General features: G+C 38.9%; 7 protein-coding genes and 2 long non-coding RNA genes across 11 annotated transcripts; 6 read left to right on the top strand and 3 right to left on the bottom strand.

The window, feature by feature from the left end:
* Positions 1-7,180: 7,180 nt before the first annotated feature.
* Positions 7,181-33,227, top strand: cdc42ep1b (CDC42 effector protein (Rho GTPase binding) 1b). The gene is made up of 4 exons (XM_014983083.2): positions 7,181-7,354; positions 26,522-26,989; positions 27,799-28,350; positions 32,153-33,227. The coding sequence occupies exons 3-4, from the start codon at positions 27,897-27,899 to the stop codon at positions 32,743-32,745; spliced, it is 1,047 nt and encodes a 348-aa protein (XP_014838569.2). The 5' UTR covers positions 7,181-7,354; positions 26,522-26,989; positions 27,799-27,896; the 3' UTR covers positions 32,746-33,227.
* LOC148157952 (ADP-ribose glycohydrolase OARD1-like) lies at positions 15,385-16,368 on the top strand. The gene is made up of 4 exons (XM_088008160.1): positions 15,385-15,718; positions 15,818-15,876; positions 15,960-16,072; positions 16,170-16,368. Exons 1-4 carry the CDS (start codon positions 15,526-15,528, stop codon positions 16,291-16,293), a joined length of 489 nt encoding a protein of 162 aa, XP_087864286.1. The 5' UTR covers positions 15,385-15,525; the 3' UTR covers positions 16,294-16,368.
* On the bottom strand, positions 21,710-22,693 carry LOC148157953 (ADP-ribose glycohydrolase OARD1-like). The gene is made up of 4 exons (XM_088008159.1): positions 22,360-22,693; positions 22,202-22,260; positions 22,006-22,118; positions 21,710-21,908 (listed from the first exon to the last, which is right to left on the bottom strand). The coding sequence occupies exons 1-4, from the start codon at positions 22,550-22,552 to the stop codon at positions 21,785-21,787; spliced, it is 489 nt and encodes a 162-aa protein (XP_087864285.1). The 5' UTR covers positions 22,553-22,693; the 3' UTR covers positions 21,710-21,784.
* A 1,214-nt stretch (positions 33,228-34,441) lies between the features above and the next one.
* Positions 34,442-35,933, bottom strand: LOC148157954 (uncharacterized). Its single transcript, XR_015764017.1, has 2 exons — positions 35,702-35,933; positions 34,442-34,963 (listed from the first exon to the last, which is right to left on the bottom strand). It is a non-coding gene; the product is annotated as an uncharacterized LOC148157954 (long non-coding RNA).
* A 149-nt stretch (positions 35,934-36,082) lies between these two features.
* Positions 36,083-51,594, top strand: LOC106915470 (interferon-induced very large GTPase 1-like). 3 transcript variants are annotated; one of them, XM_088008161.1, is made up of 11 exons: positions 36,083-36,187; positions 38,168-38,255; positions 38,337-38,870; positions 39,962-39,993; positions 40,435-40,522; positions 44,926-44,957; positions 45,315-45,375; positions 45,449-45,480; positions 45,572-45,686; positions 45,772-45,803; positions 45,886-51,594. In XM_088008161.1, the coding sequence occupies exons 2-11, from the start codon at positions 38,180-38,182 to the stop codon at positions 50,716-50,718; spliced, it is 5,835 nt and encodes a 1,944-aa protein (XP_087864287.1). In that variant the 5' UTR covers positions 36,083-36,187; positions 38,168-38,179; the 3' UTR covers positions 50,719-51,594. The 3 variants fall into 3 exon arrangements, with proteins under 3 accessions (XP_087864287.1, XP_087864288.1, XP_087864289.1); XM_088008162.1 differs by having other exon boundaries at positions 45,452-45,480; XM_088008163.1 differs by lacking the exon at positions 38,337-38,870 and having other exon boundaries at positions 36,084-36,187.
* Positions 51,595-56,572: 4,978 nt separating this feature from the next.
* LOC148157955 (interferon-induced very large GTPase 1-like) lies at positions 56,573-67,534 on the top strand. The gene is given in 7 exon segments (XM_088008165.1): positions 56,573-56,664; positions 57,991-58,039; positions 58,839-58,934; positions 59,063-59,596; positions 61,607-61,644; positions 61,714-65,985; positions 65,987-67,534. Coding segments are annotated over 5 exon segments (5,415 nt in total). The 5' UTR covers positions 56,573-56,664; positions 57,991-58,039; positions 58,839-58,840; the 3' UTR covers positions 66,464-67,534.
* Positions 67,535-70,512: 2,978 nt separating this feature from the next.
* Positions 70,513-73,733, top strand: LOC148157956 (uncharacterized). The gene is made up of 3 exons (XR_015764077.1): positions 70,513-71,703; positions 72,907-72,990; positions 73,579-73,733. It is a non-coding gene; the product is annotated as an uncharacterized LOC148157956 (long non-coding RNA).
* Positions 73,734-80,474: 6,741 nt separating this feature from the next.
* On the bottom strand, positions 80,475-82,128 carry LOC148157957 (uncharacterized). The gene has a single exon (XM_088008238.1). The coding sequence runs from the start codon at positions 81,297-81,299 to the stop codon at positions 80,475-80,477; it is 825 nt and encodes a 274-aa protein (XP_087864364.1). The 5' UTR covers positions 81,300-82,128.
* A 28,601-nt stretch (positions 82,129-110,729) lies between these two features.
* Positions 110,730-113,150, top strand: LOC148157958 (uncharacterized). Its single transcript, XM_088008239.1, has 4 exons — positions 110,730-110,807; positions 110,873-111,558; positions 112,962-113,052; positions 113,115-113,150. Exons 1-4 carry the CDS (start codon positions 110,730-110,732, stop codon positions 113,148-113,150), a joined length of 891 nt encoding a protein of 296 aa, XP_087864365.1.
* The last annotated feature ends 2,898 nt before the right edge of the window (positions 113,151-116,048 follow it).

Consider the following 116,048-nt stretch of genomic DNA (forward strand, 5'->3'; position numbering starts at 1 on the left):
AAAATGAGCTAACATAAACTAAAACATTCTGTTTCTTATTTTGAGATGGAGTTGCGACAGAAAAGGAAAACATGAGCGTGTTGCAGCTGGGCCAACTCAACAGATCTTAACTCTTAAGATCGCTTAACTCCTTAATTAGCTTAGGGCAATGGTTTATTTGCAGTCATTGTTAGGAAAGTCAGGGTGATGACGTTTCAAAGCCGCTGACTCATCAACCTGTGTCTCATCAGTCAACAGGCCTCCAAAGTTCACAAAACTCAGAGAAACGTATCACGTGAAATCGTTTCCTCTGTTTATGTCATTAGGAAATCACCTTTTGTCGGAATCTCACAGGTAACATTGAGTCATGGAGGAATTACTGTGCATTTACAGAGCAGCGGCTCGTCAGTTTGCCAGTAAAAAGGTAAGATAATTTATTCATCAAAGACTTTGACAGAGATCTGGCAGAATCAGCAGATCTGCTCTGCTGCAATGAAGTTCACAGCAGAATAAGTAAAAGTATTCCCACGCCTCGGACTTCTCCAGATTTACATATTTTATTGAACTTTCATATGACGGACCAAAACAAAGTTGTGCATAAGTGTGAAGTGAAGAGGAAGTAATGCACAGGTTTTAATCGACAGTTCAGACAGGCCACAGTTTAATCGGAAAAGTGTGGCCTGCATTTGTGTTTCTAACCTTTTAAAGAAGATGCACTTTTAGGAGTAGATTCACTACGTCACACTTTTTACTTCGTCTATTAATATTATTTCAAAGTAACTCTACTTTTACTTCAGTACATCTTCAGGTTACTCTAACTCACCTTTAGTTACTTCACTGAATGAAAACAAAGCAATTTTTAGCTAACACTACTTCAGACAGAAACACATTTACAGTGAATGTTAAAGTGAGACTTTTTCTTTGTACACAAGCTGATGTTGTCTTCTGTCTGCTGAACACGCATCACCATTTGGAGATCAAAGGAAAATACAGTAAACGTAAATATGCAGTAAGTGCTGCTTTAACATGTAAATGTAACATTCTGTACAGAACGTGTTGATTTCAATCACTTTGCACTGAAATGTGTTTCTTTTGACTGAATGTATTATTTTATATTGATGTTATTTATTTTTACAAATTTTTTTCTTATTTATTTTATTGCTTAACATATCAGAATTACCTTTTGTTTTTTCTGTCTTGTAGCATAATAGTAACATTTTTCTTTAAATAAATCAAATCAGATATTATGGTCAAACATTTACTCAGGACTTAAGTAGCATTTTTTTTTTATTGAATATGTTTTATTTTTATTTGAATAATTTTGATGGAGGACTACTTCCTAGTTGCCTAAAGATATATTGAAGTAATGCTACTCCTACTTAGGTATATATTTTTGGCAACTCTACCCAAGTCTGTACAGTATTCACTAAAAATGTATACTGTATAATGTATGGAAATCATCAGATGTAAAACTGTGAATAAAGAGTTGCAGCTGTAACTAAGGCTAAAGGCGTTTCTACAAACTGGAATGACTGAAAATGACAAATTAAAGTAGGAAGGAAAACTGAAACAGTTTTAATGAAGCATTAAATGACCCTTAACTGGTTGCATCATTGATCTAGCCTGTTAAAGTATCAGTAAATAACCCAGAACCCAAATGTCCTGGAATACATATATATATTTTTTGCTTGTGTAGCCAGTCTTAAGAAATCCTCATTCCATGTGGGTCCGTTTGCATATTTACAACCACCATAAATCCTACCGTGGTTACGGCTGTTCTTAGCTTCTACAATATAAAAATAAATGAAGAACTGACCCGTGTGGAATAAAATGCACTGAACACTGCAGGAGAGATAACATAGTGCAGAACTAAACCGTCCTCAAGGTCCAGGACACGGTTGGTGGGGGAATCCATCCGTCATTACGGACCCATCATGGTGTCCGCAGGCTGTACTTTTCACATTTAAGAACACCGACTCAGACACGTTATTGTGTGTGTGGTGGAAAACAGCAGCCGGGCCCGCTCCGCTTCCCGTCGCGCTCCCTTCCAGGGCAGCGAGGTTCACGTTGGCGGCTGAATTACAGGGTGCAGCCCAGACTCTGGAACCGGAGACGCAGACTTCACCAACTGCTGCACTTCACTTTCCAGACGCGCAGCGTTAAAAAAGCTCCTTCACAAACCGCCAGCTAAATGTCGGCTTGCAGAGACCGAGGACCACGATAAGCAGAGCTCTCTCGGAGAATGCCAGGGTGCACATTTAGGAGTTAGCTGCAGCGTTCAGAGCTTAAATGGACAAATTTGGACTCAGCAGCAGCAGCTTCACCTGCTGCTGCTGAGTCCAATCCTGCTGTAATTTGGGTTTCTTGGTCTGACTGGAGTTAACAGAACACAGAGTTCATAAAACAATGAAGCACCAGAGGTACAGAGATACTGAAGTCTGGGATGAGGGTTACTCTTTGTTTTGTTGTTGTTGCCACACCTATTCATTATTTGGTCCCTAAACTGTCTCCATATCCAGCTTGACATCAGCGACTGTCTGAACAAACAATGGCTTTCTCTTCCAAAGGAAAACAGGAAGCGACTCTTGTCTCCATCTCTGTTTAACAGAAGCAAAAATCTGCTTTTAGAAACTAAAGGTGCACAACTTGAGACCCAACAGAGTCCCTAAATGTTTAATTTACTTTCACCAGAGGCCCGGTGACGCAAATCCACTATTTTTATGGTACTTTTATGAGTCATCATGGATGGTGATGCTGTGGGCTGGTAGCAGTCAGTCTTGCATCAAATCTGTAGAGGCCTCTGACTGAAGACTGTCAGTCAGCTCAATTTCTGGGCAGTAGAAACTATTTTCCACAGTAACTTGTCCTGGATGACACCATCAGCTGTTTTTATCAAGCACTGCTGATCCACCTCATTTGATTTTGCTGCTCCTCTTTATGCCTCTGTCTGGCTGCGTGGTGGCTGTTCAGTTTTAGCTTTTGAGATGCTAATTCAGATGCTTCCAGTTGTCAAAATATAATCTTGTTGCCAAGGTTACGCATCATGACGACTGCCTTAAAGTAAAAAAAAGTGTGCATCCAAAACCAGAGGGAATAATTGTCCAAACATGCAATAATTCAACAACAGCAACAAAAATGATAAATTATGGTTCATAAAAAAACAGGACTACAGTGACAGAGCTATTTAAGCTTTTCAGATTGACTTAACAATGTTCTTTTGTCCATCTCTCAGCTTCCTGCCAGATCTGAAAACACAAAATGGTCTGGTCAGTCAATAAGAAAACCACATGGATTTACTGCTCTGGTGTATCAATCTAAACAAAATAAACGTTTTTTTCCTCCAAGTTTTCATGAATGTGTCCTTCACAGCAGCTGGAAGATAACCGACTGAGAGATGGACAAACACCTTAAAATCTATCGATTTGTTTTTATGCTTTCTAACCCATAATCCCTGTATTAAAGAGTCATTAAAACATAAAGAAGCAGAATATTGCTAAACAGGTTGTAGCTTTAGAAGAAGTGGAGGTTTCTTGGCAGGGCGTCTGATTTGTGAGAAAGTCATTTCCTGGGGAAAAAACTCCTGGCTGAAACTCTTCATCCTGTTTAACTGGATCTCCTCCTCTCCGCCCGTTTCCTCGCCTGCTCTGTTTGCCCCCCCTCCTCTTCCTCCTTCTCCTCCTCCTCCTCTTCGCTCCAGCTTTGTGTTTTCATAGGGTGGTCCTCCTCTTAATCCTCACTGGATCTTATTACAAGCATGCCTAAAATAAGCAACAAGGACCAAAATATTATTCCTCACAGATCTTCAGAGATGTTTGGAGGATGATAGATTGCGCCGCCTGACTTCCTGTTATCGTCTCCTTGTTGGTTTTAACCCTCCCTGCTCATCAGAGGCCATCTGATGCTTGTCGACGAGACAAATGTTTCCCATCTCAGACAGACGACGTCTGCCTTCATCATCACACCCCCTCTCCCCTCCTCATCACATCTGCTTCTCCTTTTTCTTCTCACACAGAGTTGTCATTCTCATCTCCCAGCATCCTCCACGCTCTTTTCCTACGTTTTCCACCTCGTCTCTCAGTCGATCCAGGCTTCCCCCGGGGGTTTTAGCATGCTCCTTTTGCTTTTTCTCCCACATGTCACAAGATATCAGTTTCCCCCCAGCTGGCTCAAACCTCTGGGATCTGGAGGAATCTTGAAACTTTTAAAAGATTATTTCTCAGGTTGCAACAGCCGGCACTGGCATTAAGTCGTCTCTCAGTGCGTATAAGTGAATCGGCAGGCTGGACGAAACCTAATCCCACAAATCTTGAGGATGTGAAGAGCTGGGTTTTTTGTTTCCTTCTGAATTTTTCTGCCTAATAGAAAATATCGCAGCAACAATACTTTGTCAAAGCACACTGTACCTTTTAGCAAAGTATAACTTGAATTCAGGGTAGTTTATGTATGTGTCTAGAAAACTGAAAAAGCATAATAAGAAATAGTACTGAGTCAAAAAGGTGCAATAATCTTTTATATTGAACAGTGTCTTGCAAAAGTATTCATTTTCTTTGAACTTCTTTCATTTTTTCAGGTTCCAACCTCAAATTTCATTGTATTTCACTAGGATTGTATGTGATAAACCAACACCAATAAGCAGTCTGTCACTTACTATGTGACCTATTAAGAGATTTTAGTCTGCTTAATTCCGTTTTGGGGGTTCTTGTCACTTTAAATCCACAGACACAGCTGCACACACATGACAATGGCTGCAAATACATGCCTACTTATATAATATTTCATCTTTAAAAAGCAGAAGTGGAGCCTCCCGCACAGCCAAGAATGCAGCAAGTGGTTTCTGGGTGGTAAGTCAACAACAAAACACTTGTCTTTTCCAGCAGCCATTGTACAGAGGTAAAACCTGCTCAATTTGGGTTGCTAGGTAACAATGTAGGGAAATTACTCATTTTCTAAATACCAAAAAACAATAACTTATTGGCAAAACAAAAGTCTGGGAGTTATTTTCTTAAGTGGTTGAGCTGTTTTTGATGCCATTGAGACTCAAATGGAAGCATAAAAACGGGCAGAAAATAAATTTTGCATAAAAGATCGACATGTAAAACACAATGTGTGGCAGAAACTAACACCATGAACTCACCTTAACCTGATTGAAACATGCTGGTGGCATCATGCTGGTTTTTATTCAGGAGGCACCGATGAGTTGGACAGAGAAAGTTCTGCTTCATCTGGTGTTGATCTGCCATTAAAAAAAATCTCAATAAAATACATCTCAGTTTGTTGTTGTAACATGACAAAAGGTGTAAACGTTCCCCTGGTATGAATACTTTTGAAAGTATAGTAAGTAAGTATACTATATAACCATAGGTGAAGAGAAGATGTTTTTTGTCAAAAAGTTATATGACCTCCTGTGTAATACTGAGGGTATCATGTTTAAAGAGCAGGTTAAAGGTCATGAACAATGTCTGGTGATTGATTAAAAGAGTCACTTCATTCCCAGAGAGGAGATAAAATCACCAGTTCAGACACAGAGAGAGGTCTTACACTAAACAAACGAGAAGAAAAGAGAAAGAAACACAAGGGCAAAACAAAACCCATTTTTAGATGAGACCATGAGCCCAACCACACACAAACAGAGCGGTGTGGGAAGTCACAGCGGTTTATTATTGGAGGCCTCAGCCTGACATGAGAATGTGATTCTTCAGCACTTTGCCTCCTGTGATAACCTCAGAGTGAGTCGCTGTTCAGAAGTATCTTCTGTTGTTTGGACGGCTACATTTTAACAAAATAGAAAGTTTTTGTACACGGCAAAAAATAACTTTGTACGGTACTACATTTTAGCCATTAAAAGTGTTTGAATTGTGATAAACTGTATTAATTTGTAAATGTAATGTTCAATAATTGCTCAATTTTATCAATCTTTACTGTCTTTGTGAGAAGTTAGCTGAAGATGTTGTTTTGATTAGTTGTTAGCTCTGCTCCTTTGTTCTGTAGAGAACTTTAAGTCTGAAATGTTCAGGCAGGTTATGTTCTAAATGAATATTCAAACTTTATAAAAGTTGAGAATTGTTATATAAGCAGTTATAGTTTAGAAAGTTTTCATTTTTTAGCAAGATTTGAAGTTTGAATTGAACTTTTTCAAGCTCAGTGAAAGCGCTAATGCTAAGGTTAATTCTTTCTAGCAAAGGCTAATGAAAACCACATCGTAGCTGTGTTTGTCAGGGAAAATGTTTACATGCCACCTTCTTTGAAAATATATTAAACAGCTTGTTGCCATTTCAGCAACACTTTATGCCTAAAAGAAATCCAAAAATAACAAAACTTGTTCTCTCTCTGCAAAAACAACATGCTGAATACATGTTTGTATTCTGGCTTTACTGAGTCTGTTATGTGATTTCATTTTATTAATAAAATATAAATGGACAAATATTGCCTGTTGTGTCACTCAGCATGAACCAGAATAGTTAGAATGTAATAATTATTTTCATTATTTTACAAATTAATTGTAATAAAATACAGCAGTGTTATATAAAATTGACTTTTTGAATTTTGCATCATGTTATAAAGTAATTTCCTCATCAAAAACATACCTGGAGTGTTGCCTTGATTCTTTCATGCATGTTTGAGTAATCGTTTAATCTCCACAGCAACCACTGAGTTGTGCAAAACAGCTGGTTGGACCTAGCTCCACCTTCAAGACACAGCTCAGTTTCCAAGCTTCAGATCTTCTGCTTCACAGAGCAGCCCTCCCCTGCGTCTCCCCCACTCAGCTCCTTCAGACTAGCCAGCAGCAATTAGCAACCAACTGGTGGAACTGTGCAACTAATAGCTACTTTTGAGTGTAACTCTGGTAAAAATGTGGTTATAGGATCAATAGAGGTTGTGATGACTTCCTGAAAGCGTAGTTTCAGAACAAGCAGATGTTTTTTTAAAGAGGCAGATGAAATTTCAAGAATTACACTTGATTGTGCTATAAAATGACACTCTATATTTAAATATATATATATATATATATATATATATATATATATATATATATATATATATATGTATGGCAGGAAAACGCATAACACTGCCCCTTTAACATTCAAACCTATCCTTCATTAATATGCAGTCACTGAGGTTTCATAGGGTCCACCCTCCACCACCCTACACCACCTCTTCCTCCTCCTCTGCCTCCTTCTCCCCTTCTCTTCTTTCCATCCTCTTCCAGCTTGTCAGCAGCAGCAGCAGCGGAGTTGCTCTACTGCGGCTCTGCTTCAGTGTAAAGTTCGGGTCCTATCAGAAACTCGCGGCTCAGACCGCAAGCCCAGCAGGAGGACAAAGATAAGACATGGGGAAGTTATCACAGCGCAGAGAGTCACGATCCGAGCTATTTAAGGTAGGACTGAACAGAAACTGATTGTAATTTCAGAGGTTAAAGAGTCATCTGCAGGATGTTGTGCAGGAAGAGTTTGCCTTTATTCTGCAAAAACATGCTCGAGTCCATCTGTGTGCATAAATAACAGAGCAACGAAATCAGTAGCAGCTAAGACCAAACTGTCAATCTTGCTAATGCTAGTTTTTAAAAATTCTGTGGGAAAACTGACCTTTATTCCGCAACCTCAGACTAAGCTGCACCACAAACAAGCAGCAATAAATTGTGTGGTTTTAGTGTTACAATGTTAAGTCTTATTTTTGGAACATCACATTAATCTTGATTGTGATTCTTGTTTTATGAAATTACAACAGGATTAAGTCCTGTTGTAATATGAGATGCAATGCATCTGATGCATTGCAAAACTGAATCAGATGGGATAACTGACTGGCTTATTGCTAAATGAGAAGTATGGTATTAGATGTAGAAATCTACAACCAGGCAGCGCACTTTTCTCCATTGAAACCACACACACACACACACACACACACACACACACACACACACACACACACACACACACACACACATGTCTGCGTGGCTATCTTTGTGGGGACTTTCCATTGACTTCCATTCATTTCTACAGCCTAAACCTTACCCTTACCCTTATCCTAACCCTAACCAAAACTCAATTCACATATTAGTCCTAAATCTTACCCCTGATCCCAAAACAGCTTTCACCCTTGTTGGGACCAGGCTTCGGTCCCCACAAGGAGCACTGGGTCTCCACAACGTGGTACATGTCAGGGAAATGGTCCCCAAAAGGTATTAAAACACACACACACACACGCACACACACACACACACACACACACACACACACACACACACACACACACACACACACACACACACGTGCACAAGATCCTTACAGCTATGGATAGCTAACCAGCCCACAATTCTGCTTTTGAGTTTTGAGATAAAAACATTAATTTATCTAAACTTCTGAAGCCCCACTGATATGATGTTATAAATAATTCAGTTCAACTTCACATTCAAGTGTGCTCCTGTTAGCGTTGTGTGTAAGCTGCTGCTGCTGCAGGACAAATATCAATAAATGAGAAGCCAGTGGAGGTGAACAGAGGAAAACAAGGTGATAAGAAAACAGAAAATTAGAATAGAAGAACTAAATCCAGGATGAATTATGAGAAGTAAATGATTAAGAAATGTTGCAGGAAGCAAAATACATAAACGAGGGCACAATGAACAGAAAACCCATAAATTGTAATTAATAAACATCAGGTAAAGGATACGCTCAAGCAGGTAAATATCTGTCTGTGTTTTTTAGAACTATTTTACCAAGATGTCAATAAAATATAAGAGCTGACATCAAGATATGCTGCCTCACTTTGTGTCTTTGATTTAAATCCTGGCCAGATTCTCCCCATGCATTTCTCTGGGTACTCCCAGCTTTATTCTCATCCCATTAGTTAACTATAGGATATAGGTCTGATGACCAAAAAAAAGGGTTGATTTAGTGTCAGATGACCAAAGTCTAACATTTTGGATAATTGTCCCACTTGAAGACCTAATAAAGAGTAATTTTCTGTTTTACTGGCTGAATCACCGGATTCTTAAATTGAGAATCTCCTGGTGTTTCTTAAAGAGTTCGTAACGCTGAGCGCTCCAACAAAGATCTGCACCGACAAGAAACATAGATGGCAGATAAGACGAAGATTTCCACATGTGCATCATTTGTTTCAATGTTATTTGCAAAAAAAAAAAGATTAATCTTAGTCACTGCAGTATGTAACAAATCCATGCGTTTGTTTGTGACAGAAAAAATATTTTTTAATTACTCCCAGATAAACCGGTTGGCATGTAGGTAGCGTCTAATCACTCTTTGCCTCCTCCTGTTTTGTTTTTCATACTTCCAGTTGATTTAGACATCCAAATAGTTTCCGAGTGTGGATATTAGTGAGTTTTCTTCTCTCTATTTCAAGATTTAAGATTAATTCAACTCTATATTTGCTTCAATGTCACGTTCTCCTGTGTCAATTATGAATAGTAACCAAGAAAGGACAGATTTTTATACATTTCCCTCCAAAATACAGTCTTAAACTTCAACGTTGCATAATATACCCAAAACAGCTACATAGTTAAAACTTATGTCAGACGAATTTATCACAAAAGTAAAAAAATACTTAACAGAATAAGTATATTTGAACTTTATCTAAACTGTATTAAAAAATGCTTTAATGTTCTTTAATTCAAAACAGTCCAGTTCAAGTGAAGCCTTTAATTCTTCCACCTGACAGTCCAACGTTTTGGCACAATATGTCGGCTGTACTGCACAAGTTCGATGCATATCTGTTGCTTTTGGGCGTAGACTTTACAAAAACCCTTTTGAAGATCCAGCTTTATCTTTGCTGCACCTCTCGTGTTTGCAGGTGGAAGTTTAGACAAGCTCTTTGTTCTGCTGCGCTTTTAAAAGAGCTTAGAAATGTTTGCACTTCACTCATGTTTGACCTTTTTCTCCCCTTGTGGTTTGTTGACCGACCCCCTCATGCATTAAGAAGAAGAGCTTATGAAACCAGCGAACGATTGCACAGCTATGAGCCTCCCTGTAAAGTTCAACATGTTTGTTTTTCTTTCCCGCTCTGCTTTCTTTACAGTACGATAAGATAAATCACCATGGGAGTCTAGAGAATTTTTTTTTTTTACCTTTTTGTCTCATGAAATATTTTGTTGACTCAGCAGACCATCAAGAAAAGCGCGAAAGAGAGGAAACAGGAAGTTCATTTACAGTGCCAGTTCCGATCCGACGCAGGTGTCAATTCACTTTTCGGTGCTTTGCAGCTTGAAGCAGGTGTTGCTCCGGATATAGAGATTGATATCTGAAATTTGTCACAGGCGCAGCGATTTGAAAAACGCTTTATACCTATTGAACTTTTCATATTTTGTCACATTATGCCGAGTTCATTATAGGAGATACTTAGAGCAACACTAGTAAAAATATTGTTAAAGGTTCAACAGAGGAGCTGTGATGTGATGACTTCCTGAAGGCGAAGCTTCAGAAAGATCAGGAGCTTCTTAAAGAGAAAAAGGCCAAATTTCAAGGCATTCAAATTTCTTTTAAGTCATTTTTATATAGATTTTTATAACACCTGAAGGTAACATACCCACTTGATTGTGCAATAAAATGATACTATGTGGCTGGAAAACACATAACACGGCCCCTTTAGGAGACACTCCCCATAAAATCTGTCTGAACAAAAGGCATAAATTTCAACCTCTGTAATGGTAGAGATATTTAAATATATCCAGTCTGGAGCCATATGTCAAGTGTTTTTATAAGCCTGAGGCCGGACAGAAAAATGCATCGCCACGTCGGAGCAGCGGATCCCTATAAACTGCTGTATTTTTGAGCTCTGCATAACGGTCAGAGCCATTCTGACCTCAACCACAGCTAGCTGGTGCCGTGCCTCCAGTCGGACCAGAGCAAACTGGGCCGGAGCTGGCCGACGGTGACCTGCGTCCGTTTGTGCGGTCCTCACTGAGATGCCTGGGCAAACCCACAAATATCAACAGCGCTCTGTTCTGGTTCTGTAGCGGCGGATGTGCTTAAAGCAGTAAGTCCGTTTGCAGCGGAAGAAAAACGCATGAAAAGGGAAGTATGTTTGACTCTGTGTGTGTCTGTGTGTGTGTGGCTGAGAGGAAGACAGAAACAAATGACAGCAAGTCTGATTTAAGTGACAGATAAAAAGAAAATAAAAGGAAGTAGAAGCACATGTTAGAAGGTAGAAATGTCAGATAATTTATTTGCATGCCTACCCATCATGGCCTCTGACCTCCATGTCTGCTCTGAGGCTCGTTTATGGGACGCCTGCAGGTACAGTTTGGAGATAAACACCATGTCTGACAGGCCTTAATGACTTTCTCTCTGTTTCTAACAGGGCCAATTTGGGGAATGAAGTTCCCAAAGTGAATTAATGTGCTGGTTCTGCAGCTTAACGGAGCACTTATGGTTAAGCTTTATTGCACACAAAATGACCTGGGAAGGAGAAAAATCGAATGAAGAGCTGAAATGAGGGGAGAGGAATTTGGAACGGAGAGTAGAAAGTGAGAACCAGTCAATTAAGTTGTTAAAAAATCTGTGAATTACAAGTTATATTCTCTTAAATGTAGCTTAAAAATGTACTCCAAAGGAAATAGGAAACCTGTTTTCTTGCTGGAGTGTAAATAAATCCTTAGAGGCGAGGAAGCTTACTGTTCCAGTTAACTTGTGTTTTCTAACCACATAGTGCATTTTATAGCGCCATCATGTAACTATGTTAACTGCAGTTTCTATAAAAATGCTGTGCAGATAAAATATGACTTAAAGAAATTTGACATTGAGCCTCTGTCTCTTTAAAATCTCCTGCTTTTTCTGAAATTCTGTCTTCAGAAAGTCATCACAACATAACTCCTCTATTATTTCGTTAGCAACGTTTTTACCAGCATTTCATCAGCTGAACTCAGCTGATGCTCAGTTCCACCAGGTGTTTGCCAATTACTGCTGGCTAGTCTGAAGGAGCGGAGTGGGGGAGTTGCAGGGGAGAGCTGCTCTGTAAGGCAAAAGCCCGAAAACTGCAGCTCTGAGGAATAACTTTGTCCTTGAAGGCGGGGCTAGGTCCCCCCAGGCGTTTTGCCAAGCTGAATGGTTGCCAAGGGAGATTACAGGATTTCTTCAATATTCATGTAATGATCAAAAACACACTTCAGGTATGTTTTTGATGAAGAAACATTAATACAACATTAATATAATACTGTCCCTTTAAAACAATTTCAGTTGAAAATGTTCATAGTGATTGATCACTATGTCAGTCTACAATTTTAATTATTTGTTGTTATGTTTGGTATTGTTTAGTTCGGATGAATAATGTCTGGGTTTCCATAGATTCACCTCTAGTTCCTTTGTGTCCCTGATACGCAGCGTTTCAATCCTCCAGATCAGCTGGGACTCATCAGTCTGACTTCGCTCAGTCAACAACACTGTAAACTCCTGATTTTTATGACAGACTGAAGGTTGAACGTTCCTGTGCTTTCCAGGCCTCATAGTCGGAAAGATATTTCCGACAGTCAGTCGATCAGCCAAATTGACTGACGAGGTGATTGATGCAGCACATGTCTGCTTAGCTTCAGAGCGTCCCTGAACTTTGAGGATGGATTTATCTTTTCAATCAGCTCATGGTGATGTGAGGTCCACTTCTGCAGCTGTAGCCAGAAGATCAGGTTTAAAAAATTGTAATTTTTTAGTTATAATCAGCACAGATGCTTTTCGTTCCCCCCCAAACCTCAATGGGAAATATCAATAATTGATTATCTTTCACTGCATTTCTCCTTATTTCATGGTGGAAAATTAAGGCTCATGGTTACAAAGTGGGATTAAAATAGGGGAGAAAATTATAGTAGGCTACACAGAATTAAATGTAACAGTGGGTATTGTATGGAACCAGCATTCAAACTAGATAATTCATCCTGTAAAATCAAATAACTACCACAGATAAACCACAAACAACATTATCATGATCTTAACTCTTTAAATTGTCATATATTTAAGTTGCACAGATATACAAATCCTGCTTAAATACAAAGGAAACTTACTTTTATTCATTTACACGCTCCCGGTCTCCAGCGATTACTTCGTCAACTTTCTGCTCATCTAACGCTGAAGATGTGCTCTTACAACAACAACGGCTATTGGCAGCTTGACATTACAACGAACCAATCACAGCAAACATTACTCAGACGACTTCCTGAGCTCTTAAATTGAGTTATTATAACACAGTTATATTAGTCCATTTTCAATAATAATTAAAAAAAGATTTTTGTCGAAAAGTTAACATAACAATTTCCTTGATAGATGAATCCTGCACCCAAACTACAGCAAAAGAACTGAAGTAAAAAAAAAAAATTAAAAAAAAGCCAGGGGCAAGATATAAAAGGTACAAAAAAAATTACGCATTTTCTGTTAAACTATCTGTTGATAGTTTTCTCTCCGACAACAGTGAACTCAGCTTTTAAAAAAAGTTATTTTAAATTTTAATGTAGCGAAACAGAGATCGCTACATTACAGCAGATCAATGAGGAAGAAGCTGTTTCTGTAAACCAACCAGATGGGGACTGTTAAGAGAGGAAAAATTCTTGAACTTTAAAACCTTTTGACTCGTTAAATCCTCTCTTATGCCCGGGTTCAGAAAAATGCTGTGCGCAAAGACTGAGATCACGCAGAGATAACAGCGTCACAATAATCAGCATTTATTCAAGACAGATGCATACTATCACCAGACAAACACATCACAAACCATCAGAAACCTCAGAGCACAAACAACACATGAATTTACCTGAGAGAGAAAAAGACAAAAGATGGAAACGACAAACAAAAAGCAAAGACGTCTTTGGAGAAGTTGCAAGCGCAAAATCTAATCTGTTACTTCTGTGTAGAAAGTTTTATCCTCTTGTATTTAATTTATTCAAATAAGGCGTACCTTTGCTCCTCCAACCAGGAGCTATCTCTGACCCTCTATCTGAAGCCTAAACCCCTGCCGTGTTTACGGCCTTTCACAGATGAGTGTGAAAAGCTACAACTTCCACTGTATTGTTTTCCCACAGACAAAAGGCAGTTCAAATGATCCTAGCAAACCATCTGCTGTAACTACAAGTAAAATAAAGGTCAATAGGCCAGAATAAGTTACTGATTTAAAACCACAATTTAGGCCATTTGAATCAAGACATGTTAAGTTTTAAAACTAGCTTATTTTAAATTTATTTTCTCAACAGGACCAACTAGACAAAAAAAAACCATCGAGGAAAGCAAAATGGAGGATCAAGAGAAAGGCAGCAATTAAAGCTGCTTCTGAATTAAAAAACCTCAACAAGGACGTTTCAGGAAAAAACTGTGAAGAAGCTTCTGTACCAGATGAGGATGAAACACCCAGAGTCAAAAATGACATTAATATCACTGAACCAATGATTTCTAGCCCCAAAAATGTCTCAGAAGACCCAATGATCTCCGAAAGCCAAGAAAATGGGGATCATGAAGTTAAAAAAAGATCACCAAAGAAAAATAAGAATAAAAAGAGAAAGGCAGCATCCCAGAAATCCCAGAAATCAGAACCTCTAGCAGCCAAAGAGTCAGCTGAACAAAAGTCGGAACAAGAAGAGAGTCCCAGGAAGAGGATCTCACTGTGGAGCAAGGGTGTAGGAACGAGTCTGTCATTGGGGGGGACGCATATCGGAAACCTGACAGATGAGTAAATAGCTTGAGCAGAAATGTCAAACAATTATGCCATCAACACATCAGTAATGTGTTACTCTAATCTGACCCTTGTTTCAATAACAAGTATTCTAACATGTTACTATTTACAATCCAATAATCAGATTAAAGTTATGCAGTATAATGACTGTCATTCCAGGATGAACACTCACTTTAGCATTTGCCTCACAACTAGCAAGCTAAAAACTCTGGTAGCTCAGAGCCGACCAGATTCTGATGTATCTTATTGGTCAAAATGCATTGATATAAATTGACTGGTAATTGAACTGGTTCTACTTATTTCTAAAACCAAAGTAGAAAACATCTCATAAAATAAGACACAACAGTTTTAAACTCAATACAGCAGTTTGACCAACAAAAATAAAATCTAAAAAATCAAGTTTTGTTCTTCTTGAACATCTCTCTACATCAGTGCAACAGTTTGATCTACAAAATAAACAAAAATTATACTTTTCACGTCTAACAGACACCTTAGCTCCTCACTGTTAACTCAGTCTCACTTTCCAGCCCTGCATTCAGTAACTTACCAAAGATTCATGAAAAACACTGAGGCAAAAAGACTAAATGTTTTTTTTCTCCTGTCATTTTCAGCCGCAAACATTTAACTAAAATATCTACGGATATGTGTTTCTGTCAGAGAGAAGCTAAGTACACCCTTCATCTCAATCAAAGTGACAGGTAGGCGGGACTTCCGGTTAAGGGGGGAGGGGGGTGAGTGTGAGTGGGGTAGGGGTGGGGGTCTATATGTTAATGAATTTAACACCTCTGACAGCAGCGGGTGGTGGCGCCTATTGTAATTGCCCGTCTGGGGCTGTTATAAAGTTGTCAGCTCTAGTTTTTATAGTTTTCCCCAAGTAGTTGTTTAAAAATAAACAGTATGAAGATGTGCAAAACTAAAAAACTTTACCGATCAGCCAAGTGGTCATTGAAGTATATGACTGGAGATTTGTTCTCCTGCCCGCGGTATGAATCCATGGCCCATTGCATCAGCGAAGACTGTCGCATGGGGCTCGGCATAGCAGTGACGTTCAAGAAGAAGTTTGGACGTGTCTCAGCGTTAAAGGAGCAGAGTAAGTCAGACTAGTTACTAAAACAGTCTTTGTTAAAAAATAAAAATAAAATAAATAAAATAACAAAAAACAACGTTTCATGTTTATGTTTCCTAACAGAGAAGCTGCCAGGGCAGTGTGCTGTCCTGACACACGGTCAGCGCTTCATCTACTATCTGGTATAGCACGCTGTAGAAGCAAAAAAAAAAAAAAAGTTGTTTTGTTACGCCATCTTGTAACCGTAGCCTGTTATGCGTTTCAGATCACAAAGAAAAAAGCCAGCCACAAGCCCACATACATCAGCTTGAGACAGAGTCTGGAAGATATGAAATATCACTGCTTACAAAACGGTGTCAACAGGGTTTCAATCCCACGGTTAGTAGAAACTATTATAATAATAAAATATCCCTTAACTCTTCTTTAGCGGGCGGTTATTAAACCATGTGTTTTATCTTGTCTCTCCCCACCACAGAATCGGCTGCGGGCTGGACCAGTTGGAATGGTCAAAAGTGTCAGAGATCCTGGAAGAGGTCTTTAAAGATGCTAATATCACCGTCACGGTGTACAGCCTGCCAGGGATAAAGCTGAAACCTTAGCTCTAATTGTTTGTACTCAGACAGCAATATACCTGTATTCTGCACCTTTTGTCAAATAAATATTTTACTCGTCAACCGGACTTTTGTCTTTTATTGCTCCAGACTAGCGGTACTCAGCTGTTGATATGTGTATTCTGTACCTTTTGTCAAATAAGTGTTTTAATTGTCTTAGACCCCTCACCGCGCGACTTGCGCCTGAAGTGGTCCAGACTAGCTGGCTCCTTAGCGCTGATTGGTTGAATTCAACCGCTATTCAGATCCTAACACACCCACCTGTCCACGTGGGTGGTGTCGTAGCATTACGTGGCGTGGTTTAATAGGTCGACAAAAGGTGGTGGGTGGTTCTCCACACCTCTCCTATTTTGTAACGGTACTAGTTTCTTAACTATTTCACTGAATCCCTACCAGCGTTTACCGACGGGATCCTGCTGAAGGTACATTTGTGTTTTAATTGTCTTCTTTTATTTATTTTCACTCTAAGAAAATAAAATCTAAATAATGGCGGTGCTTTCTGATTCTCAGTTCAACGATATATTCAGCAATGGTAAGTAGCAGAACTTTTCTTTTTTTTTTTTATCTCTTTCTTAAAGCTGTGGGGGAGTGTTTGGATGTTACATTCGAGCGCTGTAATTTGTCTACAGATACATCCAGCAATGCAGCAGATGCAACCATCCTAGCCCAACCCGATTCTCAGTTCAGCTGTATATTCAGCGTCAGTAAGTACCGCAGCTTTTTTTTTTTTTCTCCCCCCTGAAAGCATGTTTAAGACCGGGCGGAGGTGTGGGGTTTGGGGTGTTACGTTCACGTATTGTAATTTGTCTACAGACCCGATTGCTGAGGTACCGGATGACGTCTTCCTAACACAATTTCTCACCGGTCAGTATACCTGTATTTTATTTTTTTATTTTTATTTTTTTTAACAAGTTCTTAAATCAAAGAAGGTGACTAATCATTTTAATATGCAGATTCACCGGCCCCTCGGGTTGTTTCCGGAGATGAGGGGAGGGCTCGGCCCAGGAATCGTCTGTCGCTAAGTAGATCAAGACCGTATGATCGTGTTCTCAGCAATATAACAAACACACAGCACAACCCGACAATCACCATCAACGACTCAGACGTCAACGACTCAGAAGACGACTTCCTGCCACCTCATCAGAGTGTTCGTTCGAACACAGCTTCACCGGCTAACGGGGCTAGCACACGTGCCGCTAGCACACCTCCAGCCGCCGCAAGACAACGTATCGCTCCACGGGGTACCCAGCAGCGCAACGCATCTAGTGGCGGTGGTACACGCGCCGCTAACACACTCCCAACCACCGCAAGACAACGGGTCGCTCCACGGGGTCCCCAGCAGCGCAACGCATCTAGCGGGGGTGGTACACGCAGCGCTAGCACACCCCCAACCACCGCAAGACAACGGGACGCTCCACGGGGTCCCCAGCAGCGCGTCGCATCTAGCGGGGGTGTTACACGCAACGCTACCGTCCATCCCCCCAACACCAGCAGGCGACGCGCATCTAATTCTACAGATGCTAACGCAGCTAACCAGCATCGCAACCCAGCTAACGGGGCTAGGACACATTCTGCGAACAACGAAGCGTACAACCCCCACCAAGCGGTAAGGGGTCTCGGTAAGTTTATTTAATTAGCAACCTGTTAAAAAATAAATAAAAATAAATAATTATCATTACCATGACGCTAAATGTACTAAGAATGTTATTCTGTTTTACAGCCTTATCTCCACGAGCACTGGACAGAGCTTACCTCGCTGATGAATTAATTTCAGGTACATTCTACCTTATTATTTTTCTCCTCCCTTCAACTTCTTTGTGTCAGCTATAGATGTTAATTTTTTCTGTCTGTTTTCTATCTTTTCAGAGGCTTTGCTGTTCGTGAATCAAACCCCAGCCAGAGGAAGCGTTCGATCCAGGAGTGGTAGAAGAATCCGTACACGACGTTTGGACCGGATTAATAAAGCACGTGCCACAACACTTCTTGAAGCAAGTCAGATTCTGATACGACTATTTCCAACGATGTAAAAGGTGATCGTTAAATGTGTACCATAATTCTCACATTGTTTTTTGTACTCACTATCTGGGTAAATATGGGTGAACGAGTTGGTAGCGATGATCCCCAGGGAATAAACTTTGTACAGGAATCATCAGATTATGCAACATTAATTCAGAACTCAATCTGTGTTTTGAACAGACTTGCTTTAGCGTTACAACCTTTACAAAATACAGACAGTCCTGCGCATAGCCCGCCTCACAGTCCTTTAAGGTCACCCGTTTCAAACGAATCTGAAGCACCACACCCGTTCAGTCAAATTGACGAGGCGGTAAACGGGTTAAATGAATACACAACATTAATTCAGAACTCAATCTGTGTTTTGAACAGTCTTGCTTTAGCATTGCAACCTTTACGAAATACAAACAGTCCTACACATAGCCCGCCTCACAGTCCTTTAAGACCGACTGTTTCAAACGAACCTGAAGCACCAGACCCGTTCAGACAAATTGGTGAGATAATAAAACGGTTAAATACTCAACAAAATGGGTCATCAGAGGTAGCTGCAGCTAAAGTCTGAAAACTAGCAGCTGATGTGGATGGAACAGCATCCTCTGGTGTAGAGGCGGGTGCAGCGTCCTCTGCATCAGAGGTAGCTGCAGCTAAAGTCTGAAAACTAGCAGCTGATGTGGATGGGACAGCATCCTCTGGTGTAGAGGCAGGTGCAGCGTCCTCTGCATCAGAGGTAGCTGCAGCTAAAGTCTGAAAACTAGCAGCTGATGTGGATGGGACAGCATCATCTGGTGTAGAGGCAGGTGCAGCGTCCTCTGCATCAGAGGTAGCTGCAGCTAAAGTCTGAAAACTAGCAGCTGATGTGGATGGAACAGCATCCTCTGGTGTAGAGGCAGGTGCAGCGTCCTCTGATGACCCATTTTGTTGAGTATTTAACCGTTTTATTATCTCACCAATTTGTCTGAACGGGTCTGGTGCTTCAGGTTCGTTTGAAACAGTCGGTCTTAAAGGACTGTGAGGCGGGCTATGTGTAGGACTGTTTGTATTTCGTAAAGGTTGCAATGCTAAAGCAAGACTGTTCAAAACACAGATTGAGTTCTGAATTAATGTTGTGTATTCATTTAACCCGTTTACCGCCTCGTCAATTTGACTGAACGGGTGTGGTGCTTCAGATTCGTTTGAAACGGGTGACCTTAAAGGACTGTGAGGCGGGCTATGCGCAGGACTGTCTGTATTTTGTAAAGGTTGTAACGCTAAAGCAAGTCTGTTCAAAACACAGATTGAGTTCTGAATTAATGTTGCATAATCTGATGATTCCTGTACAAAGTTTATTCCCTGGGGATCATCGCTACCAACTCGTTCACCCATATTTACCCAGATAGTGAGTACAAAAAACAATGTGAGAATTATGGTACACATTTAACGATCACCTTTTACATCGTTGGAAATAGTCGTATCAGAATCTGACTTGCTTCAAGAAGTGTTGTGGCACGTGCTTTATTAATCCGGTCCAAACGTCGTGTACGGATTCTTCTACCACTCCTGGATCGAACGCTTCCTCTGGCTGGGGTTTGATTCACGAACAGCAAAGCCTCTGAAAAGATAGAAAACAGACAGAAAAAATTAACATCTATAGCTGACACAAAGAAGTTGAAGGGAGGAGAAAAATAATAAGGTAGAATGTACCTGAAATTAATTCATCAGCGAGGTAAGCTCTGTCCAGTGCTCGTGGAGATAAGGCTGTAAAACAGAATAACATTCTTAGTACATTTAGCGTCATGGTAATGATAATTATTTATTTTTATTTATTTTTTAACAGGTTGCTAATTAAATAAACTTACCGAGACCCCTTACCGCTTGGTGGGGGTTGTACGCTTCGTTGTTCGCAGAATGTGTCCTAGCCCCGTTAGCTGGGTTGCGATGCTGGTTAGCTGCGTTAGCATCTGTAGAATTAGATGCGCGTCGCCTGCTGGTGTTGGGGGGATGGACGGTAGCGTTGCGTGTAACACCCCCGCTAGATGCGACGCGCTGCTGGGGACCCCGTGGAGCGTCCCGTTGTCTTGCGGTGGTTGGGGGTGTGCTAGCGCTGCGTGTACCACCCCCGCTAGATGCGTTGCGCTGCTGGGGACCCCGTGGAGCGACCCGTTGTCTTGCGGTGGTTGGGAGTGTGTTAGCGGCGCGTGTACCACCGCCACTAGATGCGTTGCGCTGCTGGGTACCCCGTGGAGCGATACGTTGTCTTGCGGCGGCTGGAGGTGTGCTAGCGGCACGTGTGCTAGCCCCGTTAGCCGGTGAAGCTGTGTTCGAACGAACACTCTGATGAGGTGGCAGGAAGTCGTCTTCTGAGTCGTTGACGTCTGAGTCGTTGATGGTGATTGTCGGGTTGTGCTGTGTGTTTGTTATATTGCTGAGAACACGATCATACGGTCTTGATCTACTTAGCGACAGACGATTCCTGGGCCGAGCCCTCCCCTCATCTCCGGAAACAACCCGAGGGGCCGGTGAATCTGCATATTAAAATGATTAGTCACCTTCTTTGATTTAAGAACTTGTTAAAAAAAATAAAAATAAAAAAATAAAATACAGGTATACTGACCGGTGAGAAATTGTGTTAGGAAGACGTCATCCGGTACCTCAGCAATCGGGTCTGTAGACAAATTACAATACGTGAACGTAACACCCCAAACCCCACACCTCCGCCCGGTCTTAAACATGCTTTCAGGGGGGAGAAAAAAAAAAAAAGCTGCGGTACTTACTGACGCTGAATATACAGCTGAACTGAGAATCGGGTTGGGCTAGGATGGTTGCATCTGCTGCATTGCTGGATGTATCTGTAGACAAATTACAGCGCTCGAATGTAACATCCAAACACTCCCCCACAGCTTTAAGAAAGAGATAAAAAAAAAAAAGAAAAGTTCTGCTACTTACCATTGCTGAATATATCGTTGAACTGAGAATCAGAAAGCACCGCCATTATTTAGATTTTATTTTCTTAGAGTGAAAATAAATAAAAGAAGACAATTAAAACACAAATGTACCTTCAGCAGGATCCCGTCGGTAAACGCTGGTAGGGATTCAGTGAAATAGTTAAGAAACTAGTACCGTTACAAAATAGGAGAGGTGTGGAGAACCACCCACCACCTTTTGTCGACCTATTAAACCACGCCACGTAATGCTACGACACCACCCACGTGGACAGGTGGGTGTGTTAGGATCTGAATAGCGGTTGAATTCAACCAATCAGCGCTAAGGAGCCAGCTAGTCTGGACCACTTCAGGCGCAAGTCGCGCGGTGAGGGGTCTAAGACAATTAAAACACTTATTTGACAAAAGGTACAGAATACACATATCAACAGCTGAGTACCGCTAGTCTGGAGCAATAAAAGACAAAAGTCCGGTTGACGAGTAAAATATTTATTTGACAAAAGGTGCAGAATACAGGTATATTGCTGTCTGAGTACAAACAATTAGAGCTAAGGTTTCAGCTTTATCCCTGGCAGGCTGTACACCGTGACGGTGATATTAGCATCTTTAAAGACCTCTTCCAGGATCTCTGACACTTTTGACCATTCCAACTGGTCCAGCCCGCAGCCGATTCTGTGGTGGGGAGAGACAAGATAAAACACATGGTTTAATAACCGCCCGCTAAAGAAGAGTTAAGGGATATTTTATTATTATAATAGTTTCTACTAACCGTGGGATTGAAACCCTGTTGACACCGTTTTGTAAGCAGTGATATTTCATATCTTCCAGACTCTGTCTCAAGCTGATGTATGTGGGCTTGTGGCTGGCTTTTTTCTTTGTGATCTGAAACGCATAACAGGCTACGGTTACAAGATGGCGTAACAAAACAACTTTTTTTTTTTTTTTGCTTCTACAGCGTGCTATACCAGATAGTAGATGAAGCGCTGACCGTGTGTCAGGACAGCACACTGCCCTGGCAGCTTCTCTGTTAGGAAACATAAACATGAAACGTTGTTTTTTGTTATTTTATTTATTTTATTTTTATTTTTTAACAAAGACTGTTTTAGTAACTAGTCTGACTTACTCTGCTCCTTTAACGCTGAGACACGTCCAAACTTCTTCTTGAACGTCACTGCTATGCCGAGCCCCATGCGACAGTCTTCGCTGATGCAATGGGCCATGGATTCATACCGCGGGCAGGAGAACAAATCTCCAGTCATATACTTCAATGACCACTTGGCTGATCGGTAAAGTTTTTTAGTTTTGCACATCTTCATACTGTTTATTTTTAAACAACTACTTGGGGAAAACTATAAAAACTAGAGCTGACAACTTTATAACAGCCCCAGACGGGCAATTACAATAGGCGCCACCACCCGCTGCTGTCAGAGGTGTTAAATTCATTAACATATAGACCCCCACCCCTACCCCACTCACACTCACCCCCCTCCCCCCTTAACCGGAAGTCCCGCCTACCTGTCACTTTGATTGAGATGAAGGGTGTACTTAGCTTCTCTTCTGTCTCTGCCTCCCTCTGACTCTCTGCAGCCTGATGTTCCTGCATGGATTCATGGATTTACAACAGACACTACAGTAATGTACAGTGTCAGAATGTGAACTAAATATAAAAATTATGTTTTATCATACAGAATGAGAATTTAAACTTAATTTTCAGATGTATACATTATTATACATCTCAACTCTATTTACTGTGTAGCAAAAATTTTCACTAATTTATTTTTAAACCTCTCCTCAAGCACTTTTCTTATTATCTTCTAACCATTAACCTTATGGTGTGGAAATAATGAAAAAATATTGAAATGTTGAAAGAAATCAACCTGATCTCCTGTTCTCCTTTCTGGTTCTATTATAATTAATATAATTTTTATATCTTCACACCCTGAAACGCCAACTGGCTCTCCTATGTCTTCCCTGACCTGCTCCTCTCATAATAAAATAGTTTATTTAAAAATTAAAAAGAGTTAATACATATTTCAATAAACTAAATGAAGACCTCACCAGAGCTTCTTCACCTTTCTTCAACATCATTCTAGCACTGCTGTTCTCCTAAATATATAATATAATATAATATAATATAATATAATATAATATAATATAATATAATATATAAACACATGTTAAGTGGTTAAGTATGATCAGGTGTTGCTCAGTTTAAATAATAAAAAGGCTCATTTTCCTGCTGTTTCAGTCTAAATCATTGTGACTAGACTAGCTAACTGTTAAAGTTAGTGGTAAAATTTTGGACATGTGACTATTCCAGAATTTAAACAGCTAAACCAAAAAGATTTAGTTCTATATATGAAAGTAAACTGACAATAAGATGTTATAAACGAGCGATATTTATGGCAACATTCCTGACAGACAGTTTACCTCCTTCAAACGGAGTTTCTCTGCTGCCGCCCTTACTCTGAGCCGTTCAGAGGGGGGAGGGGGAGGAAGCGCTCTGCTGAATGCGCTGTTATGCGCCTTCAAAATAAAAGCACGCGAGTGGAAGATTTTAAAATTCTTCGCAACTGCAGTGAAATTATTGGGGGGGACGAATGTGGCTCTCTCCAATATTGGGGGGGACATGTCCCCCGCGTCCCCCCCGCTTCCTACGCCCATGCTGTGGAGGAGAATTAAAAAGGCTTTAACGCCAAAATCTATGCGCCAATTCAAAGATAGGCGTTAACAGCGCAGACATCAATTTATGTCTCAACTAAATTAGATTTAAAAGGGGGGTGGGGCCACGTGTGTTTTGGGTAATTGGCGGGAATTGGAAAAAGAGCTGCTGTTATTCCTAATTGGACATTTTAATATTAAAAGACAGGACTGCACGGTGGGAAATGCCTCCCCCTGTAGATGTGGGTTCACTCCGGGTGCGTCGGCTTCCCCCACATTCAACAACATGTTCATCCTTTGTAAGATTTGTACTTCTAATTCTAAACAGAAAATAAGACAATCATATTTATTAATTAAAGGGATATTTAGGGGAAAAATTAAACAACGTGGAACAGAAAGAGCATTTTAGAAGTCTAACCTATACAAATTGGTTGCAAACTATCTTTCTGGGCAAAATATATATATATCTATATCTAAATTGTTCTATATAGCTATAGATATATCTCTCTCTATATATAGAGATATATATTTATCTATATAGATATCAAAATCTATCTCTCTCTGTATAAATATATATAAATAAATATATAGATATTTCTCTCTCTCTCTCTCTCTCTCTCTCTCTCTCTCTCTATATATATATATATATATGGAAGTAGGTATATAGATATCTATCTTTATATAGATATCGCTCTCATATATATATATATATATATATATATATATATATATATATATATATATGAGAGCGATATCTATATATAGATATCGCTCTCATATATATATATATATTTATATATATATATATATATATATATATATATATATATATATATATATATATATATATATATATATATATATATATATATATATATATGAGAGCGATATCTATATAAAGATATATATAATATAGGCTGCACAGTGGCGCAGTTGGTAGAGCTGTCGCCTTGCAGCAAGAAGGTTCTGGGTTCGATTCCCGGCCCCGGTCTTTCTGCATGGAGTTTGCATGTTCTCCCTGTGCATGCGTGGGTTTTCTCCGGGTTCTCCGGTTTCCTCCCACAGTCCAAAAACATGACTGTCAGGTTAATTGGCCTTTCCAAATTGCCCCTAGGTGTGAGTGTGTGTGTGCATGGTTGTTTGTCCTGTGTGTCTCTGTGTTGCCCTGCGACAGACTGGCGACCTGTCCAGGGTGTACCCCGCCTCTCGCCCGGAACGTGAGCTGGAGATAGGCACCAGCACCCCTCCCGACCCCACTGAGGGACAAGGGTGATGGAAAATGGATGGATGGATATAATATATATATATATTATATATATATATATATATTCATAGCAATTCACACTTCTAAAGTGTGAATTGCTATGAATGACCTCTAGTCTCTACTTCTCTTTTTATTCCATCATATGAGGCCGGATGTAGCCTGTATGTATGTGAAGCAGCCAATGCATATATTCACTCTGTAATCAGTTGATTTTATGGTATATTTATTTCATTATCATACAAAATAATTTAATCAATTATTGCATTTCAGTGGCTCCTTGATTGTCTCTTATATGCTCTGAAATCAAACGTCTTGGCAAGCAACACAGCCCGGTCTGAACGGTGCTCCATCTATTCTATGTGCCGCGAGAACAGACTTTCCTCCAAACTGCAAATGTCTGTCATAATGTCGACAGAAGTTTAAATTTGGGTAAACATTGGGCAGAAAACAGTTTGCTATTGAATATCTGCTTACTTCTCAGATGTTTGAACATCTTACTGTACTGGAAATAGCAACCTTTGATTTCACACCATAATCATTTCACTTCACATTAAAGAGGGTTGCTGAGATCACTATTTGTCAGCAGCGCTTATAGATGTTGTGTTTACTGATCGGAGGACAATTTAAGCATTGAGTTTTCAGCTGGAAATGAGCAGATTCAAGTCAAAAAATTATTTTTTTTGGTGCATCTCTGCTTAGGAACTTCTGCAATGATGCAGCAGACCATTAAGTATTGGGTGTCAATATGTAATGTGTTGCAACTTCTCCTTTACCAATAGTATACTTAAAGTCATAGGGACGTCCCTGAAACAATAGAAAAAGCAGATTAGTCAAAAGTCCTGCAAGAGGATTTAAAAGTTGTTGCGTCACAATTTAAAGATCGAGTGAGTTGTAAACTCCAGCACCCTGCGACGCTAATCCAACTCTGGCCGTGTCCTGGACAGGTCACATGTTTGGAGCTTTGCACCGTTTCCCTATTTTCATTTCTCCAGCGGGCAGGAAAAACATCCAGGAAGAACAAAACAGTAGGGCCTTCGGGTTGTATAAACAGAACAATTCAAAATGTACATCAGGAGAAGTGAGTCCTTATAGGTAACAAACTCAAAAGGGGTTGTGTCAAGTAACGTTTGTGCTGACCATCTCTCTCACTGGTTAAATAAGACTAATTGTAAACTATGTAACATTATGAAATCTGGCAAGAGACCCCAACTTAAGCCTCTTACACTGTCAGGTTTGTTTACAGTGAAAAAGCCTCAGTCAGACCAAAGTTTCCTAATGTTTTTAAGTTCGTCTGAATGCTCCTCGTCTTTGCCCTGATAAACCACTGACTGCTCTCTCCTTCTCTCTCTCTGGTCTTTAGCCTTCCTAATGTGAACTAAATGAAAACAGAGGCCCCCCGCCGCCACCTGGAAAACGCTGAGGGACTAAGTGGATTGAAGAAGGCAGCCACCGATCGAGGGAGTCTGGGCAGGGAGGGGAGACACACAGAGAGGATTAGCAGCTAATCCAGGCCATCGAACAATCCTGGGGGGAGTTTTGCCGTTCTTCCAGGACGATGCAGACAAAACAGTTCCTGGATTTAAACGCTTTACGACGGCGCGTCCAAATTCTTCTGTGACGGTTTTGATTCGGCGCGGACTTGGATCTTTGGTGCAGAGGAAGCAGTGAACTGAGAAGGGAACCGACAGGATGTCCTGACGGACCGCATGGTGCCACACACATGGATAAACCTTTTCAGCATGTGATTACGGACCCCTGCCTTTTCACCTTGGCCTGACAGAAAGACACTGAAGGTCTTGCTGGACTTTGTGATTAGGCCTCACTTACAGTAAGGAACTATTCATTTCTTTGTTTGAAGGAAATTTCAAGTATGCTGTAATTGTCCAAGGAAAGAAACAACGTATAAAGTGTTTGTAGGTTAGTAAGAATAGGGGTAAGGAGACAAAAATGCATTGCACTTTGTAAGATTTTTTACTTTTCCTCTTAAGTGTTGCTTAAATTTCAGCAAAAAACTTGGCCGTCTCCTGAAGATGAAGTTTAACCACAAGAAACTTTCGTAGGTTTCGGTAAAAGGCTGCGCACGTTGTAGCTTTGCACGGTTTCCTGGGGAGGTGATCCTCTTAAGGCGGCGAACTCCAACTGAGATCAGTTCAGTTCCCGATGTCTACAAAATATAGAATTAGGAGAAAACGCAAGTCTTTCTTTATTGCCTTGATCGCACAGCAAGCTTTTGGTGTATGTACACATGCGGTTGGATTGTGTATGTCTGGGCAGCCATCCACTGAACCAAATATACCCGGTGCCCTGACGGACCACAACTCTCCAACCGCATGGACTGTGGTAACCAGAGGAGACCCAGCGTGGCCTTGTAATTTCTCCTCTTTGTTTTGCTGTCGTGACTGAAAGCTGCTGCTGAGCAGCAGAAAAGGGAGTTGGGTTGTTTGGGAAAGATGTGCAGGGAAGAGAGAAAAGCACATAAGCAGACAGAGTGGCTGTGCTGGCATCCCAGTGTGGATCATAAAGAGAAGCAGTGGGAAGCGCAGTGAATGTATGAAGAATGGATTTAATACTTGAACAGCTGAACATTTATGCTTTCTGTCCTTGACTGATTTGGTTTCTTTCTCTCTGGTTTTACAGTGGAGCCAAAGATTTTCTGAACTTGACTGACATGAACTCAAACTCAAGACATAATCAGTCATTTTAAAAGGGACATCACGCAACTTTTTCCTTCCACCATGAGTCTGGGAAAGCTGCCAGGAATCAAAGGCCTGGTGTCTGGCTCTCAGGGGAAGCGTCGCTTCAAGAGCGACCTCTCGGTGGACATGATCAGCCCCCCGCTGGGGGACTTCCGACACACCATGCACGTGGGCCGCGGCGGCGACGTGTTCGGCGACACGTCCTTCCTCAGCAACTACGGCGGCATCCGGGAGCCGGGGAGCCCGGACTCGGCGAGCAGCTCCAAGTCGACCGGCTTCTTCACGCGGACCTTCCGCCACGTGCGGAGGACCTCTGTGCCGCGGCCCCGGGGCGGCTCCCGGGACCTGTCGTCCCCGCCGCCGGACATCTCACCCATCATTAAAAACGCCATCTCCTTGCCTCAGCTGAACATAGACTCTGTGAACGGGTGCCTGCAGAGGGCGCTGTTCCCCAACTCCATGGGCTCAGCGGATGACTCCTTCTGCACATATGGTGAGATAAGACAGATAATCTGTGCCAGCATGGGATTGGTGTTAAGGATCTTACAGGGGGGGGATTATCTTCATTAAAAGTGAGCAGAGATGCTTTAAAGGTTGAGATCATACTCAAACATGATAGTTTTAGTAGACGATGAAGCATGATCCTCAGTGTCACAGATTATTTTATAACAAATAAATCAAGATTAATGAAGTGGGTCACCAGAGGTAAGTGAAAGAACGTGATTGGTCAGATTATGAACACTGTCAGAGCAAGTCAGGCCAAACCTTTTACGGTCTTAAGTCGGCATCAACTTTCAGCAGGACGTTTGACATTTTCTTCAGCAGGGATTACAACCTACAGGTGTTAGTTATTAAAGACAGAGACAATAACAATGAACAACTGATTCTCTGAAAGGCAGCAATGCTTCTTGTGAAAGCAACTGATGAAACATTGTGCAAAAAAATGTACAAGGAAAACACAGAGATGCTAAAAAGACGCATAGCTCACAAAAGTATTCACACCACTTGAATGTTTTCACTGAATCTTCGCTCAGTCCGGTTGGATGAAGACGATCTTTGAATAGCAATTTTCATGTCTTGCCACCAATTATCCGTTGGATTTAGGTCTGGACTTTGGCTAGGCCAATCTAACACATGGCTCTCGTTAGGATTGGTGTGCAGGTGGAAGGTGAACCTTTGTCTCAGTCTTAAGTCTTTTTCAGCCTCCAACAGGTTTTCTTCCAGCATTTCTTTATATTTAGCTCCATCTGTTTTCCGTCAACCACCAGGGACCTGCTAATGAAAAGCTGAAGCATGATGCTGCCATTTCCAAATTTCAATATCAGAATAGTGTGTTCAGGGAGAGGTTCAGTTTCAGTGCTTTTCGTGTAGTTCACATGGTTCTATTTTTGTTTCATATCACCAGATCATCTTCCTCTACATCACAGGTGTCAAACTCCAGTCCTCGAGGGCCGGTGTCCTGCAACTTTTAGATGTGCCTCTGCTGCACCACACCTGAATAGAATAATTAGGTCATTAGCAGGACTCTGGTGAACTTACCTACACAAGGAGGAGGTAATTAAGCCATTTAATTCCAGTGTTTTGTACCTGTGGTACATCTAAAAACTGCAGGACACCGGCCCTCGAGGACTGGAGTTTGACACCCCTGCTCTACATGTTTACTTTATCTGCTACAAGACTGTCAGTGAATTCACATCTACCATGGACCTCTTTGCTGCTTCTCTGATTCATTTTCTCCTTCTCACACCTGGAAGTTTAGGTTCACAGCCATGTCTCGAAAAGTTAGCAGTCAGTCGCAGGAAATTTCTGGATAAAGTCATTCTCTGTGAGAACTTGGGATGCTGTTTTGAACTTTTCTAAATTGCAAGCCACACTTTTAATGTTTTTATTCATATAAAACCTTGTATTTTCCTCTTACTGCATAAATAAGTGTTTTTTGAGTTGGTGACACAGTTTGTAGTTAATAGTCTGTTTCATTGGAGAAAATGTGAAAAAGCCAAAGGGGTATGAATATTTTTTTTAAGTACTGAACGTGTGAGATTATAAAAGTGATTTAACACAAAGCAAATCTAACTCATCACCTCCTTGGAGCAAACAAAGCCATAAAAGTCATGAGACACAAACAGACGAGATGAAACCCCCGTCCCCTGTTTTGTTTTACATCTTTCCCCCTCATTCCTCCAAGACGACCAGCAAACATCCCAGCTTCTTCTGACTCATCTGGATTCACCTTGGCAACACCTGCACACGATTAGGCCGACAAACACCGTTCCGCTGAGCGGAGAGAAACTCACCGGGTTTTTCCTGACATCTCCCGTGTTTTTGTGTGTGGGCCTGAGAAAATGAGCACAAACCCAACATTTGTTGCATTTGCTCTCCAATCAGAGCCTGTCAGCCAGCTGTGTGCAGGGAATGGAAATCCCCTCGCCCCCTTTCCCAGCTTCTTATCCAACTCAAAAGGAATTTGCCCGATTGGTCGGACAGAGAGAGGCAGAGATCTTGGGGATAATTGTGTTTTTTTTAATGTTTTATAATTACTGTGTTTTATTTACGCCCATATTTAGCTCTCTATCTGTTCATATGTGACATTATTATTTGATGGCATTTATGTGAATTTGGTAATTTGAGATTTCCTTCATACAGTTATTGTTTCCTACTCTCTTTAAGTAGTGTGATATCTATCTGAAATGTTTATTAGTTATGACCAGACAGTTGTGATGTTGAAACCTGCGAGTTTAGACCCGTCAGGATGGCACGGTGGGAAACATCTAAACTCTTGGTTTATAGCGCCACCTTCTGGTCAGACAGCTGCACTGCTGAGCAAAATCCCAAATAGTTTCTGTTTCTATTTTAAAATATCAACAACGTACAGCAAATGTCTGGAAAGAGTGTGCTGTTCTTAATGTTAATGGATGTCACATTTATTCTTGTTTATAGGTGCAGATCACCAATCTGCACCTATAAACACAAACAACACAAAACATGAAACTCACTACTATCCAGCTTTAACAGGAAGTCAGACCTGGATCTCCACCCAGCTTGCATAAACTTAAACTTGAAACTCTTCCAGCCACAGGAGGCGATCTACTAAAGCTGCTACCCCAAAATGAACTGAACTGGAGTGAAAGAAGCCTTTAGTCTCAATGGTTCCTCTAAAGACTGCATGTTTGCACTAACACTATAACAATGTACACTTTGTTAGAGGTGGTGTTTAATGCCTCCCTATTAAATAAATGTTTCATTTAACAGGATATGTACTACTAATGTAATAAAAACACATTAAATCTAGTCCAATTTTCAATTTCAGTTTTCAGCCAATCTTCTGGTAGACTTATGAATGAGTTGACTTCCATTTTCAGTCATTGTTTAGAAAAAAGGTGTCCCAAAAATTTTAACAGGATTTAAAAAAAAAAAAGTAAATATGTAGCTTAGAAATAACTTTTTTAAACTGGTAAGCTTGTCCTGATGCCTAATGGGTTAATTATTAGTTTTCTGACATTTAAAGCAGGAGTACTGTACTTTGATTCTTGACTAAAATACAGTATATGTGCTCTATAATTATGTTCTTCAGAATTAAATAGAGCTTTTTAAATTCACAGACTTATCACAAAAAGAATATATAGCTACTCTAAAACTGCAGAAATATAATCTCTCTTCTTTAGTGAATGTGTGGACAAACTGATCATAAGAAAATAAGACAATCAAGTCTGGAAGTTTTCTACAACGCTTTTGGGAAGAATAATGAGAACTAAGTCATAAAAGGTTGTTTTGAAACTTTCATGTTTGCTGACTGAAGACAAATACCAAAGGTTTACTGGAGGCTAGAGGCCAACACATCATCAGACACCATTAAACTACTTACAAAAATTATTGTTTTCTATCTCAGCACCAACCATTCAATGTTATTAACGATGCCAAATGGTGTGTTTATTCATGTCGTCCCACTGTGACACCCAGTTATTTGTCTTAAATTAATGCCACCCATCGTATGTGACTTTCTAAGTTGTCTTGGGTCCAAAGATGTGAACATTTTTTATGTCTTATATAAAAAGACAGGTGTGAAGGTGAATTGGCCCGAGCACTAAACTCTGTGGTTCTCAATAATTAACTCATGTTGCAGGAGGAAGAGTTACCTTTAGCACAGACAAACTGGATCTGGTTAGAGAAATAAGATATAAACCAACCTGACACTACTACACAAGTTTTCTTTAAGCTGAGTTTGTTTGTATAAAAAAATAAATCACTTACCTAAATACAAACTTAAACCTGAGTTTGCTTTCATTTTCTCTCTCCAGGTGTCCAGTCTGGATTCCTGACTCTGCCTCGAGTCTCTCGACTTGAAAGACAGATTCAAGATGGCGACGTGTGGAGAACGTCTCCAGCAGACAACGCCTGCGGCGCGTTGACTCGATCCGACTCCCTGGCCTCCTTCACCGTCGACCTCGGACCTTCTCTAATGACTGAGGTGTTGGCTTTGATTGACAACCCCAGCTCTCTACAGGTATCCAATCACAGGCAGGAAGTAGAGGAGGAAGAGGAGGAAGAGGATAGAGGTGACACCAGCTCTCTGACAGAGACGCCTGTTCAGACCCCGACAGCGAGTTCCCCCAACCCGTCACAGTGCAGCGAGTCTTTTAGGTCCAAAGTAAACGGGAGAGTTATGTCTACCTGGAGGGAGCAAAAGGAGGACTGGGGGTCTGTGAGGATGAATGATGTCACTTCCTGTTCTTCTCACAAGGAGGAATCCGCCATCGAAGCGGAGAGGTTCCAGAGGGCGGCTGATGTTCTCGCTAGACATTATGGTGGAGGATCCTTCACCAGAGGAACGAGGACGAGCCAGAAAACACCACATGGTTTATCTGATGAGGAAGAAGAGATCAAAGTGTAGACATTAAGAACAACTTTCTAAACATCTGGATTCATCTACAGTCAGAAATGGGAGACTGTTTCTGGTCTTGGACTCTGGTTGTCCCTTCACTTTAACATTCCTTCTTAGTCTTTAACTTTTGCCCATCTGTTTTTTCTTTCCCTGTAGTTGTGATATATCAGCTAACACTATGAAAGTACAAAGGTCAGAAAACACTTTTCATTTTAAGTGTTTGCAAGTGGTTTGAAAAACCTGTATAAGATCAATGTTTTTATGTTCATAATGATATGTACACTTTATAAATAACACTTTTCTACATTTATCCAGTGATAACAAACACACTTTGTTTTAGCTTCTTGTAAAGTGTATATTTAGGAAATATGGACGTTCTGCTCTTCCATGATCTAATGAACACATTTAACAATCTAATTTGTAAACAGAGCTGTTGTATATTGTAATATTTTATTGGTTTATCATTGAATAAATTGAAATGTATTTCTCTACTCAACTTGAAATCACTAATATTAGGTCAGCTTTGTTTAAATGGTGTATGAAGTAAGGAAGGCTCACAGGACACAGGACAAAACACGTCCCACACACTTCTGTATGTATAGTAAGATATGATCCATCCATCCATTTTCTAACACCCTTGTCCCTAGTGGGGTCAGGAGGGTTGCTGGTGCCTATCTCCCGCTAACATTCCGGGCGAGAGGCGGGGTCGCCCTGGACAGGTCTAAGATATGATGTATATAAGAAATATATAATGTGTTTACACTGTAAAAAGTTAATTTACAGTGGGGTTAGTTAAGGGGGTTAGTTTCCCTTAAGGAAACCCCCTTAAGGGAACCTTAACTAGCCCTCTTAAATTAGTTTCCCTTAAGGGCAACTAATCCTAAATTCCTAATATTAGGAGATTATACTACCTGTAAGTTTTAAAAACAATAGTTAAAGTTACTTTTTTGCCCCTTTTTACAGCGCCCCCTCGACTGCTGGCGCCCTTAGCATTTGCCTGCATTGCCTCTGGAAGATATTTTTAAATCCTGTTAACATTTTTTGGGACTTTTTGGGAGGTTTCTGTCTGGTGCCTCTGCCACTCAGAGGAACAAGAAGAAACATTAGGCTGATTTTAAATTTTTCAAAAATCAGTCCACTCTCTAATGAGGAACCTGGTAACATCTTTAAGTAATGATGCCTTAAATCTCCAAAATTTTGCTGGTGGTGTTAATGTGTTCTTCGTCATGTTAATCCACAGTATTCAGCCACGCCCTTAACTCCTCCTAACCTTCAGCGGACTGACTACTGACCAGCTCTCCGTCTCACGGGTCCGAAAAGCCTCTAATTCTGTATTACCGCAAATAAGAATATGGAGAACTTTTGTTTATGCTGGGAGCGAGAAAGATTCGTCTAAACTCTAACTACCTTCATCCAGACGTTATGACCCGCTTCAGTCCATGATTCAGACATCGGAGTAGCCCTGCCGATGTCCGAACTCATAAACCACGTCTGTTCACGGTAGCTCTTCCTCTGTATTAACGTGCACTTGTTACCGGCTTAGATAATTTTAGCGACTAGGAATAAGTCCCAGGGTCATTATTTATCTGAACTAAAGAACATACGAAGCCACCCTAATTTACTAAGACCATTAACATTGATTTCACATTAATCAGAAGAATTAACCTTTAGTTGACTCAATTAATTTAACTGTCCACAACGTCAATTAGACTTTAGTATTTTATTAGCAAGCTTTAGCAGGGGAGAAAAGACATACAGCAATTAACAAATGATTAAGTAATCAATAGATTTAAGAAAATTTAGAAATTTCACCTAATTCTAAACCCTACACTGCGTCTTATTCTAAATAGAGGCTTTGGGGGAGGCAGTTTCACTCGAACCCAGATGCAGAGACAATCTTTGGCAGCAGAGAACTTTAACGTCCATGGATGGAGTCCTGTCTTTGTCTTGGCAGAATCCTTTTAGAATAGATCCAAAGTTGAACTGGTGAGAATCCTCAACAAACTCAGTTCTTTATCCATATACGATCTTTGTCTATTCCCCATGTCCACTGCAGCATCGTTGGAATCTTTTGGGTTGAGTGTGGGGCCGCAGTCGAATCAGAATCCCGGGTTGTGGGTAAACTGATCTTGTTCCTTTCATGTGCAGCGAGCAGTCTCATCGTCCTGGGGTATCATCACGCAGCCCTCCGTTGATTCTGCATCTCCATGTGTGCTTGACTCGAACGCTGCATTCATTTATAATTTTATAATAACCATATCTTATTAGTTACTCTTATTATAATCATGATGTGAGTTATTACAGACATTTCTGAAAAGAAACCAAGAATAATCCATTATTCTAATTATTTGACACCATGTTACAGTTACTTCTTTCACCTTTATGTACTTCCATAAGTATAAGAGTAAGTGTAAATATTCTTATAATCAAACCAACATCAACCACTGGTTAAACCAATATTAATTATTGGTTTAATCATAAGTTATCATTATTAATTTAAGTATTTTACTCTGGGTTTTATCTAATTACTCAAAATGTTTAGATTTTATTCTTTAAACCTTTAATGCCTTGAAATGAGCACTCTGAACTATTTTTATTCACTGCAGGCTGGAAACTTCCTCTTTCTTCAGGAAACCTGCTCTTCTTGTTACATGACTCTCTACTCTCTTTTTTGAAGACATAGATTGGATTTATGCTTCACAAACCTCCTTCATAACAGAGTTGCTGATTAGAGAGAAGTCTGTATGTAAGTGCGGTGAACAGATGGAGAAAAAGATACACATCTTATCTGACAGGTGACATGGGAGCCAGGCATCACAGATCAAATGTAATTTTTACAACCAAATTATTTATTTTTGACATTTGGAACTGGTGAGGATCCATACTTAGCTGGCTTAGCACCAAATGAGTCATTGAGTGTTTGTAAAAGCTCTATGTAATTAAGCTGTATAATTATTAACATTACCTGCAATGTTCTGCATGATGAAACCCAGCAGATGGCAGCTGGACATAACAATATAGGCAGGCATACTTGAGTAGGCAGACGTTGGTCGAACTGGAAATTTAACATGGAAACTACTATTGTGCTCTAGCTGTCAATAAAACATGTTTAGCTTTTTGAAGGTTAAATGTTATCTTCAAAGATTTAAAAATTCTCCTTTTGCATTTTAACTTTTCTATGTTTTCATTTAGCTGACCTGTCACTTTCTCCAACAAGTAAGATTTTTAAGATTTTATGTGGTTTATGTGGCAAAAAACAACAATCTTCACTTTCAGTTTCCTTTTCCTCACACTGGATGACGGCAACAGACAGGAGGAGGAGTTTGTTAGGGGAAGACGCATTAAAAACAAGAATCCAGACAATTTCTGGCTAAACAGAAACAGAGCCACATTCTGCAGTGGTCTGTGCAGAGATCCAGCAGGCAAGCCAAATCAGTAAAAACGAAACAAGGTAAGTGGAGCTTTTCAAAGTTTTCACAATGACGTAAATTATACTTTGATTTAAAATATTTTTTCACAAGAAGGGTTTTGCTAATTTGCCTAATAGTTGAAAAAGGATGTAGGAGTGAATGCTTAAAAATGTCCTTTCTCCTATAACACATGCATTTTATACTCTCTTGAATTATAACATGCAAAGACAAAATCTAGTTTTATTCTTCACCACACCCTATCAGTGTGTGTACTGATCTGTCAGACTTCCTTGTTGTACTGAGTAAACCACAAAGCACAAAAGCCTGAATTTGTTTTAACCTGCCATGTACAGACAAAAACTGGTGGATCTTTTTAAATGATTAACTAATACTTTTAATAATAATAAACTTTACTCGAACAGATTAAAAAAACAATCTTGAGATCTATAATCTTTTTTTAAGAGGAACCTGGCAAGACAGCAGCACCATTTACACATAACATTTACATTCAACCAGAGAAATGCATTTGTTTAGTTTTAAAAGCATTAAAGGATACAATAACAAAAACAGCTGTTAGGATCATGTTTACGTGTTAAGGTTTCTATTTTCTTAAGTTTTCATCATGTTAATCAGACTGCAATGTGTAAGATGTGTTGATAAGGTCAGAGGATGTCTGCCTCTGCCAGTTATAGCAGAAAGTTTCTATCCATACATCACATGTTACACTATGCAAGTAGAAAAATTATTAGAACTGGTTGCTGACACCCAGCACTGAACAAATATGTTAAGGAACTGACTTCACAGGGGAAAACCCTTTTAGGGAGGAGCTTAAATACTTTGGAGGCATAAAAGGAGTTGGATCTTATTGTTCGGGGTCACACTATGTTTGTTCCCATAAGGACTCATAACTGTGGTCCAAAACTGAAACGGTAAAGTACTTCTTTGTTCTTACTATACATTATATTGTATATTTCTTTTGTAATAAATTGGTTTGCTGATTTTAATTCTGTTTTCTTGCTTACCCAAGACAATACCTCCTAACAAAAGAGTCCGGGTAGGACAGAGCTAATAAAAAACAAAACTATTAAGAGCAATGGCAGTTAAAACTTTCTTCTTCACGGCCTTTCATCAATGTTCTTAGTTCACTGAGAGTCACTTTCTCTGTCAATTTAGACTCTTGCTGAAAGTCATTCCGAGCACAGGGGGCAGAATATTTAAATGCTGTCCTACCCAGATCTGTCCCAACTCTGGGAACCATAAAAGGTCTGAGAAGAAAGTCCATACCGGGTGTAAAAAAAATCAGTCATATATGTTCCAGTACATATTTACAGTTAAGGTGCATGTCTGTGTCTGATGTACATGTAGGCCATATCCCTAATGTCACTTTGAAATATTTGCCAGAAAGGATAGAGTTAGAAATAGTTCCTTGATAATAAGAAAGAAAACCATTTAGTTGAAGGAGAATCAGTTAACTCAAATGAAGTTGCTTATTTCAATAAACCAAATTCCAAAGTCATTGTAAAAGTGTATATCCAAATGAACTCAGAGATGTAATCTCAGCAGCTTCAGAAATTCCATTGTAATATCACAGAGTCATTGAAGGTGCCAGTTATACGTTATAACTGATATAAACCAAACTCAGAAACGGATAAACATCCTTACAAAACCTCACCTCGCAATGCCACGTCTGGGTTCATGTGAGGCGATATATTATATTGCTTATGTGTGATTCAGCATTTTACATGAATGCATGCACGCACGCACGCACGCACGCACGCGCACACACACACACACACACACACACACACCCACACACACACACACACACACACACACACACACACACACACACACACACACACACACACACACACACACACACACACACACACACACACATATACATACATACATTGGCTAAGACCAGTATGTGGAAGCCATACACTTTCATGTTAGGAAGTATTATTGCATATAATTATGTTTACAGCTAAATGATGGATTATTACATGTATTTTCTTTAGTCATCAATAGTCATGATGCTCAACACCTCAGGATCTGTGAGGAAAAATGTTCAAGATGGAAATGAAAATATGTCAGCAATGAATGCAGGTAAGATTTCAAAGATCATGTTTATTCAAAGGCTTCTATAAAAATTCTGTCATTTCACATTACTCATGTTCTGTTTTTCAGTGACTCCTCCACTCACACTTATATTAATTGGGAACAAAAATTCCATTGAAATTGGATCAAAAAATATCTTACTGGACCATGACCAGGAGATACATGAGAAAGAGTTTTCATCCAGACTCTATGACCTATTAGCTCGTCAGATCTCTGTAATTAACCTGCTTGGGCTTCCAAGATTTGACATGATTCCAGTAATTCCAGAACATTGTGCCTTTATCTTGCTGGTATCAAATGACCAGCATGAAAACCAGTATACATCTGGACTGCAGTGGTTAGAAAAAACACTGGGAAAGGAGCACAGCTCTTATGTGATGACAGTTGTGACTCATGATGACTCAGATGAAAATAGTGAAAATGAACTTCAGAACCTGAAAGCAAAGAGCAGTTTGTCTGAAAAAAGATACCATACATGTACAAGAAGTATGATGGACATAAATGAGATAATAACCCTTCTGGAAAAAATAGATGCTATGGTTTTTGAAAGTAGACGAATGACTGAAGGAAAAGAAACCAATCTAGATGAAACATTGAGAACAGGTAAGACTCTTAATATGAAGATAACTAATCTTTTTTTTTTTTACTTACAGTGCAATTTATTGTGATAACCTTTGATCTTTCTAATAAAATCTATTTCATCCACCAAGACTCTGCTCTTGTTTACAATTTACATAGAAGAGATGTATACCTTATAATAATATTTTGGTATTTTTGGTTTTACAATAGCTACAGACAAGATTTATAAAGTTAGTTTCATCTGCAATAGTAATCTTCTTAATAAATCCATTGCTTGGTCACTTAAAATAAAACTATTTCTTATTTCAAAGGCTAAAATGACCTGTCCTGTGAAATTAGGTAGTCATACAAATTTATTATCTGTAGCTTACATCTGCATATCGAGCTCTTCCACCTCCTCCCTGAGCTGCCACTGTAGCCTGAAGAAATGCACCACCTCCGATCGAAAACAACCAATCAGAACCAGTGGGAAGGTCTTAGCACTGCCAAACAACCTCCTGTACACTACACAGTGTGCCAATGGTGGAAAAATAACTTACTGTCACTGTAATACTCTGTGACTATTTGAGCTGTCCTTTCGTAGCAGGATATGTTGTGGTGAACAGCTATGGCCTAGCAAAGAGCAAGTGAACACAAGAATGATTGACACCGCTAAGACCCTCCTCCTGGCTTTGATTGTTTTTTTCTGACTGAGCGGTGTATTTCTGCAGTACTGGGAGCACTGGGAGAAGGCTGTCATTTCCAGAATCTACACTGAATCACAGCATTGTAATATATTGCTGTGCAGGCATGTGGTTGACCTGCCTGCACTGTCAACCACAGTTATCTTCAAAAATATTGATATCTGTTCATAAACTCATAACCTTTCAATTTCACCAGGTGTAGTTGGTAAAACATAGGAGTGGGGCCCTGACTTCACACTCTCAACTGCTTGTGCAGATAGATCAGAATAATAAAACCTTGATGAGTTTATCTTACTCTGTTCCTGAGAGATCTCTTCCCACTCAATGTGTCTTTTGTAACCACCATACACTGTCATTTCCACCTCTGCTTCATATATAAATATGAATGTGTAAAAGCAGGTCAATTAACATGTTTTCTTTGTCATTTTGCAGCTGACGAGACAGAGAGTCCCGATGAAGCTGAGGTAAATACTACTTTCCATAACTACAGTTTTAATAGAAGTTTTTTCTTCTTACATGTTGTCCACAGCTCGACAATGCCAAAACAAATTTTGCAAGCAAGATTATATATTTAATAAGTACTAATTATATGACCTGTTTATCAACTAGTCATAACTCTATTAATTATAAAGAAGAACAAAGAAAGCCACCTGACATGCAAGTTCCATCCCAGAAATACATCAACAGCTGGTCTCTGCAGTTAGTGAAATGTTTTTGCTAAGTGTTATTACAAGAAGACCTGGAGCAGGAGTGGTAAACATCAACAACTTTTTTACCCTGTTTGTTTGTTATCACTTATTGGTGTCTTTTTGCAGTTTAAATGTTGCTACACCTCTGCAATTTGTTAAGTTAAGCCAAAATAAATAGTACGAGTAAATTTCATTATATTTTCTATGCATTAACAGGATGCTTTTGAGTATTTCATGGAGGAGGAAAACCGCATATCCAGATTAGCAGAAGTCAATCCTGGACAATATCAATCATCAGAAAAAGGTAACATGACAAAAACAATAACTTTACATTCAAACCAGAAAGTACATTTCATCACCTGTATTAGATCATGAAACATAAGAGCATAAACTAAGCGAGTTACATGTGTGCAAATAAGTATATTTTATGACATCTCATCTCACCAAACACTCACTCAGAGTAACTGCTTTTGGTATATTAAAAAACAAGAAAAGCCTTCCAAGTTCTACACATACAGAAGGAACTCTGAATGTAATTAAAGCCTGTGAGCGGAGACTGTAGTCTGTTTAGGTGGCATATAGGAAGTAAGATACATTGGTAGTAAACTAATTACTAATTTATAAATGAATATATTTACCAAGGTATCAGCCAAACAAAAATAAACCATAAAGCCAACCAGAGACACAAGGTGAATGCAGGAAACCAGGGAATAACAGAAGGAACCAGCAAGGAGTAACTGAGAAAGAGTTTGGAGGTTGAACGCTGAAACAATGGACATGGGGTTATTAGCCAACTGATTGCAGGTGTGAGGGAAGAGAGCAGACTAAGGAGAGAGAAAGGAAGAAAGTGGCAGAGAGGACCAGGGAGAGTACACAGGGGACTAAAAAATTAATCTAACACTAAAGCAAACATAATTTAAACTAAAAAATAACTATACACAAGAAATAAACAAACAAGAATCACTAAGAAAGGACTGAACTAAAGAAAAATATGAACAAGATTGATCTAACCAAAATAAGAAATGAACAAAATAATAATGAAACTAGAATCAAATCAAGCTACAAAACAATCAATGATCCCAGGATATTAACAATGACAGAAGCATTGTGATAATGTCCCAAAGTCAGTGCGAGGCATGAGTATTCACGTTGTTTTGTTCACATTAAATGAAAACATATGTTTGGTATGAGCATGCTGAATATGTGACTTAAAGATTTTCATACTAAGATATTTAGAATAAGACACATTTAATTGGAGTGCCTAATTCAGACATATTATCAAAAGACAGTATTTTATTTTTCAAAGTTTAAACAATTTACTCTTAGTTTTATCAGCATTAAATGCTAGCTTAAGGTGGAACAAATCTTACAGAATAATGTCAAATGCAGCCTATGAACACTTAGAAGTCAGGAAAATTGAGTTTGCATGATAACTTATCATAAGCATACATATTGAGAGATGCATCAGATAATTTTTGCCCCAAAATATTAATAGAAATTGCAAAAGGTTTGACAGAGTTTTGACAGTCACCTCTTGTGAAATTAGGAAAACAGAAGGAACAATGAGAGTTTAGCACTTTGCTTATAGGTCGGAAGGACTATTTGAAAACCAGTCAATATTGTCTGATGATGCCAAAAAGTCTGACATAACAACTCATGATTCACAGAACCAAATGCATTTGGCATTTGGAATAAGTGCACTTCAGTAGCCCCTCCATTGGCTTCCACCTTATCATGGTCTTTCAGTGATCCTATAGGAATTATTCTGTCAGGGGCTTATTAAAGTTGTGGTCGCAAGTTTGTCAGTGCCTGTCAAGGCGGAACCCTCAAACCCGCATTGGTGAGGGATGCTGTCAGGCTGAAGAAAGAGTCTTACCGGGCCGCTTTGGCCTGTGGGGCCCCAGAGCAGCAGATGGGTACTGGCAGCTGAAGTGGCATGCAGCTCGGGTGGTTGCTGAGGCAAGAACTCTGGTATGGGAAAAGTTTGGAGAGGCCACACAGAAAGACTTCCACATTGCTTCGAAGCAATTCTGGTCCAACATCCGGCATCTCAGGAGGGGGAAGCAGTGCAGCACCAACACTGTTTATAGTGGGGATGGTGTGCTGCTGACCTTGACTCAGGATGTTGTCGGTCAGTGGGCAGAATACTTCGACGACCTCCTCAAACCCACCAACATGTTTTCTATTCAGGAAGTGGAGCCTGGGGACTCTGGGTTGGGCTCTCCAATCTCTTGGGATGAGGTTGCTGAGGTGGTTAAAGCGCTCCTCTGTGGCAGGGCCCCGGGGGTGGATGAGATTCGCCAGGAGTTCCTTAAGGCTCTGGATGTTGTAGGGTTGTGTTGGTTGACAGAACTGCAATACTGAATAAACAGGGCAGTTCCCCTAGATTGGCAGACCATGACGCTGGTTCCATGGTCCTATTCAAAAGCGGGTACCGCAGAGTGTGCTGCAAGTACGTAGGGGTCACACTCTTAAGCCTCCATGGCAAGGTCTACTAGGGTCCTGGAGAAGAGGGTCTGTCGGATAGTTGAACCTCAGATTCAGGAAGAGCAGTGTGGTTCTCGTCCTGGTGGTGGAACACTGGACTAACTCTACACCCTCAGCAGGATCCTGGAGGATGCGTGGGAATTCATCCAACCAGTCTACATGTAGTTGGGTGGTTGAACACTTTGGAGAAGACCGTGTCCCTTAGGGAATCCTGTGGGTGGGGATGCTTCGGGAGTATGAAGTACCAGGCCCTTTGACATGGGCCGTTAGGCCCCTGCCAGACTCATTTCCAGTGAGAGTTGGACTCTGCCCAGGCTGCTCTTATTATTGATTCTGTTCATTACTTTTATGAATAGAATATCTAGGCACAGCCAAAGTGTGGACTGGATCAGTTTTGGTGGCCATAAGGTTGCATCTTTCTTTTTGTGGATGATGTGGTTCTACTGGCTTCACTGGGTCGCGATCTACAGCTTTTGCTGGAGCAATTCGCAGACGAGTGTGAAGTGGCTGGAATGAGAATCAGTGTCTTCAAATCCGAGGCCATGGTCTTGAGCCGGAAAAGGGTAGAGTGGCTTCTCTGGATTGGCGAGGACATCCTGACCCAAATGGAGGAGTATAAGTGTCTTGTGATCTTGATCATGAATGAGGGAAAAATGGAGCGGGACATTGACAAGTGGATTGATGCACCGTTCTGTGTTGGTGAAAAGAGAGCCAAGTGAAAAAGCAAAGCTCTCGATTTACTGGTCGATCTATGTTCCTACCGTTTTCAATGGTAATCAGCTTTGGGTCATGACTGGAAGAATAAGATCATGGATACAAGTGGCCAACATGAGTTTTCTCCATAGGGATTCTGGGCTCCCACTTAGAGATGGAGGAGAAGGTCAGTCACCTGTGAGGGATTAAGAGTAGAGCCACTGCTCCTCTATGTTGCAATGAGCCAGTTGAGGTGACTCTGGTATCTGGTTAGGACACACCATTGATATTTACCAGTGAGACTTTAAGACAGATGAAAAAATTTAACAGAGTCAGCCTGACCCAAAACAATTGCTTTTATCTGAAAAGGTGGTAACACTTTATTTGTAGGGGGGTGAATAAGACTGACATGACACTTTCATAAACATGACACAACACCTGTCATGAACATGAATAAGCCTTCATGAATATTTATGACTGTTGTCATAAAGAGTCATTCGGTAAATTATGACACTTTTAATACAAAGTTGACATTATTCAAAATGTCTTTGTCATGATAACTTGACATTAACTCAGAAATCATTACTGTTTAAACTTTACCTTTAATAACATAAAGTCACCTAATTTTTAAAGTGCAATCAGTAATACTTTTATAACACATTTATATCAATAATGATTTATTGGTTAATGTCAAGTTGTCATAACAAAGACATTTTGAATAATGTCAACTTTGTATTAAAAGTGTCATAATTTACCAAATGACGCTTTATGACAACAGTCATAAATATTCATGAAGGCTTATTCATGTTCATGACAGGTGTTTATGACAGTGTCATGACACTCTTATTCACCCCCCTTCAAATAAAGTGTTACCGAATAGGCTCCCCTGTCTCAGGGGACAAGAGAGAGGGATTCTCCCGAGACAAATTCTCCTGGATGTTATGTAAAAAAGATGCTCTACTCCCACTACCCATTCCCTTTCCTTATAAACGTACACATCCACACTCACATTTAGCATAGCTATGAACACCTCCCCTTTGTTATACATATCCACATACTGTATTTTGTCTCACTTAGCACAGACACTTCATACTTTTGTCTTTGTCTCCTGACACCATTGTAATTTTGTTTAACTTGCTGCCAGTTTTTGAATGTAATGTTAACATTTTCACTATATCATAAAAAGGGAACATGTGCCTAACAATTTTTACCCAATTGGTATTATCTCCACCTTTAACATGCTTTGGTAGTGACAAAATTCAATTATTTCAAAGTGTTCATACTGTTATTCTGTCAACATAAAAAGCATTAGGTTAGTAGATGTGCAACATAGTAATAAACATTTTTTTTTATCTTAAAACCCAGCCAAACCAATCATGTCATAACTGTAACCAAATAGTTCCACCCACAAGACATTAGCTCATGGTAGCATACTGCTAGGATTATTAAGGTGGATATTGGTTATATAATCAATTTTTATTTTGTAATTATGTCCATTGCCTCTTGTTTTCCCAAATAATTCTACAGGACAAGAAAAAGAGAGTGAAAATAAATTAAAGGTATGTTGAAATTACTTTGAAATTATTGTTTGAAGTTGTTTGCTGATTTACTCTATTTTATTTAGGTTCAAGTTTGTGAAATAAAACTTGAAGATCTTAAAAGATATTTAAGATCTTTTTCTTAAATACGCAAATTATTCTAATTTATATTATATCTAATGCAAATTAGAATTGTAAGTGGTTTTTAAAAATAATAATAATAAAATGTTAAAATAACCAACAGTGCCTGATTGAACACCTTTAAGTTGACCTTAAGAATACTTCTTTTGCTGGTTTGATCTTTACCATTTACAGCATAATTTCCAAACATTGTCTGGTTAATATTTATTTGCTAAGTACTCTGCTTTCTTTGTTAAGGCAAGTTTTGACGATGAAGGTTCAGACATGAATGATGACAGCAGAGAACAAAGCAAGGAAGGTAAAACTAAGTGAAAGACACCCTAAGTCTGTTTGCTATAAATGTCATGTAATGAGTCTCTTTTATCTCTCAGCAGGACAAAAGAAGAGTGAAACTGAGACTAGAGTAATGTTTGGTCTTATTACATTTAAATTACAATCAGTAAAAGTAATATACACTGATACTGAAGAGTAATGAATATATATTTTTGTTATAGGAACATGTTGATGGTAAAGACTTGGAGATGAATGGTGAAGATGGAGGAAAAAAGTATGGAATCAACACTTGGGAACCAAGCCAGGAACCATCCACACAACCTCCAACCATTTCTGGTATATCATCACTTGTTATACACTTATACAATGTTTATTATAAATAACATTTGATTAATTTGGGAAATAAATTGTTATTATGCAGGAGCCCTTCAGATGAAAGGGAACAAAGAAAAGGTCAGAATTATTTATTTTTAATGGTTTATGCTTGATATTTTGTGCTTCCTGGAATTAATTTTAATCCTTGTATTCTTTCCAGCCGTTATACAATTCTTCAGGAGAACATAAACAAATAATCTCAAAAGAGACTGAAGCGCTGTTTGAAAGGCTTGAACTTAGGAACAAATGGTCCCCAACAGAATTTCTTAAAACAGGTCCACCTATCAAGCAGACCAATGATGTTTTGGAGAAAGATCTAGTTTGTACTTTTCTTCAGAGGCTATGGACATTAGATTATAGAGCCAGATACATCGCTGTGCGAATTGCTTCAGATGTGAGCAATTCAAAGGCTGTTCAAGTGACCAAAAACAAGGATACAGATAAAGGTGACTTTGGTGCTCTGTATAGCACTAACACAGAGTCAGATCAGTCAAAAGAGAATCATGTTCACCCAATGGATGTTCAAATGGCAGTATTTCACTTCTCAGACAGCTTCCTTAAACAGAAAATGATCACAAAGTTGTCACAGTGTCAGTATGCCTTACCACTGCTTGTTCCTGATCCTCTCTCAACAAATATTGAGTGTCCTTTGTGGACATTCAGACAATTAACAAAAACATGGAAAATAAGCACAATCAAAGAAAACACAACCACTGTCACCATGAAGAGCATGCCAATCTACAAAGCTCAGACTCCCATGGTTTCATTTTTTCGACTGGGCTCCATGTCTTTGTCCAAATCTCAGCTGATGAATGCCTTGATCAACGACCGCCACGACACATTCTTCCACAGAAACTGTCCAGGCAGCACCAAATCTCGTCATTTGATGGATGGGGTGGCAGAGATTGCCTGGTACTGTCCTGCTGGAAAAGACAATGATTTCTTTACTGACTGCATTGCCTTCTGTAATCTTCATGGGGATTCTCTAGTAAATGTAAAACAGCGTGAAATCCTGACTGAAATGTCTTCAGTCATTGTTGTTCTTGTGCCAACTCTGGAAAAAAGCCAGGAAAGCAGTAAAGTTATAGAGACACTGTTCAAGTCTTCAAAGCCTCTAATCATTCTCATTGCTGACAATGAGTGTAGTGCAGTTCACATGGAACCTCAAAAATACAAACTAGGGCTGAAAGAAAGGAGCCAGTCGAATGTTTCTGAAGAACTAAAAAAGATTATAAAAAGCCTTTTGTCTGGACCCCACACATCCTTCCGCCTGGAAACTATGGCCAAAGACTCTGGGGTCAAAGTGGATGAAGATCAGAAAATCTGCCAGAAAGGGAAATCTGCTGCAATGAAACTAGTTCAGTTGGTTAAAGGGATGGACGTTGCCAAAATCAAAGATAAATTTCTCCACTGCCAAGGTCAACTTTGGTATGACTGGTGCAAAATCAATAAAGAGTTGCATCATCTAAAGGGAGACATTGAGAAAGAAAAGGCCCAGAAGACTCATCAGCTGATGGAACTACGAGAGAAACAGTGTAAAGCGTCCAACAGTGAACTGATGAGGTTGTTCACACAGAACCTCCAAAGTTTGCTACCAAAAGAAAGAGAATATTTCCTGACATGGACTCAGATCCTCATAGATGCCCTCTCCACAGATGATCTTCCTTTAATTCTCCAAAACTATGATGAAACCTGGTCAGAGGTCTTGGTCCTGAAGAAGAAACATGACAAATCTGATAAATTAAAACACAAACAAACTGAGCTTGAACTGTTGTCAAAAAAGCTTCAATCAGCAACCTTTGGTCTGGAACACATCTTCAGAGAGATGGGGCAGATCTATGAAGCTCATAAAACTCTGAGGAAACTATCACTGAGCCGACAGCCTGATTGGACTAAATACCCTGAGCTGGCTGCAGATCTGATGATATCAGGACACCCGATGGAGCTGATGGATGGGGATGCAGGCCATGTGCCTTTAATATGGATCTCTAGTCTCTTAAAAGAAGTCATAAAGAAACTTGGTGACCAGAGAGTCTTTGTGCTGTCAGTTCTGGGTGTACAAAGTAGTGGAAAGTCAACGATGCTGAACGCCATGTTTGGCCTGCAGTTTGCAGTCAGTGCTGGGAGATGCACCAAGGGTGCCTACATGCAACTGGTTAAACTGTCAGAGGAAATCAAGGACAACTACCAGTTTGACTACATTCTAGTTGTGGACACTGAAGGACTGCGAGCTCTTGAGTTAGCAGGTAATGCTACCCTTCATCATGACAATGAACTTGCAACATTTGTTGTTGGTCTGGGAAACATGACATTGATCAACATCTTTGGTGAGAATCCAGCTGAGATGCAAGATGTCCTACAGATTGTTGTGCAGGCTTTCATGAGGATGAAGAAAGTCAAGCTTTCTCCAAGTTGTGTGTTTGTCCATCAGAACGTCACAGATATTACAGCAGCAGAGAAAAACATGGACGGAAAGAGACGACTGCAGGAGAAACTGGACAAGATGACTCAACTTGCTGCCAAAGAGGAAGTGTGTGATGTTGAGTGCTTCAGTGATGTCATCGCATTTGATGTGCAAAAAGATGTAAAATACTTTGCTCAGCTGTGGGAGGGAAGTCCACCAATGGCTCCTCCAAATCCAGGTTATAGTGAGAGTGTCCAAGAACTGAAGTCCATCATCTTGTCTAAAGCCAAACAGTCTACTGGGATCACTCTGTCACATTTCAGCAACAAAATCCGAGACCTGTGGAACGCCTTGATGAATGAACAATTTGTTTTTAGTTTCAAAAACACCCAAGAAATTGCAGTTTACAGAAAACTGGAGGTCCAGTATGGGAACTGGACTTGGGCCCTGAGGAGTGAGATGCTGAACATTGAAAACCAACTTTATCCCAGCATTGAAAAAGGCCAACTGGACAAAGTTGAAAAGAACGACCTTATCAAAGAAATGGCTAAAACATATGAAGATGTAACAAAAAGTATGTCAGATTACTTTGAAGATGACAAAGACAAAGAGATGTTGGTTCAGTGGCGGGGCCGATTTGAGAACAAAATCAAAGAGTTTCATGAGGAACTTGTGAGAGGGGTGAAAAGAAAACTGGATGAAGTAATCCAGCAAAATAATGCTAGAAAAATGCTTGACAAGAAGAAGACAGAGTTTGAAAACAATCTACTCCAGAAGAGCAAAGAGCTTGCTCACCAGTTAAAATGCATTGATGATGAAGAGGAACTAAAAGCACAGTTCAGCACCGTTTGGAGTCACTGGGTTAAGGAATTAACCACAGATACAAAACCCATTGAGAACATAAACTTGGAGGAAGATCAGTTTGCTGTCCTTCAAGACCTTGGGGTTGAATGGAGATTCATTGGTGAGTCAAAAAAAGGTCAGAGATACAAAAATATCTCAGAAACTGGAACCTATGTTTGTTATATAACCCAAAAGAAGTATCAAAAACAATGTGAGGAAAGCCAACAGTCTCAGGGAAACAAGAAAGAAGCAGACAAAGACACAAGCGGACAAAGCAAAACCTTTTTTGGCTTTTTCCAACAATTGTTTGGAATGGCATCAACAACACAGCATGTGGAATCAGAGAATCATTTGCAGTATGAAGAACAGGAATTGATCAGATCATTTGTTAAAAAGGTTGAACAAGAATGTCTCGAGGCCATTAGAAGCAAACCTGTTGCAACAAGAGGTTACAGGTCAACCTACTTGCAGGAACTGGCCAAAAAAGTTAAACAAAAAGTGGCAGAGTTTGAATCAGGGAAGAAATTTACATTCAAGAAGGAGTTTACAGTTGATCTTTCACTGTATGTGTTTGATAGGGCTGAAGTTTGGCTTTTAAGCTCCCACAAGATCTACAGAGACAACAATGATGCTCTCACTTATTTGGACAACAAGAAAAATGAGTATTACAACATTTTCAGAAGCTTCTGCAAAGGAAGTTCATCTGCTGTGGTGTTTGGAGAAATTATGTGTGAAAAACTCAAAGTCTCTGCTGTTGAAGCCGTCTGTAACAAGACTGGAGTTGATATTGCTGGACAGATGATGTGCAGTTTCCCAGCATTCAATGGGAACAGACTGAACTTAGAGAAACATGTGTTGGCATCTCTGGCAGAGAAAGAAGACTTTAACAGATTCATCACATACATCAGAAATCCAAGAGCTCAAGTCAAGGCTTTCATCAAAGAACAAGTAAAGAAATACATGTTCACGACACAGAAAGTTAAAGCCCAGAATATCCTGAAGAAAAATGTAGAAGAAATCAGCAGAGTCATCAGTCAGGCTTTGTTTGAGGCAACAGAGAAAATCAAACACATTAAGGGAAACATAGAAATGTGGGTGGAGGAATTTTCTAGAAAACTAAAACCAAAGTTGATACTTGATACTGTTAGTTGTCAAAACTTCAGTGACATAAACAATTTTGACTTTCTTAAAGAAGAGATAGAGAAAGGCCTGAAAAGCATCACAACAGAGATGAGCAAACTCTCCCTGGAAAAGGTGAATGACTGCAGACAGAAACCTGATCAGATCTTGATTGATCAGCTGTGTAACTGCTGCTGGGGAACGTGCCCATTCTGTGCTGCTGTTTGCACCAACACTTTGAAGGACCACAGTCCTGAGAAGCACAGCGTTCCTTTTCATCGACCCCATGGAGTTACAGGTTGGCATTACAGAGGAACAGATGATCTAGTCATTGATTTCTGCACCACATTAGTTGCAAGTGATGGAAGGTTTTACCCAGAACATGACTCAGAATGGAGCGTTCCCTATAAACAGTATCCAACAGCTGGAAAAAAATATGCTTCATGGAGCATTATAGCTGATAACTCTATGTTGGCCTACTGGAAATGGTTTGTTTGCCACTTTCAAAAGGAACTTGAAAACTACAATAAAAATAAATTCCAGGGTTATGGAGCAATTCCTCAACAATGGAGAACCTTAAGTAAGAAGGACGCCATTGAAAGTCTAAATGAAATGTGTAGTCTGTGAGTGACGTACAACTGTTGATCAAATCTAATTTCATACTATACTTTGTGCTTAGGATCACTGAAATAGTTTCAAAAAAGTGTGCTTTACTTGATATTAGTTGTCAGTGTTATAGTTTTTTTTTTTCATATTCTGATAATCCTTTGGCGATCCAAATCACTGAAATAATCACTGTAATGGTCACAAACATCTTTATGTTTTACTTTATATTAGTCTCCAGTCTTATTGATTTTTTCCCCTTTTATTCTATTGTTTTCTTCAGTTACCCAAAGAAGGGATTTAGGAAATCACAACTGAAATATCCAATATGAGAATGGACAGAGCATACTATACACCTTGACTTTTATGTACATTTTCATGTTAACACCTGGCTAAGAATACTGTAAAATCAAAATCTTCATTCATTTATTTTGGGGTAATAATGGCAGTGGTATTCAGCCAATAATAATATTAAGGATTATAAATCTCTCATAAGAATGTTGTTTGAAACATGTAATTCTTTAAGGAGAACAAGTGTTTTTTTTTTTTTAAATTGTTATGTTGTTAATGTTCAAACTTTACTGAGTTAAAAATAATTTGCTAATCAACTGAATCAAAAAGTTTCTCAACATTTTTGCCTTTTCAACCGTTTTGTTTTGGTTTCTTTGATCATGTTGTCCAATGTCAGCTACAACTTTATTTTTCTCTAACATAAAATTATAAAAAATGTATTCTTTCTCTTAAAATGAATGCAATAAATGTAGTTTTTGTGTCAGATCACATCAGTTATAGCACATTCTGCAACAATAAGGAAGACTGTTACCAGTGAAAATGTTTTTTGATTATAACAGTTTTCTCTTCTTAAGCTCCTCAAAAATAAATAAATAAAAATTACAGGTTTGGATCAAGTCATTATTTTTTCAGGAGTCTTGGTGTTAGGAGAATGGAGTTTGGGTTCTGTGTGGGGTTTGCTTTTTCCTCTGTTTCCACCAGAGAGCCACTGTGGATGATTGACCAGGTAAGCATCTCACACACTTAGAATCATTTAGGTTCATCACCTAGAGGATAAGAGGAGCTAGTTGCCAGGCTTCAACGCTTGAGTGTTATAGCTCCATGGTACCCTGAGCCAGTTACTGTTCCTACGACTTGCCTCCCTTTAGATTGTTGATTACTCCTCGACTTACCTTCTAGTATCCTCCTTGCAAGGTTCCATGGTACCTCCTGGATCCTGTTCCTTGAGATCTTTGATTGTCCACGTTTCCTCAAGATAAATACCTCTGGTTCCTGTTCCACGACTGGCAATGCTCCACTCCTCTTCCTCAAGCCAACGAAACCTGTCAACCCTCCAACGTCACCACGGTCCAGCAGCTTCACTCTGGTTACCCTCGCTCTGACACTTTCCCCACACATTCACAGCCTGTGTATGAACTCATTGTGCACAATCAATGAAGTTTATTTGCATAACACATTTCAGCAATAAGGCAGTTTAAAGTGCTTTATATCATAAAAACACGGAAATACAAAGTTATAGAACACAACACCTGAAGCATTACATCTTGTCAAGTACCATCGTTATATCAAAATGTGGATTGTTTCATTTATAATGTTTTAAACTGGTAACAGGTTCTTGAAGGTTTCTCAGAGACTGAGCGCAAGCTTGCTCAGTAAAAACATGCTTTTTATATTGTTGTTATAAGACACTCTTTCACTTCCTCTTTGTACAACGCTCCATTATGAGAGAAAACACTGATGTCTGGTTCCACTTTTTCCATGAAAACGAGGTACATCCATGGTTCAAAAAAATTAACACTTGTCAATGTGAGTCTAAACAGAAAGGTCAAGCTTAAAGTTTGACTTTAAGGTTGACTTAAAGTCTACACACTGGTTATGAATGTTTCTAAAGATCAATAGATAAAAAGCCACAGCTTGGGGGCCTATGTAGTGGCACAAAAAGTGGGTATGCACTGTAAGCGACTACAGGGGGGGCGCAAAAAAACGATGTGGGGAATTTTTTTCTAGTCGACATTTTCCGTATTTAACAGCTATTTGTGCATGCATGAAATGATCAGTAATAGAGGAATGGCACTGATTAGGCGCCACTCCCTACCCCCCCCTCCTTCACCACTCCTCTTGTCGCCCCCGCCGCCCCTCCCCATACACACATTTATGGTAGCTTGGGCACGCGTTGAGGCGCGTTGTTTTTTTCTTCTTCTTTTTCTTTAAATGGTAGTGCACTCGACAACAGGGAGCTAAAGATGGGCCGGGAGAAAAAAACTCCGGGGCACAAAACAGAAAATGGAATAGGGGGAGGGATAAAGATGTTGGAGGGATGAAGAAAAGCTTTTCAAAGTGATTGAAAGACAGTAGGTAAGTAATGTTAGTGTATCAACAGGAGGGTTGTAAATATTCAGGTTAGCTTAAGCTAGCCTAAAATGACAGGTGGTTGTTGTTGTCTTGTTAGGGTTGCTACCCGTCCCATAAAATACGGAATCGTTTCGTATTTGACTGCTAATTTGGTATGTCCCGTATTGAACCGATACTGGTTTGTTCCGTATCAGACATATACAGACACACAGATCTCAACAATAATGACCAAAACATAACACTGGAAATATTAAGGTCAGCTAAAATTTCATGGCGGGAGCTAAATAGGACCCCCGGAAGGGTACGGACCGCTGGACACTACGCAGCCGCGGTGAGCTAACCCGTGTCTTTTTAAAAAAACCTCTACCCCAGTGGTTCCCAAACTTTTTCTTCTGCGCCCCCCCCCCCCCCCCAGTGGTTTCCAAACATTTTCTGCCCCACACCCCCCATTGGATTACAAATTGCTGTTTGGGGGGGATTCTTAGAAACTCCCTGTCTCTAAGAACGGGGTGGGGGGAAATCGACTTTTTTGGGGGCAAAATGAATGTACGTAGCTGAACAAAGACAACAACATCGGTAGCGTACAGGCTACTTGTTAAGCTTAAGGTTCTGTATTGACATTAGCTAGTCATCTTTTAGCTAACATTACCTGCATCCAACAGCTTTACTCAACTCAGTTGGTTAGGTTGGAGGGAAAAACTGTGCAAAGTTCTTTGTGTTTTGCTGGTTTGCTGCCATGATCCTAACACACCTACGTAGCTCCGCACAGCAGCAGCAGCAGGTCTCCTTCACAGGTGTAAACCCAGCGCGAGTGTAGCGCTCATGTTGCGTTTAAAGGCGGCTCGGAAAAACAGGTTACCACATGTTAACAATGGATTAAACAGTTTTAACTGCTGATAAAAGTGACAGAGGACAGTTTGGAAGCCTCTACTGTATCAAATTGACATAGGAATAACAGAGAGTTGGCCATTCTAAGGTAAAAACCCAGCGCATACAGGGTTCATGTTTTCTTTTGTCTTCCGGACGGCTTCCCGCGCCCCCCCCTGCAATGGCACGGCGCCCCCGCTAGGGGGCGCGCCCCACAGTTTGGAAACCTCTGCTCTACCCGATGCACCACCGTCTTTAGAAGCAAAACCCCTGGCAAAAATACAGACGTGAGAGAGAAGACACACATTCCAGGATGAACAATTTCAGTGAAGTTAAATAGGGGCGATTTCAAAAGAAAACTTGTTGTGTCAGCGATATTCAGTGGAGCACGGAGGTGCTAAAAGTTTAAAGTTTAGCAATAAGGCCTTGGTCACCTCTGCTCTCCTATCAGTTCCTCTTTTCCCCTGACCTTTCACCTACCATCTACCTCCAACACAACATCAGTGACCTTTAATTACAGTTACACATTTTACTCCATTTCAAGTTCAATGTCAAAATCACATTTATAACCTTTTAGTTTCTCTGATTTAGCATTCATTTATAATTTTATAATAACCATATCTTATTAGTTACTCTTATTATAATTACAATGTGAGTTATTACAGACATTTCTGGAAATCTAATTATTTGATACCATGTTACAGTTACTTCTTTCACCTGTAAGTACTTCCACAAGTGTAAGAGTAAGTGTAAATATTCTTATAATCAAACCAACATCAACCACTGGTTAAACCAATATTAATTATTGGTTTAATCATAAGTTATCATTATTAATTTAAGTATTTTACTCTGGGTTTTATCCAATTACTCAAAATGTTTAGATTTTATTCTTTAAACCTTTAATGCTTTGAAATGAGTAATCTGAACTATTTTTATCCACATGCAGGCTGGAAACGTCCTCTTTCTTCAGGAAACCTGCTCTTCCTGTTCCATGACTCTCTTTCTGCCTGTCTATTATTTTTTATGATTAAATAGAAAAAAAGTAGAATTAAATCAAAGTTTGCAGGACACAATAACAACACACACAATCAGATACATTTTATTACAGTCTGACTCTACTGTTGGGTCTTGATGTCACCTGTGTACTCAATTTTAAAGGTAACTTTATTCATTTTTATTATTAAACTAAAATCTCCAGCATGGGGAAGTGGGATGAGCTCGACTTTTCTCGACATCCTTTTTAATTTCCCTCTAGGCTGCATTTTATTTACACATATGTGCATTTATTATTATTGATATTTTAATTAAAGATTAGTTGTACAAGTTTATGGGTGTATCAAGCAAATTAGTCCTTAGACTCAAAAAGGTTGGTGACCCTTGTTATAGGACTTGGCAGGGGGACACTTGAGTGTAAATGTCTTTACTCAATATTCCTACGGTGTTGTTGTGATGTATCTGATATATCTGATCTGACTGTATGACTTCTTGGATAACAGTCAGTAACTGTTAACCAAGAAGAATATCATTTAAATTAAAGTTTCATTTTTATGTGGTTTGACTGCTGTATTTTTTAAACCTACTTAACAAAATTAATGTCATTCAGCTGTGAGGGTGGAGAGAAAGAAGAGAAGATGAATCAGGACAGAGAGGGGAAGGCAACAGGTTGGTCTAATATTAGGTAATGAGCCAACAGCTACTTAAACCCAAGCAATATTTTTTAAACATTATTTTTAAAAACTGTATTAAGATCGGTGTTTTTTTTATAACTAACATATAATGCTTTTTTGACCGCATGACTTAGTGGAGAACACCAAAGACGAGGGGTGAAGGAGACAGACATGAGGTCAGTGATAAAAGAGACAAGTGATGACATCAGGTAGGAATAATTAACTTAGAGAGGCAACAAAAACATATAGCCATGATGGTTTGAATTTAAGTACTATATTTTATAAGTACATGAATAATAATAATAAAAAATATATATTTATTTAATCAGTGAATAAATAAAATACAAGAAAGTAAGACCACACAGAGCGCATGTCCAATGCTCTTTGATTGTTTTCGTCACCTGTCATGGTGGCAGACACTATCCACCTTATTCCTGGGAGGATCATTGGGGAAACGATTATGGGTCTTACTTTTGGTGCCCACCAGAAGTACTGCTAGTTCATTAAACAAAGGAAATTACTTTGTACAACCTCAAATTTAATTGTCACACCTGGAACCTGTCCAAATGCAAATGACCCCATCTGTAATAAGTCTGTCATACTTGATAAGGCAGAATTTAGTTGCCCATGTTTTATTAAGAATTATGTGTCCAGGCTACTGGACACATAATGGTAATGACTTCCCTAAAAATGCTTGATTTCAAAGGTAAACAATCTCCTTTCACACTGAAAGGCCCATTTGTAATGTTTTCATTACAAATGATTCATCCTGTTTGCAAGAAACATGTAAGAACATTTCTTTTTCTGCAAACAGTGTACCTTTTGATTTATTTTGAATCTGTTGGTTTCTATCTTTCTTTCTTTTTCTCTTCATTCGATCTACTATGCACGTAGATTGAATGAAGGTAATCTACATGCATAGTTTTTCACCCTAAGGAAGACAGTAGGAGGAGTTTGTTGTGGCAAGAGATGTTATAAAGAAGAATCTGCTTAGGGCATTTTAGACTGAACAGAAAAGATACACGTACTATGGTCATGCAGAAGGTTTTCCAAGGCAGAAAAAGGAAATAAGGTAAGTGAAACATTTGTGATCTTTCACAGAAACATAAATTTGGTCTTTATACTATATTTCTACAACTGCGTAGTTGGTTTTTTTGGTTAAAAAATATAGTTGAAATATGGTGTGGGAGTGAATAAAGTTTATTGTTCTTTATCCCTTTTCTGTTTCACAATCCTTATTCTGATAAAAGAAAAGTTATTTTATAAAACTACAAACAACCACATGAATTTAATACCATTTTGAAAACTACACTGTGCGTGTTAAAAATGAGCCTGTACAGTCTTTGGCACATACAAGAAGCGTATGACGTGGCACACTTCCTCAATGCTTACTGAATAAACCAGAGATGGAGAACGTGGTTTATTTTAAAGTGCTATTGAAAGATATTTAAGATGTACAATTTGTTGCACATTTAATTATTACATACAATTTTAAATATAAAAGAATATAAACTGTTGTTTTTTTCACAGTGATGTAAATGAAAACTTGCATATTCCTGTGACTGAAGGTGAAATTAGATACAAATGAGAATTGTTTAACTCCAACAAAAAGAAAAACATATAAAATGATACATGTGACAAATTCTTAAGGACTCTGAACATTTGAAAATAATGGCACTTCTAGTTTTTTATGCTTAAATATATAACATATATGGAATATTTTGGGGGGTAACTGTTTTATTTCTTTGGTTTGACACTGTGAAATTGTTTAGAAATTGTAAAGAATTTTAGAGATTTTCTCTGAACTCACTCCGTTTCACCTGAGGCTGCCTGACTACTCACCCCCTCCACTCCCGTTGTTCCTTAATATTTGACAAGAGCTTTAAGTGAGACTGGCTGATGATTGGCTTCTGCCCTTCTCGATTTGTTTTTATATCTAACAGTCTATGAGTTGAACTAGCTAGATGGACAGGATGGTTCAGACAGGTAACATGCCAATGCAGTTACATCAGAAACTGGTTTCCCTGCATTGAGAAGGCATACTTAGAAGGAAGAGAAGAGCACCACATATTCACCTTAAAGACTCATATAAAGCCTGAATGTTGTTTTTGTGGATCTTTTAGTACAAGTAAATACAATTTAGAAGTCCTGTCAGCTAGACTCAGTTTACTATTATTCTTACCTCTGGCTTTTTGCCAAACAGTATCAATAAGATGCAGCAAGTGAGATAAAAACAAAGTTGAAAATTGATTCCTGTTTTAAGTTAAAGAACGTAAGTGAAACAGACATAGGAAAAATGTTGACATCAAATAATAGTCGAGATATCTTTTTATTTTTATGTTATGATATTAATTACATGACCACTCTCTTATCTGTGTGCTCTGCTTGCTTTGGACAGTCAGGTGTTGGAGGTATCCATTTCAGAGCCAGCCTTGGAAAGTTTGAAGGTAAACTATGAAATAACCAACTACAATACATTAAGAACTGTAGATAAAAAGACAGCATATAACACATATAATATAAAATCTGGAAAAAATTAAAAGACCACTGCAAAATGATCAGTTTCTCTGATTTTACTTGTTATCTAGGTATATTTGAGTAAAATGAACATTGTTCTTTTATTCTATGAACTACTGTCAACATGTATCTGAAATTCCAAGCAAATATTTTGTATTTATTTGCAGAAAATGAGAAATGGTCAAAATAACGGAAAAAGATGCAGCGCTTTCATACCTCAAATAATGCAAAGAAAACAAGTTCATACTCATCTAGAAACAATAATACTAATGCTTTAACTCAGTAAGAGTTCAGGAATCATTACTTGGTGGAAGAACCATGATTTTTAATCACAGCTTTCATGCGTCTTGGCATGCTCTCCACCAGTCTTTCACACTGCTTTTGGGTGACATTATGCCACTTCTGGAGCAAAAATTTAAGCTGTTCAGCTGATGGTTTGTGACTATCCATGATTACTTTCCAGAGGTAGTTTTCAATGGGGTACAGTGCAGTGGTCTCTTACTTTTTTCTGGAGCTGTATATATATCATATGTGTGTGAGAGATAATTAAGTGTTTTTTTTTCTTTTCTAGGTGCGCATCTGTGTCTGGTGTCCTTGTAGGCCTATATTAAATCCCTAGTTTCATTTTATTTGTTTAATTAGGGTATTTGTGAGGACATGCCCAAGACAAAGAAAGTAAGATGAGGGGAAAGGAAAAAGCATAATGATTCACTATATGTGTTTTCACAGTCATGAATAGTAATGAAGCTCAACCCTCAGAGAAGAGAGACAAAAACATAAAAGGAAAAATTGAAAACATGTCTACATCAGCCGCCAGCAGTGCAAGTAAGATTTTTTGACACTGACTCCTGTGAATTCATAAATACTGTAGTTGTGTATTTTTGTAAACTGCAATTTTTAAGGGCTCTGAAAAGAAGTTTGTCATTAAACTGTACTTATGTTCTGTTTTTTAGTTACTCCTGAACTCACACTGGTGTTAATTGGGGAAAAAAATTCTATTGAGATTGGACCAAAAAATATCTTACTGGACCATGACCAGGAGACACATGAGAAAGAGTTTTCATCCAGATTGTATGACTTATTGGGTCGTCAGATATCTGTAATTAATTTGCTCGGATTTCCAAGTATTGACACGATTCCAGTAATTCCAGAACATCATGCCTTTATCTTGCTGATAACAAATGACCAGCATGAAAACCAGTATACATCTGGACTGCAGTGGTTAGAAGAAACACTGGGAAAGGAGCACAGCTCTTATGTGATGACAGTTGTGACTCATGAAGACTCAGATGAAAATAGTGAAAATGAACTTCAGAACCTGAAAGCAAAGAGCAGTTTTTCTGAAAAAAGATACCACACATGTACAAGAAGTATGATGGATGAAAAGGAGATAATAGCTCTTTTGAAAAAAATAAATGACATGGTCTCTGAAGATAGACGGATGACTGGAGGAAAAGAAGCCAATCCTGATGATACATTACAAACAGGTGAGACTATGCAAATTATTGTCATACGCTTGATACTTTTCCCTAAAAAAAGTTTAAACCCAGAATTTATATGTCAGAAATCCACAGCCACAAGAGAAAGCATTGATCAAATATTACCAAAGTAAGCATATCACCTGAAATCTGGAGATTATGCTTGTCAGTGTTTTCTGAGGGAGAGAAATGAGGTACTACTAGAGGAACAATGCTTTCAAAGTACCAATCTGAAGAAATCAGTACAACATGCTTATCAAAACTGAACAGACTGTTGCACCCGATACCGGTATTGGGACACCACCACATACACCCACTTGACGCAAAGGCGCTTACTTCTACACCATTACTTGTGTGCGTGCACATACACGCGGGTGCACAAACACACACACAAAGTATCTTTTCTGTCTTCACAGACACTTTGCACTGACTTCCATTAATTTCACATTCTTTTCTATATCCCAACCCTGACCTAAACCTAACCTACATTCACTTCATACTGTAGTCCTAAACCTAACCCACAATCCAAAAGAAGTTCCTCTTCTTATGGTGCCCAGGCTTTGGGCCCTGTAAAGAATAATCCGTCTTCACATTGTAGTATTTGTTGGAAAAAGGGACCTTACACCATATAAAATACAAGGCCACACACGAATTCACACTTATACACCCATACAAATGCAAACTAAATATTATCAAAAACCAGGACCAGGAGTTTGCATAACAGTAAACAACCATGTTATCTATCACCTTAAAGAAGGAGAGGATGCATCAGATGCAGTTAATAATTTGAGGCATAATATGGCCAAAATGCATTATGTCATTATGGCCATAATGCCAATCAGATTACAGATCTCAGCCCAATGTCCCCAGGCTCTGCGTCCTTCAGTGGAAGATGTGCTGGTGGGATTGAGGAGATCTTCAAAGTATTCTGCACAACACCCTCACAATAAATAGTGTTGGTGATGTACCACTTCCCATGTCTGGGTGAGGAAACACTGTTTCCATTGATTGCACTCATCATAAGGGGTCTTTGGGGTGCACTTTGTCTGATCTCCCTCCTATGGCCTCTCTGCAATGAGTGTCCCTACTAGGGGCACAAAGCCCCTAACTGCAAAACTCTTAGGATCATTTTGACACTCAAACCCCTCCCCCCTGATATGGTGTAAACATGGTTTGTCTGAAATAATCTGAGAGATTCTATGACTTATCTGATGTGCACAAAAAATACCTCATTCTCACATGATAGTATCTGGTGCTCAAAAGATAGCATGTGGTGTGCATGAGAACATTAATTTAGTTATTTTTCCTTCATTGTCCCGTTAGGGCTCGGTATTAACCAGATAAGCAGTTTGTCTGGTTAATACAGATGTGCTGAAGATCATGGCCATGGTCTTTGATCTTCAGGACCATGTGTAACAGTCATGGTTTTAGTTTAATTCCTATAACATTAATGACTTCCTTTCTCAAATATCTCACCTACGTTTTTTAGATTAAGCCCTAGACCAATCAGTATTTCTTTGTCTAAATATAGGTGAAATATCAACATCGAAATTAGATGTTGGAACTACTAAAAGAAACAGAAAAAAGGCATATTTCACTACAACCTAGAATCTCAAGAATTGCAAGATGAAAACACGTACCAGAACCTCAAATACAATCGTACTGACTAAACTTGCCATGTCAAATGTCCTACTTATGTTTACTACCTCTCACTCTGAAATAGATTAGAAGATATTCATACCTAAGGGTAACAGAAAGACCAGTTAACTGAACAAGCAAATTTTTAAATTGTGGTTGGGAGGCTGCTTACATGGAGAGAACTCATGCATGCAAGGGGAGAACATGCAAACTCCATGCAGAAAGAGCACAGGTTGGGTTTCAAACCCAGAACATTCTCGCTGAAAGGCAACCATGCTACCAATTAAGTGTCTCACTGTTCAACCAAGCAACTATTAATGTGAGTATTGCAAAGGAATATAAATCTTTTTGATTAATCTAAATGTCATTGTGGTTCTGCAGGCACCTATGATGTGAATCTCATTGAAAAGGAATATAAGGTTAGTAGCTTTAATTAATTAATTAATTGTGTGATTGATTATTGAATTCATTATTTTATTTATCAACAGCAGACAGACAACACTTTTGAACAAAAGAGGACAAGATATTTAAAAGAAATCGAAACACTGCTCAGACGACTTGATCTTCAGGATAAATGTGAGAAGTTGTTGCTTACAGACCTTCTTAAAATAGGTCTTCCTGTGAAACAGTGTGATACCACATCAGAGAAAGATCTAGCTCGTGTTTTTCTACAGAGGTTGATGATGTTAGATTATAAAGCTAGATATATCCTGGTACAACAATCTAGCCCTGATGTGAGAAATTTACAATCTGTTCCTGGCTCTGATTACTGTGACACTGAAGAAAATGACATGTACCAACTTATGAAGAATAGTGCAAACATTGATGAAACAGATCCATCTCATATTCACCCAATGGATGTTCAAATGGCAGTATTTCACTGCTCAGACAGCTTCCTTCAACAGAAAATGATCACAAAGCTGGCAGAGTGTCAGTATGCCTTACCACTGCTTGTTCCTGACATCAATACAGATAAAATTGAGTGTCCTCTGTGGACATTTAGACAAATAATTAAAACATGGAAGAAAACTGAAATGAAAGGAAATGTAAAAACTGTCACCATGAAGAGCATGCCAATCTACAAAGCTCAGACTCCCATGGTTTCATTTTTTCGACTGGGCTCTATGTCTTTGTCCAAATCTCAGCTGATGAATGCCTTGATCAACGACCGCCATGACACATTCTTCCACAGAAACTGTCGAGGCAGCACCAAATCCCGTCATTTGATGGATGGGGTGGCAGAGATTGCCTGGTACTGTCCTGCTGGAAAAGACAATGATTTCTTTACTGACTGCATTGCCTTCTGTAATCTTCATGGGGATTCTCTAGAAAATGTAAAACAGCGTGAAATCCTGACTGAAATGTCTTCAGTCATTGTTGTTCTTGTGCCAACTCTGAACAATAAGGATGAAAACTGGAAAGTTGTACTTGAGCTTATGAAGTCTAGAAAACCCCTTATTTGCCTCATTTCTGATGATAGCTGTGGTGCCAGAGTAATAAAACATGGAAAATACCAAATGGGTCTGAATGGTAAAAACTATGCAGATATTTCTGATCAATTAAAAGAAATTATTCAAAAACTTTTGTCTGGATCAGACAAATCTTTCCAACTTGAATCTATGGCCAAAGTTTCTAAAATCACAGTGGACGAAGATGAGGAAGTCTGCAAGAAAGGCAAAAATGCTTTCATGGAAATAGTAGAAAGTTTTAAAGAAATGGATGTTTCTGAAATCAAAGATAAATTTCTCCCTTGTCAAGGCCAGCTGTGGCATGATTGGTGTAAAATCAGAAAAGAAACTTACCATCTGAAAGGACAAATAGAGAAGGAAAGAGCTCAAAAGGATGAGCAACTTATGGAGCTACGACAGAAACAATCTGCTTGCACCAGGTCACTGGCAGATTCATTCACTAAGTTCATTCTTGCCTGTTTGACGTCAGAGGAAAAAAAATATTTCCTGACATGGACTCAGGTCTTAATTGATGCTCTCTCCACAAACAGTGTCTCTTTAGTTCTTCAAAATTATAATGCAACCTGGTCAGAGGTCTTAGATCTAAAGAGGAATCATGATAAATCTGCTCAATTAAAACAAAAACAAACTGAGCTTGAACAGTTGTCAAAAAAGCTTCAATCAGCAACATTTGGTCTGGAACACATCTTCAGAGAGATGGGGCAGATCTATGAAGCTCATAAAACACTGAATAAACTATCACAGGGCCAAAAGCCTGATTGGACTAAATACCCTGAGCTGGCTGCAGATCTGATGATATCAGGACACCCGATGGAGCTGATGGATGGGGATGCAGGCCATGTGCCTTTAACATGGATCTCTAGTCTCTTACAGAACGTCATCAAGAAACTTGGTGATCCCAAAGTCTTTGTGCTGTCAGTTCTGGGTGTACAAAGTAGTGGAAAGTCAACGATGCTGAACGCCATGTTTGGCCTGCAGTTTGCAGTCAGTGCTGGGAGATGCACCAAGGGTGCCTACATGCAACTGGTTAAACTGTCAGAGGAAATCAAGGACAACTACCAGTTTGACTACATTCTAGTTGTAGACACTGAAGGACTGCGAGCTCTTGAGTTAGCAGGTAATGCTACAATTCATCATGACAATGAACTTGCAACATTTGTTGTTGGTCTGGGAAACATGACATTGATCAACATCTTTGGTGAGAATCCAGCTGAGATGCAGGATGTCCTACAGATTGTTGTGCAGGCTTTCATGAGGATGAAGAAAGTCAAGCTTTCTCCAAGTTGTGTGTTTGTCCATCAGAACGTCACAGATATTACAGCAGCAGAGAAAAACATGGACGGAAAGAGACGCCTGCAGGAGAAACTGGACAAGATGGCTCAACTTGCTGCCCAAGAGGAAGTGTGTGATGTTGAGTGCTTCAGTGATGTCATCGCATTTGATGTGCAAAAAGATGTGAAATATTTTGCTCAGCTGTGGGAGGGAAGTCCACCAATGGCTCCTCCAAATCCAGGTTATAGTGAGAGTGTCCAAGAACTGAAGTCCATCATCTTGTCTAAAGCCAAACAGTCCACTGGGATCACTCTGTCACATTTCAACAAAAAAATCCGAGACCTGTGGGACGCCTTGATGAATGAACACTTTGTTTTTAGTTTCAAAAACACCCAAGAAATTGCAGTGTACAGAAAACTGGAGGTCCAGTACAGGAACTGGACTTGGGCCCTGAGGAGTGAGATGCTGAACATTGAAAACCAACTTTATCCTAGAATTGAAAAAGGCCAACTGGACAAAGTTGAGCTCAGTTACCTTAATAAAGAAATGAGTGAAACATATGAAGAAGTAACAAAAAGTATGTCAGATTACTTTGAAGATGACAAAGACAAAGAGATGTTGGTTCAGTGGCGGGGCCAATTTGAGAACAAAATCAAAGAGTTTCATGAAGAACTTGTGAGAGGAGTGAAAAGAAAACTGGATGAAGTAATCCAGCAAAATAATGCTAGAAAAATGCTTGACAAGAAGAAGACAGAGTTTGAAAACTATCTACTCCAGAAGAGCAAAGAGCTCGCTCACCAGTTAAAATGCATTGATGATGAAGAGAAACTAGAAGCACAATTCAGCACCGTTTGGAGTCACTGGGTTAAGGAATTAACCTCTGATACAAAATCCATCGAGAACATAAATTTGGAGAAAGATCAGCTAGTTGTCCTTCAAGAACTTGGTGTTGAACGTGGACTCATTGATGAGTCAAAAAGAAGTGAGAGATACAAAAATCTATCAAATACTGGAGTTTATTCTCATTACGTAACTGCAAAGAGGAATATGAGAGTTTTACATTCAACAATACAAATAGATGATTTCTCACATAAAGAACAGGAACATATCAGATCATTCATAAATAAGGTTGAACAAGAATGTCTTGAGGCCATTAAGAGCAAACCTGTTGCAACAAGAGGTTACAGGTCAACCTACTTGCAGGAACTTGCCAAAACTGTCAAACAAAGAGTGAAAGACTTTGAATCAAGGAAGAAATTTACATTCAGGAAGGAGTTTACAGTTGACCTTTCACTGCATGTGTTTGATAGGGCTGAAGGTTGGATTATAAACTCCCACAAGATCTACAGAGAGAAAAATGATTCTCTCGCTTATTTGGACAACAAGAAAAATGAATATTACAACATTTTCAGAAGCTTCTGCAAAGGAAGTTCATCTGCTGTGGTGTTTGGAGAAATTATGTGTGAAAAACTCAAAGTCTCTGCTGTTGAAGCCGTCTGTAACAAGACTGGAGTTGATATTGCTGGAGAGATGAAGTGCAGTTTCCCAGCATTCAATGGGAACAGACTGAACTTAGAGAAACATGTGTTGACATCTCTGGCAGAGAAAGAAGACTTTAACATATTCATCACCTACATACAAAATCCAAGAAATCAAGTAGAAGCTTTCATTGAAGAAGAAGTAAATGAATACATGTTCACGACACAGAAAGATAAAGCCCAGAATATCCTGAAGAAAAATGCAGAAGAAATCAGCAGAGTCATCAGTCAGGCTTTGTTTGAGGCAACAGATGAAGTCAAAAAGAAAAAAGGAAACATAGAAATGTGGGTGGAGGAATTTTCTAGAAAACTAAAACCAAAGTTGATACTTGATACTGTTAGTTGTCAAAACTTCAGTGACATAAACAATTTTGACTTCCTTAAAGAAGAGATAGAGAAAGGTCTGAAAAGCATCACAACAGAGATGAGCAAACTCCCCCTGGAAAAGGTGAATGACTGCAGACAGAAACCTGATCAGATCCTGCACCTTTCCCACACACCTTTCCCAGCAGCTGTGTAACTGCTGCTGGGAAAGGTGTCCATTCTGTGACGCTGTTTGCACCAACACTTTGAAGGACCACAGTCCTGAGAAGCACAGCGTTCCTTTTCACCGACCTAATGGAATTAAAGGTTGGCATAAAAGAGCAACAGTTGATCTGGTCATTGATTTCTGCACCACATTAGTTGCAAGTGATGGAAGTTTTCACCCAAAACGTGACTCAAAGCAGGCAGTTCCTTTTAAACAGTATCCAATTGCAGGAGAACCATTTGCTTCATGGAGCATTACAGCTGACAACTCTAAGCTGGACTACTGGAAATGGTTTATCTGGCGTTTTCAAATGGAACTGGAAGATTACTATAAAAAGAAATTCCAGGGTGATGGGGAAATTCCTCAAGAATGGAAGAATTTCAGTAAAAATGACGCGATTCAAAGTCTAAATGAAATGTGTAGTTTGTGAGAAAACTGCAGCTGTTCATAAAACTTATCTCATTCCTAAAATTTTTTATTTGATTTCTAGCCGTGAGCAGAAATACTGATGTTTAAGGCTCTTCAAAATAAATGGGTTAGCACAGTGGTTTCCAAACATTTTCTGTGCCCTCCCTATGGATTACAAGTAGGGAGAGTTAGACTCTGGCTCTCTCATTGAGCGATGTATGTATGTGAGTGGGAGGTGGAGTGCGGGGCACAGACTTCCTTCGATGTGTGTCGAAGGGGTGGGGGGGCTAGATTCTTAGAGTCTTCAGAGACTCTCTGTTATACTCTTCCATCCACTCAAACACCCCCCCTTCCCTCTCCAGTGGACACAGTGCGAACAGCGTTCATCCTTGTTTTGTTTTTTTTCTCCATTCATCCATACTGCTTCCCGTGCCTCCCCTGCAATGGCGCAGCGCCCCCCACAGTTTGGGAACCTCTGGGTTAGCATATGATTGAGATATACTTTAAGGTCAGTATCATTGAAATGGCTTTGAAAAACATCTGTATATTTTACTTTAGTTTAATGTTCAGTCTTGTTTCTTATTCTCATTATTTTTCAGTCAAAGATGGTACTTGGGATATAAGCTTTGGGATGTCAAATATGGCAATTGATATGGGTCACAGTATATATGCCTCTTGCCTTTTTACTTAAGTGGAATCAGTTTACCATGGCCTTTTTCTATTATATTTTAAAATGGGATAAATATATTGTAAAATTAAAATCTTAATCCATATGTTTTTGAAGAGCAATGACAATCATATTGAGCCAGTCGATAAATATCATAAAACACCACACGTGAAATAAATGAACAAGATGTTATTTTTCAATGAGCAACAATTTAGTTTTTTGTTTATATATACACTGCTCAAAAAAATAAAGGGAACACTCAAATAACACATCCTAGATCTGAATGACTGAAATATCCTCATTGAATACTTTGTTCTGTACAAAGTTGAATGTGCTGACAACAAAATCACACAAAAATTATCAATGGAAATCAAATTTATTAACCAATGGAGGCCTGGATTTGGAGCCACACAAAATTAAAGTGAAATGTTCCCTTTATTTTTTTTTAGCAGTATATATATATATATATATATATATATATATATATATATATATATATATATATATATATATATAGTTTTTTCATTTATGTTCGAAACTTAGTGAGTTAAGCTAATCTGTTACATAATTGAATCATGTCTCTCAATATTTTGGTCTTTTTTAACGGTTCTGGTTTTTATTTCTTCATCCATGTTTTTCCATGTCACCTGGAGTTTTGTAACAGAAAACAATAATCTAAAAATTATATTCTTTTTCTTGAAATAAATGCAATAAACATAGTTTTTTTTAATCATATAATTTTTAATGTATATTTTTAGACTGAACAGGACAGAGAACACAAATAACACAGGACATTGTTTTACCAGTACAAGTTGTGTTTAATTTGTGTTTGATTGTAACTTGAATTAAATTTCCTGAAATCTGGGAACTGTTCCTGTTTTTTCACCTTCATCTCCTCAAAACAAAGGTATGAAACCAAATGGATCTGGTTTGGAGAATACATTTTCATACATTTTATTCTAAGACCAACTGCGCCACTGTGCAGCCCTCACCATTTGTTCTGAATGTAAAATAGTTTCACTCTTTCTCTGCTGGATTTTTTCTGTCTTTTTTCCCTTCTTGGATATAACCCATAATGCAACTGTCTTATTTAGGTGAACGGTGGTTGTGTGGGACATTACATGCATATTTCAGAGTTATTTCAAGCACCTATTACTAGCTATTCTTGTATTTTGCTTTGCATGGATCACTTTTAGCATTTCTCAGTTTTAAAATACACTGGGTTAGATTATAAGGTTAAACAATTGTTCCATTGTGACAACTCTTCAGTTAATAGTTTGCAACTTTTGTAGTTTGACTAAAGTAAAACTACCTTATGATGTCTACGGGCTGATATAACTACATCTTTATTCATGACAACAGTTCTGGATTCATCTTCACAAAGCAATTATCCCTGACCTATTAATCACATGCTAAGAGCTAAAAATGTGTGTGTGTTTGGAAATTTATGTCACGCTCATAAGTTGAAGGAAGTTGCAATGAATCCAATAAAAAAGTGAGTTTTATTGAGGAAAATATCTTTTTATGAAATGCCTTTAAGTATCTCATGCAACAATGTCATAATAAATATTTTAAAAATTATTTTGTACTGTTGTATATATTTTACATCATGCTAATTTGGCATTTCCACAGAGTTGTGTAAACATTTAACTGTACCATATCTGTCCTGGTATCACTTCTCTGGTGTTTCTGATGAAAGGTGAGTAGATGAACCGCAGCTCTTATTGACACATTCAGATATCAACTAGGAATCAGTAAAGCAGATATGAGTCTGTCCACTAGGGGACAGTCTGTATTAAGAGAGGAAAAATTCTAAAACTTTAAAAACCTTTTGACTCGTTATATCCTCTCTATGCCCGGATTCAGAAAAATGCTGTGCGCAAGGACTGAGATCACGCAGAGATAACAGCGTCACAATAATCAGTATTTATTCAAGACAGATGCATACTATCACCAGAAAAGCATATCACAAAACATTAGAAACCTCAGAGCACAAACAACACATGAATTTACCTGAGAAAAGGAAAAAAGACAAAAGATGGAAACGACAAACAAAAAGCAAAGACGTCTTTGGAGAAATTGCAAAGAGCAAAATCTAATTTGTTACTCTGTGTGGAAAGTTTAATCTTGTATTTAATTTATTCAAATACGGCGTATCTTTGCTCATCCAACCAGGACCTGTCTCTAACCCTTTTTAAAGTTAGAAACTCCCTGCAATTTGTTCACAAGATCAAACACCAGTTTCTCCATTGTCTAAATAAAGTGGAAGGAGAGCTTCTCCAAACTCCTGCTGGTTTATGGCTTTTACAGATCAGTGTGAAAAGCTGGAACTTCCTACTGATTGCTACTGAGGGCAGATCAAAGATCTTGGCAAACAATCTGCCTTAACTACAGGTAAAATAAAGGTCAATAGGCCAGAATAAGTTATAAATTTTAAAACTATAATTAGGCTATTTCAATCAAGTCATGTTAAATTTTATTATTAAGCTATAAGCTAGTTTTAACATCTGTTAAGATTGTGGCTATTTTCATTAACTGTGCAAGCTGATATTTTGCTAAATATATTCTTAAACATAAGGAAATCTTAGAATCATAATCTATTTTGATGTCATCTGGGCTTTTTTTGACCACTTGTAGAGTATAACATGGAAAGTAAAAATTAGATATAAATGAATTTGCATACACATTATTTTATATATTACTTGTGTAACTTGTAACTTCACCAATTTCAAACTGTTTGATGTTTTTGCCCTCAAATTTGAAAAAAAGCTGCCTTTGCAAAAAAAAGAAAAAAGTGTATTTTAATTTTCAAGCAGCTTATAATAATAAACCTTAGCAGAAAATTTTATTTATTCTGTGAACTGCATTTTTGTTTTCTTGCTTTTTCCACCAGAGGCTTTATCTATCATTTTCTCTTTACTATAAGGGTTTCAGGGAAACAGGAATTCACTTTCATTTTGGCTTTCTTGATTCAGGCTATAAATATACCACAAGTAAAGTTCTGCAGAATATGATAGGTCATGGGAGGGTTTGTGTTGTTTTCAGAGATGAGATATCCACAGAGGAAACTCAGTAGAGAACCTTGAAAAAATTTGCTGACATTACTTTACTGAGGGAGTATTAATGTTTTTTTAAAAGCAGTTTATTAAAGTCAAAATATATTGTCGAGAAAAGTCGAGCTCATCCCACTTCCCCATGCTGGAGATTTTAGTTTAATAGTAACAATTAATCTGGTTGTTATTGTGTCCTGCAAACTGCTTGAATTCTACTCTTTTCTATTTAATCATTAATAATTATAGTCAGGCAGAAAGAGAGTCATGGAACAGGAAGAGCAGGTTTCCTGAAGAAAGAGGAAGTTTCCCTGCATGTGTATAAAAATAGTTCAGAGTGCTCCTTACACTCAAAAAAATGAACTTAGGGGGTTATTAGATTAATAAAAGAATATCATGTACTTTTAACACAATAATTTCATGTTTTAAACAAAAACGTGATAAAATCATGTTGAACAAACAAGAAATTCATCAACTTAACGTTTATGAAATTGAATCATGTTGAGATAACACGATTCATTATAGTCAGACTGATCTTGTGCTGGAGGCGACGAGCGAGATCACGGCAGATCCCGCGAGATCATGGGAAATCACACGAGGCCCTGCGAGATGATTGTTTTTCGTGCCAGGAAAACGCCAGCTGCAGTTTAGAGAATACTAAATTTTCCTGGCAGGATTGTGCACATATCAGTGTTGCTATGTACACTGAAAGAAATAACTCTTTGGATTAACATAAAAAAAATCATGGAAAGATTTTCCACCTGATTACTTTGCTTTATTTCAGCACTATGTAATTCTGTTACTTCAATTTAAAGCAAATGTGTTGGCTCAACTTAACTTTTGTGGTTGATTCAACTTATTTACTTTAGTTGGACCCAATGTAATTTAATAGAACCAGACCAACTAATTTGCAATGTTTTGGACCAAATAATTGACTTTACTTGATTAAGATGAATGCAAATTTAGTTGAAACCAACTTATTTAACAGTGATACCTTCACACTATGTAATTGATGTACTCATGTCAATGGCTAACATGTGTTAACATCACATGAAGTGATGGTTAGCTGGTAATTAATCAGCGTTTTTCTAACATTTATTGCCTGCTTGCTCCATGCTTGTGTCAAAGCACAACTGAATTGAAGTGGTTATTGCATTTATAAAAAATAACATGTTTAACAGAATTATTTTATATTTCAAAGGCAAATATGACAAAATCACGTCAAATAAACATAAAATTCAACAACCTAGCGTTAATAAAATGTATTCAAGTTGAGACAACGTGATTCAATTTAGTCAGACTAATCTCCCGCCGAAGAGGGTCTAGCGAGACCCGGAGATCACGCGAGACACTGGCGAGATTACGGAAGATCACGCGAGATGCTAGCGAAATTATGGAAGATCACGCGAGATGCTAGCGAAATTACGGAAGATCACGCGAGATGCTAGCGAGATCACGCGAGATCTTGTGTCTGGGAAAACTTCAAACTGTTCTTTCAAGAGAAGCGGGAAGATTCCTGATTTGGATCTGCTTAATTTGAAAAAGGTAAGATTCAGTCTATTTTCATCCGTCTAAATCAAAATAAAAATCGAAATAAAAAGATGCAAATTAATATCATCAGACTTTTTAAAAAAAACATTTTTTTCTATGTTCGGTCACGTTTCTATGTAATTGATGTACTCAAATCATGCTAAGATCACATGAAGCAGTGTAAGGGTCACAAAGCTGCTGTCAAGACAAAAAACGGACCCCATAAATGTCACAGTTTTGCTCCTCCTCAGGTTGTTAAAACTCCCTGGAAAAAAGTTGGACTGATGTAAATTCAGCATCTGGTGCCATACAAACTCTGAAGTCTGAGGTTTAGTGGATTTTAAACACTGGGGCCAAACATAAGTCTATTTAAATGTTTTTTTATTATTATTATTATTTAATTTCAGTACTGTTATTATGTAGGTAAATGCAGAGTGGACATTGGATGCACACACACTTTTGTGGCTTTCTATCGTAACACAGATTCTTAATTTATTAATAATAAAAAGTATTAAATTTGAGTCAGAGGAACCTGCGGAGACCTTTGCTGTTAGAGCTTTAAATGTGATTGCAATGTCCACATAAATGTCCACCTGCTAACTATGGATTTCTAGTATTTTTTCTGGCTGAAACACTCAGAGGATTGTCCATTATTCCTATTAGTCCATGAACAGACTTGAGCTTTCCTTTTTTTTTAAATGCATATATTCCTCTGCTTTTAAGTTTATCGGTTTAATTTTGAAATGTTGAGGTTTTTGTTTAGATTTTTATGTTTTATATTTTTATTGCTTTCTACCATGTTCAATTCACCACTGTTCTGCACTACATGCTTGCATGTGCCCAGTGGTTATATTCAGTTTCAGAACAGCTGAAACACTGGGTGCCTTTAAATCTCAACTTAAAACCCACCTGTTTAGAGTTGCTTATAGCTAAATTAGGCTTAGTGCGGTTTTAATGTCTTCAATGTTTTTAATGTTTTTGGCTTTACTTTTTATCTGTTTCACTGTTTATTAAATGTTGCATGACTCTGTGTTTCTGTTTTTAATTATGTAAAGCCCTTTGAAATGCCTTTCAGCTGAAATGTGCTGTACAAATAAAATTTGATTTATTGATTCATGATCCATTCAAGAGACTTGTACTAAAAGTTTGAATGTTCAGATGCAACTCTGCTCAGGGTGAATTACATATTTTAATGTTTGAAAATCTGATCTCTTTCAGAACATCACCTGTCTGTTATCCACCTACATAAGCACTGGTGAAGTGGGTCATCGGCCATCAAGTTTTAGATTGCAGTGGCTAATGGTAAGTTTTGCCAGATCTAAAATGACTGAATCTAGTGTTAGAGCGATTAAGGGTTCAGCTGAACTTGTATTTGGCAAGTCAGTTTTATTTGTCTTTATTTGCGTGGGGATGTGGAACTGTAAGGAGTGTTGTCTCTCTCTGTCTAGTAGATATGAGCTGCTATCAGCCCTATGCTAGCTACAGAATAGTACAGAGCAAGGGGGAAGAAGGATGAGCAGCGACATGAGATTGTGATTGACAGCACTAAAACTCTCCTGCCACTGACTGGTTGTTTCTAGCACTGAGAAAAGGCAGAGGAAATAGATTTTTCACAGTATATCCCCCTATACTGTACCCTTGTTTCAGACATAAATATTTCTTAGGTGACAGCTTCAGTTAGAAGTTTAAATAAAATGTTAAACTTAATTTTAGTCATGGCATAATGAAAGGAGAATAACAATTTTAAAGATCTTTCAAATAGGCTGCAAGCCACTGATCACTTTCGTTGTGACTTCCTTTGAATTTAGCTAAGTTTTCAAGTGTGTGACCCTATAGTATACTGCTGGATTTTGGCGGTTGTTCTCATTGTTTTCTGATCTGCATATTTAGGAAAACACGGCTGAAGTCAGACGAGAGTGGATCCTAAAAGGCCTGGGTGCGTACCTGGATGAAGATCCAGAGAAGCTGGAGAAAGAGTACATGGTATGTTAATTTATCTTTGTGTCCACAAAAGAGGTGATTATAGTTGGAGTTAATTGGACTTCCTGTGAATTACCAATAAATTTAAAGTAAGAGAAGATCATTAAAACTCTTCTTTTTTTTCACTTGGGTACATTCAATTTTAATTTGACTTTTGAGATGCTTTTAGATTTCTCCAACAGAAAAGGATAATCATTAGTAAGATTGATATAATTACAGTTATTGTTAAGTGGGTTTAAAATGAGGATTTTTAGGTGAGTTAAACTCCACAAAAAGATCTTTGGCCTGTTTTATTTAGCCTTTTTTTCTAACAGCATTGTTTCATATGCAGACAAAAATATTAACTAACTTTACCTAAGATGTTAGTACTGATCTATTTGGAAATAACTACCACACATAGTCATGACATTTCCTCCATCCAGGAAATAAGACAGGTTCTTCATGTATAAGATGTTTGGTTTGTGTACAGAGTCAGGGCTTTGTACTTGCACATAAATTGGACTGGTTTAGAATGACAGTCTGTGTGGTGGATCCTCAGACTGTCATTGCAATTGAGGAGAACAGGCCATGGAATATGGGGCCTATTTGGGATTCATCCCTTCTCTTCATGTTTTTCCATATGAGACAATATACTGTATTTTCCGCACCACAAGGTGCACCGGATTATAAGACGATTTTTGTGAAAATGTAGAAAATATGGTACCTTTTCTAAATGGGAAATCTTACCACTGGACTCACAATTAACACAGACAGGTCTTTGATGGACCTTAGCTGTTGTTGAGTCAGCCAAATAAGTGTAAAGTTATTTTTTTATTTAATGAGATGTGAAATCTCTCCCACCCCAATACCCCACCCATGTTCCCATCATCAAGGTGCACAAATGGCCGAGACCGTCTGTTGAATCTTCGTTATCCGACCGGAGAGTGCAGAGCCTGGCGATGCCATTGAGGATGTTGGGATTCTCCTGGACGGGGTGGAAGTGATGAACAACTTGAGCAATCTATCTTTACATGTTTTTCCAAAGACCGCAGTCGAAAACTAAATTTTAACTGTTACAGTTCGCAAAGTTGAGCGAATTTACTGACACTTTTTATGTTGTTAAGAATTTGATCTATGCTAAACACAGCCCAGTTTTTTTCTGGAAAAACAAAACTGACCTTTTGTTGTTTATTTCAACTTTCAACTCAGCTGTTTTTTGTGCTGTGTAAAAAGAAAATGGATAACAATTTTGAAAATACAGTTCATGTTGTACTTTTTCTCATTGTTGAGTGTTCTTTCTTCTTTCAGTGTGGTCTTAAAACACTTCATTTAATAGCACTTAAGAAAATGTCTTTGATTTAACATAATTCAATCATGGAAAGATTTTCCACACGATTATATAGCTTTCTTTCAGCATGAAGCATGTTTGTTCAGCTAACTTAATTTTCATGAGTTGGATCAACTTAATTAAGTAGTGTGAAGTTATCAGTGTAAAATTAGTTAGGCTGGCTCTATTAAATTACATTGGGTCCAACTAAAGTAAATAAGTTGAATCAACCACAAAAATTAAGTTGAACCAACACATTTGCTTTAAATTGGAATAACCTTAATAAATTAAGTTGAACCAACACATTTTCTTTAAATTGGAATAACCTTAATAAATTAAGTTGAACCAACACATTTCCTTTAAATTGGAATAACCTTAATAAATTAAGTTGAACCAACACATTTCCTTTAAATTGGAATAACCTTAATAAATTAAGTTGAACCAACACATTTCCTTTAAATCGGAGTAACAAAATTACATAGTGCTGAAATAAAGCAAAGTAATCAGGTGGAAAATCTTTCCATGATTTTTTTATGTTAATCCAAAGAGTTATTTTTTTCAGTGTAGCTTAACAGTAGCGCAGCTCTGGTGTCAGAGATCTGGTTTAGCTGTTCAGGTTCAAAGTTGCTGCTTTTAGAAAAATATGACCGTGTTGCTTCATGTCTCCGTGTTATTTCGTTTTATTACCTTTGCATGTTTCTTGTGAAGAGCTCAGGACGGTGTTTACAGCAGTATGTACAGGCGGATCAGTTGCTTGGCTGTCTGGCTCTGGTCTGCTCTCTCGTTCCCATATACTCGCTTTTTCAGGCTGAATACAGAAGTGATTCCATGGAAATAACTCGGGGAGGCTCCTTTATTTATCATCCGTATCCCTGGTATTTTTAGGCTGATCCGGAGTGAAGTGAAGGCTGCAAACTTTCTGTTGTGCAGCGTTAGCTTTAACTGGTAATGACAAATATTTACAAGCCACCATCTTCTCAATTCAGGATCGCTTGGAAATTAATGAAAACTTAAAAGCTCATTATATTAGGAAGACAACAATGTTCATAGTATTGCGTTTTTTGCATCTGAAATCCAACTTAGTCTTTTCTACCAGTCATGGTAACTCAAAGCGGAAACAAGTGAGCCGCATTAGCTCCTGGAGATGTAACTTCAACGCCGTAGGTGCAAAGAGCCCATTAGATTACCATACGCTGTCAGAATAGCATACATGCAGTGAGTACCATGCCTGCGAATTAAGAAGTCCGACAGTCAGAGGAGTTGTCAGCTCACCATACACAACAAGTTATGATGAAAATAAGTAATTAAATTGTTTTTCATGATAACTATGTAGATATACATGCATTGTTTTTTCAAATTGTATTTAAAGCAGGGTCTGGCTGCAGCTGGAGTCAGCTACAACACACGCCCGTGTAAAATTCATTAACCTACTTAACCGCTAAGTCAAGATGCCATACAACTGTTAATAAAGTGTATAATGATCTACGTCATGATTCTATGTTGCTAATTAAATAAAATTATATAGTAAAGACGTGTCTGACAGATATAGCCGTGGGTTTGTGCTAAGCGTTTGACGATCTGACAGCATATGTTGACCTGACAGAACACTCTTCTTTGTTATTGTAATCCCCTGCGAACACTGCAGCAGCTATCATTATTTTATTTAATTATGTACATTGATATTTTTTAATTAACAAATAAATAAAACAAGATCGAAAGAGCACACAGAGCATGCACATTGCTCTTTGATTGTTTTCGGTCAAAGTGGCAGCTGTAATGGTAGTCTGCCATGGTGTCAGACTATCTGGTTTCATGTAGTGGGAGAGAGGATGAGAACAGTCACGGTGAGCGTCTTGTGATTGGTTACTTCTTGCTTGTTGCTCCTTGGTCAGTGTTCATAGTTGAGCGTTATTTACCGTCAGGGCATTGCCTCAATTGCTATGTTTATTGGTGCAGACAGTGGTGGTTTCTGACATGAGCAACATGGACAAACACCCAGGGCGTTATCTTTTTAAGGATGGCACGAGACCACCGCGGATTGTAGCACAGAGATGGAAGCAAAATTAATATTGATTAATTTTATTAAGTATTTAATATCTAGGTGTTTTTATGTGAATATGGATCTTTCAGATCAATTTGAGAAGTAATTTTGATCATATTTCACATTTTATAGTATCATGTAGTGTGGGGCGCTGGTCTTGGTCTTGACTCGGTCTCGACTTCCCTCGGTCTTGGTCTTGACTTGGTCTCGGACCCTAAAAGTCTTGGTCTTGTCTCGGTCTCGATACGCTCTGGTCTTGGTCTTGTCTTGGTCTCGGGTTAGGTGGTCTTGAACACAACACTGCAGTGAGATAAGGCGGATAACTGGAGCTCAACGTAGCGAACGTTCCAGATTACATAACAGTTTTTGGTGAATTATATATATATATAAAAAAAACGTTTTTGGTGAATAAAGTGGAGTAGACTTGCTACTTGTCAGATGACGGATAACGTTGAAGTATCGTTTCTGCTTCAGCGGTTTAAGCAGAGAGGTAATGAAATACAACAGACACTGACAGGCCTCTGCGTCTGCCTTTCTTTGAAGAACTACTGAGCGGGATAAATAACTTTTTAAGTTCACTAGACAAAAATGAGTTATTTAATTTAGAAAAAAGTTATTTAAACAAAACATTTTGTTTTTTAAAAAGAAATCATTACAATTCCAAAAGCTTTGATTACAATTTTATTTTACGTAACTGAGGTTAATTTTTTTTTTCATTGAATAATTGGGAAAACAAATAAATAACTTCATACTCTGGTGTGACCAGCAGACTGAAGCCTGTGGCCAGTGTCCCCAGTATAATAAATAAATGCTTATTCTTTCATTTTGTGTATTTTTAAAAATCTCAATCTGAAGTATTAGTGTATTAATGCAGCTTATGTAATGAAATAAAAATAATTTACTCTGTTAGAATTATTTTAACTCTTTGCTGTCAATATCAGAGTTGATATACTGTAATAAATATTTTTTTCTCTGGAAAAAGAAAAATATGTAGTTTAATGTTTGACAATGACAAATTTATAAATCAAAAGTCATTTCTCATTGTATAAAAATACAAGAAAATTGTTTTGAAACGTTAAATGTACATTAAATTATGGAATTATCTAAATGTTATTTAATAAAACACTGTAAAAGTGTGTCTGTTCATCAATGTTAATATAAAAATGATCAGAATAATCTCCATCAAACAAAAACATTGTGCTCTTTATTCAGAAATGCCCCAAAACAATTAAATAATCACATCAAAAGTTAGAAACTCTGTTTTAGTCATTTCTTTGATTGCCAAATATATTAATGTGTGTGAGAAAATGTGTCAATGGCAGGTATTAACTTAAAATACTTTGTAGAACAGCAATTTCTGAAGTTCGGTCCATTTACCTGTATTAGGTTACTGGCACATATTCCACATTCAATATGGCGGACGCTGTTACATATCGCAGCAACAGGTCAACCAGCTCCACGAGGAGTCTACGTAATTATGTCTACGGTTGCCACCCATCCCATAAACTACGGAATCGTCTCGTATTTGTTAATTGTTGTATCCCGTATTGAACCGATACCGGTTTGTTCCATATTTTTATTTGTGTCTATAGACACACCTGTCTATCAAACACATGTAGACACACAGATCTCAACAATAATGACCAAAACAAAAGACTGGAGATCAAGGGCGTAGGAACGAGTCTGTCATTGGGGAGGACGCATATCGGAAACCTGACAGATCAGTAAATAACTTGAGCAGAAATGATAGAGATAATGTATGTAATAAAAGTGTCATTAATGAATGGGGAAAAAAACTCAATCCAGACTTTAAGTAAGTTTAGGGTCTGGTTCGCAGAGTATAAAGTTAATTTTCTTTTCCCAATTATTCAATGAAAAAAAACAACTAACCTGTATTTTTAGTAATCAAATTGGTTTGATTACAATAAAATTGTAATCAAAACTTTTGGAACTGTAATGATTTCTTTTTAAAAACAAAACGTTTTGTTTAAAAAACTTTTTTTTAAATTAAATAACTAATTTTTGTCTCGTGAACTTAAAAAGTTATTTGCCAAACAAACTTTTATTTGCACACATCAGAAATATTTTCATGTGAGAATCACAAGCAAAACTTTGAGTCACAAACAATAAAAACTTAGTATAGCAAGAAAATATTTCTGACATGCGCAAATAAGTAATAATTTTTTCACTTTATGATACAAAAATGTGTGATTTTATTTTATTTTTTTAAGTTTTTTAAGCAAAACTCAGTAGGCTTTTCTCATGGTGACATGCCTTATCAATTCAATTTTTGCTTTTGTGTTTTGTCTTTTTTCTGCAGTTCCACATTAAAGTTTGATGCAGCTCTGCTTTCCTGAATGGACCATCTTCATCTCCACTGCAAGTGTAGCAAACAGGCAGCTCTCTCTTTTTATAGATTACAGTCCACTAAAAGGTTGCATTGTGCCCTTGTTTATATTTTTAATAGCGTAATTCTGTAAAGACAAAATATGTCTGGTGGTCTAGCTCTGATTTACATGTCCTGCTAAATTGCGGGTTTGAATATGGCAATACTTTCTTATAACAAAATAGACCTGCAGATAGAAATTACTAATAAAATATCTTACATATGCATAGTTGTATGCTCTATATAGAGATTTTCCTTAGCTTTGATTGTATATCTCACAATTTTGTAAATTATCATTGTTTATTAAACTCTGAAAGTTGAGAGGCTGTTAATATTCTGTCCTAGAAGGCGGTTAGATGTGCCCTTTTTTTGAGCACCTGCCCCTTTAGTGGTCTCTGCACGGCCCTGGATGGCATAATTGTTTGACAATTCTGCTCCTCATATTAGATGGCAAGTCCAGTTCCTTCATATGAATGATGTGTTCTGTTAAGTTTGAGCATCCCTTAAGAAACAGAGAGAATGCCTGCAGTGATTCAATGTCCTCATTTTTAATAGCTGGCCAGTTGTTAATTTTATCCATATAGGCATGTGCAATTTTATATTCGTTTCCAAAATGTTCAGAAAGAAGACTTTTAGCTTTAAAGTAGCCCAGGTCTGATGGTAAATGCTGGCAACTATGCACAAGGTCTCTAGGCTGCCCCCTGGTGTATCGTTCTAGAAAGTGCAAACAGTCATTCATGTTGGACATTTTAGCCTCTACGCCATTTTCAAACGCTCTTATAAATGATTTATATTGAAGAGGATCACCATCGAAAACGGGGATGTTTCTTGGTGGCAAAACAGAGCTTTGGTTTTGCTCAACCAACATGGCAGTGATGTCATTCTGCCGCTGCATGATGTCAATAATACTGGCTTGTTGACCCGTTTGTTGACCTGGTTGCTGCTGCCTGCTTGTGTTCGGATTTTGATGAACAGTTAATTGATCACAGAGACTGTGCGGCTTATGAACGATTTGAATTGCTGGCTTTTGTTTCAGTCGGACAACTGGTTGCTCAGAGATGATGGAGGAGATTTTAACATCGTCCATATTTTTCTCTAACAAATGCATCGGCCCATGGATTAAGTTTTAGCGCCGAATTGGAGTTGCGCTTTTCAACATAGGAATTCATACCATCAGAACATTTTGAGCCACACTGTGAATTTATTTCGAACACACGAAGCTTTGCATTAGCAGCCGCTAACTCCGTCTCAAGCTCAAGTTGCTCCTTTTCTTGTTTTAGCTTTTCCTCCAGCGCTTCCAGCTGATGTTTCTTCTTGAGCGCAGCAGCCCGCTCCAGCAGCGCTGCTCTCTCGGCCTCTGCTTTAATACGAGCCGATGAAGTGGAGGAAACACAGGACACCTGAGAGCCTGTTCTAGATTTTACAGAGCAAACATTGGAAGCGCTGTCTTCAGGATTTATTACGTCATCATCATTTTTGGCTTGGTAATAATCTGCACTTGGTTGGACAAAGGGCTTACCCAGTTCACATAACCAGCCCCTGACAAGATCAGTAAACTCAAGGCAAGTATTCATTTTATTTTGAAAATGTTCATTTTGTTTCATGAGTTCATCAGATGGAAGTGGCAAACTTGTCAAGTTTTTATGTGACACCTCTGCATCCTGACAACACTGAATAAATGTAGCAAGAAGAGAAGTCACCGAGTCCACTTTATCATTTGACTCCATCAAAATATTCAGATCGTCCATTATTCGTCTTACTTGCTTCAATTTAGCATTTCTTTTATCTTGGCATGTTTTAATATAGGACGTCAAGCCTTTCTCAGTCAGTTTAATAGTTCGTTTGGAAGAAACTTCCAAGTCACTCTTGGCCAAATGTGCTTTCGATACATCAGACATTTTGGCGAAAACACTTTGAACTGCTTATAGTTTTGTTGTCTTTTACTTTATTTTAAACCCACTGGCGGTGCATAAAGGTGCAGCACTTTAGCTCAGTCCTTTATTAATCTTCATGACGACGAACTTGCACTTTAACGTTGATCGCTACCATCAAACTCCTCTCGTTTGGCCGTTTTCCTTTACAGCATTAGCAATCATCGTACATACCGATGTCGTTGAAGAAAGACGTGTGTTGTAGAAGAAACACCTTCATGGCTTGTGGGCGTGGCCCTTTCCTCACGCTGTCGGCGTCCGAAAAACAAAGAAGACAGTTCCTCCAAACTTTACGCAGCCATCAGCAGAATTGAGATCGTTGATTGCAACTCCAAGGTCGGGTTTTTTACTTGTTGTAGTGACCATTTGTCCCCAAACTTAAATTCAAAAATCAAAAAACTCAAAAAACTCGAAAGTGATCAAAACAAAAGTAAATCCAACTCAAATAGTCACCTGATGCACCGTGGATTCTGGTTTACGCAGCAAAAAAGGGAATCAAAGTCAAAATATGGTTCTTTGGGTTTATTTGTAGTTCAGGCAAAAGGGTTACAGGCTTCTGCTCTTATTCCTGTACCTGTTCTCTGACTAACAAAAGAAACCGATGTGGCTGATTGGCTGGTAAAAAACCTTATGACCACCCACGTGCATAATAAGCTACCTAAGACCCACCTATTTATACCGTGAAATACCCACATCCCAACCTGAAATTAATTAACTAATTATGTGAATTCCTAATCAAAGAAATTATAAACAACAAAACAAAAATTCTAATGATAAATCAACTGGAAAAAAAACAAACAAATAATATGAATAAACTAAATTTAAATTCTAAGATTTAACCAAAAAATGGGAAAATAGCTCCTACACATATAATTATGCTTATATATAGTACGTTATTTTTTATACATTAGATAACTATTATTAACCAATTATATAGTGTATAATTTCTTTGTATAATCTGTTAATGACTTATTTTAATTGAAATGCGTCATTTGGATCATAATTAAACTTTAAAACTAAAAAAATGAAATCCTACATTCAAATACGTTACGTCATAAGACCTGTGCGTCACCTGGACCAGATATGCTCAGCTGGTCGTTGGTGACGTGATGCTCGGATTTCAAAGTCAAATCCCGAATCACACGTCACAGATTGACGTCAATGACCGCCTGAACAGAGTCCTTGAATGTAGGCCTAATCATATTGTTGGATCGCAGGTAAGTTCTTCTAAGAAAAAACAAAAGCAAAAAAAAAAAAAAAAAAGCCATTAAGGATAGGTTATGCTTCCTTAATTTACGAGCATCACGACGTGGGATGAAAAGTTAATTTTTAGTCCGGGTCTCTATTTAAATGAATAGAAGGATGTGTGTAGTATATATTATTATGCTTTACTTTACTTAAAGACCCGTATGAAAAGGAGGATGTGTGGACTTTGATTGGCTCAGAGTCCAATCAGTGGCTGGTTTTAAACGGACTGGTCTCTATTTCGGCTAGTTCGCTGGTAACAAGCTCCTATCGTTTCTGCTCCAAAAAAGAAAATATTCTACTAGTTTATAAAATACATAACTACATACTCATTTAATATATAAGCTTTTAATGACTTATTTTAATTGAGATGCTTCGCTTTGAAAATAATTAAAATTCAAGATGAAAAAACGAAAGAACACATTCAAATAGTAATAAGGCCTGTGCGTCATCTGCACCTGATTGGCTCAGTTGGTCATTGGTGACGTGATCCTCGGATTTTAAACTCAAACCCCGAATCCCACGTCACAGATTGACGTCAATGACCGCCTGAACAGAGTCCTTGAATGTAGGCCTTCTGCGATCATTTGGTCACTAATCATTTTCTTTGTCTTGCAGGTAAATACTTGTTAAAAAAAAAAAAAAAAAAAAAAAAGCACATGACTCAGATTACTGACGGTAATCTGAGTCATGTGACTAAACCTTTAATAGTCACATGACATGTGAAATAGAAATATGATGTAGATATATAGCAATAGATATTTAAATCTGAATCACAGTATTTATTTACGATCTTTGAATGCAGGTCATCTGTGACAATTTAGCCACTTTGTCTTTTTGTTGCCTTGTCAATACTTGTAAAAACAAAAAAGTAAATATTCTACTAGTTTATAAAATATATAACTACATACTCATTTAATGTATAAGCTTTTAATGGCTTATTGTAATTGAGATGCTTCGCTTTGAAAATAATTAAAATTCAAGATGAAAAAACGAAACAACACATTCAAATAGTAATAAGGCCTGTGCGTCATCTGCACCTGATTGGCTCAGCTGGTCATTGGTGACGTGATCCTCGGATATTAAACTCAAACCCCGAATCCCACGTCACAGATTGACGTCAATGACCGCCTGAACAGAGTCCTTGAATGTAGGCCTAATCATTTTGTTGGATCGCAGGTAAGTTCTTCTAAGAAAAAACAAAAGCAAAAAAAAAAAAAAAAAAAAGCCATTAAGGATAGGTTATGCTTCCTTAATTTACGAGCATCACGATGCGGGATGAAAAGATAATTTTTAGTCCGGGTCTTTACTTAAAGACCCGTATGAAAAGGAGGATGTGTGGACTCTGATTGGCTCAGAGTCCAATCAGAGGCTGGTTTTAAACGGGCTGGTCTCTATTTCGGCTCGTTCGCTGGTAACAAGCTCCTATCGTTTCTGCTCCGCTGGCGGGCAAAAGCAAGGAGGAGGCAGATAAATGCTTTAACAACTTTATTCCTCTTTTGAGCAAGTACAACGAACAGCTGGCTTCCCAAGAACACATTCAAATAGTAATAAGGCCTGTGCGTCATCTGCACCTGATTGGCTCAGCTGGTCATTGGTGACGTGATCCTCGGATTTTAAACTCAAACCCCGAATCCCACGTCACAGATTGACGTCAATGACCGCCTGAACAGAGTCCTTGAATGTAGGCCTAATCATTTTGTTGGTTCGCAGGTAAGTTCTTCTAAGAAAAAACAAAAGCAAAAGAAAAAACAAAAGAAAAAAATCCATTAAGGATAGGTTATGCTTCCTTAATTTACGAGCATCACGATGGGGGATGAAAAGTTAATTTTTAGTCCGGGTCTTTACTTAAAGACCCGTATGAAAAGGAGCATGTGTGGACTCTGATTGGCTCAGAGTCCAATCAGAGGCTGGTTTTTAACGGGCTGGTCTCTATTTCGGCTCGTTCGCTGGTAACAAGCTCCTATCGTTTCTGCTCCGCTGGCGGGCAAAAGTAAGGAGGATGCAGATAAATGCTTTAACAACTTTATTCCTCTTTTGAACAAGTACAACGAACAGCTGGCTTCCCTAAAACTAACACGCTGCGCTCCCCACAACAACCGGACACTTTTCTCGCTCTTCTTCTGAGCAGCGCCTTCATGTTGCTCTCTACTGCCCCCTAGGGAAGAGAGGGGGCAGTGGAGAAAGGCTGGGCCTGTAAGAGCAGGTTATTGTTTGTACTGACGGTAATCTGAGTCATGTGACTAAACATTTAATAGTCACATGACATGTGAAATAGAAATATGATGTAGATATATAGCAATAGATATTTAAATCTGAATCACAGTATTTATTTACGGTCTTTGAATGCAGGTCATCTGTGACAATTTAGCCACTTTGTCTTTTTGTTGCCTTGTCAATATTTGTAAAAACAAAAAAGAAAATATTCTACTAGTTTATAAAATATATAACTACATACTCATTTAATGTATAAGCTTTTAATGACTTATTTTAATTGAGATGCTTCGCTTTGAAAATAATTAAAATTCAAGATGAAAAAACGAAAGAACACATTCAAATAGTAATAAGGCCTGTGCGTCATCTGCACCTGATTGGCTCAGCTGGTCATTGGTGACGTGATCCTCGGATTTAAACTCAAACCCCGAATCCCACGTCACAGATTGACGTCAATGACCGCCTGAACAGAGTCCTTGAATGTAGGCCTAATCATATTGTTGGATCGCAGGTAAGTTCTTCTAAGAAAAAACAAAAGCAAAAAAAAAAAAAAAAAAGCCATTAAGGATAGGTTATGCTTCCTTAATTCGAGCATCACGACGTGGGATGAAAAGTTAATTTTTAGTCCGGGTCTCTATTTAAATGAATAGAAGGATGTGTGTAGTATATATTATTATGCTTATATATAGTACGTTATTTTTTATACATTATATAACTATTATTAACCAATTATATAGTGTATAATTTCTTTGTATAATCTGTTAATGACTTATGTTAATTGAAATGCGTCATTTGGATCATAATTAAACTTTAAGACTAAAAAAATGAAATCCTACATTCAAATACTTTACGTCATAAGACCTGTGCGTCACCTGGACCAGATATGCTCAGCTGGTCGTTGGTGACGTGATGCTCGGATTTCAAAGTCAAATCCCGAATCACACGTCACAGATTGACGTCAGTGACCGCCTGAACAGAGTCCTTGAATGTAGGCCTTCTGCGATCATTTGGTCACTAATCATTTTCTTTGTCTTGCAGGTAAATACTTGTAAAAACAAAACAAAACCAAAAAAAATCCATTAAGGATAGGTTATGCTTCCTTAATTTACGAGCATCACGATGCGAGATGAAAAGTTAATTTTTAGTCCGGGTCTTTACTTAAAGACCCGTATGAAAAGGAGGATGTGTGGACTCTGATTGGCTCAGAGTCCACAATCAGTGGCTGGTTTTAAACGGGCTGGTCTCTATTTCGGCTCGTTCACTGGTAACAAGCTCCTATCGTTTCTGCTCCGCTGGCGGGCAAAAGCAAGGAGGATGCAGATAAATGCTTTAACAACTTTATTCCTCTTTTGAAAAAGTACAACGAACAGCTGGCTTCCCTAAAACTAACACGCTGCGCTCCCCACAACAACCGGACACTTTTCTCGCTCTTCTTCCGAGCAGCGCCTTCATGTTGCTCTCTACTGCCCCCTAGGGAAGAGAGGGGGCAGTGGAGAAAGGCTGGGCCTGTAAGAGCAGGTTATTGTTTGTACTGACGGTAATCTGAGTCATGTGACTAAACCTTTAATAGTCACATGACATGTGAAATAGAAATATGATGTAGATATATAGCAATAGATATTTAAATCTGAATCACAGTCTTTATTTACGGTCTTTGAATGCAGGTCATCTGTGACAATTTAGCCACTTTGTCTTTTTGTTGCCTTGTCAATATTTGTAAAAACAAAAAAGAAAATATTCTACTAGTTTATAAAATATATAACTACATACTCATTTAATGTATAAGCTTTTAATGACTTATTTTAATTGAGATGCTTCGCTTTGAAAATAATTAAAATTCAAGATGAAAAAACGAAACAACACATTCAAATAGTAATAAACCCTGTGCGTCATTTGCACCTGATTGGCTCAGCTGGTCATTGGTGACGTGATCCTCGGATTTTAAACTCAAACCCCGAATCCCACGTCACAGATTGACGTCAATGACCGCCTGAACAGAGTCCTTGAATGTAGGCCTAATCATTTTGTTGGATCGCAGGTAAGTTATTTAAGAAAAAACAAAAGCAAAAAAATAAATAAATAAATTAAGGATAGGTTATCCTTTCCTTTCTTAATTGTCGATATCTTAGTCCATATTTTAGAAGAGCAATTACAATCTTAATAATCCAGTATATAAATATTAATACATACCTCATGTTTGAATTTCATGAACAAAATGTTTTTTGTAAATGAGCAACAATTTAGATTTTTTTCCGATTTATTTCATTTATGTTCATGTTTTTTTCATTTATGGTGAGTTAAAGTAATTTGTTAAGCAACTCAATAATTTTGTCTTTCTTTTTATTTTTTTTTATTTCTTTAGTCATGCTGTGATATGTTCCCTATAGATTTGTCTCTAAATAAACTTAAGTTTTATAACAGAAAATTATAATCTAAAAAATGTAACCACTCTTGAAATAATTGCAATAAATATACTTCTTTGACATATCACATCATTAATAATACATATTATAAGATTTAACAGGACAATGAACGCAATGATGCAAAACCCTGTTTCACCAGTAAAAGTTGTGTTTGATTGTAACTTGTATTAAATTCAATAAAATCAGACAACTGCTCCTGGTTCCCTTGTTTACTTCTTTAAAATAAATAAAGGTGTGAAACCAAATAAGTTAATTGCTTTGGATCTGGTTCGAGAATCAATGTTCACCAAAATTTATTTTCCAGGAGTTCTTGTGTTGTTCATTGTAAGATCAATGCTATTTGTAAAACAGTGAGCTACTTTTAATGATACATTTTTAGTATAATTCCTGCATGTTTATCAAAGACTTAACTTGTTCCACTTCAAATATATAATATATAATGTGTTAAACATGTCCACCTAAATATGTTAAATTTGTTATATGTGTAAACAAAAATCTATGCTTGTAAGTACATAAAGTGATGTGGTATAATAAGTTAAAATAATTTGGAAATATGCAGTTAAAACCATTTTGTAGAAAAGTAATCTTTACCATTTGTTATTTTGAAGGGATCATGTTTGTAGAAAGTAGTGGTGTAGAGTAAAGCAACTTTACTGATTCGTGGTTGACTGAGAGTCAAGAAGTGATAGGAGAGTAGAGAACAGACATAGACATAATACAAGTGTAGACCCCACATTGGCCGCAGGAAATACAGCGACCATCTTGGATGGGTCGTCCCTCCTACTTTGCTCAACTAAAACAGCAGAAGATGCCTCAGCACTGAGGGATATTGTTTGGATCGATGGATTACGGATGTGAGGGCTCAACAGACAACGTTTCAGAAGTAAGATGGACATATTATTGTGTGTTTTGTGATTAGAATATTACTTTACTGTATTTATGGCCACAGGCGAGCAGTGATGGCATAGTTACTTTGAAAAAGTAACTTTATTCGGATTACTGATTACTCCTTGAAAAAGTATTAGATTACTGACTACTTGATTTGAAAAGTAACTAAGTTACATTAAAAGTAACTTTTTTAGTTACTTTCAGCAGTTGCTGCTGACAACAACGCTCTGCCACCTTTGAAATTACTTTGAGCTTTGCCAATACTTACTTGCAAGTTATTTTATAATGGTTAACATCAACAATGTATCTCCACTTATAAGGAAGAACTAAAGAGGAGATTCTTTTTAATGGCCACACCTTACAACAACAAAAAAAAAAACTTTAGTAATTTGTGTGTTCCACAGAGCCGTGCAGAGACCACTAAAGGGGCAGGTGCTTAAGAAAAGGGCACATCTAACCGCCTTCTAGGACAGAATATTAAAGCCACACAGCTTTCAGAGTTTAACAAACAATGATAAAAATTGTGACATATACAATCAAAGCTAACGAACATCTCTATATAGAGCATATGTGTTGAACTATGCATATGTAAGATATTTTTAGTAATTTCTTACTGCAGGTCTATTTTGTTATAAGAAAGTTTTGCAATATTCAAACCTGCAATTTATCAAGATATGTAAATCAGAGCTAGACCACCAGACATATTTTGTCTTTACACAATTACACTATTCTGTGGCTCTGTGGGTAGAGTAGTCGTGTTGTGATCTGAAGGTTGTAGGTTCATTCCAGCTTCCTCCTGCCACATGTCAATGTGCCCCTGGGCAAGGCATTTAACCCTAAATTGCCTACCAATCAGTGTATAAATGTGAGGGCGAATGGGTGAATGTGACTCAAGTGAAAAGTGCTTTGAGTGGTCAAAATGATTGGAAAAGCACTATATAAGTTCAGTCCATTTACCATCTTATTAAAAATATAAACAAGGGCACAATGCAACCTTTTGGTGAACTGTAATCTATAAAAAGAGCTGCCTGTTTGCTACACTTGCGGTGGAGATGAAGATGGTCCATTCAGGAAAGCAGAGCTGCATCAAACTTTAACGTGGAACTGCAGAAAAAAGACAAAACACAAAAGCAAAAATTGAATTGATAAGGCATGTCACCTTGAGAAAAGTCTACTGAGTTTTGCTTAAAAAACTTTTTTAAAAATTAAATTACATATTTATGTTTCATGAAGTGAAACAATTACTTCCAAACCAAACTTATTTGCACCTGTCATAAATCTTTTCTTGCTATTCAAAGTTTTTGTTTGTGATTCTCACATGACGTCGTGGGCAGGGCCCAAAATCACAAAATATTTCTGATGTGTGCAAATAAAAGCTTATGTTTGGCAAATAACTGTTTAAGTTTACGAGACAAAAATGAGTAATTTAATTTAAAAAAAGTTTTTTAAACAAAACGTTTTGTTTAAAAAAAAAAGAAATCATAACAATTTCAAAAGTTTTGATTACAATTTTATTGTATTTAACATCATACTCTGCGAACCAGACTCTAAACTTACTTAAAGTCTGAATTGAGTTTTTTCCCCTTCATTAATGACACTTATTACATACATTTTATCTATGTGTGGGTGAGTTCAGGGTGAGTTATTTTTAATTCTAAATGAATATCCTTGTTGGGCTTTAATTTAAGTGCTATTTTCCTTCAAGATACATTTACCTAACGCCAGAATAAATACAATGTAGATCGGACATTTATACATTATGGAGCAGTGGCGGCTGGCCAGTAGGGGGCGCTTGGGCGCCGCCCCCTTTAAATTGTATAGATAATAAATGATTTCTGAACTGCAAAATACTTAGAAATGTATTTATTCATACTGTGTGTCCAATAGACATGTTAGAATTTATTAAAATAGTAAATACATAATTCTATTTAATTGCTCACATTGTGCACACTTCCTCCTATGTGCAGGGCGCCGTTCTAATGAGAGTGTATGTAGGCGCATCAACTTTTGGCAAGCAGGTGATCTGAGGCTGACTTTTAATTGGTTATTTAAGGTTTTCCACAGGGCGCAGCGCTCTGCGTCCCGGACACACCCATTCTGTTGTGTCATTACTGGTAGAGTGTCAGTACTGGCTAATTTTTTTTAAAACATTGTGTGATTGGACAATCCCCAATTCGACTCATTAGCGCAGCTGCAGTTCGTTAGGTCGATTCACGTTTACGTTTGCAAAGTGGAGTAGTTTCAAAATGAGAGAAAATTCTTTTTTGTCTTTACAAAAGAAATGCTTTTACAAAGCGTTCACTTGAAGAAAAAAACAGGATAAAGGAGCTTGGACCGGATCGTCCCAATTTACAAATTCAGCAGCAGGAAAGTGATCGTGGACGATCCTACACGCGGGCCTGTGCGTCATCTGCACCTGATTGGCTCAGCTGGTCATTGGTGACGTGATCCTCGGATTTTAAACTCAAACCCCGAATCCCACGTCATAGATTGACGTCAATGACCGCCTGAACAGAGTCCTTGAATGTAGGCCTAATCATTTTGTTGGATCGCAGGTAAGTTCCTCTAAGAAAAAAAAAAAGCAAAAAAAAAAGCCATTAAGGATAGGTTATGCTTCCTTAATTTATGAGCATCACGATGCGGGATGAAAAGTTAATTTTTAGTCCGGGTCTTTACTTAAAGACTCGTATGAAAAGGAGGATGTGTGGACTCTGATTGGCTCATAGTCCAATCAGAGGCTGGTTTTAAACGGGCTGGTCTCTATTTCGGCTCGTTCGCTGGTAACAAGCTCCTATCGTTTCTGCTCCGCTGGCGGGCAAAAGCAAGGAGGAGGCAGATAAATGCTTTAACAACTTTATTCCTCTTTTGAGCAAGTACAACGAACAGCTGGCTTCCCAAGAACACATTCAAATAGTAATAAGGTCTGTGCGTCATCTGCACCTGATTGGCTCAGCTGGTCATTGGTGACGTGATCCTCGGATTTTAAACTCAAACCCCGAATCCCACGTCACAGATTGACGTCAATGACCGCCTGAACAGAGTCCTTGAATGTAGGCCTAATCATTTTGTTGGATCGCAGGTAAGTTATTCTAAGAAAAAACAAAAGCAAAAAAAAAAAAAAAAAAAAAGCCATTAAGGATAGGTTATGCTTCCTTAATTTACGAGCATCTCGATGCGGGATGAAAAGTTAATTTTTAGTCCGGGTCTTTATTTAAAGAACCGTATGAAAAGGAGGATGTGTGGACTCTGATTGGCTCAGAGTCCAATCAGAGGCTGGTTTTAAACGGGCTGGTCTCTATTTCGGCTCGTTCGCTGGTAACGAGCTCCTATCGTTTCTGCTCCGCTGGCGGGCAAAAGCAAGGAGGAGGCAGATAAATGCTTTAACAACTTTATTCCTGTTTTGAACAAGTACAACGAACAGCTGGCTTCCCTAAAACTAACACGCTGCGCTCCCCACAACAACCGGACACTTTTCTCGCTCTTCTTCCGAGCAGCGCCTTCATGTTGCTCTCTACTGCCCCCTACGGAAGAGAGGGGGCAGTAGAGAAAGGCTGGGCCTGTAAGAGCAGGTTATCTGAGGTAATCTGAGTCATGTGACTAAACCTTTAATACTCACATGACATGTGAAATAGAAATATGATGTAGATATATAGCAATAGATATTTAAATCTGAATCACAGTATTTATTTACGGTCTTTGAATGCAGGTCACCTGTGACAATTTAGCCACTTTGTCTTTTTGTTGCCTTGTCAATATTTGTAAAAACAAAAAAGAAAATATTCTACTAGTTTATAAAATATATAACTACATACTCATTTAATGTATAAACTTTTCATTTAATGTATAAGCTTTTAATGACTTATTTTAATTGAGATGCTTCGCTTTGAAAATAATTAAAATTCAAGATGAAAAAACGAAAGAACACATTCAAATAGTAATAAGGCCTGTGCGTCATCTGCACCTGATTGGCTCAGCTGGTCATTGGTGACGTGATCCTCGGATTTTAAACTCAAACCCGAATCCCACGTCACAGATTGACGTCAATGACCGCCTTAACAGAGTCCTTGAATGTAGGCCTAATCATTTTGTTGGATCGCAGGTAAGTTCTTCTAAGAAAAAACAAAAGCAAAAAAAAAAAAAAAAAAAAAAAAAGCCATTAAGGATAGGTTATGCTTCCTTAATGGTCGACCATCACAATGCAGGTTGAAAAGAGAATTTTTAGTCCAGGTCTTTATTTAAATGAAAAGAAGGATGTGTGTAGTATATATAATTATGCTTATATATGGTACATTAGTTTTGTATACATTATATAACTGTAGAGGCTAAGCCAAAGCCAAAGCCCCTGAGGTGGTACACCGGGGTAAAGTTGACACGCCGATCACTTATCCGCTGATTGAAATGAGAGCCGTCCTTGATGTTAGTGCAGATAATCCATTTATTTCCATGACTCGGCAATCATCATCTTATTTCCTTTGTACAACAAGTCCTTCCTCTAACATGTTGTCAATAACACCTCTAACATAGTTTCAGCAATCCACACAGCATTAATTCAATAGCGGTAGCATTGCGTCACGTTACGTTGTGTTGCGGTCAAAAACTGTTTCCCCCTTTGGGGTGGAACACACCTGTCCTCATCAACACCGCATGCTACCTAAATAGACAGCTGACAGATCATGTGACCCAAACCATTTAGAATACAGAAATGCATAATCTGCTCCTACACACCGGCCCCTAATTGTTATGGCAGGCATACATAACAATTATACAATAACAATAGGAGCAAGTGAATACATATCTGTTGATTTACACCCCTTGTATCAAACAAAGTTTGGTAACAGGTCTTTCAATAATATTGTTCTTTGTCTGCAGTTTTACAGATCGCACCATGCCTTTTTTATCACAGAAAACCGATATTACTTTAGCAAGAGGCCAGGAGCCACGTGGGGCAGATGAATCCATGATGACAACGACATCTCCAGATTTCAAATTTTGTTTCTGTTGATTCCACTTCTGTCTTTCTTGCAATAGGGGCAAATACTCCTTGATCCAGCGTTTCCAAAATAAATCTGAGATGTATTGAACTTGTCTCCAACGACGCTTCACATACATATCTGAGGGTTCAAACAGCCCAGGTGGTAAGGCAGGTTTTCCTTTTAGTAGCAGTAGATGATTTGGTGTGAGAGGTTCCAAGTCATTTGGCTCATCTGATAGCCTTGTTATTGGACGATCATTCAATATGGCCTCTATTTCACACATAACAGTATGAAGTCCATCGTCGTCCAATCGTTGCAGTCTTAAAACTGAGTTGAGGATGCGCCTAACAAGGCGTATCATACGCTCCCACACTCGACCATGATGGGATGCTGATGGTGGATTGAAACTCCATTCAATTCCAGATGGAGTAAGAGCATCTTGAATCCGTTTATGATCCAATGAAACGAGAGCTTGCCTCAACTCCCGTTCGGCTCCAACAAAATTGGTTCCATTGTCCGACCTGATGTGAACAACTTGACCCCTTCTGCTGATAAAACGGCGTATTGCATTGATGCAGGCATCTGTTTCAAGGGAGTTTGCTACCTCCAAATGTATTGCTCTGCTCGTCATACAGGTGAATATCACACCATATCGTTTGCATTGTTTTCTGCCTTGCTTGATTTCAACAGGTCCAAAATAATCCACTCCAACATTCGTAAATGGAGGCAAATCAGGAACAAGTCTCTCTTTTGGAAGATCCGCCATCTTTTGCTCCAAAGTTCTCCCATTAAAACGTCTGCAATTGCGGCATTCAGATATGATTTTTCTCACTGCTGCATTTGCGTTGGTGATCCAATACTTCCTCCTAAGAGTTGACAGAGTATGGTTTCGTCCACTGTGACCCAACAACTGATGAATAGATTTAAGAATGAGCCTGGAGATATGCTGATCTTTAGAGAGAATAAGAGGGTGTTTTTCCTCCATGGGCATTGCTCCTTTACTTAACCTTCCTCCAACTCTCAACAGCCCATTATCCAACATAGGGTCCAATTTATAGATGGAACTCTGTCTGCTTACTGTTCCAGTCTTGGACAGCAAGCAGGAAATTTCATCTTCAAACCTCTGCTGCTGACAATAGCGTACAATGGCCAACTCCGCTTCCAACATATCCTTGGGCTTTAAGGTGTTGCCTTTTGATGTCACTGTAGCCTTTTGTCTTTTCACTAGCCCATTATTAAGATCAGGGTCTTTCAGCTGAGCCTTTTGTCGAATGAGTTGCAGCAAATGGGTTTTCAGTCTGAGAAACCAGGCAACGGAAATCTTGAGTTTCCTCCATTCGGAAAAGTAGTTAATGAGAAAATCAGTGGGTTTAATTGAACAAGCGGCAGCACAGTTCACAAGAGCATCCCTTTTGAGCTCTGGATCATTGGAGTCCATCTTATCATCAATAGGATTTTCTGGCCAGAATTCTTCAGGCTTCCAAAGAAAGCTAGGGCCCTCAATCCAACTGCGATTAGTCAGAAAACGGGTCACTTTTATTCCCCTTGATGCAGCATCGGCTGGGTTGTCTTTGGAACCAACATGCCTCCATTGGGAAGGGCTTGAAATCTCTCTTATTATTGAGATCCGATTTGCCACAAAGGTTTGGAAACGTTTATCCTCATTGTTGATGTATTTCAGAACTGATGTACTGTCCGTCCAAAACACAGATTCATCCAGCTGCATTTGAAGCTCTGCTTTTAGCATTACGTCCACTCTGGCAGCCAAAACTGCAGCTGTAAGTTCCAATCTTGGGATCGTCACAGTTTTTAAAGGCGCCACTCTGGCTTTCCCTAATAAGAAAGCTATGTTAATATGATCTTTGTTGTCTTTCAACCGGATGTATGTTACAGTCCCATAGCCATCTTTACTGGCATCAGCAAAATGATGTAATTGGCAGTATATGAGGTTCCCAAAATCCCTTGCTTTCATACATCTTGCTACTTTGAATGAAGCAAGTAACTTGACCTCCTCCAACCACTGTTCCCACCGTTTCAAAATATCCAGTGGGATGACATCATCCCATCCACAGCTCCTCCTACAGAGCTCTTGCTGCATCATCTTAGCAGGTAGGATGGCTGGTGACAGAAAACCCAAAGGATCGTATACTGAACTGGTGATGGACAGCATGCCACATCTGGTTGGAGACTGATGTTTCATCTCAATCTTAAATTTGAAGGAGTCTGACTCAACACACCACAGTAGACCTAAAACTCTTTCAGCTGAGAGGTCATCTTGATTCAAGTTGAGCTCTTTTAAATCCTTTGCCCAGTGTTCTTCTGGGATAGACTGCAACACTGCTTGACTGTTACTGATCCATTTCTCCAACTGAAATCCACCTCTTTTACAGAGAGCATTTAATTCATTCACCATTTTTATGGCCTCTTCCTCTGAACCCAAACTCATCAGGCAGTCATCAACATAAAAGTTTTGCTTGACAGCAAGAACAGCTTGATCAGAAAAATCATCTTTGTTGTCATCTGCAGTTTTCTTTAGCGCATAACTAGCACAGCTTGGCGATGAAACGGCTCCGAACAAGTGCACAGTCATTCTGTAGACTTTCAGTTCTCTGCTGATGTCTCCTTCTGGCCACCAGAGAAAGCGCAGAAAGTCTCTGTCTTGTTCTGAAACCTTCACCTGATGGAACATGGCCTGAATGTCACCCATGAATGCTACAGGCTCCTGCCTGAAGCGAAGGAGTACTCCAAGTAAGGAACTGGTAAGGTTCGGACCTTGTAGTAGTTCTTTATTTAATGATGTTCCTTGATAAGTGGCTCCACAATCAAACACCACTCGTAACGAACCTTTTTTTGGGTAAAAAACACCATGGTGAGGAATGTACCATACTTTCCCAACTGTACCTTTCAACTGTTGATCTGGTACTTGCTCGGCATAACCTTTTTCAATAACATCCTGGAGGCAACTTGAATATTCCTTATGAAGTCGAGGGTCATTTACGAACCTCCTTCTTAATCCAAGTATCCTCTGCTTGGCTACAGAGTAGCTATTTGGTAGCGTAGCATCTGTGTTCTTAAAGGGTAGTTTCAGACAATATCTCTTATCCTGTAAAATTGAAGAGGATTCCATGATTTCCATAAAACGAATGTCTTCTCTTGACATTTCAGTTTTCTCTGAGGTTTTCTCATTGAAGTCATGGTCATACTGTTTGTTGAGCAGGAACTCCAAGTTAGATACAGAGATCTTGTTTACTAGAGCAGAACGTGGCTTCACTTCAGTACTGCTGTTATTTCCATCTTCATTCAATAGACCATTGATCACCCAGCCCAACACTGTCCTTGTAGCATATGGGCCATCTCCACAGCTGTTGACCACTTCCCAAGGCTCTAGTATCTTTGGAGCGTTGGTTCCTATCAACAAGTCAACATTGGCTTTTATGGTGGGGATTTGAACCTTTGACAAATAAGGCCATCTTTCTATTTCTGCAGCAGTAACAACATTATCTGAAGTAACTGGCATTTGCTTCTGTGTAAGGACTTCTGGCAGAGGATGAAAGTTGTTTCCATTCAACCCTGATACCTCAATGCCAGACAATGAATAAGCAGTAACAACCTTTTCCTGCCCCATGGTTTTTAAGAGAAAGTTAGTCCTTTTCCCTGTGATGTTTAATCTTTGCATAAGATGTTCTGAACAAAATGTAGCCGTACTACCAGGATCTAAAAAAGCGTATGTCTGTATGACATCCACTCCCTTGGTAGATTTTACTTGTACTGGAATAATGGACAGAATACAGCGACTCTTTCCGGCCCCTGTATGTCCACAACTCCTGTTGGCTCTTTTATTGGTTCAGGCTCAGAATTTGCCTTTGGAATATGCAACACAGTTGGGTGTCGTTGGTCACAGATTTCACAGATTAAACGTTTATTACAATCTCTGCTGATGTGACCAGTACACAAGCATCCAAAACAAATCCCTTTGTCCTTCAAAAGACGGATTTTCTCTCTGTGTTTCTTGTTTTTAAACTGTTGGCATTTATCCATAAAGTGAGCACATGAACAACAATGACAGTATGGCCTTCGTGTCTTTGATCCATCTTCAGAGTAATCCACTGATGTTGCTGTGGTAGCAAAACTACTCCCTTTACTTCTGATTCTTGACTGTAGCTTGAAGCTGCTGGAGGACCTCAGGCCAGCTGTATGTTGTGGTGCATACACTTCAATGTCACCAAAAATTGGATCAATCAATCAATCAATCAAATTTTATTTGTATAGCACATTTCAGCAGCAAGGCATTTCAAAGTGCTTTACATAATTTTAAACAATGAGAAAGAAAAAGAAAGTAATAAAAAGATAAAAAGAAAAGATAAAATCACAGCCTAACAGGACAAGGCCTCCAGCCTTGCAGCACCAGGCTCCGTCCGCCTGTTTCGCGAAAATTTTGCGCTAGGACCTTCGCTGTCCTACGCGGATTTTGTACATTAATTGGTTACCTGTTAGTCTAGAATTTACAGGGTTAAACAGTGAGAAAGAAAAAGAAAGTAATAAAAAGATAAAAAGAAAAGATAAAATCACAGCCTAACAGGACAAGGCCTCCAGCCTTGCAGCACCAGGCTCCGTCCGCGTGTTTCGCGAAAATTTTGCGCTAGGACTTTCGCTGTCCTACGCGGATTTTGTGCATTAATTGGTTACCTGTTAGTCTAGAATTTACAGGGTTTTATATACGCGCAATGACTCCCAGTCACTCGCAAATACATAGAAGGCATCAATTGCCATAAGCAACTGTAAACAGGTGGGTTTTAAGTTGAGATTTAAAGGCACCCAGTGTTTCAGCTGTTTTACAGTTTTCTGGAAGTTTGTTCCAAATCCGTGGTGCATAGAAACTGAATGCTGCTTCTCCTCGTTTGGTTCTGGTTCTGGGGATGCAGAGCAGACCAGAACCAGAAGATCTGAGGTGTCTAGACGGTTGGTACAGCAATAACAGATCTTTAATGTATTGTGGTGCTAAACCGTTCAGTGATTTATAAACTAACAACAGTATTTTAAAGTCTATTCTTTGAGCTACAGGGAGCCAGTGTAGGGACTTTAGAACTGGTGTTATGTGCTCTATCTTCCTGGTTCTAGTGAGAACGCGAGCAGCAGCGTTCTGGATCAGCTGCAGCTGTTTGATTGATTTATTAGTCAGACCTGTGAAGATGCTGTTGCAGTAATCAATACGGCTAAAGATAAACGCATGGATGAGTTTCTCTAGATCCTGCTGAGACATTAGTCCTCTAATCCTGGAGATGTTCTTCAGGTGATAGAAGGCCGACTTTGTGACTGTCTTTATGTGGCTCTGAAGGTTCAGGTCAGAGTCCATCACTACTCCCAGGTTTCGGGCCTGATCCCTGGTTTTCAGTTGTAATAACTGAAGCTGAGCATTGACTCTAGTTCGCTCCTCTTTAGGTCCAAAGATAATAACTTCAGTTTTGTTTCTGTTCAGCTGGAGAAAGTTTTGGCACATCCACACATTTATCTGATCTAAGCATCTGTTCAGTGATTGGATGGGTTCAGAGTCACCTGGTGACATCGTGATGTAGAGCTGTGTATCATCCGCATAGTTATGGTAGCTAATCTTATTTCCTGCTATAACCTGAGCCAGCGGGAGCATATAAATATTGAAAAGAAGGGGTCCTAGGATTGAGCCTTGGGGTACCCCACATGTGACCTTTGACCTCTCTGATGAGAAGTTTCCGATTGAAACAAAGAAATTCCTGTTCTTTATGTAAGATTCAAACCAGTTGAGCACTGGACCAGAGAGTCCGACCCAACTCTCCAGTCGATTCAGTAAAATGTCATGGTCAACAGTGTCGAAAGCTGCACTGAGGTCCAACAGAACCAGCACTGTGGTTCTCCCACAGTCTGTGTTTATATGGATGTCATTGAACACTTTTACAAGGGCCGTCTCCGTGCTGTGGTGAGCACGAAAACCAGACTGGAAGGAGTCAAAGCGATTCATTATTGTTAAGAAGTTATTTAATTGTTTAAAAACTGCTTTTTCAATAACTTTGCTGATGAATGGGAGGTTGGAGATCGGCCTGTAATTCTGCAGTAGTGATTTGTCTAGATTGTTCTTTTTTATCAGTGGTTTGATAACTGCTGTTTTCAAAGTCTGGGGGAAAACACCTGAAGACAACGATGTGTTTACTATATGGAGCAGATCATTAGCAACGACAGGCAGGACTTTCTTAAAGAAATGTGTGGGTAGGACATCCAGACAGCAGGAACTGGAGCTTAATTGACTTATAATTTCTTCTAGGGTTTTATAATGAAGTAGTTGAAATTGGGTCATTTTTACTGCTTTTGTTTTGTTTGGGTACAGCATTGGTACTGGCTTTGGAGTGGATGTGCAGATTAATCCTCTGATCTTTTGAATTTTCTCTGAAAAGAAACTGGAAAACTTGTTGCAGGCGGCATTAGATTGAAGTTCAGGTGGCAGCATCACAGGAGGATTTGTGAGCCTGTCAACAGTAGCAAATAAAGCTCGGGCGTTGTTAGTGTTTTTGTTTATGACATCTGCAAAGAAAGCCTCTCTTGCAAGTTTTAGTGTTGTGTGATAGTTACGTAGTCTTTCCTTGTAGATGTCATAATAAACGTGTAGTTGAGTTTTACGCCATTTCCGTTCGGCTCTACGGCAGAGTTGTCTTGTAGATTGAACTGTTTGTGCATTTCTCCATGGAGATTTCTTCCTACCAGACACAACCTTCACTTTAATGGGTGCAATGTAATCAATGATATCTGAAAGTTTGCACTGAAAATCATCTACCAACTTATCTACGTTATTATAGTTTAAGGGCGAGGAAGCAGAGTAGATTTGATTAAATGTTTCTGCTGTGTTTTCTGTGAAAGTACGTTTTGTGATAGTAGCTGTTTGTCCAAGTGGGTTAATGGATAAAGAACATTCAAAGATAACAGCAAAGTGGTCCGACAGGGCGACATCAGTTACAGAGACATTGGAAATATTCACACCCTTACTGATAACCAGATCCAGTGTGTGTCCATGAGTGTGTGTTGCTTGTTTGACATGTTGTGTTAAACCAAAACTCTCTAATATATCAAATAGCTTTTTTGCCCCTCGGTCTTGGGGGTTGTCAACATGAATGTTGAAATCACCGACAATTATCAAACAATCGTAGTCAATGCATATGAGAGATAGAAGTTCATTGAAGTCCATAAAGAAATTTTCCTCATATGTTGGGGTTTTGTATAAGGTTAGTATCAAAGTTCTTTTGTGGCCTTTTACCTCAATTCCAAGATACTCAAAAGACATAAAATGACCCAGAGAGATTTTAATACAGTTCATGGTATTTGTAAATATTGAAGCCACGCCTCCTCCTTTTTTATGTTTTCTATTCTCACTTAAAAAATTGTATGTAGGAGGCGCTGATTCAATTAGTATGATTGCTTCATTATTGTCATTCAGCCATGTTTCTGTCAGAAATAAAACATCAATATTATGCTCGGTGATGAAATCATTAATTAATAGAGCTTTAGCACAAAGAGATCTGGTGTTTAAAAGAGCCAGTTTAAGTGACTTGGAGGCTGAAAGTTCTTCAGTCTGAGGTTCCTGTATGCAGGGGATCAGTTTGAGGTTTGAATTAAGACCGCTGCTTTTTGTATTTCTGTTTTTTCTAACTTTTCTTCTAGTGATCCGGACAGGTAATGTCCTGCTATGAAATGTCGGGGGGCCAGACACATTCTGGTGGAAGACTGTTGTAAAAATAATATCTGGACCCCGGTCTCAGACCTCAGAAACGCAGAGTGCTGGATCTCTGCGTCTCTGCATGTGAGGATCAGACAAGATCCTCACATGTTTCTCCAGAAATACAACCAGATCAATAAAATGAGCTCTGTGGTCATATGACTCCAAAATATCATGAGCAACAGCCCTCCATCTCTCTCTGAGTTTGTATGGCAGCTTAGTAATGACCATTTTCATGTTACTTGGCATATCCAACTCCTGCATATAATGAAGTTCTTCCATCACATTGCAACATCCTCGTAGAAACAAAGCATAAGCTTGTAGAGCTTTAACGTCCTCTGGTTTTATTGATGGCCAGTTCAGAGCTTTGTTTATATAAGCAGTTACTATTTTGTATTCATTTCCAAAATGTTCCTGCAGAAGACCCTTTGCTACAATGTAGCCACGTTCAGGATCCATATGCTGGCAGCTGCGGACCAGTTCCTTAGGCTGTCCTGCAGTGAACTGCTTCAAATAATACAGACAGTCAGCTTTACTGGCTTTGTTTTCCACTCCTTGTTCAAACGCTTTAATGAAAGCTTTATATTGAAATGGATCTCCTTCAAACACAGGAATGTCTCGTGGTGGTAAAGACAGTAGACGCTGTTGATGCACAAGTGCAGCAGTTATTTCATTTTGCTTATGCATAATAGTGACAACATCTCCATTTTGAACTTGATCAGTTTGATGATTTATCCTTTGTCTGGTTTGATTTCCACAAGCAGTTGTTACATCATGTTGCAAAACATGTGATTTTTGTAAGTCCATTTGATCATGTGCATCAAAATACTGCTTGCTCATAGAACTTTTCATTTCAGTCTGTTTTGGTCGCACATCCATTGTTTGCAGTTTGGTTTGTGTTGGTACTGCATTTCTTTGCTGCGTTACTTTACATGCTGCAGGATAGTAATCCTTTGCCATGACATTAAGAGTTTTATCTGATGTCAGTTTCCTTTTCCCCCCTTCAAAATAAGAGTTCATTCCGTCAGTTGGTGCACGGGAAAGACACTGTTCATCAGAAGCCTGCAGAACTGCCAACTTTGCAGTAGACGCAGCTAGCTCAGTTTCTAGCTCAAGCTGTTCCTTTTTATCAGTTGCTCCTGTTCCTCCAGTGCATGACGTTCCTTCAAAACAGCCATTCTTGCAACCAGTGCAGCTCGCTCTGCTGCAGCTTTTATTTGTGCAGAGGAAGTTGTACTTGACCGATTGCTGGTAACACTTTTGTTGTTATGTTTACTCACATTGGAAACACTATCATTAGGCCTAATATCATCGTTATCCAACCCATCATGATTAATATCAGCACCATTAATTAAATGACCAGCACTTTCATTTTTAAGTTCATCATTTTCTTTTGATTTAACCCACCTTTTCACATTTTCAGCAAATTCATCAGTGAACAACATTTTTGCTTTAAACCATATTTCATGTTTTTCTTTCTCCTCAACCGAGGAGAAAGAAATTATTATTCATTAATGAATAAATTCATTAATGAATCATGCATGCATCTTATTTCAACACACAAGTCAATGTACCCATAAAGAGACGTTTGAACTTCTGAAACCAAACCATTTTGCATCAACTCTTGTATCTTTTTCTTTAAACTGCTAGCTTTATTTAGCTTAGCCTTTCTACCAGCTTGCAATCGATCTAACCGATCAGCAATTGCTTTAGCAGAAAGTTTAACCACTCGTTTGCCCGTTTGTGTGTCACAACTGCTGGTCAGAAAGTCCTGGTTGTCAGCAGTAGATGGCGCACTAGCACCCGCTGGTAAATCCACGTCCGCTATAGCACATACTACAACAGTGAGGAAGACTGTTACCAGTGAAAATGTTTTTTGATTTTAACAGTTTTCTCTTCTTAAGCTCTTCAAAAATAAATAAATAAATAAATAAATAAATAAATATTACAGGTACCCCGCCTTTCGCCCGGAACGTTAGCTGGAGATAGGTACCAGCACCCCTCCCAACCCCACTGAGGGACAAGGGTGTAAAGAAAATGGATGGATGGATGGATGGAAAAATTACAGGTTTTGGATCAAGTCATTATTTTTCAGGGGTTCTGGTGTGGAGTTTGGGTTCTGTGAGGGGTTTGCTTTATCCTCTGTTTCTACTAGAGGGAGCCAGAGAGCCACTGTGGACGATGGACCAGGTGAACATCTCACACACTTATAATCATTTAGGTTCATCACCTAGAGGATAAGAGGAGCTAGTTGCCAGGCTTCAATGCCTAAGTGTTATACCTACATGGTACCCTGCCTGAGCCAGTTACTGTTCCTATGACTTGCCTCCCTTGTAGATTGTTGATTACTCCTCGACTTACCTTCTAGTACCCTCCTTGCAAGGTTCCATGGTACCTCCTGTATTGTGTTCCTTGAGATCTTCTGATTGTCCATGTTTCCTCAAGATAAATACCTCTGGTTCTTGGAAATACCTCTGGAAGAGACAAGTGATGAGATCAGGTAGGAATATTTACCTTAAGAGAGGCAACAAAAACTTAAATACAATGATGGTTTGAAAATAATTATATTTTATAAGTGTATGAATAAGCCATGTTAGACCTGGGGGTGGAAGGAGTGCTGATGACATGTTCGCATACACCTCAGAAAGTATGTAGTTGCACCCCTGATGTACATGTCGAGAAAAGTCGAGCTCATCCCACTTCCCCATGCTGGAGATTTTAGTTTAATAGTAACAATAAATAAAGTTATCTTTAAAAATAATTACACAGGCGACATCAAGACCCAACAGTAGACTCAGATGGTAATAAAATTAATCTGGTTGTGTGTGTTGTTATTATGTCCTGCAAACTTTACTTTAATTCTACTCTTTTCTATTTAATCATTAATAATCATAGTCAGGCGAAAGAGAGTCATTGAACAGGAAGAGCAGGTTTCCTGAAGAAAGAGGAAGTTTCCAGCCTGCAGTGAATAAAAATAGTTCAGACTACTCCTTGTTTTAAGCATTGAAGCTTTAAAGAATAAAATCTAAACATTTTAAGTAATTGGATAAAACCCAGAGTAAAATACTTAAATTAATAATAATAATGACTTGTAATTAAGCCAATAATTAATATTGGTTTAACCAGTGGTTGATATTGGTTTGATTATAAGAATACTTACACTTGCTCTTACACTTGTGGAAATACTTACAGGTGAAACAAGTAAATGTAACTTGGTATCAAATAATTAGAATAATGGATTATCCTTGGTTTCTTTTCAGAAATGTCTGTAATAATGATTACACATGATTATAATAAGAGTAACTAATAAGAAATGATTATTATAATAATAAATGAATGTATAAATGAATGTTAAATCAGAGAAACTAAAAGGTTATAAATGTGATTTTGACATTGAACTAGAAATGGTGTAAAATGTGTAACTGTAATTAAAGGTCACTGATGTTGTGTTGGAGGTAGATGGTAGGTGAAAGGTCAGGGGAAAAGAGGAACTGATGGGAGAGCAGAGGTAACCAAGGCCTTATTGTTGAACTTCAACTTTCCTAAGAAAAGGTTGGACAGGCAACAGATGTAAGAGGACTGTTGAGCAACTCAGAGGAAGAACTGGTGTGTTCCTTCCATGAGACCAGCTCATCTACATCTCCATGGACTAGAAAGATCGTGGGACAAGGAGAAGGGAGCTACAGAGCTGCAAGACAAGAAGCTGAGGACCGCTACGCGCATGAGGAAGTCATCCTGAGGTCCGAGATCTGCCGCTCTGACTCAGTACTCTTCCTGTACAGGGAGCCTCCTGCTGCTGCAACACTTTCATCAGGCCAGTTCTGGGGTTCAAGATGCCAAACTCCGTCTGTCTCTCTCAAAGTTTCCCTTTTTTTAGTTCACAGTGTCAGCATTAGAAAAGATAGATTAGATTATTGATTTTACTTATTTGATTATTTCTGCTACTGATTTAAGCTGTACTGACCCTTGCAAAATTGCCTTACTAATAAAATAATTAGCATTAAGAAAATCTAAAAGATGTTGTGGACATTCAATTAATGAGTCACCTTAAAGTTCTTTGATGGTTGTAAAATAGCTATGAAGTTTGATTCTGGGAGGAAAAAGTGGAAAATGTTTTATAGGTTGCTTTTAGCCAATACAACACCCTTGGGACTCACCCGAGTCACTAAAACCTACCTGGTTCAGTAACAAGTGCAAGTTGTAATTGTGACGATCCCCTCCTGTCCAGTAGGTGTCTCTAGTCCTCTACGTGTTTGTTCTTGTTTTTTTCAGGAAGCAGGTAGATGGGCTGTTAATAGACCCTTTTCACAGTGATGTCAGACAATGGCCGCCATAACTCAAAACTGGGTATCTTTACTTCCGGTGTGATTTTGCCTTGGGAACCAAGATGAAAAATTCCCGCATTCTCATAATCTTAAGGATATAATAAAAGGTAAGTTTAATAATAACAGCATTTAAGTGTTAGATAGCTGTTATTAATCATTGTAAATTCACCATTCTCTAACTGTGTATAAAATAAACAGCCTCCGATCGGAGAGTAAACCACCTAGCAGCAGCTTTAGCCACATTTAGGAAAAAATATACTCTCTGTCAGTGCTGTAACGTTTAGAGGTTCACTTTCTGTATTTTATAAAACAGTGTTTACGTGTTAGATAACCATTATTAGTCATTGTCAATTTACCATTCTCCAACTGCATTCAAAGGAACCAGCCTCCGAACATGAGTAAACCAGCTAGCAGCAGCTTTAGCCACAGTTAGGAAACGCATACACCGCCGCCTGTCAGTGATGTAACGTTTAGAGGTTTATTTTCTGTATTAATGGAAAATAAAGGACAGCTTCCAACAACGTTGTTTAGAATAGTATTTTAAATATTATGGGGCTGATTATGTATCTCTGCTCATTTCCAAGCTCAAATGAGCAACTTCACGTTCAAACACAAGTCCCCCAAAAAACGCGACCGGTGAGAATCATTATTTTTATGAGTTTAGAAAAATCAAGACAAAAGCCACAAATAACAATTGAGCTTGACGACATTTCTGTTTTTGCAGCAACAAAATGCGCATCTCCATGCACTGTTCATTTTTCTGTCGCTGCTAACTGTCACAGAGTCTCTCCCAAAGACGCACAGAAGGAATAAAAATAAACACAAAAGAAAATATTAATGCGCAGTGATTGGGATAAATAACTTTCATCTGATTACTGGATTTGAAATACGAACTCGTTAGATTATTCGTTACCGAAAAAGTGGTCCAATTAGAGGAAGGCATTACAATGCAGCAGCGGCACCGGACATCTCTGCTTATAACAAACAAACCCCTATTTTATAGGATGAGTAGCAACTCCAGTCTATAATTTAAGAATCTGATCAAGATTAGAGCCTAAAACATTATAGTTCAAAAACAGTAAAACATTCTGGTTAAGGAACAGTTATGTCACGTAGTTAGCTAGCTAACAAAATGCACTAATGCTAAGCTAACGGTTACGCAAAACAAAAATACCTACCTACATAGTCAAACAGGTATTGTTCGGTGAAGAATTTGTAGCCTTTGTCTATTTTAGATTTTGTTGTCAGAGAAAATTGGTTTGCAAATCGTGATATATCTTCAAATCTTATTTTAGGCAAATGTTTTAGAGACTGTAAACTCCATGTTCCGGTGTTCTGTCTGATCAACATATGCTGTCAGACATATATATATATATATATATATATATATATATATATATATATATATATATATATATATATATATATATATATATATATATATATATTGTCGAGAAAAGTCGAGCTCAGCCCACTTCCCCATGCTGGAGATTTTAGTTTAATAACAATAAATAAAGTTATCTTTAAAACTGATTACACAGGTGACATCTCGACCCAACAGTAGAGTCAGACGGTAATAAAATTAATCTGGTTGTGTGTGTTGTTATTGTGTCTTGCTTTAATTCTACTTTTTTCTATTTAATCATAAAAAATCATAGTCAGACAGAAGGAGAGTTATGAAACAGGAAGAGCAGGTTTCCTGGAGAAAGAGGAAGTTTCCAGCCTGCAGTGATTAAAAATAGTTCAGACTGCTCATTTTGAGCATTAAAGGTTTAAAGAATAAAATCTAAACATTTTGAGTAATTGGATAAAACCCAGAGTAAAATACTTGAACTAATAATGATAACTTATGATTAAACTAATAATTAATATTGGTTTAACCAGAGGTTGATGTTGGTTTGATTATAAGAATATTTACACTTACTCTTATACTTATGGAAGTACATAAAGGTGAAAGAAGTAACTGTAACATGGTGTCAAATAATTAGAATAATGAATTATTCTTGGTTTCTTTCTTGGGGAAATGTCTGTAATAACTCACATCATGATTATAGTAAGAGTAACTAATAAGTAATGGTTATTATAAAATTATAAATGAATGCTAAATCAGAGAAACTAGAGGTTATGGATGTGATTTTGACATTGAACTTGAAATGGTGTAAAGTGTGTAACTGTAATTAAAGGTCACTGATGTTGTGTTGGAGGTAGATGGTGGGTGAAAGGTCAGGGGGAAAGAGGAACTGATGGGAGAGCGGAGGTGACTAAGGCCTTATTGCTAAACTTAAAACTTACCTAAGAAAAGGTTAGACACAAGAGAGCTGTTGAGCAACTTGGGACATTAGAACAAACATCATGTCATGTCCAAAGATGGTGATGGATATGAGATTATCGGTCCAAGCAGTCAGCCAATGAGACAGGCACAGCAACAAAGCTAGCCAATGCAAATGCACTAAAAGGGTGGATAAACCCTTTATAAGGTGAGTGCAAAAGAGGAATCTTTGGTTGGATCCTTCAGGCAGCTTCGAGCCAAGATCGAGATGGACAAAGAACTCTGCAGCTGAAGAAGAGCCGGAGCCACAGAGCCGAGGACTGCTCTGCACATGGAGACCAACCCGTTAGCCCCGCAACATGTGGCTTCAAATTGCACTTCTCTCATCAGTTGGGTTTGAGATCCCAAAGAAAAAGACCAAGGCAAAGATGAAGATAAAGACAAAGAACAAAGGCAAAGAGGAAGAACTGGTGTGTTCCTTCCATGAGACCAGCTCATCTACATCTCCAAGGACCAGAAAGATCGTGAGATGAAGAGAAAGGAGCTACAGAGCTGCAAGACAAGAAAGAGAGGACCGCTACGCTCATGAGGAAGTCACCCTGAGGTCCGAGATCTGCCGCTCTGACTCAGTACTCTTCCTGTACTGGGAGCCTCCTGCTGCTGCAACACCTTCTTCATCATCAGGCCAGTTCTGGGGTTCAAAATGCCAAACTCCGTCCGTTTCTCTCAAAGTTTCCCTTTTTTAGTTCACAGTGTCAGCATTAGGGAAAGATAGGCTAGATTATTGATTTTACTTATTTGATTATTTCTGCTACTGATTGAAGCTGTACTGACCCTTGCAAAACTGCCTTACTAATAAAATAATTAGCATTAAGAAAATCTAAAAGATGTTGTGGACATTCAGTTAATGAGTCACCTTAAAGTTCTTTGATGGTTGTAAAATAGCTATGAAGTTTGATTCTGGGAGGAGAAAGTGGAAAATGTTTTATAGGTTGCTTTTAGCCAAAACTAAAACAACACCCTTGGGACTCGCCCGAGTCACTAAAACCAACCTGGTTCAGTAACAAGTGCAAGTTGTAAGAAAGAGAAAGAGCGACCGTTAACAGGTGTGCTCTGTGAAACTAGCTGATTCTGGGCTGCTCTCTCTGGCTAGTTCACAGGGTGAAAAAGGGTGGGACATCTGGATGGAGGTCGTTAGAAACCAGGCTAGTCTTTCTCGCACCCAGCTTAAACAGAGTTTACTTCAGTTCTGGGTAGGGTAAATCTCGGCAGATTTAGGAAACTCAATTCACCCGTTAGACGGAGAGCTGGTAGCACATCTCCCTCCTCTGACAAAGGGAAGTAGAGAGAGAGAGAAGGGGAGGGGGGTGTTGCGCAACAACAATATATATATATATATATATATATATATATATATATATATATATATATATATATGAAATAGACAACTTTATCATTACTTACTATGTACACCGGAACTAAGGATACACAGCTTCGAGCCAAAACGGAAGTTGTGTGACGTCATGTGAAAAGGGTCTATTGCATACACCGGCAGATGATAAAGGTGGACGTCTAGTCAGTCACTGCCTGCTTGATTGCCCTCCGGACCAGACTGGAACGAGCAGCATTGGTCCACACTTCTCTCTGACTGGCTGGCCTGATCTCACAGAGCGTATTTCTGTTATCAAATAAATTATTGTTTCTATAGATCCGCTCGTCTGTCTCCCTTTTTGTCCTCGCCTTCGAGCTGGGCGTGACAAATGGGGGCTCGTCAGTTTGAATCCGGATTGGAGATCAGCTGTCAGGTAGTGTGTTGGAGTTGTGAACTCTGTCTTGTTGGGGGATGTTGACGAGCGTGCTGGGTTTGGTGAGTGAGGCAGCCGTTGTACATCTGTTCTGAGAGAGTGTGTTTGTGTAGCAGTTTGAGTGATCGCTCCTTCATAGTAGGTCACGGTGGTTCTGTCCCTGTTAGGTTTAACAACAATTTCCCTTATGGAGTTTGTTGTGGGGGGATTTTAGTGTGGTGTGAACGTGGGAAGAGCAGTTGTCTCGGGAGCACATCCGGAGTTGCAGGGAGTCGCCATTTATTGGTTGCTTTTTCGGACTCTCGGGCGTCAGTGCATAAATACCCATCACAAGTAACACCCGAAGACTAGCGGGGGAGATTAGTTAGATTCTGGTTAGGCAGTCAGAGGGACGGGGTCGCTGTGACGTTGTGGTTGTTTTGGGATCGTGGGAGCTCAGATTGCTACTGGTTGGAATTCAGGTGTTGTGTGGATAATTGTTAATGTTATGGCTGCTGTTGAGGATTTTTTGCGGGATCCGTCTGAGGAGGGGTTGGAGCGCTGCACACGCGAACAGTTACTAAAGATCGCTGAACATTTTACGTTGGAGGTCGGTGATAAGCGGTCTAAGGAGAGCATTAAAGCCATCATTAAAGCTAATTTAACTGACTCCGGTGTGCTAGGACCAGCTAAGTTGCAAGCTGGCGCAATGTGGTTGGACACTGACGTTTTTGATACCAGATTGACTTTTGAACAAAAGCGGGAGCTGCTTTTACTGCAGGCTGGGATAGAACAGAAAAGATTGAATGTGAAAAAACTGGAGTTGGAAGAACGCAAATTGAGTTCAACTAGTGCGGGCAACGTCCCCCTTGATGCTACCGGTAGGGGAACGTCTAGCTCGTTTGATGTTGGGAATAATCTGCGTTTAGTTCCTCAGTTTTCTGAATGGGATCCGGATACCTTTTTCTCCCTGTTTGAGCGTGTTGCTGATAGTCGAGGTTGGTCTGATTTGGACTGGACACTGCTTTTACTGTGTGTGTTCACAGGCAAAGCACAAGAAGCATACTCTGCCCTCACAGGGGATGAAAGTAAAGTTTATGCCACTGTGAAGAAGGCTGTTTTAACAGCTTATGAGTTGGTACCAGAGGCTTACCGACAGAGGTTTCGAACATGGGAGAAGGCTGGGAAACAAACCCATGTTGAGTTTGCCAGGGAGCTGGGAATCCATTTCAATAGGTGGTGTGCTTCCTTAAAAATTAGCACTTTTGTTGACCTCTGTAATTTGGTTGTCTTGGAACAGTTTAAAAACTCTGTTCCGAGTCACACTGCTGTATATGTCAGTGAACATAACGTGAAGACAGCTGCTGAGACTGCTAAGCTGGCAGATGAATATGTTCTTATACACAGGGGTGGCCGTGAGTATCAACCTCGCAGTGATTTTGGTTACAGGAGTGGCAATCAATCTTTTGTGGGAAGTCATGCAAAGGAGGAAGGCATTGGTTCTGATGTGAACAGTAGGTCAGAATGGATTTCCAGTGGGCATGTGTATGTGGATCCATCTGATGTATGTCATTATTGCAAAGCCAGAGGCCATTGGAAGCGGGGATGCCCTAAACGAGGTGCTCAAGTGAAATCTGTTGCTTTTGCTGCCTCTGAAAAACATGGTTTTGTTTCCTCTAAACAGGTGGACATAGGAAGGAAGTACACTTTGGACCAGGGGGATTTTTCACCTTTTGTTTCGGACGGCCATGTGTCCGTGATGGGGAGTGATGCTACAGTACCGGTAAAAATTTTGAGGGATACTGGGGCTTTTAATTCATATATTGTGAGCTCTGTATTACCCTTTTCTGAGGAAACTAACACTGGAGACCATGTATTGGTATTGATGCGGGGAATGGGACTTATGGTGGGACTTATGGTGGAACCAGTTCCACTGCATAAGTTGACATTGACTTGTGGATTGGTTCAGGGAGAGGTTATCATGGGGGTGCGCCCTGCACTTCCGCTGGAGGGAGTGGATGTAATCCTGGGCAATGATCTTGCTGGTGGCCGGGTGTGGGCTGATTGTCCACTACCTGCTCCCATAGTAACTTCTTCCCCTGTTCTAGGGAAGTTGGATGAGAGTGCTCAGTGTTTCCCTGGGGTTTTTACAGCTTGTGCGGTGACACGAGCTATGTGCTGTGCTGAGTCTGCATCTGTCCCTGACCATGAAGGTGGAGGTGCAGAAGATGGTGATTTTTTCTCTCTTTATGTCCCTGATTCTCTTTTGTCTGTTTCTCACAGTGACCTGGTGGCAGAGCAGAGAGCAGATTCCTCTCTTTGTCATCTTTTTGATCAGGTTGTCACTGATGAAGAGAGTGTGGCCTGTGGGTATGTTTTGAAGGATGGATTGTTGGTGCGGAAATGGTTGGTACATGGGGAGGATTTTGTTGGGGGTTCACTTTGTCAGACTGTTGTTCCCTCGAAATTTCGCAGTGAAGTGTTGCGGGCTTCCCATGATCAATCAGGTCATTTGGGGGTCCACAAGACTTATCATTATATCCTACGTTACTTTTTTTGGCCTCGGTTGAAAAGGGATGTGTCTGAATATATCAAAACCTGCCACACATGTCAGATGGCAGGGAAGCCAAATCAGAGCATCAAGCCGGTTCCCTTGTATCCAATTCCGGTGGTTATGCAACCTTTTGAACACCTCATTATTGATTGTGTTGGTCCTTTACCTCGTTCTAAGGCTGGGAGTAATTATTTGTTGACGGTAATGTGTCAGACAACAAGATATCCAGCTGCATATCCACTGCGGACCATTACCTCTAGGTCTGTGGTGAAGGCTCTGACCCAGTTCATTTCTATTTTTGGTATTCCAAAAGTTATCCAGTCTGATCAAGGTTCAAATTTTTCTTCTCATTTGTTTGCTCAAGTTTTGAAACTTACAGGTCAAACATAATCAGGCTTCTGCATATCATGCTCAGAGTCAAGGTGCTCTGGAGAGGTTCCATCAGACCCTTGTTGCGTACTTACTGTGTGGAGTTAAATCAGGATTGGGAGGAAGGCTTACCATAGCTTCTGTTAGCTGCTCGTGAGGTGGTGCAAGAGAGCACTGGTTTTAGTCCAAACGAGCTTGTTTTTGGACATGCAGTGCGTGGGCCACTTAAACTGTTACATGATGCTGTGAGTCCTTCAGAACCTCCGAGTAAGTTAATTGACTATGTCAATGGGTTTAGACATCGTTTGTATGTGGGGGTGGAAATGGCTAGGGAGAAGTTGACCTCTTCTCAGGAGAAGATGAAGCGCATCTATGACCGTAAGGTGGAACATCGGTGTTTTAGTCCTGGTGATCAGGTACTTGCATTATTGCCAATTGTCAGCTTCCCCTTTCAGGCTAGATTTACAGGCCCATTTACAGTCCTGCGCAAGCTGTCAGATCAAAACTATCTGCTGTCAACACCGAGGCGTAGGAAGTCAACACAGCTTTGTCATGCAAATTTGTTAAAACACTATTGCACTCGGGAATCACAGGTATCTATCAAAGATGGAGAGGTGCAGGTTGATAAGACTGTCTCTGTAGCTACTACAGTGAGTGGTTTGGGTTTCTTATCTGCACTTGAAAGCGATGGGGTGATTCCACCTAATGAGAGTTTGTTGACTGGCAGGCTGAAAAATTCTGATGCACTGAGGAATTTGGATTCTTTATTTGCACATTTGTCTCAGGAGGAGGGCACTGAGTTGATTGCTATGTTTAATGAGTATCATTGTTTGTTTGGTGATGTGCCCAGTCGAACTCACTTAGTTCAACATGATATCGATGTGGGTGAGGCACAGCCAATTCGCCAGCGCTTTTACAGGATATCTGAGGAGAAGCGGAAGGTAATGGAGGGGGAGATTCGGTACATGCTTGAAAATGGTATTGCTGAACCCTCTGCATCTAGCTGGGCATCACCTTGTTTGTTGGTGGAGAAGGCTGATAAAAGTTTTAGATTTTGTACAGATTACCAGAAAGTGAACATGGTTACAAAATCTGATGCTTATTCGATGCCACGCATGGAAGATTGTGTTGATCAGGTGGGTTCAGCTCAGTTTGTTAGCAAATTTGATTTATTGAAGGGTTACTGGCAAGTTCCATTGTCTGAGAGAGCTAGAGAGATTTCTGCCTTTATAACTCCCTTTGGTCTGTTCTCTTACTCTGTAATGAGTTTTGGATTGCAAAATGCACCTGCAACCTTTCAGCATCTCATGAATATGGTTGTGTCTGGGTTGGAAGGGTGTGCCGTATATTTGGATGATGTGGTGGTCTTTAGTGATACGTGGAAGGAACATCTGGCTCACATACGTAAGCTGTTTGAACGACTGGCTGAAGCACACCTGACCATTAACTTGTCAAAGTGTGAGTTTGCTAAGGCTACTGTTACCTATCTGGGTAAGGTGGTGGGACAAGGGATGGTGCGTCCAGTGGAAGCCAAAGTAACTGCAATTTTACAGTATCCCGTACCAACAAGAAAAGAACTCCAGCGGTTCCTGGGTCTTGTGGGGTACTACACTGGAAAAAGTGTAGCACAGAGTTGTTCATTCAAGCTAATAATTTACATTGAATACAATGTAAAATAATTGACTTGGTTGTGAAAGTCTATTTTTTTGCATTCTGAGGTGTCAATTTTGATTCAGACTGAATTAATAAGACTTCTGAAGGGAAGAAAGCAAATATTTTGGTTCCTCTCAAAACATGCTGAAAGGAAATGATGTCATATTTTCAATCTGAGTCACGTGAGAAGAAGTTGGGGAGAAGTGCTTGGAGAGCTTCGTTCGTTTCGGCATGGGGAAGAAGGAATGATTAACGTCCGAGCACGTTATCAAAGAATAAACCCGCAGTAAGTACTAAGCTAAGCTGATGTAAACGTGTCTTAACAAGCCTACAATTGTATTAATGCAAAAGACCGAGTTAATGTCACCTGGTTAGCAAGCTGAAAGTCCCGCCTAAATGTGGGTATCCCAGTAAACGCTTTCTTTTTCGCTGGGTGAAATGTGGTGTAATTTCTGAACTTACACGTATTTCACGAGAAATATAACTATGTGTACATTGTTCGGTTGTAGCTGGAATTAATCAAGGTAGGCATAATTCGTTACCAATCAATAGCTTCCACCACGGTTAGCTCGGCTACACGGTGAACTTGACTAGCTTAACCCATGTAAAGCCATGTTAGCAATTAGTTAGTCTAGTGTGTTTATACCACTATGATTGTAAAGTCCCAGTTTGTAAATGGTAGCGAGGCCCGTTGAAAATTAATGGTGTTTTGTGCATGCATTATACTTGTATGGTATGGTCGGTGATGTTTCCCAGTGTTCGCCATGCTGGTTTGTCCAACTGTTAAAACGGTTTCACAGGATATGCTCTCGGTAAGCGAATCTCCTTGTTAAGCCTTAAACTTTTTGTTCGGCTCTACAACTGGTTTTCATGCATTTTGTTCACGACACTGCCCCATTTACTGTAGGTTAAGAACTTCATTTTCCGAATGCATTGTGTTTTCAGAGATATGTCATGGCATGCTGGCAGGTATCTTATGAAGTGTGATTTCGCACGCGCCCATTGTTAAAATATCGTTGAGCCAGTAAAACTGTTGGGTTGCAACGTTCAGAAAAACATAATGAATGTGGAGACAAGATTAAGTGGACCAAACGATTTAATATATTTATTTATTTATTTTATTTCAGTCGAAGTGGTCTGCAAGATCAGTGTGGCAGGCAGAGTGCTTCAAAAAGTGAACATGCCAACTTCAACCAAGCTTACTCTATTAAAGCAAATCTCTAATGAAGGGGGGGGGGGGGCAAGTACAGTGTTGCATTTGCCTGCAGTCATTTTTACATTAGGGTGGCTCTGATTGTAAGAGCGCAGTAGTAGCTATAATGATGTTGAATGAATGAATTTCTGTGTATATCTTAGTTCATACAAAACATGCAGCTCAATGTTCTTTACTACCGCTAGACTCAACATTGTATTTAGATATATAGATTACCAGACTGTCATTAAAACTAAACAAACTAAGATTTCTGTTCATTGCATTTTCTAAATATTTACTGGTCTGCTTTCCTTTTTTTAGGTTGGATGTGGAAATGCAAAGAATGCAGCAAGCATTTTTCAAGAAGATCTGAGATACTGAAACACTTGAGAATTGACCATCGGTTTCACGGTAGGCGGCGTCCCTATCCATGCATCCACGCACAATGTCCCTGTTCGTCCAAGACATGGAATGGTCTTCAGAAACATCTCTCTAGAAATCATCCTTCTCTGGAGTCCCAACAAAGACACTCTTCTTTCAAGTGTTACATTTGTGGAAACAATCAGCTTTCTACTGAGCACGTTTTTTTCCAACATATCTATGAACATCTGAGAAAATATGAAGTAGTCCCATGTATGTTTGATGGTTGCTCATACAAAACCAACATATACAGCAGTTTCCGGAGCCATAAATGGAGAAAACATCAGTCATGCACCATTAATGACTTTAAAAGTGGAATAGTTGTCACGTCACTCATTTCCAATCCATCTGACTATGACTTGAATGAAGAAATAGAGCTAACCACTGAAGAGTCAAGAGATTTGGAAAAGGAAGTTGAACTGAAATTAGCTTCACTTTTACTTAAATTAGAACATACATATTTAGTCTCGGCTACAGCTGTAAATGAATTGCTTGAGGAGCTAGAACATCTCATTGGAGATGTCTCTGTGCCGGGTAGTATAGCAGCAATTAACCAGCATTTGGAAGATAATAATTGTCATGTGGAAGCATCTGTTGTTCAACAATTGGCCACTTTTCTTTGTTCTTCACACCCAATTCATAAAGCAATAGGGAAACAAGGGCCATTGTCTA

Source organism: Poecilia mexicana, unplaced genomic scaffold (assembly GCF_051168715.1).
Source record: "Poecilia mexicana isolate PSO_F unplaced genomic scaffold, ASM5116871v1 scaffold_8, whole genome shotgun sequence".
Lineage (NCBI taxonomy): Eukaryota > Metazoa > Chordata > Actinopteri > Cyprinodontiformes > Poeciliidae > Poecilia > Poecilia mexicana.

What these genes read in the sequence shown, in the direction of transcription:
- LOC106915470 (XM_088008161.1), top strand. Translation starts at nt 38,180, where the DNA reads ATGATGCTCAACACCTCAGGATCTGTGAGGAAAAATGTTCAAGATGGA. An exon ending in AGAGTGAAAATAAATTAAAG is followed by an intron (nt 44,958 to 45,314) that starts GTATGTTGAAAT and finishes TTCTTTGTTAAG; the next exon opens with GCAAGTTTTGACGATGAAGG. An exon ending in AGAGTGAAACTGAGACTAGA is followed by an intron (nt 45,481 to 45,571) that starts GTAATGTTTGGT and finishes TTTTTGTTATAG; the next exon opens with GAACATGTTGATGGTAAAGA.
- LOC148157953 (XM_088008159.1), bottom strand. Translation starts at nt 22,552, where the DNA reads ATGAAGATGTGCAAAACTAAAAAACTTTACCGATCAGCCAAGTGGTCA. An exon ending in AGCGCTTCATCTACTATCTG is followed by an intron (nt 22,119 to 22,201) that starts GTATAGCACGCT and finishes TATGCGTTTCAG; the next exon opens with ATCACAAAGAAAAAAGCCAG. An exon ending in AACAGGGTTTCAATCCCACG is followed by an intron (nt 21,909 to 22,005) that starts GTTAGTAGAAAC and finishes TCCCCACCACAG; the next exon opens with AATCGGCTGCGGGCTGGACC.
- cdc42ep1b (XM_014983083.2), top strand. Translation starts at nt 27,897, where the DNA reads ATGAGTCTGGGAAAGCTGCCAGGAATCAAAGGCCTGGTGTCTGGCTCT. An exon ending in TGACTCCTTCTGCACATATG is followed by an intron (nt 28,351 to 32,152) that starts GTGAGATAAGAC and finishes TTCTCTCTCCAG; the next exon opens with GTGTCCAGTCTGGATTCCTG.
- LOC148157957 (XM_088008238.1), bottom strand. Translation starts at nt 81,299, where the DNA reads ATGTCTGATGTATCGAAAGCACATTTGGCCAAGAGTGACTTGGAAGTT.
- LOC148157952 (XM_088008160.1), top strand. Translation starts at nt 15,526, where the DNA reads ATGAAGATGTGCAAAACTAAAAAACTTTACCGATCAGCCAAGTGGTCA. An exon ending in CTCAGCGTTAAAGGAGCAGA is followed by an intron (nt 15,719 to 15,817) that starts GTAAGTCAGACT and finishes GTTTCCTAACAG; the next exon opens with AGAAGCTGCCAGGGCAGTGT. An exon ending in AACAGGGTTTCAATCCCACG is followed by an intron (nt 16,073 to 16,169) that starts GTTAGTAGAAAC and finishes TCCCCACCACAG; the next exon opens with AATCGGCTGCGGGCTGGACC.
- LOC148157958 (XM_088008239.1), top strand. Translation starts at nt 110,730, where the DNA reads ATGTGTATGTGGATCCATCTGATGTATGTCATTATTGCAAAGCCAGAG. An exon ending in GCGGGGATGCCCTAAACGAG is followed by an intron (nt 110,808 to 110,872) that starts GTGCTCAAGTGA and finishes TCCTCTAAACAG; the next exon opens with GTGGACATAGGAAGGAAGTA. An exon ending in TATCTGAGGAGAAGCGGAAG is followed by an intron (nt 113,053 to 113,114) that starts GTAATGGAGGGG and finishes CTCTGCATCTAG; the next exon opens with CTGGGCATCACCTTGTTTGT.